Source organism: Pseudophryne corroboree, chromosome 2, assembly GCF_028390025.1.
Source record: "Pseudophryne corroboree isolate aPseCor3 chromosome 2, aPseCor3.hap2, whole genome shotgun sequence".
In the NCBI taxonomy this organism is placed as follows: domain Eukaryota; kingdom Metazoa; phylum Chordata; class Amphibia; order Anura; family Myobatrachidae; genus Pseudophryne; species Pseudophryne corroboree.
The window spans coordinates 627,814,459-627,958,637 of record NC_086445.1 but is presented as its reverse complement, the minus strand read 5'-3'; positions in this window follow the sequence as shown (position 1 = coordinate 627,958,637).

Here is a 144,179-nt window from a genome sequence, read left to right as displayed (position 1 = left end):
GAAAAAAAGAGGCGCAATGAGGTAGCTGACTGTGTGAGTAAGATTAGCGACCCTAGTGGCCGACACAAACACCGGGCCCATTTAGGAGTGGCACTGCAGTGTCACGCAGGATGTCCCTTCCAAAAAACCCTCCCCAATCAGCACATGATGCAAAGAAAAAGAAAAGAAAAAAGAGGTTGACAATGCTAAATTCCTTTGTCGTATAATCAACCCTTATGAAGCTAAGAACACTGTACGCTGCTTACTTAAGAAATACCGTAATGATACGCTATTTGCGTAACGATCGCTCAGCCGTAGGCGAGACGCTCAAGCGTCACGTTCGCTCACGGCCCAGTGATCACAAGACACGTTATTGGTTATGTCTAGGGGAAAGATTCGCTGTAACGTAGCATACGCTAGAGACCACGAGGAGGTCACCAGCGGTGCAGACGCTCACAACACTATACCTTGATATTAAACCTTATACCAATGAAACACACAGAATACCTTAATGTGAGTACAGGGTGTAAATGCAACCTTGTGTAACCTGACTATCTACAAAGCTGTTTGAGCGTCACCGACGCTCAAATGAACACTTATCACTATAGGAAATACACAGATACTGGTTTAGGTTTCCAAGGCCTATTAACTGTATTATGTCTAATATACTTGTAAAAGAGTAACACAGTACAAATGATACACTACAATATAACAAAGACTTCCTAACCAAACACCTAACTAAGGGATAAACTACAATGCTATCCTGGTCTAACACAATACAATACAATAATACTACGAAGTATTTAAGAGAAAAAGAGGAGAGGAGAGATAGAGAGAGAAAGAGAGATATTGGCTCACAGAAAGACAATGATTACGGAGAGAACTTACGCACAAAGGGTATGATCGCCAGCGCCTCGATATCCAGCTCCCGATTATCAGCAGATAACCGTTGATGAGAGAGTGAGAGCTGGATGTGGTCGGTCTGCCTATTTATGCCCCACACACAATGCAATCTCCTAGTCCCTACAATCCTACAGTTTATTGGACACAGGAATTCGGCCCTGTACTGTAACCAAAGGTCATAGGTTGATTCATACAGGTGGGCTGTGCTGATTTCCAACAGCTCAGGTGGGTGGGGAACTGGGTTTCCCGCCGCATACCTGAGTATGTGCAAATCATAGAAATGGACATAAACTTCTTATGTCCATAACTATTCGCACGAGCGATTAATACGCTCCAAACCAACACCGGAATATTGCTAATTAAATACTCTTCCGATGGGTATCAAACACTGCTGTATGACTCCTGTTAGACCCTTCGTGCAATACAAAGAGGGATTCCTCCGCTCAGGGACATTCTATCTAAACCAAACTTACAGAAACTATTGAGGGGAACATGATCTATAAACTACATTAATTGTGAACTTTTGTAACGAATGAGTCGCACGCTACGATCACATAAACTCTACCGTAAATGCGCATACTGCGCGTGCGAGTGCACGCTATTGCGGGTATGCGCTTCCACGGGAGAGCGTACGCATGCGCAGCACGGACCAGTGTGCGGTGCAAATATGGCAACGTGCATTGAGACATTTTTCTGACTTTGACAGTCCACCCTTTGGCAGTCAATAATAACTGCCACAAAACATTTAAGGAGAAAAATGTAAGTCAGGGGTTAATTGATTTCCATGGTTGGGTAGGGGAGGAGAGAGGAGAAGGTGTGAAGAGGGTATGACCTAGTGAGAAAGCAGGAGCATGTGTGTATGAGTCCATGTTTGGAGGGTCATGTATCATCGTGCCGTACGTGTGGTAGATCAAGCTTCGAGGTATTGCGAAGTATACATTTGAATTCCTTCTTATCCTGTGGTACAGGTCTGTGGATGGGCTGTCAAACTTTACCGAGCTCATTTCGGCTGTAGTTGTAACAAAATGGGGATGCACATTTTAGTTGATGATACATGAATTGGGGGGGGGGGGTATGTGGTTGCTGCTATCTGTGCCTGTATTCCCTATCGACTATGTGTGTTATTGCCTGAGGGTTGCAGAGATGAAGATAAAGAACACTTACGAAAAATGCAATGATATTCTATGTCAGGGTAATGTACGTTCGTCGATTGAGGTCTTGATTGGTGTCGGTTGATTGGAGTCTTCTTCTTTGTGCTTTTGCTCATAAATCGTGAGTAAAGCATACAACGTCCATGGATTTACAAAAAAAATGTTGGGCTAGCGTGGTTTTAAAGTTCCTAGGGAAACTGGGGTACCCATGGCATTGTCCATCAAAATCTTGTTTATCAGGTCGCCTGCTCTTCTTCTTTCCATCTTTCCGTTGTCGGCCCCTTGGCTCATCAAATCCTTCGTCTACGTGGGTCTTTGTACCTCGGAGGAAAACATAGAAATGGGTGAAAGGCGGACCGTATACTCATTACATCATTACGTCATGGTTTCTAGCATTGGGTCATAAATCAAATCCAGGTTAATTACAGTTTCCTCACTCCTCAAGCTCATCACTTTTGTACTTTGTTTGCACCTCATCAAAGCCTGCCCGCATCTAAATATCAATCCAATAGATATAACAACACCTAAGATACACAGGAGAAACTTTCCAACATCCATTATGACTCCTTGAGCCCAGTCTCCTAAACCGGAGAACCAATTTCGCGGGTTCAACCATGACACCCAACCAGTCAGCTCATTACCTACAGCAGCAAGGGTGAGATTGTGTTTTCGACGAAATTCCCACTTTAATTGCAGAATATCGTCCATCTTTTGGTCTATGACCTCTACCGGATCCTCGGTGCTATTTGTGATATACGTGCAACACTTTATGCCGTACTGTGTTGCCAATGTAACACAATATCCGCCTGTTACTGCTGTAAGATAATTAAGAACCATCCTATGCTGAACTAGTTCTGTTTTATAAGCTTGAAGTTCTCTTCCAGTGTATCTAAACGTGTCATCATACATTTCAGTGATATTATCTAACAAATTGGCGAGTGCGGAAATGTATCTATAATTCATCACACCTCGAGCGGTGCGAGTGAAATCTAACGCTACCAGAACCTGAATCCCGGTGGATTCATGGATAAGATCAGAGGCCGGATGCTCTAACCTTTCTGACAGTTGTCTTTTAACAAGGTGCTCGTAGTGAGTGTGAGTATAAGGAGTTTGGGCACCACGGTGTATGTCCTTCATTTTGTCATGTGTAACAGTCATTACTTCAGGCAATACTTTTCCAATATAACACAATCCTTCAGAGTTTGGGGCAAGCCACTTGTACGCCTTTCTCCCGCATATGAAATATGCATCATCGGGGAGAACATAAGGGACGGAGAAGGACATGACCATGTTACAAACCTTCCAGGTGAAATCTCCTGACCCTAATTCTTCCATCTGTCTAATGCACGTATCAGTTTGTACGATATGTGCACAGTATCCTGGTGATACCTCTCCAACTTTAGTAATCCTATTTCCTAAGGTATATCGATACCGGAATGATTTTCCTCTACTGGCTATGTGGCGTACGAGCTCTGTATCTGTAGGCATTCTATCTGCTCTGTGTGAAAAGGTCATGGTTTGGTTGCTCCATGACACTTCCCAATTTCCCGGTTTTCTAGGATTGGAGATGTTAAAACATAAGAGGGACCTATCCACATGGTATTGGTGGAGCTTCAAACTAGGAGGGCTGGAGATGTTAAACCTCCGGTCCACCGGTCTCCCACCACTTAGCTCAAGTACCTCCCCTAACGTTAAAGGAAATGGTACTAGCCCTGATTTACTGTGACCCTGAGGTACTTGAGAGCATACCCAACAATCTGTTTGGTTTAACACGTTACCCACTAGAGAGTGATAGTCACTCAATGGATGCCGGTCCATATGGATATTAAAACTGGATTGGCATTACTTTGTTACAGAGCCTACAGATACAACTTTCTTTTTTGAACTAACATTCCTTCACAGTTGTTTACAAATAACATGGTTGTTAGATCGTGCCCGGTACTCGCCTTTGCTTGGTGATTGGGTTGCTATTGGAAATTTACACCTCCGTCTCAGTCATCAGGACCTTTCTGGATCCTTTCTCGACCTCACTGGTACTCTCACCGAAACAGACTGCTCTGGTCAACATCATGGTCAACAGGAAAATCCATATCACAGTCTCTTGGGGCAAGTCCATCTTACAGGAGGAGAAAAGAAGAAATTTGTAAAGGGGGTATAAGAAAATCAGTTTGAGGGGGAGAGAACTCGTTACGATAATAAGTTCTCTCGTTTTGTTGTTCTTCTTGTTCTGCTGTCCTCTCAAAAGGTGCTGTCTCTCAGTCTTCCAAACGAACATTCTGGTGATGCAATATTCCTTCCTAACCGGCGATCTTTCTGTAAGGAGAAAAAAAAAAAATCTGGCATTACCATTGGTCCAACTGAGGGGTGACATACCATCTTTAAACCATGGAAACATGAGTGAGAAGAGAGAGAAAATAAAAAAAAAAACAAAAGAGATAGAGAACAATTCATGTGTATATATACATTACATAACTCGACAATAACCACCAATGAGAAAAGAGAAACAAAACATTTTTAAACATTGTCAACATTAAGAAAACATTGTTAGCATTAGAAAAACATTGTCAGACTTATTAGGCTGTCGTATCTACGTGTCTACTGGTCTCCTTGAGCAGTCCCTCCCCACCAGCACTTGCATTATTCCACTGTCTGTATCTGGCCAGAATACATAGTGGCGGATAGGTCATGCTGGGGTTTGGTAGACTTCTGCAAGGACCAGGCGAATATGCAATGTTTGAATTCTTACCAATAATCATCAGAGATGGGGATAGAGAGTGAGAAAAGGGAAAAACATTTTTCACAAATACATTTACAACGTTTAACCTGGTCATTCCCGTGTCTTCAGTGAATGACCTCCCACTTCATTAACCGTTACCTCAGGCTTGCCTCCATTCCTAACAATCACCTTTCCTGCCTATGTGATTCTTGATTATAATTTGGTGTGTCATATTCATGCTCATTTTCATGTCTAGGGGGTCTAACTTTATGTGGGTTATTACAGTTACTGGCATAATGCCCTTCTCTTCTACAATGATAACAAACCCTGGGCTTCCTCCAAGTGTCAGTGAAATGGGGTCTTGGCTGATTTGATGCCTCCTCAAACGCTCGGATGCTCATCATCATTAATCGTTTCCCCTGTGCTTCCCTGGTTCCTTGGTTTTTATGATTATGGTGTTGTCTTTCTCGTGATCTACAATCTCTTGCAATGTGTCCCTTTCTATGACAATGGTAACAGACTACCATATCTGGATTTCTCGCAGGGGTGTGGGGCTTTTGTTGGGGTGGTCTTGTGGTTTGGGCCTGTATTTTTGCTGCCATTAACTTATCTCTTTGTGACCCTCTGTATCTGGTGATATTCTGATCCTGATTGATGACGGCCTCTCTTAGTGCAGTCACCGAGATATCTCTCCAGTTTGGGTTGGTGGTCTGTACCCTTGTTTTTAATTCATCTTTTAAACCATTCATTAATACCTTAACCGCTATTCTTCTATGTTGTGCATTTGTCTTGATGTCCGTGATCCCAGTGTTTCCAGCCATTATTTGCAGTGCTCGATTGAAATAATTAGAAACATTTTCCCTTTCGTTTTGTCTTATGGAGAAAATTTCATTCCACTTGACAGCAGCTGGGAAATATATTCCTAACTGTCGGTTAATCTGCCTAATACATTCCTGATTGTGTTCCTCCGTACTAGGTACCTCTGTGTTTAATTTACAATCAGCAATGAACTTTTCAGGGTCAACCCTGGAGGGCAAACATGCCCTCAGCACTGTCCGCCACTCTTTGTTGGTGGGTTCTGTGGCGTTTCCTAGTTCTTTTATAAACCTTTGACATTTGGCTAGATTTTTCCTAGGATCAGGAAATTCAGACACAATTGATCTCAATTCGGTCCGGGACAAGAGACAGCGCATTGCACTGTCCTTGACGGGAATGGTTCCCTGATCATCAGTCTTCCCATTGGGGACTGTGATCACCCTGACAGGACTAAACTCAATTACATCACCTTGTTTTGGTCTTACAATATGGGGTACATTTGTTTGTGCGTGATATAAAACATTGTACGTACCTGTGGACACGACCTCACCTGACCCTCCGTTAGGGGGTTTGATTATTGCCTTTACCAATTTGGTCGTGTCCACCTGGATGTCTTGTAGGATGGCTTCTGGAAGAGGTGCCGACATCGTTCTGGGCTCACTTTCTTGTTGGTAATCCTGAGGGAAGTTTAACATGGGGTGCGACTTGCACAGGTTAACATTTGTAATTTTTACACTTTCATTTTCATAAACATTATTACATTTAACACTTTCATTCTTAATACAGTTACTAAGTGCATTTTTATTGTTCCACCCTTGTGCTTTTCTCTCCGCAATCAACTCCTCTCCCGATGCCATGTCTCTCCTCTCAAGATAAGAGTCAGAAAAGTCAATAGACTCTCTTTGTAATTCACTTTCCTGTTGCCATAACTGTAAATATTCATAATGTTTATTTTGTCTCTTCGTTAGTTCAACGAGACTTATCCTCCTCCTTAAATTTTGTAACACCTCTGGACTGAAGCTACCTATTCTTGGGAACTTGTCCCTGTCTTGTACAGTCATTCTCTCCCATTCATCACAAAAAACTTCTGTGTGACTACCGTATTTTTCACACATAATGTATCTTGCCGACCCAACTGGTCGGTCCTCCGAATCAACCTGAACCTGGGTTGATCGCCCCCTACCGGAACAAATGGCCCCCATAATCTGTAGGCGTTGCTTATTCCTCCTTGGATCTTTTATCTCAAGGTTTTCAGCGAACCCTTACAAACAAACCAAGATGTCCTTGGGCAGGCCGGCGGTGGTGGTTTATCAAGTACCCCACTTACTTCTCGCCCACGTTGGCCTGTGCCGCAATCACTGTAAACCAGAGCTGTGGTACCCAACCCAGGGCCCCTGTGAACCTTTAGTTTACTGGAACATATGAGGGTTACCCGCAGGACACTTACTCTTTCCAGTAAAGTTGGGGTTGTTAGATAGTTCCTGAGTGACCAGCGAACTTCCCTTCCAAAAATAAAAAATTACACAAATCACGTCAGAATGTACAGATAGCGTTTGTGACCACTTTACTCTAATGGTATTAGGTCAGATTACTAACTACTGCACACAATAACGTGCGGTCCAATCGTTCAGTATACGAGCACTACTTGTCATGTACTGAAAGATCAATGGAATCGATGTTTTCGGCTGCGATTCCTTCAACCAGAGCTTATATGGCCTATATGGGTTCTGCACCAACACCCCAGGCGTTGTGCCACTGGACTTTTATAGCGGACCTTTTTGTCTATTTACCTGTTACCTTACGACCTCCTGGTCTGTTTACCTTATGACCTCCTGGTCTTGTTACCTTATGACCTCCTGGTCTTGATACCTTATGGTCCGCTATACTCTAATGCTCAAATATTATTTTAACCAGGGATGCCTCCCTGGCCACCGTATATGTCACTTACACGTATGTTCCTTAACGAGTACCCGACTTTCCTTTTGGTTCCACCTTAAAGTTATATAAACTTTTGTATACAAAACACACTCACTCAACACATGTACACTTTTGTTTCTATATCTATTTCTGCGCAGAAATTGTCTTCAGGCCAAGAGTGTTACCAATTAGGAGCAGGATCTGTTAAACTAAATTTCAGATTTTCTAAAAACAGATTTGCGTTATTTACCGCTTCGCGTTACTTATCGCTTTTGCGCTAATTATCGCTTTGCGCTAATTATCGCTTTTCGTGACTTGGGCTACGTGGGCGTAACCAGACGCTACGTTGCGTAATGAACGCTGCGTGCGTCTGCCTTTTGGATTGCGTACGCTAGTCTTTGTTAGCGACACGTGTACGCAATGCAAAGGATCCACCGTAACACAATATATATACTTTTATCAATGTAAATGATCCCTGATCATCTACCGCAATCCACACTGACTGCCTTGTATCTCAGACAAACCGTGTGTTTGTTCTATACTCTAACTATTACCTCTACTATTAAATAACAGCAAATCTCCTTTTAGCCCTTTCTATCAACTATAAAAATTTGGCAAACAGGGATAGTGATATACGAAAAATGAAACAGAAATGCAGATATATATGCGTGCGTGTATACGCAAGACAGAAGAGAAATAAAACAGTTTTAAAAAGACACAAGCGTTTTGTTCTTACTTCCGGTTACCGGATTCCTTCAGCACTCTTTACCCAAGCGAAGCAGACGCTTATCCCGTCAGCACTGTGAGACAACCTCCCACCCTTTGCTGGAGGGATAATGTCTGCTGATCTACCTAGTGCAGATATGAGAAGTATAGGACGAGCCCGCAATTGACAATGCTAAATTCCTTTGTCGTATAATCAACCCTTATGAAGCTAAGAACACTGTACGCTGCTTACTTAAGAAATACCGTAATGATACGCTATTTGCGTAACGATCGCTCAGCCGTAGGCGAGACGCTCAAGCGTCACGTTCGCTCACGGCCCAGTGATCACAAGACACGTTATTGGTTATGTCTAGGGGAAAGATTCGCTGTAACGTAGCATACGCTAGAGACCACGAGGAGGTCACCAGCGGTGCAGACGCTCACAACACTATACCTTGATATTAAACCTTATACCAATGAAACACACAGAATACCTTAATGTGAGTACAGGGTGTAAATGCAACCTTGTGTAACCTGACTATCTACAAAGCTGTTTGAGCGTCACCGACGCTCAAATGAACACTTATCACTATAGGAAATACACAGATACTGGTTTAGGTTTCCAAGGCCTATTAACTGTATTATGTCTAATATACTTGTAAAAGAGTAACACAGTACAAATGATACACTACAATATAACAAAGACTTCCTAACCAAACACCTAACTAAGGGATAAACTACAATGCTATCCTGGTCTAACACAATACAATACAATAATACTACGAAGTATTTAAGAGAAAAAGAGGAGAGGAGAGATAGAGAGAGAAAGAGAGATATTGGCTCACAGAAAGACAATGATTACGGAGAGAACTTACGCACAAAGGGTATGATCGCCAGCGCCTCGATATCCAGCTCCCGATTATCAGCAGATAACCGTTGATGAGAGAGTGAGAGCTGGATGTGGTCGGTCTGCCTATTTATGCCCCACACACAATGCAATCTCCTAGTCCCTACAATCCTACAGTTTATTGGACACAGGAATTCGGCCCTGTACTGTAACCAAAGGTCATAGGTTGATTCATACAGGTGGGCTGTGCTGATTTCCAACAGCTCAGGTGGGTGGGGAACTGGGTTTCCCGCCGCATACCTGAGTATGTGCAAATCATAGAAATGGACATAAACTTCTTATGTCCATAACTATTCGCACGAGCGATTAATACGCTCCAAACCAACACCGGAATATTGCTAATTAAATACTCTTCCGATGGGTATCAAACACTGCTGTATGACTCCTGTTAGACCCTTCGTGCAATACAAAGAGGGATTCCTCCGCTCAGGGACATTCTATCTAAACCAAACTTACAGAAACTATTGAGGGGAACATGATCTATAAACTACATTAATTGTGAACTTTTGTAACGAATGAGTCGCACGCTACGATCACATAAACTCTACCGTAAATGCGCATACTGCGCGTGCGAGTGCACGCTATTGCGGGTATGCGCTTCCACGGGAGAGCGTACGCATGCGCAGCACGGACCAGTGTGCGGTGCAAATATGGCAACGTGCATTGAGACATTTTTCTGACTTTGACAAGGTGCAAGATGGAATTGTCCTTGGGCCCTCCCACCCAGGCCCTCCCACCCACCCTTATGTTGTATAAACAGGACATGCACACTTTAACCAACCCATCATTTCAGTGACAGGGTCTGCCACACGACTGTGACTGATATGACGGGTTGGTTTGGACCCCCCCCAAAAAAGAAGCAATTAATCTCTCCTTGCACAAACTGGCTCTACAGAGGCAAGATGTCCACCTCATCTTCACCCTCCGATATATCACCGTGTACATCCCCCTCCTCACAGATTATCAATTCGTCCCCACTGGAATCCACCATCTCAGCTCCCTGTGTACTTTGTGGAGGCAATTGCTGCTGGTCAATGTCTCCGCGGAGGAATTGATTATAATTCATTTTAATGAACATCATCTTCTCCACATTTTCTGGATGTAACCTCGTACGCCGATTGCTGACAAGGTGAGCGGCGGCACTAAACACTCTTTCGGAGTACACACTTGTGGGAGGGCAACTTAGGTAGAATAAAGCCAGTTTGTGCAAGGGCCTCCAAATTGACTCTTTTTCCTGCCAGTATAAGTACGGACTGTGTGACGTGCCTACTTGGATGCGGTCACTCATATAATCCTCCACCATTCTATCAATGTTGAGAGAATCATATGCAGTGACAGTAGACGACATGTCCGTAATCGTTGTCAGGTCCTTCAGTCCGGACCAGATGTCAGCATCAGCAGTCGCTCCAGACTGCCCTGCATCACCGCCAGCGGGTGGGCTCGGAATTCTAAGCCTTTTCCTCGCACCCCCAGTTGCGGGAGAATGTGAAGGAGGAGATGTTGACAGGTCGCGTTCCGCTTGACTTGACAATTTTGTCACCAGCAGGTCTTTCAACCCCAGCAGACTTGTGTCTGCCGGAAAGAGAGATCCAAGGTAGGCTTTAAATCTAGGATCGAGCACGGTGGCCAAAATGTAGTGCTCTGATTTCAACAGATTGACCACCCGTGAATCCTTGTTAAGCGAATTAAGGGCTCCATCCACAAGTCCCACATGCCTAGCGGAATCGCTCCGTGTTAGCTCCTCCTTCAATGTCTCCAGCTTCTTCTGCAAAAGCCTGATGAGGGGAATGACCTGACTCAGGCTGGCAGTGTCTGAACTGACTTCACGTGTGGCAAGTTCAAAGGGCATCAGAACCTTGCACAACGTTGAAATCATTCTCCACTGCGCTTGAGACAGGTGCATTCCACCTACTATATCGTGCTCAATTGTATAGGCTTGAATGGCCTTTTGCTGCTCCTCCAACCTCTGAAGCATATAGAGGGTTGAATTCCACCTCGTTACCACTTCTTGCTTCAGATGATGGCAGGGCAGGTTCAGTAGTTTTTGGTGGTGCTCCAGTCTTCTGTACGTGGTGCCTGTACGCCGAAAGTGTCCCGCAATTCTTCTGGCCACCGACAGCATCTCTTGCACGCCCCTGTCGTTTTTTAAAAAATTCTGCACCACCAAATTCAAGGTATGTGCAAAACATGGGACGTGCTGGAATTTGCCCATATTTAATGCACACACAATATTGCTGGCGTTGTCCGATGCCACAAATCCACAGGAGAGTCCAATTGGGGTAAGCCATTCCGCGATGATCTTCCTCAGTTGCCGTAAGAGGTTTTCAGCTGTGTGCGTATTCTGGAAACCGGTGATACAAAGCGTAGCCTGCCTAGGAAAGAGTTGGCGTTTGCGAGATGCTGCTACTGGTGCCGCCGCTGCTGTTCTTGCGGCGGGAGTCCATACATCTACCCAGTGGGCTGTCACAGTCATATAGTCCTGACCCTGCCCTGCTCCACTTGTCCACATGTCCGTGGTTAAGTGGACATTGGGTACAGCTGCATTTTTTAGGACACTGGTGACTCTTTTTCTGAGGTCTGTGTACATTTTCGGTATCGCCTGCCTAGAGAAATGGAACCTAGATGGTATTTGGTACCGGGGACACAGTACCTCCAACAAGTCTCTAGTTGGCTCTGCAGTAATGATGGATACCGGAACCACGTTTCTCACCACCCAGGATGCCAAGGCCTCAGTTATCCGCTTTGCAGTAGGATGACTGCTGTGATATTTCATCTTCCTCGCAAAGGACTGTTGAACAGTCAATTGCTTACTGGAAGTAGTACAAGTGGGCTTACGACTTCCCCTCTGGGATGACCATCGACTCCCAGCGGCAACAACAGCAGCGCCAGCAGCAGTAGGCGTTACACGCAAGGATGCATCGGAGGAATCCCAGGCAGGAGAGGACTCGTCAGAATTGCCAGTGACATGGCCTGCAGGACTATTGGCATTCCTGGGGAAGGAGGAAATTGACACTGAGGGAGTTGGTGGGGTGGTTTGCGTGAGCTTGGTTACAAGAGGAAGGGATTTACTGGTCAGTGGACTGCTTCCGCTGTCACCCAAAGTTTTTGAACTTGTCACTGACTTATTATGAATGCGCTGCAGGTGACGTATAAGGGAGGATGTTCCGAGGTGGTTAACGTCCTTACCCCTACTTATTACAGCTTGACAAAGGGAACACACGGCTTGACACCTGTTGTCCGCATTTCTGGTGAAATACCTCCACACCGAAGAGCTGATTTTTTTGGTATTTTCACCTGGCATGTCAATGGCCATATTCCTCCCACGGACAACAGGTGTCTCCCCGGGTGCCTGACTTAAACAAACCACCTCACCATCAGAATCCTCCTGGTCAATTTCCTCCCCAGCGCCAGCAACACCCATATCCTCCTCATCCTGGTGTACTTCAACACTGACATCTTCAATCTGACTATCAGGAACTGGACTGCGGGTGCTCCTTCCAGCACTTGCAGGGGGCGTGCAAATGGTGGAAGGCGCATGCTCTTCACGTCCAGTGTTGGGAAGGTCAGGCATCGCAACCGACACAATTGGACTCTCCTTGTGGATTTGGGATTTCGAAGAATGCACAGTTCTTTGCTGTGCTGCTTTTGCCAGCTTGAGTCTTTTCATTTTTCTAGCGAGAGGCTGAGTGCTTCCATCCTCATGTGAAGCTGAACCACTAGCCATGAACATAGGCCAGGGCCTCAGCCGTTCCTTGCCACTCCGTGTCGTAAATGGCATATTGGCAAGTTTACGCTTCTCCTCCGACAATTTTATTTTAGGTTTTGGAGTCCTTTTTTTTCTGATATTTGGTGTTTTGGATTTGACATGTTCTGTACTATGACATTGGGCATCGGCCTTGGCAGACGACGTTGCTGGCATTTCATCGTCTCGGCCATGACTAGTGGCAGCAGCTTCAGCACGAGGTGGAAGTGGATCTTGATCTTTCCCTAATTTTGGAACCTCAACATTTTTGTTCTCCATATTTTAATAGGCACAACTAAAAGGCACCTCAGGTAAACAATGGAGATGGATACTAGTATACAATTATGGACTGCCTGCCGAGTGCAGACACAGAGGTAGCCACAGCCGTGAACTACTGTACTGTACTGTGTCTGCTGCTAATATAGACTGGTTGATAAAGAGATGTCTATGTAACTATGTATGTATAAAGAAGAAAGAAAAAAAAACCACGGTTAGGTGGTATACAATTATGGACGGACTGCCTGCCGAGTGCAGACACAGAGGTAGCCACAGCCGTGAACTACCGTACTGTACTGTGTCTGCTGCTAATATAGACTGGTTGATAAAGAGATGTCTATGTAACTATGTATGTATAAAGAAGAAAGAAAAAAAAACCACGGTTAGGTGGTATACAATTATGGACGGACTGCCTGCCGAGTGCAGACACAGAGGTAGCCACAGCCGTGAACTACCGTACTGTACTGTGTCTGCTGCTAATATAGACTGGTTGATAAAGAGATGTCTATGTAACTATGTATGTATAAAGAAGAAAGAAAAAAAAACCACGGTTAGGTGGTATACAATTATGGACGGACTGCCTGCCGAGTGCAGACACAGAGGTAGCCACAGCCGTGAACTACCGTACTGTACTGTGTCTGCTGCTAATATAGACTGGTTGATAAAGAGATGTCGTAGTAGTATGTATGTATAAAGAAGAAAAAAAAACCACGGTTAGGTGGTATATACAATTATGGACGGGCTGCCGAGTGCCGACACAGAGGTAGCCACAGCCGTGAACTACCGCACTGTACTGTGTCTGCTGCTAATATATAGACTGGTTGATAAAGAGATAGTATACTCGTAACTAGTATGTATGTATAAAGAAAGAAAAAAAAACCACGGTTAGGTGGTATATACAATTATGGACGGGCTGCCGAGTGCCGACACAGAGGTAGCCACAGCCGTGAACTACCGCACTGTACTGTGTCTGCTGCTAATATAGACTGGTTGATAAAGAGATTGTATACTCGTAACTAGTATGTATGTATAAAGAAAGAAAAAAAAACCACGGTTAGGTGGTATATACTATTATGGACGGGCTGCCGAGTGCCGACACAGAGGTAGCCACAGCCGTGAACTACCGCACTGTACTGTGTCTGCTGCTAATATAGACTGGTTGATAAAGAGATAGTATACTCGTAACTAGTATGACTATAAAGAAAGAAAAAAAAACCACGGTTAGGTGGTATATACAATTATGGACGGGCTGCCGAGTGCCGACACAGAGGTAGCCACAGCCGTGAACTACCGCACTGTACTGTGTCTGCTGCTAATATATAGACTGGTTGATAAAGAGATAGTATACTCGTAACTAGTATGTATGTATAAAGAAAGAAAAAAAAACCACGGTTAGGTGGTATATACAATTATGGACGGGCTGCCGAGTGCCGACACAGAGGTAGCCACAGCCGTGAACTACCGCACTGTACTGTGTCTGCTGCTAATATAGACTGGTTGATAAAGAGATAGTATACTCGTAACTAGTATGTATGTATAAAGAAAGAAAAAAAAACCACGGTTAGGTGGTATATACAATTATGGACGGGCTGCCGAGTGCCGACACAGAGGTAGCCACAGCCGTGAACTACCGCACTGTACTGTGTCTGCTGCTAATATATAGACTGGTTGATAAAGAGATAGTATACTCGTAACTAGTATGTATGTATAAAGAAAAAAAAAAAACACGGTTAGGTGGTATATACAATTATGGACGGGCTGCCGAGTGCCGACACAGAGGTAGCCACAGCCGTGAACTACCGCACTGTACTGTGTCTGCTGCTAATATATAGACTGGTTGATAAAGAGATAGTATACTCGTAACTAGTATGTATGTATAAAGAAAGAAAAAAAAACCACGGTTAGGTGGTATATACAATTATGGACGGGCTGCCGAGTGCCGACACAGAGGTAGCCACAGCCGTGAACTACCGCACTGTACTGTGTCTGCTGCTAATATAGACTGGTTGATAAAGAGATAGTATACTCGTAACTAGTATGTATGTATAAAGAAAGAAAAAAAAACCACGGTTAGGTGGTATATACAATTATGGACGGGCTGCCGAGTGCCGACACAGAGGTAGCCACAGCCGTGAACTACCGCACTGTACTGTGTCTGCTGCTAATATAGACTGGTTGATAAAGAAATAGTATACTCGTAACTAGTATGACTATAAAGAAAGAAAAAAAAACCACGGTTAGGTGGTATATACAATTATGGACGGGCTGCCGAGTGCCGACACAGAGGTAGCCACAGCCGTGAACTACCGCACTGTACTGTGTCTGCTGCTAATATAGACTGGTTGATAAAGAGATAGTATACTACTAATATTATATATACTGGTGGTCAGGTCACTGGTCACTAGTCACACTGGCAGTGGCACTCCTGCAGCAAAAGTGTGCACTGTTTAATTTTAATATAATATTATGTACTCCTGGCTCCTGCTATAACCTATAACTGGCACTGCAGTGCTCCCCAGTCTCCCCCACAATTATAAGCTGTGTGAGCTGAGCACAGTCAGATATATATATACATTGATGCAGCACACTGGGCTGAGCAGTGCACACAGATATGGTATGTGACTGAGTCACTGTGTGTATCGTTTTTTTCAGGCAGAGAACGGATATATTAAATAAAACAAACAACTGCACTGTCTGGTGGTCACTGTGGTCGTCAGTCACTAAACTCTGCACTCTCTTCTACAGTATCACAGCCTCAGGTCAATCTCTCTCTCTCTCTCTCAACCCTAATCTAAATGGAGAGGACGCCAGCCACGTCCTCTCCCTATCAATCTCAATGCACGTGTGAAAATGGCGGCGACGCGCGGCTCCTTATATAGAATCCGAGTCTCGCGAGAATCCGACAGCGTCATGATGACGTTCGGGCGCGCTCGGGTTAACCGAGCAAGGCGGGAAGATCCGAGTCTGCTCGGACCCGTGAAAAAAACATGAAGTTCGTGCGGGTTCGGATTCAGAGAAACCGAACCCGCTCATCTCTAATTAATATTGAGTAAATGTACACCTCTGAATCAGGAAGAGTGAATGCTGAATCAGCTTTTATATGGAAGTATTCTGGGCTGTGCTGGTGAATGAAAAAATAAGAAGGAAATATGTATTACATTTAAAAGCTGCATTGTGAAGTCATATGTGAAAAAGATTTGAATACTTTACATAATAACATTACAGCACCTTATTTAATCTCCACAAGTTGGAAGGTGTTTTTAACATTTCGGTTTATTTCATTTTCATTTCAGCCTGTGTATTATTTCATAAAAATATGAAGGAATGTAATTATACACATGGAATAATGGATACAAACCTGCATTTGGTACATGTAGAGGGAAAGTAACCTAATATCAGGAAGAAGGGTCAGAACAGCTGACATACTATAAATATGGTATACATTAATAGAAACAAACCCAATTTTGCAACCAGTCAAATTAAAATCTCACAAGCATTAGCACTCTGCCACTTTAAGGAACGTTGTGACAAAGAATCAAAAAGATCAGATCCATAATTAGGTTCTATTGAAGATCAACAATTGCAGGATTTGTGAAAGCTTGATAAATCTAGGGCAGCATGAACCCACCTCTATATGAGTGCGCATACAGCTAGATAAAAATAGGTTCACAAATATGCACAGTAATGAAGCCTGAGCACACAGATCTCACTGAATTGATTAGTAGTTTTTTTTTACTCTAACACTATTTAAATCAGAACATCTGTGTTCTATAAATTACAAAATGAGATTATCAATTAGAAAATAGTAACAGCAGGGATCCCAAACAGGCCAGAAAGTCATGATCTTCATTCAGGCATCTCGCCTCTGCCATTTGGCTCCCAAAATGCACCACATCCAAGGCCTGATTATGAGGTGGGAGTAAAGCAAAAATAAAGCAAGTAACTATCAACCTTAGCAAAACCATGTTGCATTGCAGGTGGGGCAGATTTAAAATGTGAAAAAGGCTTTTGATAGTGAGAAGGGCCAAATGCAAATCTAAACTGCAATGTACTTGTACAATAATGCTGTCCAGCATTTTTAGGCTACAAGCAAAAGCAGACAGTATTTACCTAGCATGCACAATAAATGAATGTATTTCATACTTGCCTATGTTATATTTCTCTTCTGTTGGAGAAGCCCGGAGTAGAGACGTAGCTGACCAATTTGGTAGTGGGGTCTGGCTATTACAGCATTAGGCCCTGCCTCTGGCTCAGCAAAATGCCACAAATCATGGGTCCACGGGGAAGGAGTGGAGCTAAATTTCAAGATTCACGTCATTGTAGCCCAACCCATCCATACACAACAAAGATTGGCAGTTTTATCTCCCTACCTTGCGGATGTGGGAGATACATCCACTCTTCCTGGGGTCTGGGAGACTACCTGAAAAATTGTTTGTAAATTTAAAATAATATACCTTATCTACAGTACATAGCAGTGAGTGGGGGGTGCGGACTGGGGCCCCTCCAACAAGAACAAGCCTGGATAATTAGTGCCTGCGCTCCCCCCTACCCTCTTGGTGGCCCTGCATATGGTGCCATGACTAAATAAGGGTCATGAGAGTTTGATAACAATATGAACAGTTATATATGTAATATGAAAATAAGAAGGGCAAATAAAAAAAAATGGGGGTAAGGGGATGATCTTGGGGCATGTGTGTAGATTGAAGCGCGATGTAATGAACATGTGGGGAGGTCTGGAGGATATACAAGGGGCAAGTTGGTTGGTTGAAGACATTTCAGTGTGGATAATGTATTGATGTATTAATAACTGTGCCAGATACATGCAGAGGCGTCACCGGGTGTGGTGATACCCAATGCGCACCTTTAATATCCCAGCGCGCCGGGAAAGGGGGTAGGGGGGTGCATGCAGCAAAAATGGGGCATGGTCACAAATAGAGGGGGCATAGCCTCGCGGGATCATCACTCCGTGGGCGTGCTCAGCATCTTCAGAGATACTGGGCTGTACTGGGCTGCCCCCAGAGTCTGTCTCCCAGCGCTGTCGGCTACTCTCCTCAGGAGCCGGTGCTGTAGCAGACTTTCACACTGCAGCACCTGTCACTGCGGAGGAGCCCACAGTTTGGTGTCACCCCTTCCAGGCATCACACCCGCACCTGCCTTGTGACGCCACTGGATACACCTACATGTTTGATACATGCATTTGGACTTTATGATTTATTTGAAGCTAAAGTATACTGTATAAATGTTGAAAACTTTTGATCATCCTATGCAACCAGTCTTTATCTAAGTAAAATTGGCTACATTATTCAGCAATAGCTTGAGGAGGTAGAAAATGAAAGGTGGGTACTGGGAAGACAAAGAAAGGGGGGTTGGACTGCCGGTTTCATTTACGCTGGGTCCCACAATTTTTGATGGCTGCACTGCTCACTAGATACATTTACAGTTAGCTTAGGGCCAGCTTTTGTTGCCCTTGCCTGTTTGTGAATTAACATGCAGCCATACCTTGTATTGTTTCAAGACCTGTTATTAACTGTGTCCTCAGTGTGAATAATCTGCTTTTGGATAAACCCGGAATTTATGTAGATTATTCTGTTGGGACTATATCTAATTTCCTGCTATTTGAACCTTCACAGTCTGAATGCAGAAACATAAGGCCAGAGGTGGTCACCCTGAAGTCATTTGAACAGGTTAGATGCATTTGTAAAATGGTTGCTTTCTGCCTGTTACCATATTATTGTGACATTCAGCCACTGGGATTCAATTCAAGTAGAGAATTCAAGACTTATTTACTCAAGCATTACATTAGTTTCCATTTATTTTCTAAAACAATACACCCCAAACGCTTAGCACTATTTTCTATTAAGTTTATTTTGTATCTTGTGTTTTTTTAAATGCAAATAAAAAGCACTTTGAGTCCAACTGGGAGAAAATGCTATATAAATAATATTATGCCAATCTCAACTAACCCAGTGAACATACTGTGCACTGAACTATTATTTCTCATGTGACTCTGAAAAGCATTCCAAACCAAAGACCTTTATCTGAGAATAGTGACTATCGTTTTTTTTTCATAATGTTTGTTTTATCATTTCTTAAGTTGGGAGCATTCTTGTTTATAAGGGTGTAGGTGACGGATAACAAACAACCTTGATGCCGTCTGATGTGTTGTCAGTTACACATTAGCAATGATAGATTACACTTTCATTCACAGAATAATGTTTTTCATTGGTGATATGACAGGGTAAATTGTTTTTCTCAGATTCTGTTGGCAAAGCAGGCAATATTTGTGTACATCTATCAAACAGCTGCCTCCAGTTGCGTGACATTTTCCTCTTCATCATCACCTTTGATACAACTGTACAAGCAGTGTCTGAAAGTAGGATAATGTAATTTCATAATGTAAGACCATGTTACCAGAATCTGCAAACAGACTTATTTAATTGTGCAGAACTACTGTAGCAAATGTTTACTATGCACTAAACTTTTTATATTCCAATAAATTGGTAGGGTCAAAGGATGGATCAGTACTACTTACCTTGGCTTTATTACCTCTGGTAATACCATTGCTTCTTTACTTTTTACTGTCATTTCGGGTTTGTTGCATATCCACACTGTTTGCATGTGACCTGGAGGTACATTTTCTGCCCCAACTGATGACCTTTGAGTATTTAATGAGAGCAAGGGGTTTATTTACAAAGCGTTGGGCTGTAAAACCCGGCACTTCTGTTCTGATCATGTTCATCTTAAAACTGCTCTGAATAGTTACTGACACTAAGGGGAGATGTATGAAGCAGTGAAAGGTTTGGAGATGTGAGCCAGTGGAGACGTTGCCCATGGCAACCAAGCACGTAATCCATATAATTTATTAGAATACACTTGATAAATGTTGCCTAAAATTACCTGGGCCCAGGTCTGATGGAGGGGCCCAGTGAGGGCCCAGGTCCCCCCCTCTCCCCCTCCTTACCTAGAAGCAGCAGCTGCAGCTTTTCTTCTCAGCAAAGCACACGCTTCTGTGTGCTGGGCTGCAGTGTGGCCAGGGAAGTGCTTAAAATACAATCTCTTCTGTAATTTATTTTTTTAAAGGTGCATGGCTACGCCTCCTGTGATTAGGTCTCGTCCCCTAAAAAGTACCTGCTCCCAAACAGGCTCTCTACTGCCCTGGCTGGGATGCATGCCATGCTCTTGTGAGTGGGTGCTTCTCGTGTGCTAGACATGCTCCCAAAGAGGTGTGGCCATGCCCCCAGCATGCTGTGGTCACACACCCTCCAGGAAGTGCCCAGGAAGTTGTTGTAGCAGGGCCCAGGAGATAAGACAGTCCAAGATTTCATTGGTTTGATGCATAACTAGAAAACTACTGCTTTGAGTTAAGGAAAGTGTGTCACCCTTACTCTCTGCAAAGTAACTCACAGATGATAGAATGGTTGTGATATTGGGGATTCTCAATACAATAGCGGCTTTTACTAGAATGGATTGAATAACTAGTGATAGTGACCAGCCCCAGCATGCGAGAGAAAGGATTGCAAATTCTGCTTTTTTAGCAGAATCTGCAATCCATACTGAATAACCCCCTAATACAAAAAATATTCAGATATTGCAAGGATAAGAGGAAGAGCAAATCTTGGGGCTAATTCAGATCTGATCGCAGCAGCAAATTTGTTAGCTAATGGGCAAAACCATGTGCACTGAGTATAACCGTATAGCATGTGCAGAGAGAGTTAGATTTGGGAGGGGTGTGTTCAAACTGATATCTAAATTGCAGTGTAAAAATAAAGCAGCCAGTATTTACCCTGCACAGTAACAATATAACCCACCCAAATCTAACTCTCTCTGCACATGTTATATCGGACCTCCCCCCCCCCCGCCCCCCTGCAGTGCACATGGTTTTGCCCATTAGCTAACAAATTTGCTGCTGCGATCAGATCTGAATTAGGCCCCTTACCTTTAGCTATAAGGTTTAATGTCCCTCCGGTCCATGGCACTGAGGGTGAAAGCCCAAAGGTCCTTAGAAAGAGAAAAAAAGGAGGAAAAAATACCTCAAAATACAGAAGACAGTAGTAGGGCACTGACTTAAAACATACAAATACTCATCAAACATTATAAATATATGACAGTACAAACAATGGGAAAAGGACAATTACAAAGTAAGACATCACCTAGAAATCAACACATTCCACATGGCAACAAACCCAAATCAGTCCAGAGCTGCAACTACATAAGCTCCAACCAGGAGACAGCTTCCGTAAGGGAATTGAAGAATTAAGACCAACTATCCACTGCAACCCGCAGTCAGACAGGAAACAGCATGGCGTAAGTGCAAGTACACATAGTCGCCTTTCAATTTGGACAAACTGGAACCTGAACTTCTGAACAACCGTAAAGAAATCTGGATATATGGCGTCCTTATGCTTATTGTATTCTGGAGAGCTGATCAGATGAGCCAAATGGAGGGCAGTATTTGTGTTGGTGATAAGGTGCCCCCTCCGCTGCAAATTTGACACAGAAGTCATCATAGTCAAAAGGAGTTGATCAGCAACATTTCCAGAGGCATCTCCAGATGGGAACCGTCTGATTTCTCAGTGAGACCATCAAAACAAACATGAAGTCTTCCCCCAATGTCAGGGATTTTGGAGCAACAAGCCTTCATTTTGTATTTTAAAGCAGAGAACCCTCCAGTAACAGGAGCAGTAGCACCCTCCACTGAAGCAACACGAGGGCTGGCCCCCACCACATGCCGCCCCACCCCCTGTGTGTTCTTTCGGAGCAGAGAAATCTTGCTCATCATAGATTTCTCAGAGGAAGTAATGACCTGCAGGAGATGTTGCACACTGATTACAGGCTCTAGAGCAGGAGTCACAGGAGCAGACAGAGAGGTAGGTTGAGATGATTGAGGCAAAGAAGTGAAAGAGCTTGAACCTGCAGCACTAGCAGTCCCCAAGTGGTAGAATCCCTCCAGCCATGTTGCGGCGGATGACTGGGAATTCTGCCTCAGACTGCAGAGACCCTCAGTAAATCCTCAAACTTTAAGAGAGTCAACCCCCAGAATAGAGCAATTGGTAAGTAGCAGCAAGTCACAGGAGAGACAGGGAGGTCGCTGCACCCACTATCACCTCTTACAATGCAGACAGTGTAAGGACTAGGCATGATGATTCAGAATCTGCCTGATTGAAATAACAGACTATTTTCTGGAGCAGGTCCTCTCACTGCTACCCACAGAGAGGCAGAAGATGTGTATAACAGGAGCCAGAACTGGAAGATTAGTATTGTCGGAAAGGATAACCATGAGTCCGGCTCCCATCACAATTACAAGTACCAGCATTCACATCTATTTTACCCTAGAACAATACAGAAAATACATTACAGTGCTAAATTGGCTGTACTCCTTCTATAATACTATAGGCATGTTACATTTGTCCAGCGTTGCTGGTTGGCTTCTATACATTCAATACACTATGACTAAGCAGATTCCACAGAGAGCACAATTTACATATGCTATGAAATTTAGGGCTGACCTGGATCGATTTCTGAATTAATTTGTGAATCCTGAATCGCCAAAATTCAGCTATCGGTTTGATTTGATACAATTGACATATCCATGTCTATTTATTCAAGACATTCCAGTGGAGATTTAAAACTGACTTATTAGGTGGTTCAGTATTTCTTAAAAGCTGTTTTATAGGGACAGATTTACACACACAAACTTACAGGACAGGAAAACTCTGAGCTAAATTAGAAGGTAGAGAAGCTCAAGCTACTATACTTAATAACCAGTGTCTTAGAAAATCTGTAATGAAAGAAATGAATTAATTACCTGGTTCTCTAATATATGTATAACAGTGTAAATTACTTGAAATCAAGAACATTACTGTCTACTGGGAAGCTACGCTGCTAACATAGGGGGTAATTCAGATATGGGGCAGGATGTAATGAACTGGCCGCCGAACTCTGCAGTTTTTTTTTAAAGGGGCAATCATTTACATGGTATGGTTTGCCTTGTAATTGATTGCCCCTTTAAAAACTTCTGAGTTCAGCAGCATCCCGTACAACCACCGAACTCATTTCATCTTGTCCGTGGTTGGAGTTGCTTTACACACCTGCATTTTTGTGGCCACAGCCGTAACCTCCCACAAGCAGTTACTGTCACTCACTTTTAAAATTAATCCTCACTGCATTCACTGTCTTTAACAAATCACTGTGCATGTGCAGTGTAACTCTGACGCATGTACCATACAAAAATGCTCAACTGCTCAAACATCGGTACTGCACCCACCTCTGAATCAGGCCCATAGTAAGTATTAGCAACTATTATATGTCTACCTGTTTCCAAGGACCATCGATCTGTTACAAAACTAATAGTATACAGTAAGTTGCTGACGTTATAGCTCTCAACATTTCACTCTGGTTATCCCTATTTCTTTCTACCCAAGTGAAATGTTGGAAATGATGGATGTCACTCTACGTAAATCTAGGATGCACCACTAATAGACCAGTATTTAACCTCAATGCGGATCTGAAGATTAATGAAAAAATACTGACCAAATAGGTTGATGCAATAATGTATTGTAAAAGGTGGGACGAATCACTGTCACCATTTATTTTTGCCTACAGTATATCACAGATAATTTGGAACTAATTGGAGATCCAAAGACTTCTGATAAGCCAGAACCAATGAAGATTGGCCTCATCAGAGAGATTGTAATTATTAAAATACCTAACCTTAAATCTCCCCAGAGAATAATTCTGAAGAAGATTCAGCATTTTGGAATACTAAGTTAATTAACATATTACAAAATAACAAAACTCAGGCCATGGCGGCTGAAATATAGCTCAATAAGGGAAATTTACCTTGTCTGGCTCAACAACACCATCTCATAATGAAGTAGAGCTCCGATACCCTCACATTATTCTTTTAAAAAGAACTACAGATAAAGATATTCTAAAAAACAAATTTGAAGGTTTTATAGAATAAAATTATTAATTATTCCATATTAATTACCGTATATACTTTATTTAGATACTTATCTTGAGTGGTTAAGACATCTTCCACAATTTTTTCACCTGGTCGATTACTGTTCTGGAGATTAATCACTACTATGCTAAGCGGACCTTCATACTCACTGATCCATCTGTCCCTGATTAACCTCTGGAGGTCTTTCACATCAATATATTGTTTCCACCTGTATTACATTCCATCGCAGCTTCAAGTGCTGGATGGAGTATTGATACATACAGAACTGTGTTCATTCTTCCATTAACTATTTCCAAGTGACTTAGGGGGTCATTCCGAGTTGTTCGCTCATTGCCGATTTTCGCAACGGAGCAATTAAGGCAAAAATGCGCATGCGCATGGTACGCAGTGCGCATGCGCTAAGTATTTTAGCACAAAACTTAGTAGATTTACTCACGTCCGAACAAAGAATTTTCATCGTTGAAGTGATCGGAGTGTGATTGACAGGAAGTGGGTGTTTCTGGGCGGAAACTGACCGTTTTCTGGGAGTGTGCGGAAAAACGCAGGCGTGCCAGGATAAAACGCGGGAGTGTCTGGAGAAACGGGGGAGTGGCTGGCCGAACGCAGGGCGTGTTTGTGACGTCAAACCAGGAACGAAACGGGCTGAGCTGATCGCAGTGTAGGAGTAAGTCTCGAGCTACTCAGAAACTGCTAAGAATTTTCTTTTCACAATTCTGCTAATCTTTCGTTCGCAATTCTGCTAAGCTAAGATACACTCCCAGAGGGCGTGTGCAATGCTGCTAAAATCTGCTAGCGAGCGAACAACTCGGAATGAGGCCTTAATTTGGAAATGTAAAATATAGAGCAGTATTTTGTGTATAATATTGTCATTCAGTGTACTTAATTGTATATATCATGTTTGCTTTAAGGCTATAAATCTAGAAACATTTTTTGATGCTATTATATTATGTGTTATAGTATTATTATTACAGAATTATGTTTAAGATTTGCTCACCTCATTTTCCCATTCTTTTTTGTTATTACACATTTCTGTAGGTGCGGCAATTCCTCAAATTGTATCCTCACCTATTGGTAACTGGCGTCTACATTACTTTGGATTTTTGTAGCCCAAAAGAATTTATAACGGTGAATATTGAAAGTACGGTTATGAAAATTACTATGACATGTTTCAGAAGCACCAGTGAGTTAATACTGTTCATCAAGTTCCGATAATTGCTGCTGGGATTATTTTGTTGTACATTTTAGGGGTCTTTGTACTAAGCCTTGGAGAAAGTTCAAGTGGACAGAGATAAAGTACCAGCCAATCAGCTCCTAACTGCCATGTTACAGGCTGTGTTTGAAAAATAAGAGGAGCTGATTGGCTGGTACTTTATCACCGTCCACTTTATCTCTCTCCAAGGCTTAGTACATAGACCCCAAAGTGTGACTATATTTCTTGGATATAACTGTAGTAAGGTTATCTCTTCATTAAGCGTGCCCTACATGCCCCAGTCCGACACTGAGTCTACAGTATAGTAGAGATGTGCGGCTGACACTTTTCAGGTTTGTGTTTTGGTATTGGATCTGGATTGGTTTTACCAAAACCACCCTTTAGGGTTTTGGTTTTGGATCTGGATGATTTTTGAAAAAAACATAAAAACAGCTAAAATCACAGAATTTGGCGGTAATTTTTATCCTACGGTATTATTGACCTCAATAACATTCATTTCCACTCATTTCCAGACTATTCTGAACACCTCACACCTCACAATATTGTTTTTAGGCCAAAAGGTTGCACCGAGGTAGCTGGATGACAAAAGTGGGCGGCACAAACTCCTGGCCCATCTAGGAGTGGCACTGCAGTGTCAGACAGGATTGCACTTTTAAAAACTAGGCCTCAAAGAGTACATAATGCAAAGGAAAAAAAAAGGTGCAAGATGGAATTGTCCTTGGGCCCTTCCACCCACCCTTATGTTGTATAAACAGGACATGCACACTTTAACAAACCAACCACGACTGTGGCTGAAATCATTGGTTTGTTTGGGCACCCACAAAAAAGAAGCAATTAATCCACCCACTAAAATAGAAGCAATTAATCTCTCCTTACACAAACTGACTCTACAGAGGCAGGATGCCGTCCTCATCCTCCGATCCCTCACCCCTTTCAGTGTGTACATCCTCCTCCTCGTAGAGTATTAATTTGTCCTCACTGGAGTCCACCATCACAGGTCCCTGTGTACTTTCTGGAGGCAATTGCTGGTAAAAGTCTTCCTGGAGGAATTTATAATTCATTTTGATGAACATCATCTTCTCCACATTTTGTGGAAGTAACCTCCTACACTGATCACTGATAAGGTTACCTGCTGCACTAAACACTCTTTCGGAGTACACACTGGAGAGGGGGCAACTTAAACTTAAAGCCAGTTTGGGCAAGGGCCTCCAAATTGCTGCTTTTTTTCTGCCAGTATACATACAGACTGTCTGACATGCCTACTTGGATGCTGTCACCCATATAATCCTCCACCATTATTTCAATGGTGACAGCATCTTTTGCACTGACAGTAGACATGTCAGTAATTGTTGGCAGCTCCTTCAGTCCACACCAGATGTCAGCACTTGCTCCTGACTGCCCTGCATCACTGCCAGTGAGTGGGCTCGGAAATTTTTTCCTTTTCCTAGCAGCCCCAGTTGCAGTAGAAAATGAAGGAGGAGCTGTTGACGGGTCACGTTCCGCTTGAGTTGACAATTTTCTCACCAGCAGGTCTTTGAACCTCTGCAGACTTGTGTCTGCCGGAAAGAGAGATACAACGTAGGCTTTAAACATAGGGTCGAGCACGGTGGCCAAAATGCAGTGCTCTGATTTCAACAGATTGACCACCCTTGAATGCTGACAAAGTGAATGAAGGGCTCCATCCACAAGTCCCACATACTTAGTGGAATCGCTCCGTCTTAGCTCCTCCTTCAATTTCTCCAGCTGCTTCTGCAAAAGCCTGATGAGGGGAATGACCTGACTCGAGCTGGCAGTGTCTGAACTGACTTCACGTGTGGCAAGTTCGAAGTTTTGGAGAACCTTGCACAAAACAGAAATCATCTTCACTGCGCTTGAGTCAGGTGCATTACCCCTCCTTTGCTTATGTCATAGGTGGATGTGTAGGCTTGAATGACCTTTTGCTGCTCCTCCATCATCTGAAGCATATAGAGTGTTGAATTCCACCTCGTTACCACCTCTTGCTTCAGGTGATGGCAGGTCAGGTTCCAGAGTGTTTGCTGGTGCTCCAGTCTTTGGCACGCAGTCGCTGAATGTCAAAAGTGGCCCGCATTTTTTCGGGCCACCGACAGTATCTCCTGCATACCCCTGTCATTTTTCAAAGAAGTCTGCACCACCTAATTGTATGTGCAAAACATGGGACGTGCTGGAATTTTCCCAGGTGTAATGCACGCACAATATTGGTGGCATTGTCAGATATCACAAATCCCCAGGAGAGTCTAAGTGGGGTAAGCCATTGTGCGATGATGTTCCTCAGTTTCCGTAAGAGGTTGTCAGCGGTGTGCCTCTTACGGAAACCGGTGATACACAGCGTAGCCTGCCTAGGAACGAATTGGAGTTTATGAGATGCTGCTGCTGGTGCCGCTGCTGTTGTTGCTGCGGACGCAATACAGCTACCCATTGGGCTGTCACAGTCATGCAGTCCTTAGTTTGCCCTGCTCCACTTGTCCACTTGTCCACATGTCCGTGGTTAAGTGGACACTGGGTACAACCGCATTTTTCAGGACACTGAGGACACTTTTAATTATGTCCCTGTACAGTACGGGAATCGCTTACCTAGTGAAGTGGTATCTAGACGAGATTTGGTACCGGGGACACAGTATGCCCATCAACAGTCTAAAATCCCACTGCACTAATGGCGGATACAGAACGCACGTCTAAAACCAGCATAGTTGTTATGGCCTCAGTAATCCGCTTTGCAACAGGGTAACTGCTGTCATATTTCATCTTCCTCGCAAAGGACTGTTGGACAGTCATTTGATTAGTTGAAGTAGTACAAATGGTCTTCCGACTTTCCCTCTGGGATGACATTTGACTCCCAGCAGCAGTAACAGCAGCGGCAGCTGCAGCAGTAGGCATACCACTCAAGGATCATCCGGAGGAATCCCGGTTAGGAGAGGACTGGTCAGTCTTGACAGTGACATGGCCTGCAGGACTACGTATGTTCCTGACTGAGGAGGAAATTGATGTTGGGGGTGTTGGTGGTGTGGTTTGCACTTTGCAGTAGCTTGGGTACAACAGGAAGAAGGGATTTAGGTGTCAGTGGACTGCTTACGTTCTTCTTACCCATAATTTCTGAACTTGACAATAAGTTCTGAAGAATGCGCTGCAGGTGAGACGTATAAGGGAGGATGCTCCTAGGTGGTTAACGTCCTTACCCCTACTTATTATGGATTGACAAAGGCAACACATGGCTTGACACATGTGTCCGGATTTGTGGAGAAATAATTCCAAATCGAAAAGGTGGCTTTTTTGTTATTTTGCCCAGGCATGACAATGGGCTTTCTCATCCCATGGACAACAACTGTCTCCCCCGGTGCCTTATTTAAACAAACCACATCACCATCAGAATCCTCATTGTCAACTTCCTCCTCAGCGCCAGCTACACTAATATCCTCCTCATCCTGGTGTACGTCTACAGTAACATCCTCAATCTCAATATCAGCAACTGGACTGGCGGTGCTCCTCCCAGCACTTGCAGGGGGCGTGCAAATGATGGTAGAAGCCTCCTCTTTCCATACAGTCTTGGGAATCTTAGGCCTAGACATCGCAACTGCGGACACACTTGCTAGGGTATTCAATTATCCGCAAATACGCGGCAATTTTTTCTCCCGAAAATTTTTTGCGGCAATCGGTCGAAAATTGCTGCGAAAACGCTCCGTTTTTCGACCTATTTAATTCCAAACGGGTTTCACGTGAAAATTCTTACAGTGAAAAGTGCAGGTGAAAATGGGGAAATCATCCTGTACCTCAAAAATGCTAAACTAACATAGGAAAACAGAAGAGAAGTGTATTAGAGATCACATTACAGAGTTTTTGGGCACTTAAATTGTGTGAAATGGCTGTTATATGCATTTTTAAAAAATGCAAAAAAATGATAGAAAGCAAGTTTTTTTGAGCAAAATAAATGCTCTCATTAAATTTGGGGTACATGAAAATGGGTATAAGTATATATTTGGGTCATTTTAGGGTACTTTAAAAAAAAGTGGAAAAAGACCGATTACTCCCATCTGCAAGCCTAAAAACATCTGTCCCACTCATAAAGCACCCCAATATACCTGTCCCATACCTTGAACCCCAATTTCCATCACTTTGAACTTTTTCACCCAAAAAATTACATGTCATTATTGGCCAATTAAAAATAATTAAAAACTTGAACGTGCCTAATTAGTCATTAAGGGGGGTGTCCCAGGAGTTCTGGACCATATCCAAACATTTTTACCTTAAAATAGTGACTTTTTCCAACTTTTCACCTGCTTCAGAGTAGGTGAAGTGAAATTAGTGAAAAAATGATCACCGATAAATTTTCACGGAAAATTGAATAGGCTGTAATTGCGTTTTGCGGGAAAAGTCTGTTTTTTCGCGCGAAAACCGGACTTTTCACGTGAAAAGTTCGTTATCGCTGCTAATTGAATATACCCCTTGGACTCTCCTTGGGGATTTGTGATATCTCTGAACGCACAGTTGTTTTTTCCTGTGCTTTAACAAGCTTAATTTTTTAAATTTTTTGAGAGGGAGGAGGGCTTCCATCCTCATGAGAAGCTGAACCACAGGTCATGAACATAGGCCAAAGCCTTAGCCTTTCCTTGCCACTTCGTGTCGTGAATGGCATATTGTCAATTTTACGTTTCTCACCAGATAATTTCATTTTTTGCTGATTATTAATTTTTGCTCCTTGGATTTTACATGCCCTCTATGACATTGGGCATCAGCCTTAGCAGGCAACGTTGATGGAATTGCATTGTCAATGTCATAACTGGTGGCTTCAGCACTAGTACTAGGAGCTGGAAGTGGTTCCTGATCTTCCACTAGTTTTTCCTCCAAATTGTTGTTCTCAATTTTACAGGACAGCACTCCTTTATTATTACAGCACACAGAACAGTGCCCCTTTATTTTCACAGCACCCCTGTATTCTTACAGTATACAGGACCAGTGTGCTTTTATTTTAACAACTGCACCCTTGAATTTTTACAGCACACAGGGCCAGTGTAATATCATGTTAACAACAGCACCCCTGTATTTTCACAGCATACAGGACCAGTGTGCTTTTATTTTAACAACTGCACCCCTGAATTTTTACAGCATAAAGGGCCAGTGTAATATTTTAACAACAGCACCCCTGTATTTTCACAGCATACAGGACCAGTGTGCTTTTAAACAGCACCCCTGAATTTTTACAGCATGCAAGACTGGGCCAGCACCCCTGTATTTTCACAGCATACAGGACCAGTGTGCTTTTACTTTAACAACTGCACCCCTGAATTTTTACAGCATACAGGACCAGTGTACTTTTATTTTAGCAACAGAAGCACCCCTGAATTTTTACAGCACACATGACTGGACCAGCACTCCTGTAATTTAACAGCATACAGGACCAGTGTGCTTTTATTTTAACTACTGCTCCCCTAAATTTTTATAGCATACAGGGCCAGTGTAATATTATTTTAACAGCAGCACCCCTGTATTTTTACAACATACAGGACCAGTGTGCTTTTATTTTAACAACAGCAGCACGCCTGAATTTTTATAGCATACAAGATTGGCCCAGCACCCCTGTATTTTCACAGCATACTGGACCAGTGGGCTTTTATTTTAACAACAGCACCCCTGAATTTTTACAGCATACATGAGGACAATGCCCCTGCCCCCCGTACAACACAGTGACAGCCAGGACAGCAACACCCATGTACAACTTCTGTACCCCTAACCGCACATGAAATACCAGTGACTGCCAAGACAGCCAGGGCAGCACCCCTAACAGCACAGGTACACTACAGTGACAGGAACAGCACCCCTACAGAGCACACACTGACCCCACCTGACACCACTACCCACAGAGAAACAAAGGTCTCTCTCCCTCAATCTCCAAGTCTGGAGTGAAAATGGCAGTGACGCGCGGCTGTTTTGGATTATATGGAATCCAAAACCCACGAGATTCCGACAGTGGGATGATGACATTTTGCCTCCGTCTTGTTTCCGAGTCTGGTGGGAAGTCCCGAGCCGGACTTGGATCCGGGCTTGGAGCGTGAAGTTTGGGGGGGTTCAGTTCTCTGGGAACTCAACACGCTCATCTCTACAGTATAGCAGTGACTATTTTTCTGATGATCCATTTCCAACGACTACCTGTTCTTATTTGCTGCTGACCCTGAAGTACCATGGGTGTTTTATGCAATAGAAGAAAATTAAATAAAAGAGGGGTTTCTCATAAATGTAATAAATAATGTAGATAAAATATAACATAATTATGTTCTATTAAAATTATTGAGCAGAAATAAAACAGAAAAACACCAAAACAAGTTATAGGGAGATAGAATAATAGACTCTTTCCTAAATATTAAGCTGTCTCAATTTAACACCATTGTTTACATTTAGAATATAAACAAAATAGGACATGGATTTGAAGTAACACAATAGCTTAATCACATAATGTATCATGCATGTCTTCTCAAATGGAGGCAAAAAAAATAATTACTCTAATATCCCCTCAGGGATCCTCGCAAGTTGCAGTAAATGTAAGAAATATAGAAGAAAGATCTTAGATGACAAGAATTACACAGACCATGATCTGTTTTCCAAAAAATGAAGTGAAACTGTTGGTAGTGGTATCCTACATTAAGGGCCGGATTCAATTACATGTGGAAATTTACTGTGCTGGAAAAAGGGTGTTAGCCTTGGGCACTATTTAATTAGTGTCCCTTTTGCTTGCGTGGTAAATTACCCGCTACTGTGCGTTAACACAAAGAATCTGGGAGAAGATCCCGGAGCTATTGGAACCCATGATCAGGACATTTAACATGAATTTCTGTTTGAGGCTCCTCAGGCTCCAAAATGAATCTGTGTTAACTGCAGCCTGCGAGCTGATTGTGGACAGCCACAAGCTATAACAGCATAGCCCCGGCAGATCATTTAGACCATGTTAATTAACCGCAGCTACTTGAATCCTTCCCTATAATGATACAAACAACAGTCAATTATTCAGAAGCACAATCAGACAACATCTTAATACATGTAATCAGGGTAATATTATATATTTACACACACATATATATATATATATATATATATATATATATATCATAGTATTAATTTACACATTTACTAAGCAATTCTATGTAGCAATAATGTATAGCCAAATAAAAATAGTAATAATAATAATAATAATAATAGTAACAAATAGGACTCATATTGATAGTATCAGTGTCCTAAGAATTGCTACATATGTACATACAGTATACTTACTATACAAGAGAACCAGTTCTTTTTATTCTCTAAAATGTGTGAATGTGTTGTGTGGAATACTGAAAATAAAGGAAAAGCAGAACCTATAATCTGTTGTGTGCCTTAGGAGGCCTACATATCGGAAAGATGTGTGGCTGGCTGATTTGGCGGGCACGGGACCCTGCGTCGGCAATGCATACACACAGGGGTGTTTCTAGAGAGGAGGAGGTCCATGTGCAGGCTCCATCTGGGCCCACTCCTCTAGCTGGCAGCGCTGTATTTCTGTGAACTATGGTACCAGAGTCTACAGGGCATGCGCAGATTGCCAGAAAAAATGGCACTGTCGCCATTTTCCCAGTGATTTTCCTACTGTGTATGCGTGAAACACAGGGAAAATGGCTCCACACCATTTTACCAGGGATTTCTGCAGTGCAGGTGCTGCGCCGTGGGACTCCGGGGGGTAAGTATTAAAAATAATAGGTGTAATCCTACTACCCACTGCAGCAGTAATATGACAGGCCTACAGTAGGTGTCTGCACTTTTAGATTATAGCTGTTATCTATCATTATCTTTTATATATTCTGTCATTTGTCCCAAATTTAAGATAAACAAGGCCATGTCCAGCTCTTCACAATAATTAGCAGGGATGCAGTAAAGCTGTTCAGATAAAGCGATCCTGGCAGCAGAATAACACATCTATCTTCTTGTAAGTATGATTACTTAAGCCCAGTACCCACGGGCCGATATAGGAGAGATGTGTGCTGAGCGAAGCGCTCAGCACACATCTCTCCTGCCGCTCAGCACAGCGCGATCTGTGCTGAGCGTGCGGGGGGAGACGGGGGGGCCGCTCACTTCACCCAGCGGGTGAAGTGAGCGACCCGCTAGATTGGCCTGCATGCAGGCCAATCTAGCAGCGGCGATAGCGATGTGCGGGGCCGCGCATCGCTATCGCCGAGGGGGCTACACACGGAGCGATCATCCCGATATTCTAAGCAATCTAGTCAGATTGCTTAGAATATCGCGCCGTGAGTACCCCCCTTTAGACCTGTCTAGATGCACATTACTATCCTCACTGTTATTGGAAAATCTGTTGTCAAGTCTTAAAGCAATCATGTCTGGAGTAGCCATTCCTTAACCACCCTTATAGCCTCACTATGTTTGTCAAGTTGACACATTAGTTGGGCAGCTTAGATCCAATGTGTTTTCTTTTTATATCTCTTTTCACTTTCTATATGTGCAGTTACCCCCCCCCCCCTTCCCCCCTCCTACCCAGGACCATCTTAACCATCTGCCCAGTGCCACACAATTTTAGGGGCCTTTGAGCAGGGGCGGACTGGTGCCACACAGGCAGGCAGGTAGAGAATGCTGTCCAGAGGATCTGTTTTTGAATTACACACAATCAGAGCGACCAGGCAGCATTCTCTACTTGCCTCCCAGCCTGCAGCCAGACAGTGAACGGCTGTCAGAATACTGATTGGTAAATGGCTGGAGCTATCACAGTGCTAACAGCCATTTACTGTATGGAACAGAGGCAGATTTAGACCTCATAGGGCCCTAAGCCTGACACCGATTTGGGGCCCCCCTTCCTCAAGAAATCCTCAGTCTGCCCCCCACCTCACCAATTGTAGCAGACAGGTCTTCTGTCCTCCAGTTAGTGTATGCTCGCCAGTCTGCCAATAGCCGATTATAGCAGGCGGATGGTTGTTGTACTAGTGTATTGATTATATTTTTTTTATTCAATCTGTTTTTATTGAAGAAATAATGAAGTACATTCCAAAGCAGGAACATAGAAACAAACATCTTAACAATAAAAAAGAGGTAACAGTATGCTACATTGCGAGTAGCCAAGAAAAAATAAAAAGGATAAACCTGTACATACCATGAAGTATGACACAATAAAGATACAAACTCAACATAAGATTAGCAGAGCCAAAGGCATATTGTCATGTGAAATCAAAGTACTTCAATTAGGAAGATAAGGGTGAGATAGAGAAAGGTCGGGGTAAAGGGTGTGAAAGGAAAAGAAAAGAAGAAAGAGATAAGAAGAAAGAAAGTTGTGACCTAGACCAGGAAAGTCTCGATATGAGAAGCCATCATAAATATCTTAGGGTATAGTCGCCGAACCCATATCTTTCGTCGAGGAAATATAATTTTTATAAATTGACGAAGATTTGTAGTCCAGCCAGGGACGCCATATGGCAATAAAGTCAGACAGCTTATTTCTTGAGGCCAGGAGGATATCATCCATATTCATATAGAAATCAATTCTAGTGAACCATATTTTCTGAGTAGGAGGGGTAGCAGTTCTCCAAAGGGTGGGTATAACCGCATGGGCGGCATTACTCAGGTGGCGAAGCAAGGACAGTTTATAACTTGACAATGACAGTGATGAGTGGGTCAACAGCCAAATAGCCGGCGTAGTAGGAACAGGGGCTTTAATTATATCTGGGAAAGTAATGATAACAGAGTCTCAGAAGGGTTGGAGCAAGGGGCAGTCCAACCAAATATGCAACAGAGTACCAATATCCTTTTGACATCTCCAAAATGTATCTGACACATTGAGGTACATAGCATGTAAAAGAGAGGGATGTCTATACCATTGCATTAATATTTTGTATTGAGTTTCCCTCACCTGTATACAAATAGCGCTTCTATGAGGTTTAAGGAATACTGCTTCCCAGTCTTTGTCCGAGAGGGAGATACCCAAATCTTTTTCCCAAGCTGAGGCAAATAGGGGAGGTGTCCGTGAGGTGGAAAACTGTAATAGCTTATACATGGTGGAAATCATGTGGGTTCGGCTGTTTGGGGTGTATTGATTATTATTTATCATCAATCATTTATATAGCGCACACATATTCTGCAGCGTTTTACAGAGAACATTTTGCAATTCACATCAGTCCCTTCCTCAGTGGTGCTTACAATCTATACTCCCTACCACATGTACAAATTCATGCAAAGTTTAATTTTGTTGGAAGCCAATTCACCTATCAGTATATTTTTGGATTGTGGGAGGAAAAACAGAGTACCTGGAGGAAACCCACACAAGCATGGGCAGTGGATGAGTGCCAGTTGGCTGCGACTGAATCCGGATAAAACAGAGGTCCTTATGATAGGACCACAACATCAAAGGACAAGACTGCAGCATAGCCAACCAACTTACACTTGGGGACTCAGAATTACAAATCACTGATCACGTGCAGAAACTTGGCATTGTCCTGAATGGTGGCTTGACACTTAAACATCAAACATCAGCCACAATCAAATCCTCATTCTTTCATCTGAGGAACACAGCCAGAATCAAGCACTTAATTCCCTCAGAAGATCTGCCAAAAATCATACATGCATTTGTATCATCTCCATTAGACTACTGCAATGCCCTCTACCTTGGTCTCCCAGCAAAAGAATTGCACCGCTTATAGCTGGTGCAAAACACAGCTGCCAGGCTGTTAACCAACCAGCCCTGTTCTAGCCACATAACACCTATTATCTACTCCCTTCACTGGTTGCCTGTAAGATGGCAAATCATCTTCAAGATTGGCTTACTGAGTATCAAAGCACTACATGACCAGGGCCCAAGGTACCTGAAGCAGCTTCTGATTCCATACTGCCCCACTCGATTACTGCGATCTGTAGATGAAGGACTTTTATCAGTATCTAGAATCTCCCATAATTCATCTGGGGGTCAAGCTTTAAATCATACGGCTCCGACTCTATGGAACTCACTTCCCCGCACAGTTTGAGAGGCCCCCACTCTAGAATCCTTCAAAAATAGAATCAAGACTTTCCTGTTTACTCAAGCATTTCCATAATGTCCCTTTAGTATCTCCATGTTATCTGTATTTTATGAAAAGCTTTTCTGTACGTTATTGTCTCTGTTCTATATTATGTTCATTCTATCTTGAGTCCTTGTGTGCCTTGAGTCCTTTTGTAGAAAGAGCGCTATATAAATAAAATGATTATTATTATTATACAAACGCCACACAGTTAGGGCCATGGTGGGAATTGAACCCATGACCTAAGTGCTGTAAGGCTAACCATTACACCGACCTTGCAAAGCTTCAAATGGGCATTGAAAAGCCACTAAATTCATCAAAGCGTATCCTTCCAGTGCATAACCTTGTCCTGGGGCTGCCCCTCCAACCCCCTGCCTCATGCCTTGACTATCTCTGCCTTGCTTACATACTCCCATCAGGCTACCCCCTGCTTGCTTGCACCTCATGTCATCTGTCTGTCACCCCTTCCCACTAGATTGTTAGCTCCTCAGCCACACCTGGCAGCTATCTAGTTACTGACAGCTTGCCGGGAGTATTCAGCCAGCATAGCACTCAGACATTTTCGGCGGCAATCAAAAATGCCCTCCCGACACCATAATCTATCGGTGAGCCCCCTGGGACCCACCGGGCCCTTGTGGCTGCTTTGGATGCCTACTGGTAAATCTGCTACTGCACGGTAGTCAGTTCGCTATCTTAATTGTCAGACCTTCTATAATGGAGGCACACTAAAGTCACTGATACATAGTCAATACAATCACAGTCACTGAGGGGTGCAATAATGGATGTTATAAGGGATTGGAGACCTGCTAATTAAGGATGGGTGATGTTCTACAATCAGTATGTGTGTGTTTGGGGGGAGGCACTGATATATAATTCAGGCACCCGTACCTTATAATACTTTTATTATTATTATTACACCCAATTGCATTAGTGGTGACTGCATTATAGGGAGTATTCAGCCAGCTCAGCTCTCTGACAATTTTGGTGAAGCTTGTGGTCCACCAGAAATGCCCTTTATACAGCCTTGTAGGCAGGCCCCCTGAGACCAACAGGGCCCTAAGCAGCCGATTTGGTTGCCTTGTGGTATATCCTACTCTAGTATAGAAGCATGTGGAGAGAAGGCGTGGGACCGCAAGAGTGGTAAGTTATGATGACTATTTTTTAAAATGTATTCCCATGAATGGGTAGGGGCCCCAGTGCATTGCATTGCCCAGAGACTTTAGTAATGTTAAGACAGTTCTGTCCCTGCCTGTTCATCCTCTGACTTGGTCCAATACAGTATACCAGTCTAAAAAATCACTGGTAAGGTTATTTATATCATTGTATTTTGTAGAGATGAGCGGGTTCGGTTTGCAGAGAACTGAACCCCCCGAACTCCATGTGTCAAACACGGTTCCGAGCCCGGCTCGGTTATTCCCACCTGAATCGGAAAACCCGAACAAGGCAAAACGTCATCATCCCGCTGTCGGATTCTCGCGAGATTCAGATTCCATATAAAGAGCCGCGCGTCGCCGCCATTTTCACTCAGGCATTGTAGAGAGTACAGAGAGGACGTGGCTACGTTCTCTCAGTGTCAGTTCTCAGTATCAGTGCTCAGTATCAGTGCTTATTGTCTTGTGCTGCATCGTGCTGCTCAGTAATACTAGTACAGTGTCTCTCTTGTGCTGCATCTTGCTGCTGTAGGGTGCTCTGGTAGTAGTGTCCTGTGACTGTGCATCGGTCATCATCATTCCAGTCACAGTGGTATCTGGGGGGGTGACAATTCCAGAGTGCTTTTGTGCTGCTCACTAATACTAGTACAGTGTCTTGTGCTGCATCATGCTGCTCAGTGTCAGTTCTCAGTAATATCATCAGTGCTCAGTATCACTGCTCATTGTCTTGTGCTGCATTGTGCTGCTCAGTAATACTACATTACTAATACTAGTACAGTGTCTTGTGCTGCATTGTGCTGCTCAGTGTCAATTCTCAGTAGTATCATCAGTGCTCAGTATCAATGCTCATTGTCTTGTGCTGCTCAGTAATACTACATTACTAATACTAGTACAGTGTCTTGTGCTGCATCGTGCTGCTCAGTGTCAGTTCTCAGTAGTATCATCAGTGCTCAGTATCACTGCTCATTGTCTTGTGCTGCTCAGTAATACTACATTACTAATACTAGTACAGTGTCTTGTGCTGCATCATGCTGCTCAGTGTCAGTTCTCAGTAGTATCATCAGTGCTCAATTTCACTGCTCATTGTCTTGTGCTGCTCAGTAGTATCATCAGTGCTCAGTATCAGTGCTCAGTAGTATCATCAGTGCTCAGTATCACTGGTCAGTGTTCAGTGTCTTGTGCTGCATCTTGCTGCTGTAGGGTGCTGTGGTAGTGTCCTGTCACTGTGCATAGGTCATCATCATTCCAGTCACAGTGGTATCTGGTATCTATCTAGTGGTATCTAATTCCAGACATTACTGCCGTCTAATTCCAGATATATTACTGGCATATAATTCCACACATTAAAAAAATGGAGAACAAAAATTTGGAGGGTAAAATAGGGAAAGATCAAGATCCACTTCCACCTAGTGCTGAAGCTGCTGCCACTAGTCACGGCAGAGACAATGAAATGCCATCAATGTCGTCTGCCAAGGCTGATGCCCAATGTCATAGTAGAGAGCATGTAAAATCCAAAAAGCAAAAGTTCAGTAAAATGACCCAAAAATCTAAATTAAAATCGTCTGAGGAGAAGCGTAAACTTGCCAATATGCCATTTACAACACGGAGTGGCAAGGAGCGGCTAAGGCCCTCTCCTATGTTCCTTATGACTAGTGGTTCAGCTTCACATGACGATGGAAGCACTCATCCTTCCGCTAGAAAAATGAAAAGAGTTAAGGTGGCAAAAGCACAGCAAAGAATTGTGCGTTCTAAATCACAAATCCCCAAGGAGAGTCCAAATGTGTCGGCGGGTGCGATGCCTGACCTTCCCAACACTGGACGGGAAGAGGTGGCTCCTTCCACCATTTGCACGCCCCCTGCAAGTGCTGGAAGGAGCACCCACAGTCCAGTTCCTGATATTCAAATTGAAGATGTCACTGTTCAAGTACACCAGGATGAGGATATGGGTGTTGCTGGCGCTGAGGAGGAAGTTGACGATGAGGATTCTGATGGTGATGTGGTTTGTTTAAATCAGGCACCCGGGGAGACGGTTGTTGTCTGTGGGATGAATAAGGTCATTGACATGCCTGGTCAAAATACTAAAAAAATCACCTCTTCGGTGTGGAATTATTTAAAAAGAAACGCGGACAACAGGTGTCAAGCCGTGTGTTGCCTTTGTCAAGCCATAATAAGTAGGGGTAAGGACATTAACCACCTAGGTACATCCTCCCTTATACATCACTTGGAGCGCATTCATCAGAAGTCATTGATAAGTTCAAAAACTTTGGGTGACAGCGGAAGCAGTCCACTGACAACTAAATACCTTCTTCCTCTTGTACCCAAGCTCCTGCAAACCACACCACCAACTCCCTCAATGTCAGTTTCCTCCTTAGACAGGAACGCCAATAGTCCTGCAGGCCATGTCACTTGCAAGACTGACGAGTCCTCTCCTAACTGGGATTCCTGCGATGGATCCTTGAGTGTAATGCCTACTGCTGCTGTTGCTGCTGGCGCTGCTGTTGTTGCTGCTGGGAGTCGATCGTCATCCCAGAAAGGAAGTCGGAAGACCACTTGTACTACTTCTATTAAGCAATTGACTGTCCAACAGTCCTTTGCGAGGAAGATGAAATATCACGGCAGTCATCCTGCTGCAAAGCGGATAACTCAGGCCTTGACAACTATGTTGGTGTTAGACGTGCGTCCGGTATCCACCGTTAGTTCACAGGGACTTAGAGAATTGCTTGAGGTAGTGTGTCCCCGGTACCAAATCCCATCTAGGTCCCACTTCTCTAGGCAGGCGATACCGAGAATGTACACAGACGTCAGAAAAAGTGTCCTCAGTGTCCTAAAAAATGCAGTTGTACCCTCTGTCCACTTAACCACAGACATGTGGGACAAGTGGAGCAGGGCAGACTAAGGACTATATGACTGTGACAGCCCACTGGGTAGATGTATTGCCTCCCGCAGCAACAACAGCGGCGGCACCAGTAGCAGCATCTCGCAAACGCCAACTCGTTCCTAGGCAGGCTACGCTTTGTATCACCGCTTTCCATAAGAGGCACACAGCTGACAACCTCTTACGGAAACTGAGGAACATCATCGCAGAATGGCTTACCCCAATTGGACTCTCCTGGGGATTTCTGATATCGGACAACGCCACCAATATTGTGCGTGCATTACTTGTGGGCAAATTCCAGCACGTCCCTTATTTTGCACATATAATTAATTTGGTGGTGCAGAATTTTTTTTTAAATGACACGGGCGTGCAGGAGATGCTGTCGGTGGCCCGAAAAATTGCGGGCCACTTTCGGCATTCAGACACCGTGTGCCGAAGACTGGAGCGCCAGCAAACATTCCTGAACCTGCCCTGCCATCAGCTGAAGAAAGAGGTGGTAACGAGGTGAAATTTATCCCTCTATATGCTTCAGAGGACGGAGGAGAAGCAAAAGGCCATTCAAGTCTATACATCTGCCTACGATATAGGCAAAGGAAGGGGAATGCACCTGACTCAAGCGCAGTGGAGAATGATTTCCATGTTGTGCAAGGTTCTACAACCCTTTGAACTTGCCACAAGTGAAGTCAGTTCAGACACTGCCAGCTTGAGTCAGGTCATTCCCCTCATCAGGCTTTTGCAGAAGCAGCTGGAGAGATTGAAGGAGGAGCTAAAATGGAGCGATTAGACTAGGCATGTGGGACTTGTGGATGGAGCCCTTCATTCGCTTAACCAGGATTCACGGGTGGTCAATCTGTTGAAATCAGAGTACTACATTTTGGCCACCGTGCCTGATCCTAGGTTTAAAGCCTACGTTGGATCTCTCTTTCTGGCAGACACAAGTCGGCAGATGTTCAACGTGACCTGCCAACAGCTCCTCCTTCATTTTCTACCGCCACTGGAGCTGCCAGGAAAAGGATAACATTTCCAAACTCACCTGCTGGCGGTGATGCAGGGCAGTCAGGAGCAAGTGCTGACATCTGGTCTGGACTGAAGGGCCTGCCAACAATTACTGACATGTCTACTGTCACTGCATATGATCCTGTCACCATTGAAAGAATGGTGATGGATTATATGAGTGACAGCATCCAAGTAGGCAAGTCAGACAGTCCGTACATATACTGGCAGGAAAAGGAGGCAATTTGGAGGCCCTTGCACAAACTGGCTTTATTTTACCTAAGTTGCCCCCCCTCCAGTGTGTACTCCGAAAGAGTGTTTAGTTCAGCCGGTCACCTTGTCAGCGATCGGCGTAAGAGGTTACTTCCAGAAATTGTGGAGAAGATGATGTTCATCAAAATGAATTATAAATTCCTCTGTGGAGACATTTACCAGCAATTGCCTCCAGAAAGTACACAGGGACCTGTGATGGTGGATTCCAGTGGGGACGAATTAATACTCTTTGAGGGGGAGGATGTACACAGTGAAAGGGGTGAGGAATCGGAGGATGAGGATGAGGTGGACATCTTGCCTCTGTAGAGCCAGTTTGTACAAGGAGAGATTGATTGCTTCTTTTTTGGTGGGGGCCCAAACCAACAAGTCATTTCAGCCACAGCCGTGTGGCAGACCCTGTCGCTGAAATGATTGGTTTGTTAAAGTGTGCATGTCCTGTTTATACAACATAAGGTGGGTCGGAGGGCCCAAGGACAATTCCGTCTTGCACCTCTTTTTTTTATTTATATTTGCATCATGTGCTGTTTGGGGACTATTTTTTTTAAGTGCCATCCTGTCTGAAACTGCAGTGCCACTCCTAGATGGGCCAGGTGTTTGTGCAGCCCACTTGGGTCGCTTAGCTTAGTCATCCAGTGACCTCTGTGCAAATTTTAGGACTATAAATAACATTGTAAGGTGTGAGGTGTTCAGAATAGACTCGAAATTAGTGGAAATTATGGTTATTGAGCTTAATAATACTATAGGATCAAAATTACCCCCAAATTCTATGATTTTAGCTGTTTTTGAGTTTTTTTTAAAAATTACCCGAATCCAAAACCCGAAAGGGTGGTTTTGCCAAAAGGCTTCCGAATCCAAAACACGACCACGGACCTGAATCCAAAACCAAAACACGAAAAATGCCCACTGCATATCTCTAGAATTTTTTTAGGGTTCTGCACATTTTCACATTTATCCAGGAGCAGAAGTCAGCTTGCACCTCCATAGGCTGCAGTTGGAAATCCGCTTCTGTGAGATAAAGGCAAAGATGCCACAACCCATGCTGGCAGCTCCTGTGCTTAATTGAATGTGCCCCTAAGAGTGGTACCATAAATAATATGTATATTTGTTTACAATGTTGTGGTAAATTAATCACAGACCCTGGTGTTTCCTTCCTTTGGTACCTCTGGCATTATTGGATCTTCTCCTAATTCTTTTGTTCAGCAGCGTTCTTGTAACTTCCCCATTTCACATTACTGCAGAAAGGCAAGGATATCATCCCCAGAATCAGATCATAAGTTGTTCCAAAATAAAGTAGTATTTATTACTAAGAACTCCGCTAGAAAGCTAAGGCAGGACATATGACTTGCGAAGTTCATTTGGGCAAGGTAAAGTGGGTTGGCAAAAAATACACAGAATTGTCTTTTTTCCAATAATAGCACTAGGCATATCACAACTCATTGATTCTACACAATACTACTAATTGGTTGTGACGCTATACTATTAACTCAATCATTTATTGGGTCCTATAATAAAAAATACTATACAGTAAATACTATCAGACTAAACTAAAAAGATTATGTAACACAAATGTTACAAATAGGGTTAAATTGATCCCTGTGACTATACTGCATGAGTCGCTTATGTGCATTAAAACCAGTAGCGGATCTTGCCACGAGCAAGCAGGACTTTTGCCCGGGGCGCCGCCTTCCAGAGGGCGCCGGCGCCATCTGGAGGGCGCCGCACCATGGCAAGATCTGCCACTGTGCCCCCCCCCGCTGTAAAGGGAACCATACGCTACGCGTCTAGTTTCCCTTCATGGAGAGGACCTTTGCTGTGCGGTGCGCGATGACGTCATCGAGCACCGCACAGCATTGTGGCACAGAGGCTAGGGGTCATAATTGACCTGTAGTGTCTATGCATCCGAGGAGAGGAGCGGCACCGGCGGAGGTCTGCAGCGGTCTGGAATCAGGAGCGGTGATGTAAGAATACTTTTTTTTTCTTTTCTTTCAGCGGCGCTACAAATGGGGGCGTAACTGACTACGCCCCATATTAAGCCACGCCCCTAACATTGGTTTTTTTATTTTTATTTTGCCCGGGGTGCCACAAGGGCAAGAACCGGCCCTGATTAAAACCATAGTTAAGTTGTTTATTAGCATAAAGGCCCTCAATCAGATCTCATCAGATCTGCTTCATGATGCGTAAAGTACTGAAAACAGAGGCGTGTCACCACCATTTAGGAGAAGGGAAACGGCGGAGATATTCTGGCTCCTGCGATGGGTGATTTGTGTCACCCCATGCGTGTCGCAAGCCACCGCAGAGGATGAGTCAGTAATCCAATGCCTGCATCCTAGGACGCAGGTCAGATTACTGCTGCATAGGAGGCGTCTACGTGTAATAGACATCTCCTGCTGCATTCAAGCAGGAATGCATTCTAAGGATGCAGCAGCGCTCGCCACTCCATCCACATCTGAATTAGCCCCATGGTGAAGTATGTATGTAAAGGGGGGTACTCACGGAGCGATCGCTGCTTAAAATCTAAGCAATCTGACTAGATTGCTTAGATTTTAAGCATGATTGTTCTGTGTGTACCCCACACAGCGATAGCTATGTGCAGCCCCGTGCATCGCTATTGCTGGTGCTAGAGTGGCCTGCATGCAGGCCAATCTAGCAGGTCGCTCATTTCACCCGCTGGGTGAAATGAGCACCCCCCATCTCCCCCCCGCACGCTCAGCACATATCGCGCTGTGCTGAGCGGTGGGAGAGATCTGTGCTGAGCGGTTCGCTCAGCACACATCTCTCCCACATCGGCCCGTGAATGCGGGCCTTTAGACAAAGATGCATCTCGGGAGTGACTACACCCTAGTCACTCCCAAGAATCCATAGATGTCATATGACTTGCTTTATCTAGGGACTGATATATGGAGAGAATGCAGTGCCCAGGACTAACATGAAAAATTTAGTCAGGACCTGATGGTAATAAAGCTCCCTGACATAAAACTGGAATCTCGCTATGGATTTCCATGCAAGAAAAGCCAGTTAATTGACCATCAACTTTTCAGTATCTGGATTTGCTGGAGAATTTGGTGAATTTTGACATGTTCTAATTAACCAAGCTGAGAATTAAAACTGCTATGATCTATTTTGATCAGAGTTTCATTAATACACTGGTATACCTGACCCATTAATTGACACATTAGTTGTGTATCTAATTTCACACAAACTAATACTATAACTTGTTTATCAATTGCCGTCCTAATATCACTTCACAAGTACTTTGGCAGTTTGCTTTACTTTATCGCTCTATTTAGTCAGTACCTCACTTAACTGATATAATTATTCCAATCTAATTATTTAGAATACACGGTTAACAAGATGGTTGTATCTTGAGGGCTTGAAACTTGGAATACCTCTGTGGCATTTGGGTCTATGGTCCATAATATCTTACTCTGTGTGTGTTGCAGTGATGTTAGATACAAACTTTAAACTACATTTTTGCTTCTCAAAAGGTCAGCTGACAAATGTACAAAGAGCAATGGTCTTATGTCACGCAGAGTGGAGCTATTGTAAGCAAAAGTCAGAGGGATGTACCCATCACCTTTTGCAATCATTTGATCATGGAGTATACTGTATACCCAACAAAATAAAAGAGCACCAATATACTGCATTAGCAAGCAAGGCAAAGAGCAAGAACTCTAACATACCAGGGTTATTCTTAAATCCCCGAATCAAACAGCCACCTACACCACTGTAGTAATACTTATTTTAAAGATCTCAAATTTGTCTAGACAACAAAATAAATTACTTTGCAATTGTTGTGTAACATGCAATAGAAATGATGTTCCTTAAAATCTGATGTGAAGTAATCTGGCAATTAAGTTTTGTCTTCAGTAAAAAACGTGCAGCTGTTGCTCATGATGAATTGGTGGGTTTTTTAAAACCTGCCAACTCTGCACGGATCACTCATATGAATTTAATTTGCGACTCGCATACCCTTTCTGTACTGCCAGCAAGTTTCAGAGTGTATTTAGTTACTTTATGATTATTAAATTATATTTGGCAACATTCTGGTGTAACTTGGATAAGCTCAGATGTTTACTTAATTCCAGATTAATTCAGTTGATACAGTTCAGACTGTTTTAAAAAATTGGCACGTTATAACGAGTTCTTAGATTGTAATTTATTTTTAAAATATTTACGTTTGGAAGTATTCAACGTGTTAAACGGAATATAATCTGATATTAGGTTTATAGTTTTTAATTATGTAATATTTTGTTTTTATAATATTTTAAAAATAAAAAGTAAATAAAGTTTATTTTAATTCAGTTTATTGCGCACAATGCTAATAAAAGAAAGTATTATTAATGAAACCTATTAATTATGAGCTAAAAAAGAGTAGCTACACATGGTAAACCCTCCCACTCTGCTGTGCTCCTGAGATTCTCATTGCATTCACTATTGGAGGTACTTGTATTGAATTACTGTAATTGATGTTTTTTTTTATTATAAAAAAGCCTTGTTATCAAATAATTGAACATAGATAACTGAAATAGGTTGGAAGTTTGGAAGCAAAATTATGTACCAGGGGAAAGAGGTCATATTGGAGTATCTCTCACTGTTACATACTATGGCCCAGATTTATGAAGCTGAGTGGCTGGTACTTTATCACCATGTAATTTATCACTCTCCAAGCAGTGGCATATTTATAATGGGTGCAGTGTGCGCTTAAACTGCTCAAATCAAACTAGTAACATTCCTCAAGTGCTGCAGTAGGGGGTTGTTCTAGACAAGAAAAAAGAAAGATTTGAGCAGTTTGTATTAGGGACCTCCAGTAATAGAGACGCCTTGAAGTGGCCTGGAGGCTTATCATATTTTTTGCAAAATATATGTAACCAAGGGACAGATGTATTAAGCCTTGAGAAGTGATAAAGCAGTGATAAGTGGAAGGTGATAATGCACCAGCCAATCATTACGGGTTTGAAAAATGACAGGAGCTGATTGGCCGGTGCATTATCACCTTCCACTTATTACTGCTTTTTCACTTCACAGGCTTAATACATCTGCCCTCAAGATCTCAAAATTTTCTATTACCATATAGTGTACAGGTCTTGTTACTAATAGCCCTTGGAGTGCATGGAAAACAACAACCCCCTCCCTCAGCACCTGAGGAATGTTACCAGTTTGATTTGAGCAGTTTTCCATTATATATTAATATACAGTAATAATTATAATAATAATAATAATTTTATTTATATAGCGCTCTTTCTCCAATAGGACCCAAGGCGCTTAACAGATACATAGCATAATATAGTACAGAAAATTATGAAGTACATTTTCATAAAATACAGAAGCATGAAGATACTAAAAGGGACATTATGGAAATGCTTGAGTAAACAGAAAAGTCTTGAGTCTACTTTTGAAGGATTCTATAGTTGGGGCCTCTCGCACTGTGCGGGGAAGTGAGTTCCATAGAGTCGGAGCCGCATGACTAAAAGCTCGACCCCCAGATGAAATACGGTAGATTCTAGGTACTGCTAAAAGTCCTTCATCTACAGATCGCAGTAATCGAGTGGGGCAGTATGGGGTCAGAAGCTGTTTCAGGTACCTTGGGCCTTGGTCATGTAATGCTTTGAAACTCAGTAAGCCAATCTTGAAGATGATTCGCCATCGTACAGGCAGCCAGTGAAGGGAGTAGAGGATGGGTGTTATGTGGCTAGAACGGGGTTGGTTGGTTAATAGCCTGGCAGCTGTGTTTTGCACCAGCTGTAAGCGCTGCAATTCTTTTGCTGGTAGACCAAGGTAGAGGGCATTACAGTAGTCTAAACGAGATGATACAAATGCATGTATGACTTTTGGCATATCATCTGAGGGAATTAATTGCTTGATTCTGGCTATGTTCCTCAGGTGAAAGAATGAGGATTTGATTGTGGCTGATATCTGATGTTTAAGTGTCAAGCCACCATCCAGGACAACGCCAAGATTCCGTACACGATCACTGGTCTGTAATTCTGAATCCCCGAGTGTAAGTCCAGTTGGTTGGCTATGCTGCAGTCTTGTCCTTTGATGTTGCGGTCGTATCATAAGGACCTCTGTTTTATCCGGGTTCAGTCGCAGCCAACTGGCGCTCATCCACTCCAGTAGTTCAGCTAGACAGCCATTTAGGGTTGCTATTGGGTTATCAGTGCCCGGAGCAAAGGACAAGTACAGTTGTGTATCATCTGCATAGCAGTGGTAGACCAGGCCATGGCGCCTGATTATTTCGCCCAATGGGAGCATGTATACTGCAAAAAGCATGGGGGATAGTATAGAACCTTGTGGGACACCACATGGCAATGGCACTGGTGGTGATGAGTATAATCCAGATGATACTCTCTGTGACCTGCCTGTGAGAAATGATTTGAACCAGCTTAGAACTGTGCCATCCAGACCACAGAAATGTATCAGTCGTTCAATCAGAAGCCCATGGTCCACGGTATCAAATGCTGCCGAGAGATCCAGAAGGATTAATATTGAACAGTCACCTCTGTCTTTTGCCATCAGAAGATCATTTAACACACACACCTGGGCTGTTTCAGTGCTATGTCTTCTCCTGAATCCTGATTGAAATGGATCATAAATATCATGGGTTGTCAGGCGGGTTTCCAGTTGATTTGCAACGACTTTCTCAATAACCTTTCCTAGGAAAGGAAGGTTTGATACCGGTCTGTAGTTGGTCATGCAGTCGGGATCTAAATTAGTTTTTTTTAAGAAGCGGTCTAACAATTGCTTCCTTTAGGGGTCCAGGAAAAATGCCTGTCTGCAAAGAGCATTGAACAATTTTTGTAAAGACATGACCAATTATATCCATACAACCTATTAGAAGCTTGGTTGAGGCTGGATCCAGATCACAGGTGGTGGGACGCAAAATCCGAGCAATTTCAGCAGTGTCCTTTACATCCACTGGGTCAAAGCTGGTCCATGAAGGCAGGTAGCTTATATTGGCAGGCTTTGTAGTTTGGCACTCCTTTGATGGCACTGTGGAGATTCCAGCCCGGATGGTGGATATTTTATCTGCAAAGAAGTTGCATCTTCCCTGGGAGAGGGTTTCATCAGTCTGCAGGCATGCTGGCTTGCAAAGCATCTCCACTGTGTGGAAAAGTTGAGCTGGCCTATTGTTTGCTGCTGTGATCTCATTTGACAGGAACTGTGCTTTCTTTTGAGTGATTGTCGATTGATATTCTACGTTATGCTTTATTAGTTTTATTTTGTCATCCACTAGGTTAGTCTTCCTCCATCGTCTTTCCAGTCTACGCCCCCTTTTCTTGAGCTCACTAACACTGTTGTCGAACCATGGAGCTTGACGTTGTGGTTTGCGAGGTCTTATACGCACAGGGGCGATAATATCAATTGCAGCCATAACATCCCTATTATAATAACGGACTAGGGAACAGGGATCTTCACAGGCACCCAGTATAGCAGAGAGATCCAGATTTGCTGCAGTACAACTGTAATTCCCACCTGCAAGCCTAAAAAAACACCTACCTGCCCCATATCAATTAACCCATCATTCTGCACTTTGCAAAATATCACCCTCAAAATGACATGTCATTATTAGCCAATATAAGCTAATTAAAAACTTCTAAGTGATTAATTAGTCATTAGGATGGGGTGCCCATTGACTTCTGATCCAAGTCCGAACATTTTTACCTTAAAATAGGGATTTTCCCAAACTTTTCACCTGCCTGAAAAAAGTGTTAAAACCTAAGGAGAGTTAAAGCGGGTAAATTTGTGCGGCTTATTAAATAGAGAAAAACTTGCAGCCAGACGCAATACATTGCATTTAGCCATGTTAACCCCTGTAAATGGGTTAACACAGCTAATTAAATACTGTATGCCCCTAAGTCTGCTGTGTGTGTAACTGGGTGCTCAATCAGTTCTGTCTCCTAATGGTTAAAGTATACTGAAGTATGCATTACCAAAGTGATAGTGAATCAGAAAACAGTGCACTTATGTATACTCTGCAGCTGGACTAAATATAACATGTCACATTAAGTATTAATTTGATTCAACATCAATCCGCAGAGCAGGGCAGTTGCATTGTGGAATGGTGCACACATCCGTAAAAAAAAAAAAAATTCAGCTTAGACCAATGACCCTAATGCCACATCAATCAGATTACTATGATTGCTGATCCTGTATACCTCTGCATATTAAACTGCACTCTGTATGAGGCAGACAGTAGCTACCTATGTGCTGCTAATTATGCCCTCTTCAACGGTTAGCTACACTCACTCTAATATTAGACATTTGGAGACCACCGTCTAGCAATTCTGCATTTGCCCTAGTGCAGATAAATATACCTTTTAAAAACAGTGCCATGTATTTTAGTCTTGTAGTTATACGCCTACTCAATGCAAGAGACCAGATTATATAATCTAATCACAATATTAGATGACAAACATTAAAATATTTATGAACAGTGATTAACTATATGGGGCTGATTCAATAAGGGGTGATGCTGGCTATGTGACATTCCGGAACAACACATCATGTCTGAAATGCCTCTTTTTCCTTGCACCCCATAGAAGTGCTGAGCAAAATCAGCTTTGTAGACAGTATGGGCAAATATGTGCACAGCCACACATCAAGGCACATCACTCCTAACTGAACTGCCCCCTAAGTTTTACAATAATATGATATGATTCATGCAAAAAAACATTATATTATTGTCGTATAAAAAAAACCCACAATTATATTATTGCTATATTTTATTTATCAACTTCTTACGCAGAGCTTTACAGGGAAACACTCACGAGTGTTAATTCCCCATAACACAAGCACATATGCCCATATGTAAATTCATTTTGATCCAATTTACCTACCAGCATGTTCTTGGACTGGGAAGATAACCAGAACAACTGGATAAAACCCATGCAAACATGGGAATAGTATTCATACTATATACAGATAGTGCTTTGGTCATAATTGAACCCATGAACCCAATGCTGTAAGGCAAGTGTATTAACTACAATGTCTCAGCGCCACCCATATTTAGGTCACCGATTAATATAAACAATTTATCATAACAGATTAAGATTGTACAGTAGAAGTCAACAAAATACTTTCTTACGGTGCTAAAGGATAGAAATATGTCATAATATAACTTACTAGATCAGCATACATAAAGTGCAAACTACTATAATTAAATCTAATAGCACATTATAATATAAAAACTAATAGTTCAAAGAAATTCATATAAGTTATAATGGGTTACCCAAGGTTATTATCCCAAAGCATTACTTATTTCTTAGCAATTGATCTTTATGCCCATTCCTCTTAAATGGGGGTTACTGAATCAACTATTTGATACCATAATTGACTAATACCATGTCTCATTGCCAAAAATTCTTTGCCACAAGGAATCAATATATTCTTTAGTAAGATATTTTAAAGATTCTCTTCTACAATGCTAATGCTCAGATAATTGAGCCTTCACAAGAACAACCGGTTGCAAAAGCAAAACTTGTCACATTGACATCTCAACAAATACATAGCAAATGCTGAGCACAACGCAAGTGAAAAAGAAATGTAAAGCAAAATGCAACCCTGAAACAGGATGCATAAATAGTTCTATTTTTTATAAATACAAAAAAAAACCCATAAGGCTCATAAAAAAAGAGATTGAAAATAGAAATAACAGCCAAAAAAGATTTACAACCAACAGCAGGATAGCAAACCTCAAAAGCTAAGCAATAGGAGAAAAGAAAAGACTGTTCAATATGCACAAGTAGATGTTACACTCAATAACTGGTGAATGATATAACCCGTTATGGATAAAGCTTGCAATACTTTTTGGAAGACTGCTGTCAACATTGTGTGAGTGAGTGAGTCTCTCTTGATATCAGTATGAAAGATTTTTAATCCCAGTGTATTTATAGCTGTTACATTGTAGTCACTATTTTATCAGATTTTGCGGCAATCACTGACTGTGTTATCTGCTTCTGTAAGTGGAGAACGGATCACACACCGATTTTTCTCTGACGTCCTAGTGGATGCTGGGAACTCCGTAAGGACCATGGGGAATAGACGGGCTCCGCAGGAGACTGGGCACTCTTAAAGAAAGATTAGGTACTATCTGGTGTGCACTGGCTCCTCCCTCTATGCCCCTCCTCCAGACCTCAGTTAGATTTCTGTGCCCGGCCCAAGCTGGATGCACACTAGGGGCTCTCCTGAGCTCCTAGAAAGAAAGTCTATGTTAGGTTTTTTATTTTACAGTGAGACCTGCTGGCAACAGGCTCACTGCAACGAGGGACTAAGGAGAGAAGAAGCGAACCTACCTGCTTGCAGCTAGCTTGGGCTTCTTAGGCTACTGGACACCATTAGCTCCAGAGGGATCGACCGCAGGACCCGTCCTTGGTGTTCGTTCCCGGAGCCGCGCCGCCGTCCCCCTTACAGAGCCAGAAGCATGAAGATGGTCCGGAAAATCGGCGGCAGAAGACTTCAGTCTTCACCAAGGTAGCGCACAGCACTGCAGCTGTGCGCCATTGCTCCTCATACACACTTCACACTCCGGTCACTGAGGGTGCAGGGCGCTGGGGGGGGGGGGCGCCCTGAGCAGCAATAAAAACACCTTGGCTGGCAAAATAATCACAATATATAGCCCCAGAGGCTATATATGTGATAATTACCCCTGCCAGAATCCATAAAAAAGCGGGAGAAAAGTCCGCGAAAAAGGGGCGGAGCTATCTCCCTCGGCACACTGGCGCCATTTTCTCTTCACAGTGTAGCTGGAAGACAGCTCCCCAGGCTCTCCCCTGTAGTTTTCAGGCTCAAAGGGTTAAAAAGAGAGGGGGGGCACTAAATTTAGGCGCAATATTGTTTATACAAGCAGCTATTGGGGAAAATTCACTCAGTGATAGTGTTTATCCCTACATTATATAGCGCTCTGGTGTGTGCTGGCATACTCTCTCTCTGTCTCCCCAAAGGGCTGTGTGGGGTCCTGTCCTCAGTCAGAGCATTCCCTGTGTGTGTGCGGTGTGTCGGTACGGCTGTGTCGACATGTTTGATGAGGAGGCATATGTGGAGGTGGAGCAGATGCCGATAAATGGGATGTCGCCCCCTGTGGGCCGACACCAGAGTGGATGGATAGGTGGAAGGTATTAACCGACAGTGTCAACTCCTTACATAAAAGGCTGGATGACATAACAGCTATGGGACAGCCGGCTTCTCAGCCCGCGCCTGCCCAGGCGTCTCAAAGGCCATCAGGGGCTCAAAAACGCCCGCTCCCTCAGATGGCAGACACAGATGTCGACACGGAGTCTGACTCCAGTGTCGACGAGGTTTAGACATATACACAATCCACTAGGAACATCCGTTACATGATCCCGGCAATAAAAAATGTGTTACACATTTCTGACATTAACCCAAGTACCACTAAAAAAGGGTTTTATGTGTGGGGAGAAAAAGCAGGCAGTGTTTTGTTCCCCCATCAAATGAGTGAATGAAGTGTGAAAAAGCGTGGGTTCCCTCGATAAGAAACTGGTTATTTCTAAAAAGTTACGGATGGCGTACCCTTTCCCGCCAGAGGATAAGTTACGCTGGGAGATATCCCCTAGGGTGGATAAGGCGCTCACACGTTTGTCAAAAAAGGTGGCACTGCCGTCTTAGGATACGGCCACTTTGAAGGTACCTGCTGATAAATAGCAGGAGGCTATCCTGAAGTCTGTATTTACACACTCAGGTACTAGACTGAGACCTGCAGATAGTGCTGCTGCAGCGTGGTCTGTAACCCTGTCAAACAGGGATACTATTTTGCGAACATAAGACGTCGTCTTATATATGAGGGATGCACAGAGGGATATTTTGCCGGCTGGCATCCAGAATTAATGCAATGTCCATTCTGTCAGGAGGGTATGAGAGACCCGACACTGGACAGGTGATGCTGACTTTAAAAGGCACATAGAGCCTTATAAGGGTGAGGAATTGTTTGGGGATGGTCTCTGGGACCGCGTATCCACAGCAACAGCTGGGAAGAAAAATTTTTACCTCAGGTTTCCTCACAGCTTAAGAAAAAGCACTGTATTATCAGGTACAGTCCTTTCGGCTTCAGAAAAGCAAGCGGGTCAAAGGCGCTTCCTTTCTACACAGAGACGAGGGAAGAGGGAAAAAGCTGCACCAGTCAGCCAGTTCCCAGAATCAAAATTATTCCCCCGCTTCCTCTGAGTCCACCGCATGGCGCGGGGGCTCCACAGGCGTAGCCAGGTACGGTGGGGGGCCGCCTCAAAAATTTCAGCGATCAGTGGGCTCGCTCACAGGTGGATCCCTGGATCCTTCAAGTAGTATCTCAGGGGTACAATCTGGAATTCGAGGCGTCTCCCCCCCGCCGTTTCCTCAAATCTGCCTTGCCGACAACTCCCTCAGGCAGGGAGGCTGTGATAGAGGCAATTCACAAGCTGTATTCCCAGCAGGTGATAGTCAAGGTGCCCCTACTTCAACAAGGACGGGGTTACTATTCCACACTGTTTGTGGTACCGAAACCGGACGGTTCGGTGAGACCCATTTTAAATTTGAAATCCTTGAACACATACATAAAAAAATTCAAGTTCAAGATGGAATCGCTCAGGGCGGTTATTGCAAGCCTGGAGGAGGGGGATTACATGGTATCCCTGGACATCAAGGATGCTTACCTACATGTCCCCATTTACCATCCTCACCAGGATTACCTCAGATTTGTGGTACAGGATTGCCATTACCAGTTCCAAACACTGCCGTTTGGACTGTCCACGGCACCGAGGGTCTTTACCAAGGTAATGGCAGAAATGATGATACTCCTTCGAAAAAAGGGAGTTTTAATTATCCCGTACTTGGACGATCTCCTTATAAAGGCGAGGTCCAAGGAGCAGTTGTTGGTCGGAGTAGCACTATCTCGGGAAGTGCTACAACAGCACGGATGGATTCTATACATTCCAAAGTCACAGCTGGTTCCTACCACACGCCTACTGTTCCTGGGGATGGTTCTGGACACAGAACAGAAAAAAGTGTTTCTCCTGCAGGAGAAAGCCAAGGAGCTGTCATCTCTAGTCAGAGACCTCCTGAAAACAAAAACAGGTATCGGTGCATCACTGCACACGAGTCCTGGGAAAAATGGTAGCTTCTTACAAAGCAAAATTTCATTCGGCAGGTTCCATACAAGAACCTTTTAGTGGGACCTCTTGGACAAGTGGTCGGCATCGCATCTTCAGATGCATCGGCTGATAACCCTGTCTCCAAGGACCAGGGTATCTCTACTGTGGTGGCTGCAGAGTGCTCATCTTCAAGAGGGCTGCAGATTCGGCATACAGGACTGGGTCCTGGTAACCACGGATGCCAGCCTTCGAGGCTGAGGGGCAGTCACACAGGGAAGAAATTTCCATGGACTTTGGTCAAGTCAGGAGTCGTCCCAACACATAAATATTCTGGAACTGAGGGCCATTTACAATGCCCTAAGTCTGGCAAGGCCTCTGCTTCAAAACCAGCCGGTACTGATCCAATCAGACAACATCACAGCAGTCGCCCATGTAAACCGACAGGGCGGCACAAGAAGCAGGATGGCGATGGCAGAAGCCACAAGGATTCTCCGATGGGCGGAAAATCACGTCTTAGCACTGTCAGCAGTGTTCATTCCGGGAGTGGACAACTGGGAAGCAGACTTCCTCAGCAGACACGACCGACACCCGGGAGAGTGGGGACTTCATCCAGAAGTCTTCCAACTGTTGGTAAACCATTGGGAAAGGCCACAGGTGGACATGATGGCGTCCCGCCTAAACAAAAAACTAGATATTGCGCCAGGTCAAGGGACCCTCAGGCAATAGCTGTGGACGCTCTAGTGACACCGTGGGTGTACCAGTCGGTTTATGTATTCCCTCCTCTGCCTCTCATACCAAAGGTACTGAGAATAATAAGAAAACGAGGAGTAGGAACGATACTCGTGGTTCCGGATGGGCCAAGAAGAGCTTGGTACCCAGAACTTACAGAAATAATATCAGAGGACCCATGGCCTCTACCGCTCAGACAGGATCTGCTACAGCAGGGGCCCTGTCTGTTCCAAGATTTACCGTGGCTGCGTTGGACGGCATGGCGGTTGAATTCCGGATCCTAAAGCAAAAGGGCATTCCGGAGGAAGTCATTCCTACGCTGATAAAAGCCAGGAAAGAAGTAACCGCAAACCATTATTTGTATACAATGTGTAAAAATTACAACAATCTCCCGGGAGAATAAAATAATGGTGTAGATTTCGCAGCAATAACAATGTGCACTGTTTTATAACTTCATTATCAATTACTCAAAAAACCATTAGTAATAGGTGAACCTATTTGCACATGCTTATTTGGTAACTGCACCTGGGAGATTTTCAACCGTGTTGGGTTCACTTGGTACACACAAAATTTTGATGGAGAATGTATGTAACTAATAGATATTGTATCTATACAAGAGTCACTTACGGCTAGGTATGCCAGAAGAGATTGCGTGCATCACAGATCCATTGCAGTGAATTACTGGTTTAAAAGTAAATGAAAGAATTACCTCCGCTGGGCAGGAGCCTGTTCTATCCTTGCTCCCTGGTGTCGTCTCACCAACCCGTCAGAGACACACACCAGAGCCTCAGCGGGTATGACTGATGCTGCGCCGTGCAGGGAGCCCCAACGAGCCGTTCCAGATGGTCCGCGCCACCTCCGGTACCTCCGCACTTGCAGACGGGAGGCTGTTTAGCTGGTGATCCGGAGTTTACCGGTCTGCGCCGGGATGAGACGGAGCGGCACCCGATGTTTTCGCTTCCCCAGGTTAGGTAGTCGGCTGTGGCCACGGGGACTGGAGCTGCAGTGCAAGTGCTCCCGATGGCGGTAATGAATTACCGGGCTCCTATGCACGGATGAAAGGATCCAACGGCAGCTGATAACAGTGTGGATCCTTGCAGGGAGAAAGCCTGTATCCTTAACGTGTTTCAACGCCAGCAGGGCGTCTTTTTCGAAAGGCAGGTATACCTGGGAATAGGAGTGGTCTATTCTTATACCTGTTCCCCAGGTGCAGCTATTTTTCAGCAATTGGATTCAGCCGTCTCTTATGTCATTAATTAGTATATAGTATAGTGAACTCCTGACATTATGAGACAGACGAGTATATTTAAAAAGGACATCACCATAGTGGTATCATTTAAGTAACTTGATCTAATACATAGTATCACAGCATAAATCACATTTGGTACATAAAAAAATAATAATGATAATAAATCCAGATAGAGTATAATATATGAGACTGGGAATATTAATACTTATTTTAAAAAGTTGCTAGTGCAATCTACAGATATCATGCTAATTTCATGTTTTTCGGTGTATATATTAAGATGGATATGTTTTCTAAAATTGTCATGGTATTAGTTTACATGACTTTAATAGGAAAAATTGATTTTCTTTAGTATAGTCTTTACTTATATTTGTGCTTAAAATCTGTGCTAGCAATCGCACAGATGAAGATATTTTAAGCGTGGAAAAACACCCCAATGGCCTTACCAATTATATTGTATTGTATTGGGCCACAGAAAGCGAAGAGAGGGAAAGAGAGGAATATGGAAAGAGAAACAGTGGGACTGATTTGCAAGGTGCAAATTGAAAAACAAAAAAATTATTTATATAAAAAACGCAATGAGAAGTTTTTTAATAGATGATAGATAAATGAATACGTGTATATCCATGTGCATATGTGCACGCGCACACATAAACTGTGCACACCCACACACATCCACATGGACACAGGCACACATGTCATTCTTTTAAGAATGGTCCAGTGCCTACAGAATTATTCCGTGAGAACCAGATAGCTGAGTGCAATATGTACTGCATATTTTGCAGAGGGTATTTTTCATGGTGAAACTATGCAACCAGATCTGAATACTCCTATAAAGAGGTTTAAATTAAAAAATATGCATGTATCAGTATATACATATGTACCCGCATAAACATGCAGATACATATGTGCAGCCCAATACCAAAAAGCTAACATGGATTACAGATATTCAGCCATATTCTTCAAATGAACTCCAGATAGATTGTTTCATTCAAACCCTGAGGGTTTAGTGTCTGTAACTTTAGAATCCATGCTGCCTCCTGTCTACATAAGGTTCTAAAGCGATCACCACCTCTGCTGGTTGCTGGGATATGTTCCAGCCCAATCAGCAGAAGTCCTGTTGGATCGCCTCCATGAAGCTCAGAAAAATGCCGGGATACACTGTGGTTCATGATGTTATTGAGGATATTCCTTCTGTGTTCCATAAACCTGAGCTTCAGGGAACGTATCGTTCGACCCACATAGTATAATTGACAGGGACATATCAATAAATAAATAACATATTGGGTACTACAGTTGATAAATGTGTCAATTGTGTGCTCTTTTTTCGAGACACTTGATAACACACTTTTGGTTTTGTTCAGAGCAAACAAACACGTTGTACACCTCCTGTGATTGCAACGGAAAAAGCCTGTAACCTCTGGTCCAATGAGCGTTCTTTGTGCATTTTTCAAGGATCGATCTGACTGTCCCTTAAAAAAACTAGGAGCTAGAATATTACGCAGATTTTTAGCCTTCTTAAAGACAATCATAGGTGTTTCATCTAGATGTTCCTTAAGGACAGAATCGGTAAATAATAATCTATAATTTTTATTGATTATACCCTTGATCTTACTGGCTGCTATATTAAATTTTGACTTAAATACCAAACTGTATTTGTCTTTGTTCATCTTTATTGTTTCGTTTTTATTTATATTTTTATTATTTTTATTTTTATTTCTATTTATATTTTTATTTTTATTTTTATTTTTATTTGTAGCCTCCAGGCTTTCATCACTTTGGTGGCTGGATTCCTGTATATTAGTACAGTTCTCATTATGCATGGCGAGCGTATCTTTTCACTGTTTCTCTTTCCATATTCCTCTCTTTCCCTCTCTTCGCTTTCTGTGGCCCAATACAATACAATATAATTGGTAAGGCCATTGGGGTGTTTCCACGCTTAAAATATCTTCATCTGTGCGATTGCTAGCACAGATTTTAAGCACAAATATAAGTAAAGATTATACTAAAGAAAATCAATTTTTCCTATTAAAGTCATGTAAACTAATACCATGACAATTTTAGAAAACATATCCATCTTAATATATACACCGAAAAACATGAAATTAGCATGATATCTGTAGATTGCACTAGCAACTTTTTAAAATAAGTATTAATATTCCCAGTCTCATATATTATACTCTATCTGGATTTATTATCATTATTATTTTTTTATGTACCAAATGTGATTTATGCTGTGATACTATGTATTAGATCAAGTTACTTAAATGATACCACTATGGTGATGTCCTTTTTAAATATACTCGTCTGTCTCATAATGTCAGGAGTTCACTATACTATATACTAATTAATGACATAAGAGACGGCTGAATCCAATTGCTGAAAAATAGCTGCACCTGGGGAACAGGTATAAGAATAGACCACTCCTATTCCCAGGTATACCTGCCTTTCGAAAAAGACGCCCTGCTGGCGTTGAAACGCGTTAAGGATACAGGCTTTCTCCCTGCAAGGATCCACACTGTTATCAGCTGCCGTTGGATCCTTTCATCCGTGCATAGGAGCCCGGTAATTCATTACCGCCATCGGGAGCACTTGCACTGCAGCTCCAGTCCCCGTGGCCACAGCCGACTACCTAACCTGGGGAAGCGAAAACATCGGGTGCCGCTCCTTCTCATCCCGGCGCAGACCGGTAAACTCCGGATCACCAGCTAAACAGCCTCCCGTCTGCAAGTGCGGAGGTACCGGAGGTGGCGCGGACCATCTGGAACGGCTCGTTGGGGCTCCCTGCACGGCGCAGCATCAGTCATACCCGCTGAGGCTCTGGTGTGTGTCTCTGACGGGTTGGTGAGACGACACCAGGGAGCAAGGATAGAACAGGCTCCTGCCCAGCGGAGGTAATTCTTTCATTTACTTTTAAACCAGTAATTCACTGCAATGGATCTGTGATGCACGCAATCTCTTCTGGCATACCTAGCCGTAAGTGACTCTTGTATAGATACAATATCTATTAGTTACATACATTCTCCATCAAAATTTTGTGTGTACCAAGTGAACCCAACACGGTTGAAAATCTCCCAGGTGCAGTTACCAAATAAGCATGTGCAAATAGGTTCACCTATTACTAATGGTTTTTTGAGTAATTGATAATGAAGTTATAAAACAGTGCACATTGTTATTGCTGCGAAATCTACACCATTATTTTATTCTCCCGGGAGATTGTTGTAATTTTTACACATTGTATACAAATAAATGTTTTTTAATTTATCTGATTGTCAAGCGCCACTTGTTATTTGTTGGTTAGTGTTTGTTTCAAGGGACTGGCAATTCCCTTTATCAGGAGGCTGCTGACAATCAAAGTGCAGTGCTTCTCACCTAAGCGCTTAGTTTTTTCCTTTTTTGTATTAACCGCAAACCATTATCACCGTATTTGGCGAAAATATGTTGCGTGGTGTGAGGCCAGGAAGGCCCCAACAGAGGAATTTCAGCTGGGTCGTTTTCTGCACTTCCTACAGTCGGGAGTGACTATGGGCCTAAAATTGGGTTCCATTAAGGTCCAGATTTCGGCTCTGTCGATTTTCTTCCAGAAAGAACTGGCTTCACTGCCTGAAGTTCAGACTTTTGTAAAGGGAGTGCTACATATTCAGCCCCCCTTTTGTGCCTCCTGTGGCACCGTGGGATCTCAACGTGGTGTTGAGTTTCCTGAAATCACATTGGTTTGAGCCACTTAAAACTGTGGATCTGAAATATCTCACGTGGAAAGTGGTCATGTTATTGGCCTTGGCTTCGGCCAGGCGTATGTCAGAATTGGCGGCTTTGTCATGTAAAAGCCCTTATCTGATTTTCCATATGGATAGGGCAGAATTGAGGACTCGTCCCCAGTTTCTCCCTAAGGTGGTATCAGCTTTTCACTTGAACCAACCTATTGTAGTGCCTGCGGCTACTAGGGACTTGGAAGATTCCAAGTTACTGGACGTAGTCAGGGCCTTAAAAATTTATATTTCCAGGACGGCTGGAGTCAGGAAAACCGACTCGCTTTTTATCCTGTATGCACCCAACAAAATAGGTGCTCCTGCTTCTAAGCAGACTATTGCTCGCTGGATTTGTAGCACAATTCAGCTGGCGCATTCTGCGGCTGGATTGCCGCATCCTAAATCAGTAAAAGCCCATTCCACAAGGAAGGTGGGCTCATCTTGGGCGGCTGCCCGAGGGGTCTCGGCTTTACAACTTTGCCGAGCTGCAACTTGGTCAGGGGCAAACACGTTTGCAAAATTCTACAAATTTGATACCCTGGCTGAGGAGGACCTTGAGTTCTCTCATTCGGTGCTGCAGAGTCATCCGCACTCTCCCGCCCGTTTGGGAGCTTTGGTATAATCCCCATGGGCCTTACGGAGTTCCCAGCATCCACTAGGACGTCAGAGAAAATAAGATTTTACTCACCGGTAAATCTATTTCTCGTAGTCCGTAGTGGATGCTGGGTGCCCATACCAAGTGCGGATTGTCTGCAATACTTGTTTATAGTTATTGCCTAACTAAAGGGTTATTGTTGAGCCATCTGTTGAGAGGCTCAGTTATATTTCATACTGTTAACTGGATATAGTATCACGAGTTATCCGGTGTGATTGGTGTGGCTGGTATGAGTCTTACCCGGGATTCAAAATCCTTCCTTATTGTGTCAGCTCTTCCGGGCACAGTATCCTAACTGAGGTCTGGAGGAGGGGCATAGAGGGAGGAGCCAGTGCACACCAGATAGTACCTAATCTTTCTTTTAGAGTGCCCAGTCTCCTGCGGAGCCCGTCTATTCCCCATGGTCCTTACAGAGTTCCCAGCATCCACTACGGACTACGAGAAATAGATTTACCGGTGAGTAAAATCTTATTATTGGTTATATTGATACCTTGAATAAATAACTATAGTGGAAAATAAATTATGATTTTTTTAATGATCCAAAGTTATATTGATTTTACTAATTTAATATTAACTACTAGATGGCCACAAAGTTGTTTACACATCTGAACTTGTTAAAACAGAATTATCACCGTACGTGTGTCTGCGTTAATTGCTGGCAGAATTAATCATACAGTATAACAACTGGAGACAAGCTACGAGTCAAACTCCTAGATACACACATATTAGTATTAGGTATATTTTCAACTCTCACTTTGTAAATGAATTACAATTGTACACCTTAAATAGTTGGCTACAAACACCTTTGACTCATTACCAGCTGGTCAATCTGCCAATTAAAAACTTTGTTTTAAATAGTTTTACTCTTTGTGTAGAAGTACATATGTCATTTTCTATGTATTACTAGAAGATTAGAATTTCCAATTTTGTATAATACTACATTGGAAATTATTCAGTGCTGTTTAATACATTGAGATACACTGTAAATGGATCATTGCTGTTTTGTTTTTGTTTTTTTTTTGTTTTTTTATATAATAGTTTTTATTGAATTTTATGAATGACAATCATAACAAAAGAGCAGGAGAAAAAAAACATACATACATACATACACAGAAAAAGAAAAAAAAACAACAGTATAATAATTATACCATCTGCGGTGGGATCCATCAAATAAAACAAAACAAAAGGGATGGGGAGCCAAACATGTCAACATGTATATCATACATCATAGTCAGGTTCAACACAACGGCTTAAATGCGTAAAGTTAGGGAGTCCCTTAAAAGAGGCCAGGGTGAATAAGCTCCAATATAAGATAAAGCTAAAAGCATATCAAACCCTTTTCTTTACGTTTTACAAGTTCACGTTATGTGCGCAAAGGAGGCGAAACAAGATTATCAATAGTAGTACATTGAGTGCATGCCCATGGTGAATTGCTCCGTTTTACATACTCAGACCATTTCAGCCATTTATTTAAAGTAAGAGAGCTGGACGGGGAAAATAAGCTACCAGTCGATTCAAAGATATGATGTTTGTGGATTTTAATTTTAATGGTGACAATGTCTGGGATCTTCTCTGATTTCCAGAGTTGGGCTATGGAAGCTTTCGAGGCTATCAAAATATGTCCTAACAAATACTTGTCTGAGATAGCCACATGTAATCGGGAGTAATGAAATAAAGCTAAGAGGGGATCTAAGGGGACAACATATCCTAACACCTCAGAAATTAAAACAAAAACCTCTCTCCAAAGGGGTTGTAAGATCGGGCAGTACCAAAAAATATGCATAATGTCCCCTTTATGTCCACATCCTCTCCAACAGTAGGGAAAGATGTTTGGCCATATTTTATGAAGACGATCTGGGGTGAGATAAGCCCTATGGATCAATTTAAAAAACATTTCTGAATGACCGACACATCTTGAAATTTTAAAGCATGAGTGATAGATACTCGACCACATTTCCTCCGTAAAGACATTGGGCAAATCCCTCTCCCATTCACTCTGGGAAGCAAAAGTATGAGTCATCCTTCCTGAAATTAGATATCTATAAAATTTGGAGATGTTACCTCGACTATGCTTAGTGCGAATAAGGAGGGGGAGCATCTTGGGAAGGCAGGTATGTGCTGAGGGGTTGGGGCGGTGCTTAGAAAGCCAGTTCCTTATTTGGAGGTACTTAGAAAAGTCTTGTTTCAGAATGTGGAAGCGCGTTTGTAGATGTGTAAAAGAGGCTAATGTATCTCGTACATAGATATCTTGAAGGGTCTGTAGACCACAATCAGACCAAGAGAGTAAGGACATGTTGGGAATCAAAAGAGCTATCGCCCTCAGTGGAAGCTGCAGAAAGGGGTGTGATTGTTTAGCTTCAGGTGAGAGGAGATTATGCCAGACAGTCAATATAGAGGAAATTGCTTTACATTTATTAGTTGAAGCAGGGATAGCAGACATTGGGAGCCACAGCAGGTCAGACAGACGGTAAGGGGATATAGACGTCTGTTCTATAAGCACCCAAGGTTTCACTGTATCTAAGTCAGCCCAATCTCTGATGTATGAATGCACGCCATGTGGTATTTTTCTAAGTCTGGGTAAGCAACACCTCCCCTACCTTTCGAAGCTGAAAGGGTAGATCGAGCTATTTTTGGTTTCCTTCCTCCCCAGATATAGTTAGAAAGGATCTTATTGAAGTCATTGCAAGTTTTCTTTGGGAAGGGGCGAGGTATGGTTCTAAAGAGGAACATCAGTTTCGGTAAAAGCACCATTTTAGTTGCTGCTACACGCCCAATCCACGAAACATCCTGCAAAACATCCAGTCTTTGGCAAGTGTTCTGAACGCTGTGAGAAGTGGGCTAAAATTACAGGACAGGAGATCCGCCTCTCTAGAGAGGTGAGCGCCCAAGTATCGAAGGGACTGTGATTTCCAGGTATATTTATAAAGAATTTTCAAGGAATGGACCTCACTATTGTTGACGTTTAGTGGGAGAGCTTCGGTTTTAGTAGTGTTAAGTCTATAGTAAGATAATTTTGGTTAGTAGAAGACACAATAAAATATCGTCCGCGAATAGTCTTATTTTATGTTGTCTCCCACCTATGAGGGGGCCCACAATCAGAGTGTCTCCTCTAATACATTCCGCTAATGGCTCAATCGCAAGGGCGAATATCAACGGGGATAAGGGGCAACCCTGACGGGTCCCGTTGGTTACATCAAATCTTGCAGATTAGCACCCATTGGTGAACACTCTAGCCGACGGACAAGAAAATAAAGCTAAAATGGCGCTAAGAAAATTAACTTCAGTACCAAACCTTTGCAACGTATGCTGCATATATTTCCAATGAAACCTATTGAATGCTTTCTCAGCATCAAGTGATAGAAGCAACAAAGGTTGATCTGACTGTTGGCAGCGTTCAATGATATTAATCACTCTTCTAGGGTTATCAGAAGCCTGTCTTCCTACTACAAAGCCAACTTGATCCGGGTCAATTAAAGTGGGCAAAAGGGGAGCAAGTCTGTTTGCTATCAATTTCGCAAATAATTTGACATCAACGTTAAGTAAAGCGATGGGGCGATAGTTTTGGACAGAAGTAGGCGATTTACCGGGTTTCGGAATTGTTATAATTTGGGATTCCAGCATTTCTTTAGGGAAAGAAGAAGTATTAGAGGCTTCATGGAAGACATTTAGTAAAATAGGAGCCAGAACTTTATTAAATTGCTTTTAGAAGTTGGATGTTTAGCCGTCAGGGCCAGGGGCTTTATCTAGAGGAAGGGAACTAATGGCCTCCTCAACTTCCTCAAGAGTCCATGGGGAGTTAATAAGTTCGGCGTCTTGAGCCGATAGTGATTTCAGAGGAAGATTCTGAAGAAATTCAGAGATTTCTAGAGGATTAGGTTGGGGGGTATTAGGGTCGTCTTTTAAATTATACAGTTGAGAATAGTAGTCCGCAAACGCGTTGGCTATATTGGAAGGGTCCATAACCTTGGCACCTTTGGAATTGTATACTGCCTGTATTCTTTCTCGAGCTCTACGGCCACGAAGTTTGCGGGCCAAAAGTCAACCTGCCCTATTGCCTAGAGAGTAATATTTTTGATTAAGCCGGTGAACTTCAGCAAGCGCAAAAGAGTTAACTTTGTCTCGGGCTGCTAAAAGTCTAGTAAAAATAGTTCTATTTAAGGGGTCTACTTTATGGGCCATCTCCAAAGAGGCCACGTCCTGCTCAGCAGAGGCAAGTTGCTGACGCGATTCACGTTTCAATTTGGCCGCAATTTGTATCGCTGAGCCTCGGATGACGGCCTTCAGCGCACACCAATGGGTGAAAGTAGAGGTATCTAATGGCTGATTAGTATTTAAGTACAGCTCCAAGGATTTCTGTATCGCCTGGAGGCCTTCCGGTCTTTTCAAAAGGTGAGAGCCCAGTCTCCAGGGGCCCGGGGGGGCATTATAGGAAAAAATATCCCAGCACAAAAATAGGGGGGCATGATTGGACCAAATCATTGGCAAGATATCGATATTGCGTAACGAAGCCAAAGTCGGTCTATCTACAATGGCCAGATCAATTCGGGAATATGATCTGTGTACATGGGAGTAAAAGGTATAGTCTCGCATCGATGGGTGTTTGACCCGCCAAGCATCATACCAGCCGTATTCAAATATGTAAAGGGACATCACAAAGAGTTATCAGAGGAATTATTTATTAAAAGAACACAGTTTAGGACACGTGGGCACTCGCTGCGACTGGAGGAGAGAAAGTTCCGAACGCAACGGAGGAAAGGGTTCTTCACTGTTAGGGCAATCAGAATGTGGAATTCCCTGCCAGGGAAGGTGGTAATGGCGGACTCTGTAATTGGATTTAAAGAAGGAATGGATAAATTTCTGAATGAAAAAGCTATCCAAGGTTATAATACTTAAAATATCAACGTGGTTAATCCGGGGTTAACATGAGTTATAGTAGCTAACTAGTCATAAAACATTTTTTAGCAAGTATGTAGACTCATCACAACTTAAAACAGGTTGATCACGATGGGCAATTTGCCTCTATTCAACCTCAAATACTATGTTACTATGTTACTATGACTGCTATTTTAAAAAATAGAATCACATAACAAAAAATTTAAAAAATGTCCTTACCCTTCTAAAATAAGTAAACAGCACAAATTATATAGGTTGGGGTCAACAACCATGGACAGCACAGAGAACCGAAGTTTGGGGTTACCCTGTCACAATGTGAAGTAAGTCCCAGCCTGATTATGCCACAGGCAAAAATCCATAAGGGAAACAGGCCCACAAAAACAGTCAACTCTACCTACACAAGTGTTTTGTCTAAACTGCAACCCCTTGATTTTAGCTTTCACTTTGTACAAGTAGATGATTGTCCCTTGTTTTTGGTGGTCAGCAAAATTCTGCACTGTCCTCCTACTATATACTACGCACAACTACAATGCAGCACAGATATGGATAGTATACTTGACGACACAGAGGTAGAGCAATGGACTACTGTACCGTACTGCTATATATATACTGGTGGTCAGCAAAATTCTGCACTGTCCTCCTACTATATACTGCGCACAACTACAATGCAGCACATATATGGATAGTATACTTGACTACACAGACGTAGAGCAATGGACTACTGTACCATACTGCTATATATATACTGGTGGTCAGCAAAATTCTGCACTGTCCTCCTACTATATACTGCGCACAACTACAATGCAGCACAGATATGGAGCGTTTTCAGGCAGAGAACGTAGATATTTGCAGCACACTGAGCACATATATTTGCAGCACACTGAGCACAGATATTTGCAGCACACTGAGCACAGATATTTGCAGCACACTGAACACAGAAACAGAGAGAACGCAGCCACGTCCTCTCGCTATCATCTCCAATGCACGAGTGAAAATGGCGGCGACGCGCGGCTCTTTATATGCAATACGAATCTCATGAGAATACGACAGCGGGGTGATGACGTTCGGGCACACTCGTGTTAACCGAGCAAGGCGGGAAGATCCGAGGCTACCTCGGAACCGTGTAAAACAGGTGAAGTTTGGGGGGGTTCGGATCTCGAGGAACCGAACCCACTCATCTCTAGTTTTTGCCTGTCATACTTACAATATATTTACCTTTTCTACAAGGTTATTAATAGGAATCAGCATGGTTTTGTGAGGAACAGGTCATGTCAAACTAAGTTAATTAGCTTCTATGAGAAAGTGAGCAATCATATTGATCAGGGTAAAGCAGTGGATGTGGTCTATTTAGATTTTGCTAAAGCCTTTGACACAGTACCACACATGAGACTGATTTTCAAATCAAGAGAGCGGTTTAGGAAACGCCATCTGTACTTGGGTAAGTAATTGGCTGGATAACAGGAAACAGCGAGTGGTGGTTAATGGGGTGTTTTCTTACTAGGCCTGAGTGCTCAGTGGAATACCGCAGGGTTCAGTACTCGGGCCACTACTGTTTAACATATTCATTAATTTCCTTGGAGTGGGTCTGGAAAGCACAGTGTAAATTTTCGCAGATCATACTACACTGTGTAGTGTAATTAATTTAGAAAAGGATGTTAAGTCTCTACAGAACAACTTATTTAAACTGCAGGTTTGTGCAGACAAATGGAGAATGAGGTTCAATATAGAAAAATATAAAAAGTTATGCACCTTGGGACTAAGAACAATCGGGCAGCCTATAATTTAAATGGGGAAAGTGTAGGGGAAACGGTAATTGAAAAAGATTTGGCGGTGCTCATTGATAATAGACTTAAGGGTCTATTTACTAAGACTTGGACAGAGACAAAGTGGATGGAGATAAAGTACTAGCCAATCAGCTCCTGACATTTTTCAAACCCAAACTGCGACATGGCAGTTAGGAACCGACTGGCTGGGACTTTATCTCCGGTGACTTTCTCTCCATCCAAGGCTTAGTAAATAGAACCCATAGTAGCAGATCCCAATGTCAAAGTGCAGCAACAAAAGCAAATAAGGTGTTAGCAATTTAGAGATGAGCGCCTGAAATTTTTCGGGTTTTGTGTTTTGGTTTTGGGTTCGGTTCCGCGGCCGTGTTTTGGGTTCGACCGCGTTTTGGCAAAACCTCACCGAATTTTTTTTGTCGGATTCGGGTGTGTTTTGGATTCGGGTGGTTTTTTCAAAAAACCCTAAAAAACATCTTAAAACATTGAATTTGGGGGTCATTTTGATCCCATAGTATTATTAACCTCAATAACCATAATTAACACTCATTTTCAGTCTATTCTGAACACCTTACACCTCACAATATTATTTTTAGTCCTAAAATTTGCACCGAGGTCGCTGGATGACTAAGCTCAGCGACCCTAGTGGCCGACACAAACACCGGGCCCATCTAGGAGTGGCACTGCAGTGTCACGCAGGATGTCCCTTCCAAAAAACCCTCCCCAAACAGCACATGACGCAAAGAAAAAAAGAGGCGCAATGAGGTAGCTGTGTGAGTAAGATTAGCGACCCTAGTGGCCGACACAAACACCGGGCCCATCTAGGAGTGGCACTGCAGTGTCACGCAGGATGTCCCTTCCAAAAAACCCTCCCCAAACAGCACATGACGCAAAGAAAAAAAGAGGCGCAATGAGGTAGCTGACTGTGTGAGAAAGATAAGCGACCCTAGTGGCCGACACAAACACCGGGCCCATCTAGGAGTGGCACTGCAGTGTCACGCAGGATGTCCCTTCCAAAAAACCCTCCCCAAACAGCACATGACGCAAAGAAAAAAAGAGGCGCAATGAGGTAGCTGACTGTGTGAGAAAGATAAGCGACCCTAGTGGCCGACACAAACACCGGGCCCATCTAGGAGTGGCACTGCAGTGTCACGCAGGATGTCCCTTCCAAAAAACCCTCCCCAAACAGCACATGACGCAAAGAAAAAAAGAGGCGCAATGAGGTAGCTGTGTGAGTAAGATTAGCGACCCTAGTGGCCGACACAAACACCTGGCCCATCTAGGAGTGGCACTGCAGTGTCACGCAGGATGTCCCTTCCAAAAAACCCTCCCCAAACAGCACATGACGCAAAGAAAAAAAGAGGCGCAATGAGGTAGCTGACTGTGTGAGAAAGATAAGCGACCCTAGTGGCCGACACAAACACCGGGCCCATCTAGGAGTGGCACTGCAGTGTCACGCAGGATGTCCCTTCCAAAAAACCCTCCCCAAACAGCACATGACGCAAAGAAAAAAAGAGGCGCAATGAGGTAGCTGACTGTGTGAGAAAGATAAGCGACCCTAGTGGCCGACACAAACACCGGGCCCATCTAGGAGTGGCACTGCAGTGTCACGCAGGATGTCCCTTCCAAAAAACCCTCCCCAAACAGCACATGACGCAAAGAAAAATAAAAGAAAAAAGAGGTGCAAGATGGAATTGTCCTTGGGCCCTTCCCACCCACCCTTATGTTGTATAAACAAAACAGGACATGCACACTTTAACCAACCCATCATTTCAGTGACAGGGTCTGCCACACGACTGTGACTGAAATGACGGGTTGGTTTGGACCCCCACCAAAAAAGAAGCAATTAATCTCTCCTTGCACAAACTGGCTCTACAGAGGCAAGATGTCCACCTCATCATCATCCTCCGATATATCACCGTGTACATCCCCCTCCTCACAGATTATCAATTCGTCCCCACTGGAATCCACCATGTCAGCTCCCTGTGTACTTTGTGGAGGCAATTGCTGCTGGTCAATGTCTCCGCGGAGGAATTGATTATAATTCATTTTAATGAACATCATCTTCTCCACATTTTCTGGATGTAACCTCGTACGCCGATTGCTGACAAGGTGAGCGGCGGCACTAAACACTCTTTCGGAGTACACACTTGTGGGAGGGCAACTTAGGTAGAATAAAGCCAGTTTGTGCAAGGGCCTCCAAATTGCCTCTTTTTCCTGCCAGTATAAGTACGGACTGTGTGACGTGCCTACTTGGATGCGGTCACTCATATAATCCTCCACCATTCTATCAATGGTGAGAGAATCATATGCAGTGACAGTAGACGACATGTCCGTAATGGTTGTCAGGTCCTTCAGTCCGGACCAGATGTCAGCATCAGCAGTCGCTCCAGACTGCCCTGCATCACCGCCAGCGGGTGGGCTCGGAATTCGGATTTGGGATTTCGAAGAATGCACAGTTCTTTGCTGTGCTGCTTTTGCCAGCTTGAGTCTTTTCATTTTTCTAGCGAGAGGCTGAGTGCTTCCATCCTCATGTGAAGCTGAACCACTAGCCATGAACATAGGCCAGGGCCTCAGCCGTTCCTTGCCACTCCGTGTGGTAAATGGCATATTGGCAAGTTTACGCTTCTCCTCCGACAATTTTATTTTAGGTTTTGGAGTCCTTTTTTTTCTGATATTTGGTGTTTTGGATTTGACATGCTCTGTACTATGACATTGGGCATCGGCCTTGGCAGACGACGTTGCTGGCATTTCATCGTCTCGGCCATGACTAGTGGCAGCAGCTTCAGCACGAGGTGGAAGTGGATCTTGATCTTTCCCTAATTTTGGAACCTCAACTTTTTTGTTCTCCATATTTTATAGGCAGAACTAAAAGGCACCTCAGGTAAACAATGGAGATGGATGGATTGGATACTAGTATACAATTATGGACGGACTGCCACGGTTAGGTGGTATAAAAAAACCACGGTTAGGTGGTATATAATACAATTATGGATGGACGGACTGCCTGCCGAGTTCCGACACAGAGGTAGCCACAGCCGTGAACTACCGCACTGTACACTGGTTGATAAAGAGATAGTAGTATACTCGTAACAACTAGTATGACACTATGACGACGGTATAAAGAATGAAAAAAAAACCACGGTTAGGTGGTATATATTATAATAATAATACAATTATGGATGGACGGACTGCCTGCCGAGTTCCGACACAGAGGTAGCCACAGCCGTGAACTACCGCACTGTACACTGGTTGATAAAGAGATAGTAGTATACTCGTAACAACTAGTATGACACTATGACGACGGTATAAAGAATGAAAAAAAAACCACGGTTAGGTGGTATATATTATAATAATAATACAATTATGGATGGACGGACTGCCTGCCGACTGCCGACACAGAGGTAGCCACAGCCGTGAACTACCGCACTGTACACTGGTTGATAAAGAGATAGTAGTATACTCGTAACAACTAGTATGACACTATGACGACGGTATAAAGAATGAAAAAAAAACCACGGTTAGGTGGTATATATTATAATAATAATACAATTATGGATGGACGGACTGCCTGCCGACTGCCGACACAGAGGTAGCCACAGCCGTGAACTACCGCACTGTACACTGGTTGATAAAGAGATAGTAGTATACTCGTAACAACTAGTATGACACTATGACGACGGTATAAAGAATGAAAAAAAAACCACGGTTAGGTGGTATATATTATAATAATAATACAATTATGGATGGACGGACTGCCTGCCGACTGCCGACACAGAGGTAGCCACAGCCGTGAACTACCGCACTGTACACTGGTTGATAAAGAGATAGTAGTATACTCGTAACAACTAGTATGACACTATGACGACGGTATAAAGAAAGAAAAAAAAATACCACAGTTAGGTGGTATATATTATAATAATAATACAATTATGGATGGACGGACTGCCTGCCGACTGCCGACACAGAGGTAGCCACAGCCGTGAACTACCGCACTGTACACTGGTTGATAAAGAGATAGTAGTATACTCGTAACAACTAGTATGACACTATGACGACGGTATAAAGAAAGAAAAAAAAATACCACAGTTAGGTGGTATATATTATAATAATAATACAATTATGGATGGACGGACTGCCTGCCGACTGCCGACACAGAGGTAGCCACAGCCGTGAACTACCGCACTGTACACTGGTTGATAAAGAGATAGTAGTATACTCGTAACAACTAGTATGACACTATGACGGTATAAAGAATGAAAAAAAAAACACGGTTAGGTGGTATATATTATAATAATAATACAATTATGGATGGACGGACTGCCTGCCGACTGCCGACACAGAGGTAGCCACAGCCGTGAACTACCGCACTGTACACTGGTTGATAAAGAGATAGTAGTATACTCGTAACAAGTATGACACTATGACGACGGTATAAAGAAAGAAAAAAAAATACCACGGTTAGGTGGTATATATTGTAATACAATTATGGATGGACGGACTGCCTGCCGAGTTCCGACTGCCGACACAGAGGTAGCCACAGCCGTGAACTACCGCACTGTACTGTGTCTGCTGCTAATATAGACTGGTTGATAAAGAGATAGTATACAATACATACAACAATATACTACTATACTGGTGGTCAGGCACTGGTCACCACTAGTCACACTGGCAGTGGCACTCCTGCAGCAAAAGTGTGCACTGTTTAATTTTAAATTAATATAATATTATGTACTCCTGGGGGCTCCTGCTATAACAACCTGCAGTGCTCCCCAGTCTCCCCCACAATTATTATAAGCTTTGCCTTTTATACATTGATGTGCAGCACACTGGGCTGAGCTGAGTGCACACAGACTGAGTCACACTGTGTGACTGGCTGCTGCTGTGTATCGTTTTTTTTCAGGCAGAGAACGGATATAGCAGAGAACGGATATATTATATTAAAATAAATAAAAGTTAACTAACAACAACTGCACTGGTCACTGTGGTAAACTCTGTCTGACTCTGCACAATCTCTCTCTCTCTTCTAATCTAATTTCTAATGGAGAGGACGCCAGCCACGTCCTCTCCCTATCAATCTCAATGCACGTGTGAAAATGGCGGCGACGCGCGGCTCCTTATATAGAATCCGAGTCTCGCGAGAATCCGACAGCGTCATGATGACGTTCGGGCGCGCTCGGGTTAACCGAGCAAGGCGGGAGGATCCGAGTCTGCTCGGACCCGTGAAAAAAACATGAAGTTCGTGCGGGTTCGGTTTCAGAGAAACCGAACCCGCTCATCTCTAGTTAGCATGTATAAAATGGTGAACTGAGATAAGGGATGAGAGTGTAATCCTGCCACTGTATAAATCATTGGTACGGCCAAACCTTGAATATTGTGTACAGTTCTGGGCACAGCACTATAAAAAAAAAAGATATCTTGAAACTTAAAAGGGTTCAGAGGCGAGACACCAAACTGATCAAGGGGTTAGAGGCACTGGATTATGAGGAAAGGCTTACTAGGTTAGATATTTTTACACTCGAAAAGAGGTGGCTGAAAGGGGGCATTATTAAAATTTACAAATATATAAAGGGACAATGCAAAAAGAAGAAAAGGTTCTTCACAGTAAGGACAGAAAAAATGTGGAATTCTCTGCAAGAGAAGGTAAGTGGGCTCAGTCAGTATGTTTAAAAATGGATTAGATAAATTCTTAGCTGAAAGAAATATCCAAGGATATAGCATTTAAAGGAAGAGCATTTTAGAAAAAGCATGAATTATAGTTGTTATTCAGACTTAAAAAACATAACTTCATCTGGGTCATTATAGTTAAATTATAGTTACATACAAATTAGTGTAAGAATCATAATACAGGTTGAACTCAATGAACATTTTGTCTTCTTTCAACCTCAATAACTATGTTACTATCTCACCTACTCTCCCGGAAGTTGTGGGAGACTCACAATTTTTCCAGTAGTCTCCTGCACCCATGAAAGAGTGACCGGATCAAGAGACAAATTTAGACTTCATGGGGCCCTAAGCAGGACACCAATTTGCCCCCCCCCCCCCCTCCTTAACACCATCTCAACTTCTACTACCTGTCTCCCATTATCAGTCTCCCCCTACATTTGCCATTCCCAAAACACAGAAACCCCTTCAGCCACTGTTACTAATACTCCAAGCCACATGGACTCACTTTCCTCAATGCACAGCCCCTTGATCTTTGCTCTCTCTCCCACTATAAAGTCGTGTCCTCTTGCTCACTCTCTCCAATATACCCCCTTAAATCACTTTCTCCAATACTCAGCCACCTCTCTTCAGTCACTTTTGCCAAAACAGTCTCCCCTATTTGCTCACTCTCCCCAAAACATAGCCCCTCACTTTGCTATTTCTAAAACAGTATCCCTTTGACCCTCCCCAGTACACACAGCTTCCCACCATCACTCACTCTCCCCAGTACACTCCCTTCCATCACTAACTTTCCCCTGTACGTACCCCTGCTTGCATCACTCACCCTTTATGTACCAGGAGGGGGGGTACCTTCACCCCAGTACATATTCCGCCTCCCACTCATTCCCCCCAGCACATATTACCCCTCCCATCACTCACTGTCCCCAGTATGCACAGCACCCCATCACACTATCCCCAGTACAGACAGCCCCTTCCTCCTATCGCTCTCTCCCCAGTACACACAGTACCCCATCACACTCTCCCCAGTATACACAGACCCTTCATCCTATCACTCTCTCCCCAGTATACACAGCATCCCATCACTCTCTCCCCAGTGCACACAGCCCCTTCCTCCCATCCCTCTCCCCAGTACACAGGGCCCCTTCCTCCCATCACTCTCTCCCCAGTACACACAACACCTCATCACACTCTCCTCAGTACACACAGACCCTTCCTCCCCTCACTCTCTCCCCAGTACAAACAGCATCCCATCACTCTCTCCCCAGTACACACAGACCCTTCATCCCATCCCTCTCCCCAGTACACGCAACCCCTTCCTCCCATCACTCTCTACCCAGTAGACATAACACCACATCACACTCTCCCCAGTAAACACAGACCCTTCCTCCCATCACTCTCTCTCTCCAGTACAAACAGCATCCCATCACTCTCTCCCCAGTACTCACAGACCCTTCCTCCCATCACTCTCCCTAGTATACACAGCATCCCATCACTCTCTCCCCAGTACATACAGCCCCTTCCTCCCATCACTAAGGGGCTAATTTACTAAGCCTTGGATGGAGATAAAGTGCACGGAGATAAAGTAGCAGCCAACCAGCTCGTGTCATTTTTCAAATCCAGTCTCCAACATGGTAGTTAGGAGGTGATTGGCTGGTACTTTACTTATCTCCGTCCACTTTTTCGCCATTCAAGGCTTAGTAAATAGACCCCAAAATCTGTTAACACCTCATAGCCTCCCTCACATCTCCGATCACCCCCTATCTCACCCACTGCCCCCTCCCTCCTCCCGCTGATCGCTACTCTCTACTGTCCCCAGTGCCTCCTCCTTACCTCATTGGCCATGCCGCTGTTCCCGGCTCTCACCTCACACTGGAGCTGAGTGGGAGATTACAGGTGTAGAGGGGGTCGGTGGTTTGTTAAGTCTTCCTGCCAGTTTGCTCGCACTGACAGGAACCGATGGCACTTCCCATTTACTGGCAACGTTGTGCGCAGGTGCAGATAGGAGCCTGTCCACTTACACAGAACGCTCTGGTCGCATACTGGCTGGAACTCTGGCATCCCATCAGCTTCCTAGTGATGCGGGCAGGATGTGGGAGAAAACACTGGGAATCGCGGTTCTGTTTTGAGGGGGCATGGCTAGATTATGTGAATTCATGTAACTTAGCTCTACCCCTTCATAGCATTTTTGTCACTACCAATGTGGGGCCTAATGATGTGCCAGCCAGGCCCTGCCCACAAAATTGCTTGTAGAGTCTCCTCTCTGGCCTACTCCCAAAGAGTCCAAGAAATTAGGTAAATTTGACTTATAAATAGCTCTTATGAAGAGATCTGTGAATTATTGTAGCTGCCAGGGCCCCCGAGGGTAATAATAACTGACAAAAACAAAAAACCACAGAAGCACATTTTAAAATCCTTTTATTAAAATACTCTCCCAAAAATGTCTTTTCCTTAATGAATAGCACTGGCTGATTTATTACCATCCGCATCTGAGGACGTGGATATAAGGTGATAAAATCGCCCAAACTCGCAATGCGATTATTGATCACATTGTATTGATGTATCAATGATCGCATGCAGGGACAGAGCTTGTGAGTAAGCTCTGTCCCTGCAAAGCCTCTCGACAGCACTATCAGGGTATTTTTCATAAAAAATACCCCGATTATGTGCTGCGCATGCACCACCATCTGACTTCGCCAACGCTACCTCTGCTGTCGGCACCTCATCCCTGCTCCCTCTGGCTCCCTATTTTTGTGACCTCCAGGGCTGTAAAGTGAGCTGCCACTTTGCCGCATCACTTTACTGCACAGGAGGTCACAGGAGCAGCAGAGAGTCCTAATTACCGGCAGCCCGCACCGGAGCACCGATCACCGGACCCTGAGCAGGTATTATTATTATTTTTATCACACTACCAGCTTCCTGCACAGCTTTTACTGCCTTGGGGCAGAGAAGGCTGTGTGTCACAAGGTTTTATTACTTTTTTTTTTTTAAGTAAATTCGGTCAGATCGCATTTCCCATTATAAGTATGGGAAATGCGATCTGGGTTACTAAAATAAATTACAATTAAAGGGTTTGGAGCAGTTTTTCACAAAAACTGCTCCAAAAGCCCTTTAATACATTCAGGTGAAACTATAATAATGTGAAAAGGGTGTGAAAACACCCTTTTCCACATTATTTTAGTTAACATTGTTACTAAATAAGCCTCTAACTTTCTATAAAGATCTACATAATACGTGAGATATACATTATAAGTACATGCTAAATAACTTTTAATAAAAATGTATGGTATTTTTTCAGCAAAAGCCAGAAAGTATGTTCCCCAAGAGACAATGGTGGTCATTCCGAGTTGGTCGCTCGCTAGCAGTTTTTAGCAGCCGTACAATTGCTATGCCCCCTCCCACTGGGAGTGTATTTTAGCTTAGCAGAAGTGTGAACGAAAGGATCGCAGAGCGGCGGCAAACTTTTTTTGTGCAGTTTTAGAGTAGCTCAATACCTGCTCAGCGCTTGCGATCACTTCAGACTGTTCAGTTCCTGCTTTGACGTCACGAACACGCCCTGCATTCGCCCAGCCACGCCTGCGTTTTTCTTGGCACGCCTGCGTTTTTGCAAACCCTCCCTGAAAACGGTCAGTTGACACCCAGAAACGCCCTCTTCCTGTCAATCACTCTGCGGCCAGCAGTGCAACTGAAAAGCTTCGCTAGACCTTGTGTGAAACTACATCTTTCGTTGCAATTGTACGACGCGCGTGCGCAGTGCACCGCATACGCATGCGCAGAAGTGCCTTTTTTTGCCTCATCGCTGCACAGTGAATGAATGCAGCTAGCGATCAACTCGGAATGACCCCCAATAGCACTTAAGGTACCAAGGATAGCACTGCTTTTCCACAAGAACAGTTTAAAAACATGTACAGTATCTTCAATAATTGTAGACACAGAGTTTGTCCTGCCACCTGAAACTACCAGTTCCTAGGAATAATCTGGTACAGCTGGACTCTATAGCACTGCACAGCATTGCAGTCTCTCCTCAGAAAAAATTGGGAATGGCCTAATTTATATATTTATTATTTATTACCAGTTATTTATATAGCACATATATATTCCGCAGCGCTTTACAGAGAATATATGGCCATTTACATCTGTCCCTGCCCCAGTGGAGCTTACAATCTATACTCTCTAGCACATGTACAGATGGAGCCACACTCATTGAGTGTGGCTGCATCGCAGGTGGGGCGAGCAGCATGCCTAGGCGTACCTGTGCCTCGGCACGCTGCAGAATGCACAGAGACACTTCCATTTACTTTGAATGGGGTGCGTGCGCGTCTACGACCCAGGCACAGGCGCACCCAGGCACAGACACATTCTCGCTAGGGTTAATTTTGTTTGGAGCCAATTAACCTAACAGTATATTTTTGGATTGTGGGAGGAAACCGTAGTACCCGGAGGAAACCCACATAAGTACAGGGAGAATATACAAACTCCACACCTGCTGCAAATAATGTGGTCTGAGGCTTCTTACCACAATGTGACGTACTTTACAGTAAGTGAGGAGACAATTGGCAGTTTCCTGAACTTGTGTTTGGGAACCAGTTCTCTGATTTCCTGGTTCCTGACTGACTGGTGTTCAGATGATTGCCTTTGTAGGCATTGACACATGGCACGCGGAAGACTACCACTCTGGCTCCTCATCTTTGCCTCTCAGATGACAACTGCCTCTAGCTCTGGACCCATTGATATTCTCTGGACTTGCTATTACTTGAGTCCCCTGACGCAATCTCTGTATTTAACCCTTCACTGCTGATGCTGGTTCTGTGAGACCCAGTCATTCTGGTTGTTGTTCTATCTGGTTAAATTTTGGAGAAGGAGAAATAAACTTTTCAGTACCTTCGTATCGTGTGCTAGTCGCAATTGCTCCAATAGCCCTACCTTTGTCTGCCAGGTCTGAGAGACCTAGGGGTATATTTACTAATATTCGTGTTTTAGCAGTTTTTAAGGGTGTTTGAACTCGAATGGTATCGGGTGCATTTTACTGCAACTTTTTGAATCCTGATACGGTCATTTACTAAGCTGCCGAGTTTGCAACATTCGTCTTTTCCGATGTCGATGTGATTCGTAATGTCAGGCAGTGTTTTACGGGAGTGATGAATAAAACACTGCCTGACAAAACACAAGGAATCCCGGACGGATCTGTGAGATCCGTGCAGGGCTTCATTGTGCACCTTTAAAAAAAAAATTAAAGTGTTAAAAATCAAGAAAAAAATTGCATGGGGTCCACCCATCCTAAGCACAACCAGCCTCGGGCTCTTTGAGCCGGTCCTGGTTGCAAAAATATGGGGGAAAAATTGACAGGGGTTCCCCCATATTTTAACAACCAGCACCGGGCTCTGCGCCTGGTCCTGGTGCCAAAAATACGGGGGACAAAAAGCGTAGGGGTCCTCCGTATTTTTAAGACCAGCACCGGGCTCCACTAGTCAGAGAGATAATGCCACAGCCGGGGGACACTTTTATCTTGGTCCCTGCGGCCCTGGCATTAAATCACTAACTAGTCACCCCTGGCCGGGGTACCCTGGAGGAGTGGGGACCCCTAAAATCAAGGGGTGTCCCCCCTCCAGCCACCCAAGGGCCAGGGGTGAAGCCCGAGGCTGCCCCCCCCCATCCAAGGGCTGCGGATGGGGGGCTGATAGCCATGTGTAAAAATAAGAATACTATTTTTTGTAGCAGTACTACAAGTCCAAGCAAGCCTCCCCCTGCAAGCTGGTACTTGGAGAACCACAAGTACCAGCATGCGGGGGTGAAACGGGCCCGCTGGTACCTGTAGTACTACTACTAAAAAATACCCAAATAAAAACAGAACTCACACACCTTGAAAGTAAAACTTTATTACATACATGCACACCTACATTCACACATACTTACCTATGTTCACATGAGGGTCGGTCCACTTCTCCAAGTAGAATCCATTGGGTACCTGAAAATAAAATTATACTCCCAAAAATCCAGTGTAGATCGGTCCTCTTTTGAGCTTGTAATCCACGTACTTGGCAAAAAAACAAACCGAAAAACCCGAACCACGCACTGAAAGGGGTCCCATGTTTACACATGGGACCCCTTTCTCCGACTGCCGAGAGCCCCCGTGACTCCTGTTACAGAGGGTCCCTTCAGCCAATCAGGGAGCGCCACGTCGTGGCACTCTCCTGATTGCCTGTGCGCTCCTGAGCTGTCAGTCAGGCTGCGCACGGCAGAGATACAATGTAGCGCATAGGCGCTACATTGTATCCAATGGTGGGAACTTTGCGGTCAGCGGTGAGGTTACTCGCGGTCAACCGCTGACCGCAAAGTTCCCACCATTGGATACAATGGAGCGCCTATGCGCTACATTGTATCTTCAGTGCGCAGCCTCAATCACACTACAGGAGCGCACAGCCAATCAGGAGAGTGCCACGATGTAGTGCTCCCTGATTGGCTGAAGGGACCCTCTTTGACAGGAGTCAGGGGGGGTCCCAGCAGTCGGGGAAATGGGACCCCTTTCAGTGTGTGGTTCGGCTTTTTCGGTTTGTTTTTTTGCCAAGTACGTGGATTACAAAGAGGACAGAAGCTACCCTGGATTATGTGAGTAAATTTTTTTCTCAGGTACCCCGTGGAGTCTACTGTACATGGAGAAGTGGACCGAGCCTCGTGTGAACATAGGTAAGTATGTATGTATGTAGGTGTGCATGTATGTAATTAAGTTTTACTGTCACGGTATGTGTGTCCTGTTTTTTGTTGGGTATTTTTCTGTATTAGTACTACAGGTACCAGCGAACTCGTTTCCCCCCCCGCATGCTGGTACTTGTGGTTCTCCAAGTACCAGCTTGTGGGGGAGGCTTGCTGGGACTTGTAGTACTGCTACAAAAAACAATATTCTTATTTTTACACATGGCTATCAGCCTCCCATCCGCAGCCCTTGGATGGGGGGGACAGCCTCGGGCTTCACCCCTTGCCCTTGGGTGGCTGGAGGGGGGGACCCCTTGATTTAAGGGGTTCCCACTCCTCCAGGGTACCCCGGCCAGGGGTGACTAGTTAGTGATTTAATGCCAGGGCCGCAGGGACCAAAATAAAAGTGCCAGGTGCTGGTTCCAAAAATACGGGGGACCCCTATGCTTTTTGTCCCACGTATTTTTAGCACCAGGACCAGGCGCAGAGCCCGGTGCTGGTTGATCAAATATGGGGGAACCCCTGTCATTTTCCCCCCCATATTTTTTCAACCAGGACCAGCTCAAAGAGGCCGAGGCTGGTTATGTTTAGGAGGGGGGACCCCACGCAAAAAAATTTCCCAGTTTTTACAGTAAACAGACCCTTTCCCATAGATAACCATGCACAGATCTCACTGATCCGTGCATGGTTATCCAAACTCGACTGGAAAAAGCAGGTCAATTTTTTTGCTGCTTTTTTTAACGATTCGCAAAAAAATACACCCGTACTTGAGCACTCAGAGACTAACACCCAAATACGAATGAATAGTGAATACCCGTGTTGTATGAAATAACAGCCACGTTTGACCGATGGTCTATTCATTCGTATTTCTGAACTTTGCCAATCAAACCATTACGAATAGCCCAAACACTGCCGAGATTTGTGCTTAGTGAATTCCCGTGTTGGGACTTAGAAAAAAAAATACAAATCGGACAAACTCGGATTTTAAGTAAATATTGGCCCTAGCGTCAGTACTGAGGTAACTCAGTAGTCACTGCTGTTTGGAAAAATTGCCACCGCCAGGAAAACAAGGAAGATGCAGCAAATGTATCAACAAGGATAGAAAACCACAACATTACTGTGAAAAATGCAATAATTTTCATTGTATGGTGCATGCAAAATTTATGTGTGAGGAATGCTTAAAAAATGCTGGACAGGATATGTAATAAATAATAATAATAATAATAATAATAATAATATTTTCAGGGTGAATTAATTAAACAATTAATATTTGGAGATTAACAAGGCGTTTCTATTTCCATTCCTGATCTATATCCATAGGGATCCGAAAACTATGCAAAAAATTCAAATGGGTCTCACAGACCCAGCGTCAGCGTTCATGTCACAAAATTTGTCGTCACTACTGGACAACTTTTCACAATATTGTTTTTGACATTGGAACCCATACACAGACCATTATTGATGACAAACACACAACTAGCAACCTCTACTTCAACCAAATCTATCATTTATACCACCTCCGCCTCCACAAATAAAAAAAATAAAAAAAAAATACCACAAGGCCCTATTGAAAAAAATTAAAATAATCAGTCAATAAAAAAAAACCTCCAAACACAAGCAGCAGTAATATGGTAGCAAGATCACAAATCTGTGAATATGTAATATATATTTATTATCAATAAAAAAAAACACAAGTAGTGAAAAAGTAGAGATGAGCGCGTTCGGTTCTCGGAGAATGGAGAATCGAACCCACCCCCCCCCCCCCCTCGAATTTCATGTTCCGAGCTCGGCTCAGGACTTCCCACCAGGGTTTTTGATTCTATATAAACAGCCGTGTGTTGCCGCCATTTTCACTCTGGACTTGGAGAGTAAGGGAAACAGACCTGGTGGTGTCAGGTGGGGTCAGTGTGTGCTCTCTAGGGGTGCTGTTCCTGTCACTGTGGTGTCCCTGTGATGTTAGGGGTGCTGTCCTTGCTGTCACTGGTGTTTCATGTGCTGTTAGAGGTTCTGCAGCTGTACATGGGTGTTGTTGTACTGGCTGTCACTGTGTTGTACAGGGGCCAGGGGCACTGTCCTCCTGTATGCTGTGAAAACACAGGAATGCAGTGAAAATAAATGTACACTGGCCCTGTCTTGTATGCTGTAAAAATTCAGGGGTGCAGTGAAAATGAATGTACACTGGCCCTGTCTTGCGGTCTTGTATGCTGTAAAAATACAGGGGTGCAGTCAGGGCCGTTTCTAGACAATTTGGCTCCCAGTGCGAGATTTCAAAATGCGCCCCCCCCCCCCCCCCCCCCATTGCTCTAAAAAAAAAAGTGTGCCCCCCCCCATATAGCCATAAAAAGAAAAAGCATGGCGCGCGCGCTCCCGACAAGGGTGTGTGGCCTGATTAAAATGGGCGTGGTCTCATTAAAGTGGGCATGGCCTCATCTGATATCATCACACCCACCACAGTGGGGAAAAAATAAAAATAAAAAAGTCCCCTTTTTACACATTACAGCAGGCAAGTGTCCCCATATTACACAGCGCGGCAGGCAGGTGTCCCCATTTTACACAGCGCGGCAGGCAGGTGTCCCCATTTTACACAGCGCGGAAGGCTGGTATCCCCATTTTACACAGTATGCAGGCAGGTATCCCCATTTTACACAGTACGCAGGCAGGTGCCCCCATTTTACACAGTACGCAGGCAGGTGCCCCCATATTACACAGTACGCAGGCAGGTGCCCCCATATTACACAGTACGCAGGCAGGTGCCCCCATATTACACAGTACGCAGGCAGGTGCCCCCATATTACACAGTACGCAGGCAGGTGACCCCATATTACACAGTACGCAGGCAGGTGCCCCCATATTACACAGTACGCAGGCAGGTGCCCCCATATTACACAGTACGCAGGCAGGTGCCCCCATATTACACAGTGTGGCAGGCAGGTGTCCCCATAGGCAGGTGCCCCCATATTACACAGTGTGGCAGGCAGGTATCCCCATAGGCAGGTGCCCCCATATTACACAGTGTGGCAGGCAGGTATCCCCATAGGCAGGTGCCCCCATTTTACACAGTGCGGCAGCGGCAGGCAGGTTTCAAGCTGAGGAGAAGGAAGGGGGAGAGGGGGGGGGAGAGAGAGAGAATACTTACGTCTTCCCGCTCTTCGGTCCCGCCGCCTCACGTCCCTCGCGCCGGCCACCTCCTCCTTCTTGCTTCTCGTTCTCCTTCTCGCCTCTCCCGAGCGCTCCTGCTCGGGGGGCGGAGCTTTGCGGAATGACGCGTTTGCGTCGTGACGTCACGACGCAACGCGTCATTTCGCAAAACTCCGCCCCCCGAGCAGGAGCGCTCGGGAGAGGCGACAAGGATTAACAAAGTGCCGCGGCGGGCGCCCCGTGCGGTTGCACGGCTCGCCCGCCCCTAGAAACGGCACTGGGTGCAGTTGTTAAAATAAAAGTACATTGGCCCTGTCTTATATGCTGTACAATTACAGGGCTGCTGTGAAAATAAAATGGCACTGTTCTGTGTGCTGTAATAATAAAGAGGTGCAGTCCTTTGAAATGGAGAACATACATTTGGAGGAAAAAATAGTGGAAGATCAGGAACCACTTCCAGTTCTTAGTACTAGTGCTGAAGCTGCTGCTGCCACCATTCGACATTGATGATGCAATTCCGTCAACGTTCACTGCTAAGGTAGATGCCCAATGTCATAGAGGGCATGTCAAATCCAAGAAGCAAAAATTAATAACCAGAAAAAAAAAAATTATCTGATGAGAAATGTAAAAGTGACAATATGCCATTCATGACATGAAGTGGCAAGGAAAGGTGAAGGCCTTGGCCTATGTTTATGACTGGTGATTCAGCTTCTCAATAGGATGGAAGCCCTCCTTCCTCTCGAAAAATTAAAATAATTAAGCTTGTTAAAGCACAGTAAAGCACAGTAAAAAACAGCTTTGTGTTCAGAGATAACACAAATCCCCAAGGAGAGTCCAAGTGTGTCCGCGGTTGCGATGTCTAGGCCTGACCTTCCCAAGACTGTATGGAAAGAGGAGGCTCCTACCACAATTTACATGCCCCCTGCAAGTGCTGGTTGGAGCACTGCCAGTCCAGTTGCTGATTTTAAGATTGAGGATGTCACTGTAGAAGTACACCAGGATGAGGAGGATATTGGTGTAGCTGGCTCTGAGGAGGAAGTTGACAATGAGGATTCTGATGGTGATGTGGTTTGTTTGAATAAGGCACCAGTGGAGACAGTTGTTGTCCATGGGATGAAAAAGCCATTATCATGCCTGGGCAAAATACCAAAAAAAGCCACCTCTTCAGTGTGAAATTATTTCTTAAAAAATCCGGACAACAGGTGTGAAGCCGTGTGTTGCCTTTGTCAATCCATAATAAATAGGAGTAAGGATGTTAACCACCTAGGAACATTCTCCCTTGTACGTCACCTGCAGTGCATTCATCAGAAGTCATTGTCAAGTTCAGAAACTTTGAGGAACAGTCCACTGACACCTAAATCCCTTCTTCCTGTCGTACCAAAACTCCTGCAATCCACACCACCAACTCCTTCAACGTCAATTTCCTCCTCAGTCAGGAACGTAAGTAGTCCTGTAGGAAATGTCACTGGCATGACTGACAAGTTCTCTCCTAACCGGGATTTCTCCGGAGGATCCTTGAGTGGTACGCTTGCTTTTGCTGCCACTGCTGTTGTTGTTGCTGGGAGTCAATCATCATCCCAGAGGGAAAATCGGAAGACCTTTTGTACTACTTCCAGTAAGCAACTGACTGTCGAACAGTCCTTTGTGAGTAAGATGAAATATGACAGCAGTCATCCTGTTGCAAAGCAGATAACTGAGGGCCTGACACTTATGTTGGTGTTAGACGTGTGTCCGGTATCTGCCATTAGTGCAGTGGGATTTAGACAACTGATGGAGGTATTGTGTCCCCGGTACCAAATCCCATCTAGGTTCCACTTCACTAGGCAGGCGATACCGAGAATGTACAGAGACATCAGAAAAAGTGTCACCAGTGTCCTAAAAAATGCGGTTGTATCCAGTGTCCACTTAACCACAGACATGTGGACAAGCGGAACAGGGCAGACTATGGACTATATGACTGTGACTGCCCACTGGGTAGATGATTTGCCTCCTGCAGCAACAACAGCAGCAGCAACACCAGTAGCAGCATCTCATAAATCCAAACTCGTTTTTAGGCAGTCTAAGCTGTGTATCATCGCTTTCCATAAGAGGCACACCGACATTCTGCCACTACGTGCCGAAGACTGGAGCACCAGCAAACACTCCTGAACCTGCCCTGCCATCAACTGAAGCAAGAGGTGGTAACGAGGTGGAATTCAACACTCTATATGCTTCAGAGGATGGAGGAGCAGCAAAAGGCCATTAAAGCCTATACATCCACCTACGATATAGACAAAGGAGGGGGAATGCACCTGCATCAAGCGCAGTGGAGATGATTTCCGTATTGTGCAAGGTTCTCCAACCCTTTGAACTTGCCATACGTGAAGTCAGTTCAGACACTGCCAGCTTGAGTCAGGTCATTCCCCTCATCAGGCTTTTGCAGAAGCAGCTGGAGAAATTAAAGGAGGAGCTAAGACGGAGCGATTCCGCTAAGTATGTGGGACTTGTGGATGGAGCCCTTCATTCACTTTGCTAGGATTCAAGGGTAATCAATCTGTTGAAATCAGAGCACTACATTTTGGCCACAGTGCTCGATCCTAGGTTTAAAGCTTACGTTGTATCTCTCTTTCTGGCAGACACAAGTGTGCAGAGGTGCAAAGACCTGCTGGTGAGTAAATTGTCATATGAAGCGGAATGTGACCCGTCAACAGCTCCTCCTTCAATTTCTCCCACCACTGGGGCTGCAAGGAAAAGGATAAGATTTCCTAGCCCACCTGCTGGTGGTGATGCAGGGCAGTCAGGAGCGAAAGCTGACATCTGGTCCGGACTGAAGGAATACCAATGATTACTGACATGTCTACTGTCACTGAATATGATTCTGTCACCATTGAAAGAATGGTGGAGGATTATATGAGGGACAGCATCCAAGTAGGCATATCAGACAGTCTGTATGTATACTGGCAGGAAAAAGAGGCAATTTGGAGGCCCTTGCACAAACTGGCTTTTTTTTACCTAAGTTGCCCCCCCTCCAGTGTGTACTCTGAAAGAGTGTTTAGCGCAGCCGGTAACCTTGTCAGCGATCGGTGTAGGAGGTTACTTCCACAAAATGTGGAGAAGATGATGTTCATCAAAATGAATTATAAATTTCTCCAGGAAGACCTTGACCAGCAATTGTCTCCGGAAAGAACACAAGGACCTGTGATTGTGGATTCCAGTGGGGATGATTTAATACTCTGTGAGGAGGAGGATGCACACAGTGAAAGGGGTGAGGAATCGGAGGATGAGGATGAGGTCGACATCTTGCCTCTGTAGAGCCAGTTTGTGCAAGGAGAGATTGATTGCTTCTTTTTTGGTGGGGGCCCAAACAAACCAGTCATTTAAGCCACAGTCGTGTGGCAGACCCTGTCGCTGAAATGATTGGTTTGTTAAAGTGTGCATGTCCTGTTTATACAACATAAGGGTAGGTGGGAGGGCCCAAGGACATTTCCATTTTGCACCTCTTTTTTTTCTTTGCATAATGTGCTGTTTGTGGACTATTTTTTTAAAGTGCCATCCTGTCTGACACTTCCGTATATGTCCAGTGGTACTGCCATTTAATTCCAGTGATTTTGCTGTATAATTCCAGTGATTTGGACATATAATTCCTGTGATTCTGCCATTGCAAGTCGCCCAAGAAGAGGTGGAGGTATTGTTCAAAAGGGCCAAACCCAGGAAAGCTCTGGGTCCTGACGGAGTGTCACCATCTGCCCTAAGAGCATGAGCGGGTCAGCTTCCTTCCTGCCTCAAAAGGTCTACTATCGTCCCTGTCCCCAAGAAACCCTCTATCACGAACCTGAACGACTACAGGCCGATAGCACTGACGTCTGTGGTCATGAAAACGTTCGAGCGTCTGGCTTTGAATCACCTGAAAACTGTGACTGGCCCCCAACTGGACCCCCTGCAGTTCGCCTATCGATAAAATCGGTGTGTCGAGGATGCAGTCAACCTGGGCCTGCACTACATTCTACAGCACCTAGACATTCCCGGTACCTATGCGAGGGTCCTGTTTGTCGATTTCAGCTCAGCCTTCAATACAATCGTCCCCAGCATCCTCCACCCCAAATTACTTCGCCTAGGGGTCCCAGAAGCTACCTGTTCCTGGATAGTAGACTTCCTGACATATAGGACACAGGTGGTGAAAGCGGGGGAATTCACCTCTCAAGCGAGGTCCATTAGTACAGGGGCCCCTCAGGGCTGTGTCCTCTCACCCCTGCTCTTCTCCCTGTACACAAATGACTGTACCTCAGAGGCGCAATCAGTAAAGATTATCAAATTCGCCGATGACACCACCGTCATCGGCCTCATCAAGGACGAGGACGAATCGGCCTATAAACAGGAAGTAGACCAGTTAGGCCAGTGGTGCATCCACAACAACCTTGAGCTCAACCCCCTCAAAACAGTCGAGATGATAGTGGACTTCAGGAAAAAGTCTTCTAGTGCACCTCCGCTAATGATTGCTGACAGTGTGGTATCGTTAGTGGACTCCTTCAAGTTTCTAGGGACCACAATCTCCCGGGACCTTAAATGGGGGTCCAACGCTGACGCCACTGTTGGGAAAGCGCAGCAGAGGTTGTTCTTCCTCAGGCAACTAAGGAAGTTCAACATCCCACACAAAGCTTATGCTCCTCTTCTACTCCGCAATTGTGGAGTCGGTACTGTGCTCCTCGATACGTATGGTACAGCTCCGCCAGCGCGAGGAATAGATGCAGGCTCCAAAAGGTGGTCAGAACCGCAGAGAAGATCATCGGGGCCAACCTTCCCTCAGTCCAGGACCTGTACCTTTCCAGAGCTAAAAAGCGGGCAATGAAGATAGTAAAAGACCAGCATGTTTAACTTGCTTCCTTCAGGCAGGCGTTACAGGGCCGTCCCCGCCAGGTCCACCAGAAGCCTCAAAAGTTTCTGTCCCCAAGCGGTCCGCCTGCTGAACTCCTGAACATTGACTGACTAGACGTACATGTAACTAACTTGTGTCCCTACCGTATACCTATATGTGTGACTTTACTCCCCCCCCCTCCCCCACCTGTTTATCTGTTACCTACTTGGCTGTTGTATAGCAAACCGAAGACAAATTCCTAGTATACGCAAGTATACCTGGCCAATAAAGCCGATTCTGATTCTGATTCTGATTTAATTCCAGTGATATTGCCATTTAATTCCAGTGATTTGGATGTAGTATTCCAGTGATTTGGACGTAAAATTCCAGTGATTTGGACGTTTAATTCCAGTGATTTTGCAGTATAATTCCAGTGATTTTGCCCTTTAATACCAGTGATTTTGCCATATAATTCCAGTGATTTGGACGTATAATTCCAGTGATTTTGCCATTTAATGACAGTGATTTGGACGTATAATTCCAGTGATTTGGACGTATAATTCTAGTGATTTGTATGTATAATTCCAGTGATTTGGACGTATAATTTCAGTGATTTGGACATATAATTCCAGTGGGAAATGTTTGTTTCACTTGGCTTAGACATACAGCTACCTCATTGCACCTATTCTACATCTTTGCATGAGGTGCTGCTTGCGGCCTAGTTTTTGAAAAGTGCCATCCTGTCTGACACTGCAGTATGAGCCCAGGGGTACTGCTGTATCAGTCCTGGGGTACTGCCGTATAAGTTCACCAATTGCAGATTTAAAAAAAAAATGATGACAGAGGCGTGCAGGAGATGCTGTCAGTGGATAGAACAATTGCGGCCCACTTTTGACATTCAGCCACTGCATGACACTACTAGATGGGCCAGGTGGTTGTGTCGCTTAGCTTAGTCAAACAGCAACCTCAGTGCACCTCTTTTCTTCTTTGCATCATGTGCTGTTTGGGGCCCATTTTTTGGATATCTGCCCTCCTGTCTGCCACTGCAGTCCCACTCCTAGATGGGCCAATTGTTTGTGTTGCTTGGATTAGTCATACAGCAACCTCGGTGCATCTCTTATTCTTCTTTGCATCATGTGCTGTTTGGGGCCTTTTTTTTTATATCTGCCCTCCTGTCTGCCACTGCAATGCCACTCCTAGATGGACAAACACTGGAAAGGAAATGATTGTCTCTTTATTGGCGCACTTTTAGAAAGAAGGTAAGTATAATTAAAATGTAACTTTTAATATCATATGATTAAAAATGCCTATATGTGAAAAATTACAAGACAAAAATTGCAAACAATACACTGAATAAAAATGGATATCAAATTCACTTGTGTGTCTTTATTATATTTACATATTTTTATGTGTGTGCAAAAACTTCATGAAGCCAACCTCAAAATTGTTGACTACTTGAATTATATAAAGCAAAAAATACCAGTGCTATGAGTTGTTTTAACCAAAATACTGACAGAAAACAGTTGGATCAGTTAATCAGTATCTTTATTTTACTTACTAAATATAAGGAAATAGTATTTAAAACATTACTGAAAACCGTAATAGAGACTAAATAGCCAATACAGCATGTAAATAAAAAATGAATAAAACATTAATTGATCTTGTGTGGCTCAAAATATTAGGTTTTGCTGATAGGAACAGTACCATCAATTTAAAAGATCCCGGACTTAAATGGAAATCCGCTCCTCCTCAGATAGCAGTAAAAAGCACAGTCAGCTGGTAATACCCTAGATATACCTCATCCACAGTTCCACGAAAAAGATGACTCTCAATATTCGTCTGTGTAGGTGATTGAAGGGGTTTCCATAGATTGCTGGAGGTGCTCAACACAGGAGGTATCTGCGGTTTTTGTTGTATTCCAATGAGAAAGGAAAAGTCCTTATCCAGATCGATATTAGATGGTATAAAGTGCAAAAGTTCCTCAGCATAGGCCTTAAAGCGTTTCCCTGGACTAGGTCGTCCAGCTTCCTCAGAACTGTGGATGAGGTATATCTAGGGTATTACCAGCTGACTGTGCTTTTAACTGCTATCTGAGGAGGAGCGGATTTCCATTTAAGTCCGGGATCTTTTAAATTGATGGTACTGTTCCTATCAGCAAAACCTAATATTTTGAGCCACACAAGATCAATTAATGTTTTATTCATTTTTTATTTACATGCTGTATTGGCTATTTAGTCTCTATTACGGTTTTTAGTAATGTTTTAAATACTATTTCCTTATATTTAGTAAGTAAAATAAAGATACTGATTAACTGATCCAACTGTTTTCTGTCAGTATTTTGGTTAAAACAACTCATAGCGCTGGTATTTTTTGCTTTATTTATTTACCTCTGGAGGTCTGACAAACCCCTTCCAGCAGCTGTGACCTTTTAGCGGGTTTATATATATTTATTCTTTTCACTACTTGAATTATACCCTTATTCTCTAGGGTACCCTATATATTGCCTGATATTATATATTCAGGTTACAGGGGGGTATATAACAATGTCTAACAGTTGGTATGGGGGTAAATATTTAAACCCTTATTCTATACTCATAGCTATACATACATACATGGAACCAGTCGTGCCAATTCTATATATAGCGAATGTGCTGTTGTCTCTTCAATAATAATTGAGTCAGTAACATCCGACACCATTGGAGTATATTCCCGGGCATATGAGTAATCTAATTTGTATTTATGGGACAAGTATCTCAGTATTAAATCCCTATGGCAGGACAATTGCATCAATAATGTCTCGCTAATATTTGGACTGTCTCTAGAGATTGATTGGGGCACTCTCTACCATATTGTCTGCGATGTTAAGATTCCCAGACATATGTACCTTAATCTCGTACCTGAGTGTCAGATGAGCATATTGCTCTTGGTTGCCTGAAATAGAATGTAACACACCAGTTGTTATATTCTGGTTACTTTATTCCCAATTACTATATTGTTTAGTGTGGTTGGGAATCAAAAGCTGGGAGCTCCTAGATGGCCCGGGTGTTTGTGCCGCACACTTGTGTCGTTTAGCTTAGTCATACAGCCACCTTGGTGCAACCTTTTGGCCTAAAAACAATATTGTGAGGTGTGAGGTGTTCAGAATAGACTGGAAATGAGTGGAAATGAATGTTATTGAGGTTAATAATACCATAGGATCAAAATTACCCCCAAATTCTGTGATTTTAGCCCTTTTTATGTTTTTTTCAAAAATCATCTAGATCCAAAACCAAAACACGAAAGGGTGGTTTTGTTAAAACCAAGCTAAAACCAAAACACGAAAGTGGAATAAGAACCAAAGCCAAAACACAAAACACGAAAAGTGCCAGCCGCACATCTCTAGTTCTAAGTGTTGAAGCTAATAATGCACTGCTAAAATTTAGCATTATGTTCTGTAATAACTTAATGTGAAAGAATTGATGGGCCTATGCTAGTACAAGCCAACAAAAAAATGGAAAATTGTCATACAAACAACTATTGAGGCACCAAAACAATAAACCAAAATGAGAATAAAAACAACATTCAGTAATTAACCATTTATGATAATTAATTTTTTGAGGGCGAGGGAACAAAACACATTGGATTTTCTTGAATAGATAATAAGCTTACACTTACACGCAACTGGTCTCTCATTTCAGGGGATCCCATTCTTCAGCCAACTCCAGCAGCCCAAATGCAGGAAGCTGACAATGGAGATACATACACATTACACCTCACAGCAATACCACCACCTGGCCCAAGCCCAACACATTTGTATACTCCACCCAGGCAAATGACACCACATCCAGACATAAGCCCAATCACAACACAGCCACAGTTTCAGGAACAGGCTTTCTGGGACAACTGGACCACTCAGCAAAGCAATAATCTTGAGTGCTTGCGTCACCAAACACAATTGATTGCTAGTCTGGCCCATCACATACCAAGATTATGTCGAAGCAACAGTCAGCAAACCACTGAACTCACAAGAATGGCTAACACCATGGAATTATTAAGGACAGACAATAGTAGGATGCTAGACACCTATCAAAGAATAATGGATGAAAATCAAAGGCTTCACCAATCATTATACATGTTTGTGTCCAAATTAAGGACATGGTTTATTATTTGGTGACAAATAACTAAAAACAAGGCACAACACTAACTGGTGTCTGTCAATTATGTCAACAAGAAATATAGTACAGTTGTTTAAGTAGTTAATATGCATGGTAACATATCTTATACATGCAGCACTGGTTAAGTCTTAATATAGAGAAGAGTGTCCCATTTGACACAATTGACTTAGGGACATGTGAAAGCATGGCCAAACATACACCAAATAAGCACAAAACAACATACAATATATTGGTACTATAAGGGTTAAACCAAATGTGCCTACACATTTTAACATTATAAAGGTATACTGCACACCGGCAAAAGTGTTTTTTGGCTTAAACAAAAACACCAAAAAAAAACCCAACAAAAAGCATACAGGGATATTCTAAGTTCTAACACTTACCTTAGCAATTGGAGAAACACGCCAGCCAGAAGCAGTTCTATTTGAAATGTCCTCACTTATACGAATCAAGGCATTATGCGGCCGATTTTAGGGTATTTCCAACCGCATTCATAAATACGAATCCTTGCTAAATTACTGTGTTCTATTAAGAAACAGGTGCATTTGACCGATGGTGTACATTCGTATTTGTGTAGACAGCCGTGCAAAAAAATACGAATGGCCAAAACTCTGGCAAGTTTATTGTTTAGTAAATTACCAAGCTGCCACTTTGAAAAAAAAACACACAAATCGAATGAATTCGAATGAAATCGGGACCTTAGTAAATATACCCCCAGGCATGGTTCCCAAAGACTGGCGTATAGCGGAAGTTGTGCCGATATTTAAAAAAGGGAAGCATATCTGATCCGGGTAATCTTAGACCAGTAAGTCTAACATCTATAGTGGGAAAAGTACTGGAAGGTATTTTAAGGGATAGCATACAGAAGTTCCTTGAAGCCAATAAGGTAATTAATAGGAACCAACATGGACTTGCGAAGGATAGATCAAGTCAAACAAACTTATTAGGCTTTTATGAAACAGCGCAAACCTAGATCAGGGTAAGGAGGTGAATGTAATCTATTTATACTTTACTAAAGCTTTCAACATAGTACCGCACATGAGACTTATCTATAAGTTACAAGAACTGTGGCTAGGAAGCACAATATGCACTTGGGTTAGGAATTGGTTAGATAATAGGGAGCAGTGAGTTGTGGTAAATGGAACTTTATCAAAATGGACTGAAGTACTAAGTGGTGTGTCACAAGGGTCTGTACTTGGACCACTATTGTTCAACATTTTCATAAATGATCTAGCAGTAAGTCTAGAAAGCATGGTGTCAGCTTTTGCAGACGATAATGTAAGAGGGTGGCGGTGCGGTGTAGTACCTGCTGCCGTGCAGGTGTAGACTCACTACTCACCAGGCGCCGCACTCTCTCACCTTCAGGTTACGGAACCTTCAACGGACTTGGAAATCTTCAGTTGGACCCGGACACGGCGATCCCCTTTTCGGAGCCGAGGACGGACGAACTGGGGAGAAAGTAACAACTCTTCTTCCACCGGAAAAGAGGATACCCCAGGGGTGACGGCGACCTTCACCGGTTGGGTGTAAGGTCATCACAGGCACTTAGCCTCAGTATCACAGTACAAGGTTAAACGGTGCTATCCCTTTAAATTCCTACCTGCTCTCTGGGGAGTGGGCACCGTACAGCCCACCCACCTCCTGTACACTCACTTGAGCCTACTGCCCCCATACTGACTACAGGCCAGAGGCCTGAACTTTGCCCCCGGGTCTAGCGCCCGCCTTACTTCGGGCCCGTGGGGTGACCTGGGCCTAATGCCCAAGGTCACCTTATATCCCTAGTGGCCGCAAATGAACTAGGGCTTAATGCCCTCTAATGTAGCTCAGGCCTAATGCCTGCTATTACCCATGGGCCTACTGCCCGCCTGCATCGCCACAGGCCTGTGGCCTGACTGTGCCCACGGGCCTAATGCCCGATCCCTGGTGGTCTAGGGAGGAAGGGGTTAACCGGTGCCCTCACCAAGGGCCTACCTGTTACGGTGGGAGAGGAACCAGGGGGGAGCTTTGTTAGCTTTTCTGCATTCCTTCCCTGGTGGTCTCCCCGAGTCCTAAGCCGCACTCTTCTGCCACTGGCCCATCCTGGCCAGCAGCGCCGCTGCCTCTTCTCAGCGTCCAGCTGCCGCTGGACATCTTCTCTCAGGAGCCCGGTGTCTTCTGGCCTCTTCCGCGGCCACTGGAGCTCTTCCCGTAGCATCCCCTCCTCTTCAGCACCGCCCGGCTCTTCGCCGCTCTTCAGTGCGGCCTCCCGTCTTCTCCTGCTCCCGGCAGCGTCTGACGTCACATGCCGGGGGCGGGGCCTATAATGTAGCAAGCGCCGATTGGCTCGCAGCACCAATCAATGATTGGCCGGCACCCCGCGACCCGTGATTGGCTGCGGACGGCGCCGGATTTGAAATCCCGCCGCCGGTTCTTCAGATTGGCTGCCAAAACAGCGCCAAGGTTAAAGTGCTGCTGCTGCGACGCCGCCTGGCGCCACTTCAGGTCCGGTGCAGGGAACCAATTTGCGCTCCCTGCACCAGGCACCCGCCGCTGCTGCTCTGATGTGCCCTGCTATACACAGCACATCTCTACAATACCAAACTGTGAAAGGTTATTAATTCGGAGGGAGATGCTGAGTCTCATCAGAATTACTTTTTTAAACTGGAAGCATGGGCAGCAAAATGGAGAATGAGGTTCAATACAGACAAGTATAAGGAAATGCACTTTGATAGCGAGAACAAAAATGCCACCTACATACTAAATGGGGTAAAAATAGGTGATTCTGTACTGGAAACAGACTTAGGTGCTCTCATAGATAACAAACTTAGCAGTAGTACCCAAAGTAGGATTGCAGCAAAGAAGGCAAACAAGGTATTAGCATGCATAAAGCGGAGAATTGATGCAAAAGATGAGTGTGTTATACTCCATTTATATAAATCCCTAGTGAGGCCACATCTCGAATATTGTGCACAGTTTTGGGCACCATACTACAAAAAGGATATCCTGGAACTGGAAAAGGTTCAGAGGTTGGTGACCAAACTGATTAAGGGGATGGAAAAGCTAGAATACGAGGAAAGGCTTGCTAATGTAGGCATGTTTACACTGGAAAAGAGGAGATAAGAGGGGAGATGCTTAACATTTACAAGTATATAAGGGGACAATACACAGAGCTAGCAGGGGATCTGTTTTTGGTAAGATCAACACAGAGGACACATGGACATCCGCTTAGGTTGGAGGAGAGGAAATTTCATACACAGAGACGAAAAGGTTTCTTCACAGTAAGGACAATACGTGTTTGGAATTCCCTGCCTGAGAGAGTGGTATTGGCGGACCTGGTCATTACTTTTAAGTATGGACTACATAAATTCCTAATGGATAATGATATACAAGATTATGGTGGGTAGATCGCACACTATATTTAAAAAAATAAAATAATGGCTGTCATTCTCAACATATAAAATTAGTGCTAAAAATAATACAGTGTATGAGACCACAAATAGGTTGAACTCGATGAACAAACTGTCTTTTTTCAACCTCAGAAACTATGTTACTATGTTACAGAAAGGCGTTTGTTGCAATGTCATTTATTTTATTTTTAACAGGTGCGTTTGCAATGTTTTACACATAGTAACATACATGGTCGAGTCACATTATTATGACCACCATCTAATAGCCAGAGTAACTGTCATGTGCATCACGGACAGCAGCTGGACGGGCTGAACTGTCATGTTAGACACACTTCTGATAGCCCCCAGGTTCATTTCGACGGTGAGCTGCCCCACTGCAGTGTGTCAGTTGGCTCTCACGCACCTTCGTAACCAACGTTCACTTCTCACATCAATGGCACATGGTGCCCCTCAGTTTCCGCGTTGGTTATTCGCAATGGTGCCATTTGTCCAGTCACGATACACGATACACCTTCATAACAGCAGTATGTGAACCGTTCACACACTGCACTGTTTCAGAAATACTGCCGCCCTTGGCACGAAAGCCAATAATCATCCCTTTTTTCAAGCCAGCGCACGAGACATGACGTCAAATGTAGGAGATGGCCATAATGATGTGAATCGACTGTGTATATCTTACACATGTATACAGTGCTTGATTTAAATCTGGCAATTTACTCACTTGCAACTGGGATACATTTTGATATAAGTTAGAGCAGTGTGGCTAAGCAGATGATGGCTGTTTTTGTGGCTGTCACTGGGGACTGGTACACCAACTAATGCCTCCTGCAAGTGCTGGAAGCCATTTTCAAGTGCTGTCCAAGAACTCATGCTCGTGGTGCTCTTCTCCATCATGACAATGCACCTGCCCACAAGTTTAGATAAGTGGTGGATTTCAGGCCCATGAACGCATCCAGGAGTTTAATCAATCACTGTACAGTCAAGACCTGGTCCCCTGCAAATTCTTTGTGTTCCCATTAGAGATGAGCGGGTTCGGTTCCCTGAGAGCCGAACCCGCTTGAACTTGGGGATCCAAGCCCGGATCCGAGTCATGCTCGGTTTTTCACACCTAACTCGGATCCAAAAATGAGGCAAAATGTCATCATCCCGCTGTTAGATCTCTCAGGTTTTGGATTCTATATTTAGTACCGGTGATTGGCGCCATCATCACTCTGGACTTGAAAAGTGCATAGTAAGGACGTGCTATAATGGGATAGGCACGTTAGGGAAGGGGGGCAGGAGAGAGCAGAGGGGTTGCAGCAGGAGAGTAGAGTTAACCTGGGGTGCTGCTTGTGTAGGTGCGCTGTGACTGTCACTGTGTTAAGGCTCTGCATAGTAGACAGTGCACTGCATATAGCATACTGTCATTGTGGCTGTGTATAGGACCAGGTGTTGTTCTCTGTCTAAGGGGCTGTGTACTGCCATACACTACTGCTGTATATCTTCTGTATTTGATCCAAAGCAAAAAAAAATATTTTTATTGGTGCGTCACTCTGACTACTAGTACTGTGGCTGCTGTATACTACTGCTATATATCCTCTGTGTGTGATCCAGAGCAAAAAATATATTTCTATTGGCGCGTCACTCAGTGACAACTACCAGTACTGCCGTACACTACTGCTATATATCCTGTGTGTAATCCAGAGCAAAAAATATATTTCTATTGGTGCGTAACTCAGTGATGACTACCAGTACTGCTGTACACTACTGATATATATCCTCTGTGTGATCCAAAGCAAAAAATATGTTTCTATTGGTGCATCACTTAGTGATGACTAGTACTGCAACTGCCGTACACTACTGATATATATCTGTGTGTAATCCAAAGCCAAAAATATATTTCTATTATGCATTTGAAAGGGGTGCTCTATCTGCTGTATCTAAAAGGGGTGATCTGTTCGTCCATCCAGGGGCTCAAATGCAGTGTAAAATTAAAATAATAAAAGCTAAAAACAAAAAGCCTAAAATGTTAATTATAAAAAAGATATCTATTTTTTTGTTTGTGCTGTACCTCAGTGTACTATACAATTTTTATTTTCATAACACCTGTGACACTGCCGGCCAGACCGCAGTATATTATTTACTACTCATAAATGCTTTGTGCGACGCTGTTGGTGTAGTCAACCACAGTGTGTAATTATTATATATATTTCTGATTCATTTGTGCAACACTGTATCCGCCGGTGTGTGATATAAAAAATACTTCTACATATTTTTTACTCATTTGTGCGACACTGTAACCACAGTGTGTGATATAAAAAATAATATATATATTTTGATTTAAATTAATAATTTGTGCTGTGTCATCCCAGTATACATCCAGGGACTGCAGCTGCTCTGTCCATCTAGGGGTGTTCTGTCAGTCCACCCAAAATCAAAGACATCTTTTATTTTTATATTTTGTGCTGTATCCTCCCAGAATACATCCAGACGTGCTCTGTTTTCATAACTCTTCTTATCACCACATTGTAATTAATTCAAATTTATATTATTAATAATAATATTTATTATAAATTACATAAATTTAAATTAAATGAATGTAAATAAACTATCCACACTCATATAGTGAACTTTCTGCATATCAAAGATATCTTTGAGGAAATTAAGAATTTGATTATAAATAAATAAATAAAATAAATTGAAATTAAAATAAAATAAAATCTAAAATATTGTCTTTTTTTTAGTCTTTTTTGCCTTAGTCATCTTTTTGTGAACTGAAATCTTGAGCCTTGCCTAATGCATCTTTTTTAAAATACATTCTTTTTTTATATTTTGTCCTCCTAGTTTATACATCCAATGGCTGCTGCTGCTCCGTCCAACTACCTTGGTGCAACCTTTTAGCTGTTTTGATGATTCTTAAAAAAAAAAAATCCAGATCCAAAACCAAAACCCGCAAGGGTGGTTTTGGCAAAACCAATCCAGATCCAAAACACGAAGAAGATCCAGCTCCAAAACAAAAATACAAAACCCGAAAAATGGCCCGCCGCACACCCCTAGTTCCCATGAATCAAGAGCAAGATGTGTTGGAGTAGTTTTTAGTCACCCAAAGCTGTCGTGGAAACCTTCATCTAACATGTAAAAGACATACCTGCTTCGCACTGGTCCAGCTGCTTCACCAAGTGGTCTGAGCACATGCAACTGCATAGACTCCTCTGGCGAATACTTTGAAACAATGTAAAGTTAAATAGAATACTTTTTATGCATCCGGAAAGTTATTGCACACCTCTCATAATCAGTGACATGTAGTGAGGTAAGTGGCTGGGGAGGCATAGGCTAGTACCAGAGCCAGATTTACACAGTATATGAGCCCAGGGGTTCATGTGCTCATAATACAAAGGTGCAGATTTGTATAGAGATGTGCAGACAAGGTATGCAGGGGAGGCACTGCATCATATGTCACACACTTTTTAGTGACTTTTGAATATAAAAATGATTAGAATAATACAAAGAAGATATTTATAAAATCTCCTTTCTATTTTTCATATCATTTTTATAGCCAAAACTCTGGAGTACACTGGGGTGTATGACATTAGAGGCTCTGCCTCACCTTCCTCACCTCTCCGCAAGTCATATGCTATACACTGTAATTAAAACCAACGTCAGATTCAGGGACCATGGAATATTACAGGATAATTAAGGTACAACAAAAATTCAAGATCTCCCCCTGCGCACTCCCAATGCGGCCAAACACAAGATTCTATCCTGATGTGTCACCAAACACATAAAATTAATACATATAACACTTACTTTCAAACACTCTGGACAAAACCCATAAAGGTTTCTTTCATTCTTGTATATTCCCGACACCATAGGTACCACACATACACTTTAAACTTCCCTTATACTTTGTGCTCACTTTAGGGCTTACGTTCAAAGGATGCTGTTCTTTCACGTAAAGGTATCTTTCAATGGGACACTGTATGCTTTTCTCATTTATTCCTTAAATGCGCGTTTAGCTGATTACTGGTGACAATGTTCTGCAAGTCTCACATGCTCCACCAACGCGTTTCAACTTGTGATTAAGTCTTTGTCAAGGTGCCATTGAAAGATACCTTTATGGGTTTTGTCCAGAGTGTTTGAAAGTAAGCACGCATGTAAGCGACATTTTGTCATCCACGTAAAGGGTGAACCCATATGAATAGACCATCGCACATCTAATAGAAATTGGGTTAGGAGGATCCCAGGTGGAAGGTGTATAAATTGACACCCCAAGAAGGACTCTCCCTGAACATCTATATATTGTGTTTCTTTTTTTCCATATACCGACAATTGGATTGGATCAACATATGGACTCAGTATGAAAACATCCATGAACATTTGACCCTAACGGGTAATATTAGAAATACCTTGTTAATTTGCGCCGCTATAAGAATCTGTCCAATTTCTTGTTATAAGGATAATTAAGGTGCCTACTCCCTATGCATACAAGGCTTATCTATAATTTAACTGGATTTTGTTGGTTGTTAATAAATTTCCAAACAGTGCTGTAATCAAGCTGAATGATCTTATAAGAGTGTACCACTGTTTATCCTATATGATGATCATGTAGCAAGGAATATACAGTAATCCTTGGATAATGACTTTGCAAGGCGAACTCACACAATGTCCAGTATCAAAGCACAGTTCCTCACCATTCACAGTAGTACTATAACTCCCAACAGTGATACAGCTACAATTTGTAAAAAAAAAAAAAAAAAGTAACAAGTGCTAGAGAGCTGAATTGTACTTATGCCCAAATAATCCGATGGGTATTTCCAGTTATGGATGCACAGCCTACAGGAGTTTAATGCAGAATCCAACCACCCAGGAAAGAGAGACAACATGCAGCATTGCAATACCCACACTATCAAAATATGTAGCTACTAAAATAATCCTCTAAAACTCTAGCAGATTTCATCATTGAAAACAATTTGCTCCCTTGCCTTCTACCACCTTAATATCCTCCTCCTAGTCTCCCTATTTTCCACTTTATTCACCTCTCTCTGATCCACCATCTCCTGCCTCCCGCCTCCACCTTGACTGTTTTCTGATACCTCGTACACCTCAGTATCACTCAATGGAGTAGCCAGTGGAGCATATGCGTGCCAACAGCTGGCAAGGGCACAAAAATGGAAGGCTTTGGAATGAATCCATCTAGATTTTTTTTGTTTCGATAGCAGTCTATTACATCTGGGTGGAGGCGGCCTCAGCATACAAGTAGCAGACATCGGGTGGAAATCTACTGGTGCACATGCTGCACCTCCTGACTTTACCACTGCTCCTCCCTCTGATTCCTGCTCCTTTTTTCTTCCTTGGTAAACACAGAATCCATCACAGAACCCTGGAGACAATTCTGAGAGACAAGGAAGTGAAGAGAGCCTGTCTCAGACAGCTGCACAAAGCCTACCAAGGTGAGAGTATTGGTGTGGGTCCATAGAGTGGGTGCAGTGTGTGTGTGTATGTATGTGTGAGAGATGGCGTGTGCACCCTGAGGTCCTCCTCTTGGTTCTCAAGCAGCTCCCAGCCTCCCCCAGTATGTGTGACATGGTGTCTTATATGCATCTCTTTGAGCAGAGAGCCAAGAGGTGGGGCTACTTAGCCAGGCCTCCAAACTGCTCAGAATCTGACTGCCGACCTGGGGCAGATAAAGACTTTTAATAAAAAGAGGAGTGTTTTTAACAAGAAATATAGACCCCTGTCCTTTCTCTTCCTGACTCCTACTTCCTAGTCTATACTCTTATAAAACAAATACAGTTAAATTAAAAACAACATTCAAGTGTACATCATTACCAGTGTTAAAATAAATAAATCATCCTGCAGTGGTTTCAATCTCCAAATCTCATGCAGCATAGTCAGACATTTAACAGGAGAGCTATCTGTAATTATTGTGATGACAATGTAGCTAGCTCGGTAGAGGGGTGTATTGGTGCAGTGTCTGGGTGCTTAATCAGAATACAAACACAGCTTATCCAGGTAAACAAATGGAATGGTGATTTACTGGCAGCATAATAACTGGAGTAAAACAACAAACAGCCTAGCCCCTGTTCAGAGCACTATCTCAGCACTTGGCCCCTCTCTATATTGGCAGCTACAAATGTAGCCACGCTCATATATTCTGCAGCTATTCACACTCACAACTAGATTGCTGCAGCAAGTGTGCCCATCAACGGGCATATGGGTATATTGGCACCCACGGCCCATAGACAATACATCACTTAGTCACGGGTGCGAATAGTCACAGCCGGGAGCAGCTAATCATTGCCTTTGTTTCTTTTTAACAGAATAAAGATTTATTTATTTCTCTAACGTCCTAGAGGATGCTGGAGACTCCGTAAGGACCATGGGATAGACGGGCTCCGCAGGAGACATGGGCACTTTAAGAAAGACTTTGGATCTGGGTGTGCACTGGCTCCTCTCCCTATGCCCCTCCTCCAGACCTCAGTTTGATACTGTGCCCAGTGGAGACTGGGTGCTTTCAGGGAGCTCTCCTGAGTTTCCTGTCAGAAAGTATTTTAGTTAGGTTTTTTATTTTCAGGGAGCCTGCTGGCAACAGACTCCCTGCATCGAGGGACTGAGGAGAGAGAAACAGACCTACTTCTCTGAGTTTCAAGGCTCTGTTTCTTAGGCTACTGGACACCATTAGCTCCAGAGGGATTGGTACGCAGGTCTCACCCTCGCCGTCCGTCCCAGAGCCGCGCCGCCGTCCTCGCAGAGCCGGAAGATAGAAGCCGGGTGAGTATGAGAAGAAAAGAAGACTTCAGAGGCGGCAGAAGACATCTTGATCTTCATAGAGGTAACGCACAGCAGTGAAGCTGTGCGCCATTGCTCCCATTCACCTCACACACATCTGTCACTGTAAGGATGCAGGGCGCAGGGGGGGCGCCCTGGGCAGCAATATAAACCTCTCCTGTGGCAAAAGTACATATATACATGTACAGCTGGGCACTGTACATGTATATAAAGAGCCCCCGCCATGTTTTTAAGAATTTTGAGCGGGACAGAAGCCCGCCGCCAAGGGGGCGGGGCTTCTCCCTAAGCACTCACCAGTGCCATTTTCTTCACAGCACAGCGCTGAGAGGAAGCTCCCCGGACTCTCCCCTGCTTACTCACGGTGACAGAGGGTTTTTAATATAATTTAATAAATATAAAAGTATAATTGGCGCATATACATATATAAAGGCGCAACTGGGTAAACATTCTGTGTTTTTCCTGGGTCATATAACGCTGGGGTGTGTGCTGGCATACTCTCTCTCTGTCTCTCCAAAGGGCCTGGTGGGGAACCTGTCTTCAGAAAAGAGTTTCCCTGTGTGTGTGTGTGGTGTGTCGGTACGCGTGTGTCGACATGTCTGAGGTTGAAGGCTCACCTAAGGAGGAGGGGGAGTATATGAATGTAAGGTCTCCATCGGCAGCGCCGACACCTGACTGGTTGGATATGTGGAATGTCTTAAGTGCTTATGTAAATTTATTGCACAAAAGATTAGACAAAGCTGAGGCTAGGGAACAGTCAGGGAGTCAAACCATGTCTGTCCCAATGTCGCCGGGACCTTTGGGGTCTCAGAAGCGCACACTATCCCAAATAGTTGACACAGATACCGACACGGATTCAGACTCCAGTGTCGACTACGATGATGCAAAATTACAGCCAAAAGTGGCTAAATGTATTCGATATATGATTATTGCAATAAAAGATGTTTTGCATATCACAGAGGAACCCCCTGTCCCTGACACGAGGGTACACATGTATAAAGGAAAGAAGCCTGAGGTCACCTTTCCATCCTCACATGAGCTGAACGAATTATACGAAAAAGCTTGGGAAACTCCAGACAAAAAACTGCAGATTCCCAAAAGGATTCTTATGGCGTATCCTTTCCCGCCAAAGGACAGAATACGGTGGGAATCCTCCCCTAGGGTGGACAAAGCATTGACACGCTTATCAAAAATGATAGCGCTGCCATCCCAAGATACGGTAACCCTCAAGGATCCTGCTGACCGCAAGCAGGAGGTTACATTGAAGTCCATTTACACACATTCTGGTACGATACTCAGACCGGCAACTGCGTCGGCCTGGGTTTGTAGTGCTGTAGCAGCATGGACAGATTCCTTATCAGCGGAAATTGAGACCCTAGATAAGGATACCATTTTAAGGACCCTATGGCATATAAAAGATGCTGTCTTATATATGAGGGATGCTCAAAGAGACATTAGTTTACTGGGTTCCAGAATAAACGCTATGTCTATTTCTGCTAGGCGAGTCTTATGGACCCGACAGTGGACAGGTGATGCCGACTCAAAGAGGCATATGGAGTTTTTACCTTACAAGGGTGAGGAATTATTTGGAGAAGGCCTCTCGGACCTCGTCTCCACAGCTACGGCAGGTAAATCAAATTGTTTGCCTTATGTTCCCTCACATCATAAGAAAGCGCCTCATTATCAAATGCAGTCCTTTCGTTCAAATAAAAGCAAAAGAGTACGTGGATCGTCCTTTCTTGCCAGAGGTAAGGGCAGAGGAAAAAGGCTGCACAACACAGCTAGTTCCCAGGAACAGAAGTCCTCCCCGGCCTCTGCAAAATCCACCGCATGACACTGGGGCTCTCCTGAGGGAGTCCGCTCCAGTGGGGGCACGTCTTCGATTTTTCAGCCACATCTGGGTTCACTCACAGGTGGATCCCTGGGCAATTGTTTCTCAGAGATACAAGCTGGAATTCGAAGAGGTGCCCCCTCGCCGGTTTTTCAAATCGGCGCTACCGACTTCTCCCCTAGAAAGGGAGATAGTGTTACATGCGATTCACAAATTGTGTCTTCAACAAGTGGTGGTCGAGGTTCCCTGCTTCAAAGAGGGAAGGGATACTACTCAACTCTGTTTGTGGTCCCGAAACCGGACGGTTCGGTCAGACCCATTTTGAATTTAAAATCCCTGAACCTTTACTCAAAACGGTTCAAGTTCAAAATGGAATCGCTCAGAGCGGTCATCGCCAGCCTGGAAGGGGGAGATTTTATGGTATCTCTGGACATAAAGGATGCATACCTGCATGTTCCCATATATCCTCCTCATCAGGCGTACCTGAGATTTGCGGTACAGGATTGTCATTACCAGTTTCAGACGTTGCCGTTTGGGCTTTCCACGGCCCCGAGGATTTTCACCAAGGTGATGGCGGAAAGGATGGTGCTCCTGCGCAAGCAGGGTGTCACAATTATCCCATACTTGGACGATCTCCTCATAAAAGCGAGATCACGGGAGAAGTTGCTGAACAGCGTATCACTTTCACTGAAGGTGTTACAGCAACACGGCTGGATTCTCAATATTCCAAAGTCGCAGCTGAATCCTACATCTCGTTTGACCTTCTTGGGCATGATTCTGGACATAGACCAGAAAAGGGTTTTTCTTCCAACAGAAAAAGCTCAAGAACTCATGACTCTGGTCAGGAACTTACTGAAACCAAAACAGGTGTCAGTGCATCACTGCACTCGAGTCCTGGGACAGATGGTGGCATCATACGAAGCCATTCCCTTCGGTAGGTTCCATTCGAGGACTTTCCAATGGGACCTACTGGACAAGTGGTCCGGGTCACATCTACAAATTCATCAGCGGATCACCCTGTCCCCCAGAGCCAGGGTATCTCTCCTGTGGTGGCTGCAGAGTGCTCACCTCCTAGAGGGCCGCAGGTTCGGCATTCAGGACTGGATCCTGGTGACCACGGACGTGAGCCTCCGAGGTTGGGGAGCAGTCACACAGGGAAGAAATTTCCAAGGTCTTTGGTTGAGTCAAGAGACTTGTCTCCACATCAACATCCTGGAACTGAGGGCCATATACAACGCCCTACGTCAAGCGGAGGCATTACTTCGCAACCAACCAGTTCTGATCCAGTCAGACAACGTCACCGCAGTAGCTCATGTAAACCGCCAAGGTGGCACAAGGAGCAGAGTGGCGATGGCGGAAGCCACCAGAATTCTTCGCTGGGCGGAGAATCATGTAAGCGCACTGTCAGCAGTGTTCATTCCGGGAGTGGACAACCGGGAAGCAGACTTCCTCAGCAGACACGACCTACATCCGGGATAGTGGGGACTTGATCAGGAAGTCTTCGCACAGATTGCAAGTCAGTGGGGACTGCCCCAAATAGACATGATGGCTTCCCGTCTCAACAAAAAGCTACAAAGGTATTGCGCCAGGTCAAGAGACCCTCAGGCAGTAGCTGTGGATGCCCTAGTGACACCGTGGGTGTTCCGGTCGGTCTATGTATTTCCTCCTCTTCCCCTCATACCCAAGGTGTTGAGAATAATAAGAAAAAGAGGAGTGAGAACAATCCTCATTGTTACAGATTGGCTACGAAGGACCTGGTATCCGGATCTGCAGGAGATGCTCACAGAAGATCCGTGGCCTCTTCCTCTAAGACAGGACCTGTGGCAACAGGAGCCCTGTCTGTTCCAAGACTTACCGTGGCTGCGTTTGACAGCGTGGCGGTTGAACGCCGGATCCTAGCGGAAAAAGGTATTTCGGATGAGGTCATTCCTACACTAATAAAGGCTAGGAAGGACGTGACATCAAAACATTATCACCGAATATGGCGAAAATATGTTTCTTGGTGTGAGGCCAGGAATGCTCCTATGGAAGAATTCCATCTGGGCCGTTTTCTTCACTTCCTACAAACTGGAGTGAATTTAGGCCTAAAATTAGGCTCTATTAAGGTTCAGATTTCTGCCTTATCCATTTTCTTTCAAAAGGAATTGGCCTCTCTCCCAGAAGTACAGACGTTTGTGAAGGGAGTACTGCATATTCAGCCTCCTTTTGTACCTCCGGTGGCGCCTTGGGACCTTAACGTGGTGTTAAGTTTCCTTAAGTCACATTGGTTTGAACCACTTAAAACGGTGGAGTTGAAATATCTCACTTGGAAGGTGGTCATGTTGTTAGCCTTGGCTTCTGCTAGGCGAGTTTCGGAATTAGCGGCTTTATCACATAAAAGCCCCTATCTGGTTTTCCATATGGATAGGGCGGAATTGCGGACCCGTCCTCAATTCCTACCTAAAGTGGTCTCATCTTTTCATATGAACCAACCTATTGTCGTGCCTGTGGCTACGTGTGACTTGGAGGAATCCGAGTCCCTTGATGTGGTCAGGGCTTTGAAAATTTACGTGGCCAGAGCGGCTAGAGTCAGGAAGACAGAAGCACTGTTTGTCCTGTATGCAGCCAACAAGGTTGGCGCTCCCGCTTCAAAGCAGACTATTGCTCGCTGGATCTGTAACACGATTCAGCAGGCACATTCTACGGCAGGATTGCCGTTACCAAAATCAGTTAAGGCCCATTCCACTAGGAAGGTGGGCTCTTCTTGGGCGGCTGCCCGAGAGGTCTCGGCACTATGGCTGTGCCGAGCTGCTACTTGGTCGGGGTCAAACACCTTTGCAAAATTCTATAAGGTTGATACCCTGGCTGAGGAGGACCTCCTGTTTGCTCAATCAGTGCTGCAGAGTCATCCACACTCTCCCGCCCATTTGGGACCTTTGGTATAATCCCCACTGTCCTTACGGAGTCCCCAGCATCGTCTAGGACGTTAGATAAAATAAGATTTTAAACCTACCGGTAAATCTTTTTCTCGTAGTCCGTAGAGGATGCTGGGCGCCCGTCCCAAGTGCGGACTACTTCTGCAAGACTTGTATATAGTTATTGCTTACATAATGGTTATGTTACAGTTTCATCGGTTTTGGACCGATGCTATGTTGTTTTTTCATACTGTTAACTAGATAGTATATCACAAGTTATACTACGGTGTGATTGGTGTGGCTGGTATGAATCTTGCCCTTGGATTAACAAAAATCCTTTCCTCGTACTGTCCGTCTCCTCTGGGCACAGTTTCTCTAACTGAGGTCTGGAGGAGGGGCATAGAGGGAGGAGCCAGTGCACACCCAGATCCAAAGTCTTTCTTAAAGTGCCCATGGCTCCTGCGGAGCCCGTCTATCCCATGGTCCTTACGGAGTCCCCAGCATCCTCTACGGACTACGAGAAAAAGATTTACCGGTAGGTCTAAAATCTTATTTTTTTTGCTTAAACCTCTTACAGGCAAGCCATCCCCTGCTTAAAACATCTTTAAACTTCAGCCTTGAAACACTGTATTGGCAATTGTCATACTTCACTGGTAACATCTTCTTTCAAAGGTCCAGTATCATCCTGAGTGCCACCAGCATTAAAATCTTCAGACCTTGGTTTTATGTCAGTATGTACTGGAATTGGCACTCTCAGATCCTGGACTCTTGTCCACATAACATGCTTAGTTTAGCTGGTTTACTTGCTACAAGCTTTGTGGTGTGAGATAACTTCACTTCCTCACAGACAAATTCAGCTGCATTGCAGATTCCATCCTGGTTGCACAAATACACTGTTTCACATACAGGAGTCTTCACATGACTGTCAATATTAACTTTCTAAATGGTTCTGCTTTCCACTGTGTGACCTGTTTACTTTAACATCACTCTGATCACATGACAACAACAGAGTCTCATCCTGGGAAGCCATCAATCTCTCTGTAAACCTCTGTACATCCTGTGCCTTTGCCTCATATAGTGTTAGGCGCAGCGGTCCGTAGCCGGCCGCTGCACCTTCTCCCCTTTCTGCACGGCGCCTGGCAACGCTAGGGACGCCGTGCGCGCTGAGCTGCCGGGTCCCTAGCAACGCTAGGACGCCGTGCGCGCTGAGCTGCCGGGTCCCTAGCAACGCGAGGACGCGTGCGTGCCGAGCCGCCGGGTCCATAGCAACGGGGATGCCACAGGCGGACCGCGTTCCCCGTTGCTGGTGTTTAATTAGTATGTACTCACACATGTTCTCTGGTCGTGCAGCAAGGCAGCTGCACGACATTTTGGGTAATTAGGCTCTAGACTCTGATTGGAGGGTTCTCTGTTTTAAGCCTCCTCAGTGCCTCACACAGACGCCGGTGATAGCTTCCTGCATGCTGCTCATGTTTGGTGAACGTCTGTTCCTGGTCTGCTGTGCCCGGTCTTTCCAGTTCTCTGTGTTCCTGAGTCTTGGAGTAGCCGTCTTATCCTAAGGAGTTCTTCTGGTCCTCATTTACCTGTGGCAGTCAATAGAGGATCTTGCTTGGTTTCGTGAGTGGCGGCCCTGCCGCGAGTTGCGGCCTAAGCCGCTTTATATTGTTTTCTGGTATTGGAGCATTTGCAGAGGTATCCGCTTCCACAGTCCTCTCCGGTACTCGGCGGTGCCGTGTAGGAGAGTGGACAAGTGGAGTATTTTGTTGTTCTTTTCCCTGGCGGAAATCCGTGCATACTTTAGTTTCAGCTTTGTTAGTAGCCCCTGGCCTTGTTGTTCAGTTAGAGGGCCCCTTGTTATCACCCTGTCTCGGTTTACTCTTTGTCTCTCGTTAGACCTGAGGGGGCATCGGAGTTGGGCAGACGTAATCCGCCCTTCAAATGCGTCTGCCATGGGCCCAAGCAACCATAGTCTCGCAAGAGTGTACTGACAGCACGGGCGAGACAACGGAGATAGGGTGCCAGGGGCTATTCCCTTTCCATTCCCCTTTCCCAGCATTACGTTCTGGTATTCAGGTCCTACCGTATAAGATCACCCCTGACCTGACTATCAGAATCATAACATTATCACCGGCCCAAAACTTAAAAAAGAAAAAGGTTTTTTTTATTTTTTCCCATTCTGTTTTGGTGAAGAGTAAAATCCGGCTTCATGAATCCGGCAGGGTTAGGACCAAATCCCGGGTCAACTTTTGGTTAACCAAATTCAAGAACTAACTCAGATTGTTCAGGACCTTTCTCTTCGAGTGAGATCGCAGGAAGATCTTTTGCGAGCCTCCCCGAGTGTGGTCCCTGAACCAAAGATGCATTTACCCGACCGTTTTTCGGGTAACCGAAAAGATTTTTTTTATTTTAAGGAAGCTTGTAAGCTTTATTTTCGTTTAAGGCCTAAGTCCTCTTGTACTGAGTCTCAGCGGGTTGGGATTGTTATGTCATTGCTCCAGGGTGATCCACAGACCTGGGCGTTTGGGTTAAGAACGGAAGATCCTGCTTTGTTATCAGTAGACGCCTTTTTTAAATCGTTAGGCCTGTTGTATGATGACCCTGATAGAGAGGCGTCAGCTGAGAGTCACCTGCATGCTCTTAAACAAGGTAAAAATCCAGCAGAGGTGTATTGTACCGAATTCCGCCGTTGGTCGAACGACTGTGGCTGGAATGACCCGGCCCTGCGCAGTCAGTTTCGCCTTGGTTTGTCAGAACTTATTAAAGACAGTCTCCTTCAGTACCCCGCTCCTGAGACTCTCGACAAACTCATGGAGCTTGCAATTAAAATAGATCGTCGTCTCCGAGAGCGGAGGGCTGAAAGAGGAACAACTTTTAGGCCTAGTCCTAGTGTTTATACCTTTCCTGAGGACATCGAGGAGCCCATGCAGATGGGTCTTTCCCGGCTGTCCCCAGAGGAAAGAACCAGAAGATTAAGTTCTGGTCTCTGTTTGTACTGTGGTGGTAAGGGACATATTGCTCGCAACTGCCCGAACAAGTCGGGAAACGCTCTGACCAAGTGAATTGTGAGGGGGTTCATTTGGGTCTGCAGCTTATCTCCTCAAATGACTCTCTATTAGTTCCTGTTAAAATTTCCTTTGGCCGCCTCGGTTCATTGGTGTCGGCCTTCGTCGACAGTGAAGCTGCAGGAAATTTTATGGACTTAGCTTGGGTTTAGGCCTTAGGCATTCCACAGATTCCGTTGGATAGACGTATCACCATGCACGGGTTAGATGGGGGCCCGCTTTCCAATGGGATAATTACTCACCGCACACCTCCAGTATTACTTACAGTAGGGGCCTTACATTCAGAAGATATTGAATTCTACCTTACACATTGTCTGGCAGTCCCTGTAGTTTTGGGTCACCCTTGGCTTGCCTTTCATAATCCCACCATTGATTGGCGGTCTGGGGAGATTTCCCAATGGGGTCCTTTTTGTGTTAAGGAATGTATTTCTCATCCAGTCCGGGTTGCGGCAGTCGTCCCAGAACTTATTCCTGTGGAATATCAGGATTTTGCCGATGTGTTCTCCAAAGGCAATGCGGACATTCTGCCTCCCCATCGGTCCTATGACTGTGCAATCGAGTTAGTACCAGGTGCCACTTTGCCTAAGGGGAGATTATATGCCCTGTCCGGGCCAGAAACCACGGCCATGAATAATTACATTCAGGAAAGCCTTAGAAAGGCTTTATTAGGCCTTCAAAATCTCCGTTGAGTGCAGGGTTTTTCTTTGTTGAGAAAAAAGATGGGTCGCTTAGACCATGCATTGACTTTAGGGCTCTGAATAAAATCTCTGTGAAGAACACCTATCCGTTGCCATTGATTTCAGTGCTTTTTGATCAGTTACGCTCCGCCGTGATCTTTTCAAAAATCGATCTGAGGGGAGCTTACAATTTCATCCGAATAAAATCTGGGGATGAGTGGAAGACGGCTTTCAGCACTCAGTCGGGTCACTATGAATACCTGGTGATGCCATTTGGCCTGTCAAATGCTCCGGCGGTTTTTCAAGACCTCATCAACGATGTTCTCCGTGACTTCCTTGGGAAGTTCGTGGTCGTTTATTTAGACGACATTTTGATATACTCTGAGTCTATAGAACAACATGTTACCCAGGTGCGTCTGGTTCTTCAAAAACTACGAGAGAATCATTTATATGCTAAGCTTGAGAAGTGTGATTTTCACATCACAGAAGTGTCTTTCTTGGGGTACGTTATTTCTCCCCAGGGATTTTGCATGGAACCGAAAAAACTCCAGGCCATTCTTAATTGGGCGCAACCCACTAATTTAAAAGCAATTCAGCGCTTTTTAGGGTTTGCAAATTATTATAGGCGGTTCATTCATACTTTTTATGACCTGGTCGCTCCCATAGTAGCTTTGACTAAAAAAGGAGCGTATCCTTCCAATTGGTCGCCTGAAGCTGAGTCTGCCTTCCGGGCCTTGAAGCAGGCCTTTGTCTCGGCTCCTGTCCTCAGACATCCTAATCCGGAGCTTCCCTTTATTGTGGAGGTTGATGCCTCAGAGGTTGGAGTGGGGGCTATCCTTTCTCAGGAAGATCCGGAGTCTCAGGAACTACATCCTTGTGCCTTCATGTCCAGGAAATTCTCCTCTGCAGAATCCAACTATGCCGTTGGTAATCGGGAATTACTGGCAGTAAAATGGGCTTTCGAGGAGTGGAGGCATTGGCTGGAGGGAGCTAGGCATACTATTACTGTATTTGCTGACCATAAGAATCTGCAATATATTGAGTCAGCTAAACGGCTTAATGCTCGGCAGGCACGTTGGGCATTGTTCTTTACTCGTTTCAGGTTTATTATCACCTTCAGGCCTGGTTCCAAGAATACGAAAGCTGATGCCCTGTCACGTTGCTTTCTTCCGGTTCACAATAGCAATCCTGTTACTACCCCCATAATTCCATCTTCAGTCATCCGGGCAGGCCTCACAATGGATTTATTTACTCAGTTAAACCAGCTTCAACACCAAGCTCCTAGGCTTACTCCTGCTGGTCGTCTTTTTGTCCCTGAATTTTTGAGAGGCACTGTTTTAACTGAGTTTCATGACAACAAAGTCTCGGGGCATCCAGGTATCACTAAGACTTTGGAGTTAGTCTCTCGCTCAGTGTGGTGGCCTAGTCTTTCTAAAGACGTTAAGGAATTCGTCCATTCCTGTTAGGTTTGTGCGCAGCATAAGGTCCCTCGTTCGTTGCCTATCGGGCAACTCATGCCTTTAGCCGTTCCTCTCAGGCCATGGTCTCATATTTCCATGGATTTCGTGGTGGACCTTCCCCTTTCAGTCGGATTTCGAGTCATTTGGGTGGTGGTGGACCGTTTTAGTAAAATGGCTCATTTCATTGCTCTTCCCCGATTACCCTCTGCTCAAGGGTTGGCAGTTTTGTTCCTCCGCCATGTGTTCAGGCTCCATGGTTTGCCCACTGATATTGTCTCTGATCGGGGTCCGCAATTCATCGCACGATTCTAGAAACGTTTTTGTGCCTCATTGAAGATGAGACTGTCTTTAACATCTGGTTACCATCCACAGTCTAACGGGCAAAACGAACGAGTCAACCAGTCATTAAAACAATACTTACGCTTGTATTCGGCCAAACTCCAGAATGATTGGTCTGAGTTTCTTCCTTTGGCCGAATTTGCTTATAATAACTCTTGTCATTCCTCCACCAAGGAGTCCCCATTCTTTTCAGTCTTTGGTTTTCATCCTAGAGCCAACTCTTTTTTCCATCATTCTCCAGTTTCCTCGTTGACCTTAACCTCCCACCTCAGAGCAATTTGGAGAAAAGTGCACCTTGCCCTCGGAAAAGCTGCCTTCAGAGAAAATAAATTTTCTGATAGGCTCCGACGTCCTTGCACTTTTAAGGTGGGAGATAAGGTATGGTTGTCAACTCGCAACATCAAGCTCCGACAACCCTCGGCTAGACTGGGACCCAAATTTATTGGACCATTTCTTATCATTAAGAAGGTCAACCCAGTTGCTTTTCGGCTACGCTTGCCAAGATCTCTCAGAATTGGAAATACTTTCCACTGTTCCCTGTTGAAACAATATGTTTCTTCCAGGAGATTTCCTCGGAAGACCTCCCTGGGTAGATCTCCAGTGGATGTTCAGGGGCAACAGGAGTTCTTGGTTGAGAAGGTTTTAGATTCAAAAGTTTCCCGGGGCCGGCTTTATTTTTTGGTTCACTGGAAGGGCTATGGTCCGGAGGAAAGGTCTTGGGTCCTGGATGGGGATCTACATGCCCCTAGACTCAAGAGATTATTTTTTCAGGAATTTCCTCGGAAACCTTGCTTTAGGGTTTCTTTAACCCCTCCTTAAGGGGGGGTACTGTTAGGCGCAGCGGTCCGTAGCCGGCCGCTGCACCTTCTCCCCTTTCTGCACGGCGCCTGGCAACACTAGGGACGCCGTGCGCGCTGAGCCGCCGGGTCCCTAGCAACGCTAGGACACCGTGCGCGCTGAGCCGCCGGGTCCCTAGCAACGCCAGGACGCGTGCGCGCCGAGCCGCCGGGTCCATAGCAACGGGGACGCCACAGGCGGACCGCGTTCCCCGTTGCTGGTGTTTAATTAGCATGTACTCACACATGTTCTCTGGTCGTGCAGCAAGGCAGCTGCACGACATTTTGGGTAATTAGGCTCTAGATTCTGATTGGAGGGTTCTCTGTTTTAAGCCTCCTCAGTGCCTCACACAGACGCCGGTGATAGCTTCCTGCATGCTGCTCATGTTTGGTGAACGTCTGTTCCTGGTCTGCTGTGCCCGGTCTTTCCAGTTCTCTGTGTTCCTGAGTCTTGGAGTAGCCGTCTTATCCTAAGGAGTTCTTCTGGTCCTCATTTACCTGTGGCAGTCAATAGAGGATCTTGCTTGGTTTCGTGAGTGGTGGCCCTGCCGCGAGTTGCGGCCTAAGCCGCTTTATATTGTTTTCTGGTATTGGAGCATTTGCAGAGGTATCCGCTTCCACAGTCCTCTCCGGTACTCGGCGGTGCCGTGTAGGAGAGTGGACAAGTGGAGTATTTTGTTGTTCTTTTCCCTGGCGGAAATCCGAGCATACTTTAGTTTCAGCTTTGTTAGTAGCCCCTGGCCTTGTTGTTCAGTTAGAGGGCCCCTTGTTATCACCCTGTCTCGGTTCACTCTTTGTCTCTCGTTAAGACCTGAGGGGGCATCGGAGTTGGGCAGACGTAATCCGCCCTTCAAACGCGGCTGCCATGGGCCCAAGCAACCATAGTCTCGCAAGAGTGTACTGACAGCACGGGCGAGACAACGGAGATAGGGTGCCAGGGGCTATTCCCTTTCCATTCCCCTTTCCCAGCATTGCGTTCTGGTATTCAGGTCCTACCGTATAAGATCACCCCTGACCTGAGTATCAGAATCATAACATATAGTAGGTCATATGGTCACCATCTGTATTTGTCTGTTCTTTATCACTAACTTTAGACACAGCTTTATTATCTGGAACTGGAACTCTTTGGGAAGACTTCTCTCCTTCATACAAAACAGGCAGATGAATGTCACTGCAAGGTACTTCACTAATTTTTGCAAGTCTTCTAGGAAGTTGCCCAATTTTGATACTTCAGTCCATTCTTGCACGCTGTGACATTTAATGAGGACATCTTCATTGTTAAATTGCTGCTGACAGATATCATCCTTCTGGAACATCTTACTTTGTTCAAACAATTCACTGTTCATCTGTTAGTCATTATACAAGTCTATTTGCATCACTAGCTCTTCATACCAGCCTTTTAAGTAACAACCCTTAGTAACTGCTGCTTATGTTTTTGTATTTCTGTCACACTAGGCTCAGTGAAGACATCAGATGCCATTTTGGGTGCATAATCTAATTTCAGAGCATTAACCAATTTCTTGTCCTCCTCTGCGTTTCCCACTTCCAAGTGCCATTTTCCTTAGCTGCAGAGAGCCGCTCTTCCATCTGGGTAATTTTTCTCATAGTGCTTTCCAACAGTCTGTAGAAGATTGCTCTTCATAGCTTCAAATTCAACAAGTCTCAGCTTTTGTACAGCTATTTCAGACTCTGCTACATTTAATTTAGGCTGAATCTCTAGTTCTCTAGTATTCATTTCCAGATTTTGCTACTGTTTTTGAGTACTTAACAGACATTTCTCAAGGTCTCACTCTGTCCTTGCAATTATTTAGCATTACCATGAGCATGGTTAAGTTTTTTCTCCAAAAATAAATTTCTTTCAGTCAGACACTCTGAAACTGCTCTGGCTGCAGCCTAGTTGGATTGGAGTGCCTGTATTTGCTCCTTAAAACTTGCTTCAAGATGGACAACTTCCATGACTTTTTCCTCACAATATTTCTCCCACTGAGCTTGAGTCTGAAGCATATGGAGAAATTTCTCTTTTTTTCCGCAAAGTTTCTCAGCAAGATAATCTCTCTCTAATTCACAATCTTCAAATTTTGCTTGTGTGGATACAAATAAAGAGTCTTTTTCTTTTATTACCAAAGCTAAAGACACAGGGGGTCATTCCGAGTTGTTCGCTCACAAGCTGCTTTTAGCAGCTTTGCACACGCTAAGCCGCCGCCTACTGGGAGTGAATCTTAGCTTATCAAAATTGCGAACGAAAGATTCGCAATATTGCGAATAGACACTTCTTAGCAGTTTCTGAGTAGCTCCAGACTTACTCGGCATCTGCGATCAGTTCAGTGCTTGTCGTTCCTGGTTTGACGTCACAAACACACCCAGCGTTCGCCCAGACACTCCTCCATTTCTCCAGCCACTCCCGCGTTTTTCCCAGAAACGGTAGCGTTTTTTCACACACTCCCATAAAACGGCCTGTTTCCGCCCAGAAACTCCCACTTCCTGTCAATCACATTACGATCACCAGAACGAAGAAAAAACCTCGTAATGCCGTGAGTAAAATTCCTAACTGCATAGCAAATTTACTTGGTGCAGTCGCACTGCGGACATTGCGCATGCACATTAGCGACTAATCGCTCCGTTGCGACAAAAAAATAACGAGCGAACAACTCGGAATGACCCCCACAATTTTTACTTGAGTGTGCTCTGCATCCTTCTCATGTTCTTTACACATTCTCTTAATTCTTACATGTCCTGCTGCAGATTCAAACACCACTGGCGCAATTTAACAATGTCTTGCTCCAATACTTTATTCTTTGCAAGGAGCTCATCGTTTTCATGCTTTTTAACAGATGTGAATTCATCAGCATTCTCAAGGCATTCAGTCATAGCTGCCAATTTGAATTCTCTCTCTTTAAGAGCCTTCATTTCCAGTTCTCTTTTTCCTTACTTTTGTGTTGAGGACATTTTTAAAGAGAATAACTCACTGTGCAACTTTTCAACAACTTGCTTGTGTACAAATCTTTCTTCAGCTGACTTTTTCTTTAAGTCACATATTTGCTAATAATAAGGCAGTCTTCCATTCACATGGTCATAGGCTTCTCTGCTGACATAGCCTTCACCTGACAAACACAGCTCCTTACACTGACCACACTCACAGGCAGTTTTACTTTGCTTTGTGACTTAAAATGTCTCTTTCCCTGTAGAATCTCTTTCTAATACATCAAAGTTAAACCAAAAAAATAATGTAACATCATTTGCAGTCACACCTTCTGTATTTCCTTTTATGACTGTCCACTGCAGTCTGTAGCTTCAATCTATCCTGAGAGTGAATAAGGGTAGCAGGTCATCTGCTTTTCCTATTAGCATGTTTATTTTAATTTCCATAATTATCTGCACACAATAGACACAGCAACTGTTTTTGGTTTTCACTTGTACCACACTTTGTTTTCGAAAGCATACAGCAAAACAATTTTCTTCATGTGGAATTACCCTAGCCAACAAATAACAAAGCACTTTTTCTTTGACTGAATTTTGTAAAAGAAATGTCAACACAGCACTTTATTAGCCACACCTTGCACTAATGAGCCAGTCATAGGCTTGGGCATCAGCAAAAGAAACACTTTTTTTACCCTCCACTAACCCTTTCTCTGCTGTAACAAATTCACAAACACTTTTGCTTTTGCTAGCAGAAATTCTTCAACATTCGTTCACATATTTCTCTTCAAGGACACAGTGTATACCTCATAACTGGCTATTTCCATACATTTGCACTTTTCATCAAGTTTTTGCAGATATGCAGACAATTTGCAAATGTGCAGATAATACTTCAGCAGGCTTTTTGTTTTTTTCTTCACTCACCAGCTCCTTTGGATTCATAGTCAAGTCCAGTTTTGTTGTGTCCCATATGCTGTGCAGAAAGCATCCATATATTCCTTTCAGATGCTGTAATCCACTTTCTGCATAGATTTTTTTGTAAGCCAATTCTCCACCATATTGTGATGACACAGGGTAATTAGCTTAGGAGAGCGGTGTATTGGTGCAGTGTCTAGGTGCTTAATCAGAATCCAAACACAGTTTTTCCAGGCAAACAAAAGAAATAGTGATTTACTGGCAGCAAAATAACTGAAACAAAACCACAAACAGCCAAGCCCCTGTTTAGGCCACTATCTCAGTGCTTGGTCCCTCTCAATATTGCCAGCAACACAGAATATCTCACCCCTGCAACACAAAAACTCTCACAAAACTCTCAGTCCTGTCTCTCATGAGTTCCAGCCTGGCTTGCTGTCTACCACAGCTATAGACAGTGTCAGAGGCTTAGGGTTCAGACCTGCATCCAATAGGTCTGAATCCTGGCCACTTGGCCTGTTTCACTCTGACTGCAGCCCCACGTGAGCTCTGTTTCAACAACTAGTCAATCTTGACTGCAGCAATCTTCCAGACTGACTCATTCTCCAGCTGCAGCCCTGTATTTTCTTCCTGTGTTGGCAGATCCCTCCAACTCCACACTGAATGCATGTGTCAGTAGTGCAATTTACCTTCATAACGCCACACAATGTAGTATGTGCTTACACCATGGTCATGATAACCTTCACTTACTTAGTCCCACTTTATTAAAATACACAACACTCCAAGCAAGGGCTTTGAACGCCAAGCCTTCTGTAGCATATTCAGACATCTAACTTGTTAGTTATCAGTAATAGGGGGATATTTAATAGTTTGAAAAGTCAGTTGGGTGACTGTTTTTTCCTATCTAATAGACAGGGGAAAAAAGACATCCAACCGACTTTTCAAACATTTGAATTCCCCTCATAGTGTAACATACAGGTTATGGATTTGGAACAAATATAAATGTTTTTAAAATGTTACCAGAAAAAAAAGAGAATTTTCTTTCCAGAGTAAAACAATATCAAATGTACTTTGGTAAACATTTTGTATCCATGAAATGTACAACCACTAAACCTAATGTAACTTGAGTAAGATTTCAGGTTGTCCTCTGCTTCTGAAATAGTTACATTAATGTTGATATATATTTTTCCATTCATATACTGGTTTTAAGTTTTGAGGCTATTAAATACCTATAATTAGATTTATCTTTGCTATCCATAGGAAACTAAAATGTTGGTATTTACGAGTATTGTATGTTTAACTAATATGAAAAAATAACAGCCTGTTAATTGAGTCCTCGTACTTGCACAGAGGTCATGAGCTAATCTGGTAAACAAGGAGTTAACAATAACATACATTGCACAAGAGAACAAAAAGTGGAACTCAGCAGGGAGTTAACACTCTGCCATGGTGGAACCTGCATGAAACACTAGTGATTACATCACTGGCATTCATGCCTAACAATTAGAAATGACATAATTTGGGCAAATACTGGATTCCAACCTCTATATGAGCCAGTCTGTACACAGTTCACTGAGGTTCTTACATCCATTCAATGACTGCAGTTAGGAAGAGTAACCAGACATTGGCACCAAATGTAGGTTTAATGGCAATAGATGCCTGAGAACGGGCCTGTCATTGCCATTTAAAGCTATGGTGTTTGCAGTTAGAGAAAGTAATTTTCCTACACAAGAGCCTTAGGTAAAATGGCCTCTATACGTAATTGATTTACAGGGCCAGCACCTTTTCAAAATAACCTTTCAAAATATCTGTTCAGTTTAATAGGTAATTTAGTGCTAAATGACCTAGAAGCTTTTAGTTTAAAACTCTGATTACTGACAGCAGCAAGTTAACAAGGCAATGTGCACACATTAATAAAATGGAAGAAGTAGATTTATTCCGTGACAGTTGTGACAGTGAGTGAAATCCAGAGAGTATGAGAGAGATAGAGAAAAGACATGTGGCACTGACAAAGACAGAGACGGAAAATCAGTGACAGTGACAGAAAGAGGGGAAGCTCAGCAGACACTGACAGAGTGATTCTGAGAGAGCAGAGCATGACATTAAGTAGATAAAGACATTATGGTGTACTCAAGCACGGAACGGAACACTACAAATGTTTCGCTACTACTCAATATGTTTCCCTGGGCCAAGAAGTCCTCATTACTTTTTCATTAACAAGCTTTTTACAAAAATAGCAACTAATCAAAGTATTGATCCACGTTTTGTAGCTGACCTACATCTATGTAGCGGTGCAACAGCTAAGAGGGATCTTTCAGATGCTGAAATTAAAGCTTAGCAGATAAAGGATAAATATATAGAAATCTTATTTTCATAAATTTGATTTGTTGTAAATTTGAATGAAGCCAAACTACTAGATGTCCCTTTAATAGGAGAAGTAGTATATCTGGTACTGATGCAGAGTTGAATGCAAGTCAGTTTCGCAGATGGATCCTATGTGTTTATGGTCTCTGCATGGTCAGGAGCCAAGCACGTGCAACTATAGTGATACAGAGTCAACTCAACTGTATCTCCTCTTTTGGCTGAAGTGGTGTAACTGGATGGTATTGGACGATCATATCTAGCCAAAGTTTAGCAATGGCCAAATTAACAATGTCGCGGGTGGAGCTGTAGACCAATCATCATGGCAGCATCACTACCAGCCATCAGAGCAGTGGTGGAACTAGCAAGCGGTGGGCCCAGGTGCAACAAAATGCTTTGCCCCCCCAACTCTCTCATCCCATACAAGTCCGCCCCCTCACCCCAACTACAAATTAGGGATTCTTTGCATGCTCCCGTATAATATATATATATATATATATATATATATATACTAGCTGGAGTACCCATCGATGCCCGGGATTTTAAAAATGTCTGTTTACAAAAAGAAATTTAAATATTAAACGCACAGTATAAATAACATTGTAGATAGCTGAATACCCGTGCTTCACTACGGGATGAGGATGGTAAATTAGAATGATAGCTGTTCGTTAATTTACGTTGGTTGGAGATCTAGTATATAGGCATATCTTGCTTCTCTGACGCACTTTGTGTAGTGGCCAGACCCCTTTTTGGTCCCCCAAGGGACCCTGCTCTTCCCACTATACAACTCTCAGTCTGTGGCTTCCTGCTGCCTCTATTCCCCTCCTCACATCATGTCAGTGCCCCTGTGAAAGTATCAATTATTTTACAGTTTCTTATATAGCGCAGCACATTATGTATCTCCTGATATACTCTGTGCTGCTGGGGGACCATGCTACTTCCACTATATAACTCTCAGTGTGTGGGTTTGTGCTACCTGCATTCTCCTCACATCATGTCACTGACCCTGTCACATGCTGCTCTGTCATCACTGATATATCATGCATGATATAGTCTGTGCTGCTGGCCCACCCTAGGGGTGCTAGTGGTGTGTTACCCCCACAGTGTTTGTTCCCAGAGTGTAAGTCATATGTGAAGCAAGTTTGGTGTTAATTGCTCCAGGCATTAAAGAGTTATGCTGTCTGCTGAAAAACTCTGTGCTGCTGACTCACCGCTAGGGGTGTCTAACCCCTGCAGAGTTTGTTTCCAGATTGTAAGTCAGATGTGTACCAAGTTTGGTGTAAATTGTTCCAGGCCTTCCATAGTTATTCTGTCTGCTGAAATACTCAGTGCTGCTGCGTCACCCCTAGGGGTGCTAGGGGTGTCTAACCGCCATAGAGTTTGTACCCATATTGTAAGTCAGATGTGTACCAAGTTTGGTGTAAATTGCTCCAGCCCTTCCACAGTTATTCTGTCTGCTGACATACTCTGTGCTGCTGTACCACCTCTAGGGGTGCTAGGGGTGTCTTCCCCCCCCCACACATTGTTTGTTCCCAGAGTGTGGGTCTTATGTGTACCAAGTTTGTTGTAAATTGGTCCAGGCATTCCAGAGTTATGCTGTCTGCTGAAATACTCAGTGCTGCTGTCATTACGGCAGACAGTTCCCCTTTTTACACATTACGGCAGACAGCGTCCCCTTTTTACACATCACTGCAGACAGTGTCCCCTTTTTACACATTACGGCAGACAGCGTCCCCTTTTGACACATTACGGCAGACAGCGTCCCCTTTTTTACACATTATGGCAGACAGCATCCCCTTTTTACACATACGGTAGACTGAGTCCCCTTTTTACACATAACGGCAGACTGTGACCCCTTTTTACACATAACAGCAGACGGCGACCCCTTTTTACACATTACGGCAGACAGCGTCCCCTTTTTACACATTACGGCAGACAGTTCCCCTTTTTACACATTACGGCAGACAGAGTCCACCTTTTACACATTACTGCAGAGTCCCTTTTTTTACACATTATGGCAGACAGCGTCCACTTTTTACACATTACGGCAGACAGCATCCCCTTTTTACACATTACGGCAGACAGTGTCTCCTTTTTACACATTACGGCAGACAGCGTCCCCTTTTGACACATTACGGCAGACAGCGTCCCCTTTTTTACACATTGTGGCAGACAGCGTCCCCTTTTTACACATACGGTAGACTGAGTCCCCTTTTTACACATAACGGCAGACTGTGACCCCTTTTTACACATAACGGCAGACGGCGACCCCTTTTTACACATTACGGCAGACAGCGTCCCCTTTTTACACATTACGGCAGACAGTTCCCCTTTTTACACATTACGGCAGACAGCGTTCCCTTTTTACACATTACTGCAGACAGCATCCTCTTTTTACACATTACGGCAGACAGAGTCCACCTTTTACACATTACTGCAGAGTCCCTTATTTTACACATTACGGCAGACAGCGTCCCCTTTTTACACATTACGGCAGACAGCATCCCCTTTTTACACATTACGGCAGACAATGTCTCCTTTTTACACATTATGGCAGACAGTGTCCCCTTTTTTACACATTATGGCAGACAGCATCCCCTTTTTACACATACGGTAGACTGAGTCCCCTTTTTACACATAACGGCAGACGGTGACCCCTTTTTACACATAACGGCAGACGGCGACCCCTTTTTACACATTACGGCAGACAGCGTCCCCTTTTTACACATTATGGCAGACAGAGTCCCCTTTTTACATATTACGGCAGACAGAATGGATAGATAGATATATAGATAGATAGATAGATAGATAGATAGATAGATAGATAGACAGACAGAAAGAACAGATGATACTTACTGTCTCCGCTGGCTCAGGCAGTCAGGCTCCTCGGTGCAGCTTCTGGCAGATCCCGGGCAGGGGAGAAGGAGGGGGAGGAGGGAGCCGCAGCAGCGCAATGTAATTGGTGGAGGCGCCACTGCAGCTGTCCATCTCCTTCCACATAGGCTGGCCGCCGCCGATGCTGTGATGAAGGAAGTGCATCCTAGGTGGCCAGCCTATGTGGAAGGAGAGGGACAGCTGCAGCGGCGCCTCTTCACCAATTACATTGCGCTGCTGTGGCTCCCGAGTCCCCCTCCCTCCTCCTCTGTCTCCCGTGACTGCGTCCATGTGCTCTCCTCCTCTTCTCTTCGGCAGCCTGCAGCACACAGAGGCAGGCGGCTTGTAATGAGTCAGTTTGACTCATTACATGCCGCTGTCTTTGGGCCCCTTCACAGCAGCGGGCCCCAGTGCAAGGCACCGCTTGCACCGTTGGTAGTTCCGCCACTGCATCAGAGGTTGATTAGGAGCCAGGCCACCCCTAGACAAGTTATTAACCGCACACCTCCAAAAAAATATATGTTACCTCCCTCCATTTATCCCCATAGCCTTCTCATTACCCCTTCCATAGCTCCCTCCAGTTCCCTCCATATCTCACTGCCCTCAACCCATACTCCACAGTTCACACTGCTCTCCTCACAACTCACTGCCCCCCAGAGCTCACATTTTCCCACTCACACCTTACAGGTCCCTCCCCCAGCTCACTACCATCACACCTCACTGCCCACATAACTGCTCCCACACCCTTCACTGCCGACCTACTGCTCACATCACAGCTCACTGCTCCAACACCCCTCCACCTGCTGCTTACACTGCACATACACACACACAAAATATACACACACAAATGCTGCGCGCGCGCGCACACACACACTGCACACATACATACACAATGCACATATACAAACACTGCACGCATACACAAACACACTGCAAATACACACACATTGCACACATACATAAATACATACATACATACATACACACACACTACACACACAAACACTGCACACATACACACGAGGGTGTAGCTACCATAGGTGCAGGGAGTGAGCCCAGAGCTGAGAAGGGCCCATCTTCCCTGTTAAAGACACATGTTATATAAATTTTTCCCCATTGGGTGGTGCATAGGGGCACTTACAAACTTTTGCCTTATACAATATATATAGTTATGCCCCTGGACCTGCTCATTGTAATGTGGTATAAAATAAACAGGAGGGCACTATACCAAATACATAATATGAATTGGGGGCACTATAATGTTGCATAATATGTACTGGGGCACTGTAATGTGGCATAATATGTACTGGGGCACTACTACGGGTCATCAACTTAACAAATACTGTGGAGAGGTGTCTTTGTAAAAGTATTGGGAGTCGGGACAGGGCCCCTCCAAAATGTTGCTATGGGGCCCGCTAGGTACTGGCTACGCCCCTGCATGCACACACATTGCACATACAGTCCTGTGCAAAAGTTTTAGGTAGGTGTGGAAAACAAGTAAGTGTTAATAGTTTATTTTTATCAATTCACAGAATGCAAAGTTAATGAAGAGAATAGAAAACTAAATCAAATCAATATTTTATGTGAACACCCTTTGGCTCCCATTTATCAAGCCATAGAGAATGATAAATAGTGATAAAGTACCAGCCAATCAGCTCCTAACGTCCATGTTAAACAGTTAGGAGTACCAACCAAACAGTTAGGAGGTGATTGGTGGGTACTTTATCACCATGCTATTTATCAGTCTCCAAGGCTTGATAAATCTGAGCCTTTGTCTTCAAAACAGGATCAATTCTTCTAGGTACACTTCCAAACAGTAAACTGGGTAAAACCAGGGGTGGGGAAGATGTAACGTGCAGATAAATTTAGATTTGGGTTGAATGACAGGGGTAATCTGCGCACTGCGGTAATAAATTGATGCTGTTTGGGATGTGCTGCTAGTTAAAGGGTGTCCTTACCCTCTTTTTAATAATCTAAACAAATGGCTGCTAAGCCTAACAGCGCTCAACCCCTACAGCAGTGTCTGCTTCGGAATATATTGTGCAAAATGACTGGTGACTGATTGAGTACACTGAGTTGTGATGAATAAAATAATGAATATTTATTAAATTAGAATAAACCTGGGAAGGTAATACTGCTACTGTGAGCAAAGGAAAAGAAAACTTGGGTAATACAAAAATAAAATGTATAATGTATAATAAACAAAAGAAAAGAAGGATAATGCAGGTATGATTGTGAGTCCCATATAATGCACGTGAGCACTTGTGAATGGATTCTTCACAGGTGCTCTATCAGTATACCACTGTGGCTTGTGATGAGTCCCTTGTGGTATTTTTTATGATTTGCATAATGAATGGAAAAAAGTCTGAACAATTGATGCTGACTCTTATTGTGAGGCATGAATTGATGGTTTAATTAAATTAAAATGTCCTAGTCCTAAACGGACTGTTATTTGTCCTTGTGAGTCTCTTCTTAAATAGAGGACGGCGTCCCGTACCTCTATCGTTAAAGGCAAGTGATGGTGCACTAACGTTGCGGCCGTGAGATAAGGGGCACAGGTGCGGAAGGGCTGCGGGATCTCCTGGCGGCTCCGGACTGACTTGTCCCTCTGCGTCCGTGCCTTCTCTCGGTTCGTCCTTTTTCGGATCTCCCCGTGAGTCAGCTCCGTGCACCGGGCCAGTCGCTGTCGGGGGAGAGGGTGCTCTGCTGCAGGGTCTGAACGGAACCTGTGGCAGGGGCACACCTCTCCACTACGGAGACTCACCTGCAGGATCCTCTAGCTGCCCGTCCGTCCGTGCGGCTTACCGGTGACGTGTCAGCGCCGTGGCTCTCGATCTCTCCTTGCACTTTCCCGCTGTCTGCTGGTGTGGATTAGGTGTCCTTATTATCCAACGCGTTTCAACCAAATTAGGTCTTCCTCTGGGAGTCTTTACAGTGGTCAGGCTGTGTCTGGAGTTAAATAGCAGAAGGGCGGGATTCACTGCTATTCTTCCTTTGTTCCAAGAGTTTAATTGGATTTTGGAATTGTCAATCTCAGTGTGCTTACTCCAGCCTGACCACTGCACATCATTATGACCCAGCTGTCCTACACTGCTGTATCTGAGAGCAGGCTGGAATCATGACAAATTGGTGGCAATCGGTGGGATGACAATTTTTGTCTTTATTATAAAAACTTAAATGAATTAGTGGTGTGATCCCGGACAGCTCAAGGTTTATATTTTAAAAGATATACTATTGCAAATAGTTTCTGTCCCCCCTCATGTTTTTCTTTCTATTTTAATTGGCAAAAGTGAGGGCCAATATAACCACTGGTTACAAGCATCTGAAGAAAGTTGAGCTTCATGACTTATTTGAGGACAGAAGGATTGTTAGCTCCAACAAGAGCAAGCACTCCTGGACATGGACTAGGGTCAGGATGCAGAAAGGGATCTGGCTGATCCAAACTCTGTTGAGGGGAGACCCTTTGGAATGGTACAGTACTACAAATACACAGTGGCGGTCGGATACCTCTAACAACTCCAGTGAGCTTTCTGACCTATGCAAGTATTAACATACTGCCCTCAAACATGTGAAGGATGCAGACACTGTATCAACCCTGAAGCTGCTAGAGAAGCTACAGAATGTGAAGCTGCCAGAGAGTCCGCAGAGAGACAAGCTGCCAAGGACCATCAGTACCAGTTGGGAAAAACCCCAGGCACAACCAATTCCCAGAGTTGGAGGATGTCAACCTGGATACCTTCCTTAAAGGGTTTGAAAAGACTTGCTGACAGTTTGCACTGGACCCCTGTCAGTAGGCAAGCTATTTAACACATGGGCTGAGAGGGAAAGCTTTGGAAGTGTTTGCAGACCTTCCTTAAGAACTGACCGGCGAATATAGCACAATTAAGAAAGTATTGTTACAGCATTTCAACATCACCCCTGAGGATTATCGACAGAAGTTCAGAGACTCAAAGTGCAGTACCTCTGATACCTATGCTGGGCTGTTAGCACAATTTTCAACCCTTTTGTATCAGTGGGTTGAAGGATTACAGGTGATGGACTATGATAAACTGGAGGATCTCATGCTCCAATAGTTCATTGCTATCTGCAGACAGGAATTTTTCTTGAAGGTATCAATTGTTAGACCTCTTCTTAAAAAAACTAATTTAGATCCCGACTGCATGACCAACTACAGACCAGTATCAAACCTTCCTTTTCTAGGAACTGGAAACCCGCCTGACAACCCATGGAATTTATGATCCTTTCCAATCAAGATTCAGGAGAAGTCACAGCACTGAAACAGCTCTGGTTTGTATGTTAAATGATCTTCTAATGGCAAGAGACAGAGGTGACAGTTCCATCTTAATCCTTCTGGATCTCTTGGCAGCATTTGATACCATGGACCATGGGATTCTGATTGAGTGCCTGAAAACTTTCTGTGGACTAGATGACACAGTCCTTAGCTGGATCAAATAATTTCTCACCAGCAGATAACAGAGAGTTTCATCTGGAGTACACTCATCATCACCGTTGCCACTGCCACGTGGTGCCCCACAAGGTTTTATACTGTCCCCCATACTATTTGCAGTATACATGCTACCACTGGGTGAAATTATCAGATGCCATGGCCCAGTCTACCACTGTTATGCAGATTATACACAACTGTTCCTGTCCTTTGCTCTGAGAACCCAATAACAACCTTAAATGGCTGTCTAGCTGAGCTCCAGGAGTGGATGAGTGCCAGTTGGCTGTGACTAAAGCTGGATAAAACAGAGGTCCTTATGATAGGATGCCAGCATCAAAGGGCAAGATTGCAGCATAGCTAACCAACTGGACTTACACTTGGGGATTCAGAATTAAAAACCACTGATCCTGTGCGGAATCTTGGCGTTGTCCTAGATGGTGGCATGACACTTAAACATCAGTTATCAGCCAGAATCAAATCCTCATTCTTTCATCTGAGGAACATAGCCAGAATCAAGCACTTAATTCCCTCTGAAGATCTGCCAAAAGTCATACACTCATTTGTATCATCTCGATTAGACTAATGCATTGCCCTCTATTTTGGTCTCCCAGAAAAAGAATTGCCCTGCTTATAGCTGGTACAAAACACAGCTACTAGGATGTCAACAAACCAGCCCGGTTCCAGCCACATAACACTCATTCTCTACACCATTCACTGGCTGCCGGTAAAATGGTGAATCGTCTTCAAGATTGGCTTGCTTACTTTCAAAACACTACATGACCAGGGCACAAGGTACCTGAAGGAGCTTCTGATCCCATACTGTCCACTCAATTACTGTGATCTGTAGATGAAGGACTTTTAGCTGCACCTAGAATCTCCCGAAATTCATCTGGGGGTCAAGCTTTTAGTCATGTCACTCCAACTCTATGGAACTTGCTTCCCCGCACAGTTCGAGAGGTCCCCACTCTAGAATCCTTCAAAAATTAACTCAAGACTTTGTTGTTTACTCAAGCATTTCCATAACTGTTCCTTTAATATCTCCATGCTATCTGTATATTATGAAAAGCTTTTCTGTTCTTCATTGTTTCTGTACTGTATTATGTTAAATATGTTAAGTGCCTTGAATCCTATTGGAGAAAGAGCGCTATATAAAAAAGAATCATTATTATTATTGCACTCTGACCAGCTTATGTCAAAGGACCCTATTCTATATCAGTTGCAGAATCTGCTACTGATTAAATCGCATGCTGGGTTCAGCCCAGCACAGGGTAAGGCCACCCAGCATGCTAATCGGTGGCCAGCGATGTGATCGATGTGATGCGAGCGATTTGCTGAGTCCGGGAATTAGGTTGACCCCTTGCATATGCTAGGCTGCACATGCAGGCAATATGCTAATTTGCTAATTCGCTAATTTGTTGTCGGGTTGCAGCGGCCACCCCGAAAACGGTCCAGATACGCCTCCATTGTCTGGACAACACCCCTGTAATGCCACATTGACACCCCCGCTGTCAGTCGTAGTGGGATCGTATCCTTCCAGGATGCAATCATGATGTAAATGGTCACACGTGCACTGTGCAGCCGCAGCGCATACACAATACACCAAAAAATACCCGTTTGCCATTTTCAGAGTATTGTCTCCCTTACTGAATGAGGGCCAAAGAGCAGGTCCTGTATCTGAACCTCAAATCATGTAAGGAGGCTGTCAGCTTGGCAGACCAATACACCAGTACCAGGGCGTGTATGATGAAAAAGAGTTGGGGGACAGCAGAGCAGACAGCATGAAGAGAGAGATGAACCCAGAGGATCACCCCTGTGTTCCCCTTCATCTAACCCAGCAGTTGCTGCACCGTTTGGGGGGTGGGGGAAAAACCTGTTTTGGCAACTAGCTGCAGGTGTGTTAATTGTGGTGAAGTGGGGCATATCAGCATCCATTGCTCAAAGAAGAAAAAAAATCAGCAGCCTCTCCTGTTGTGGGGGGGGGGGGGAGGCAACAGGGAAACCTGTGCAAGCCATCTTGTGTGTGTAAGGACCCGAATAACCCTGTTATTTCCCAGGTTTCACCTGCCAACCAGCACAACATGGGTGCAAATGTATGTGATGGTAATAATGATGTTAAAGTTCCGTCATAGAAAACAACCCTTTGCAGTTCCACAGGGCAGAGTCTGGTCAGACAGAAATGTGTAAAAATGCATATCATAATGAGAAACTGTGTGATGTCCAGTTACAAAATGATATTATAAATGTACTATTATTAGGGATACAACAAGATGTCCAATACAACCCCTCTTTTAACAGAAATGACACTGAGAGCAGCAGCACAGAGGAACTATACGTTAACCACTGCAGTCATGGAGGGTGGCTCACTAAAACTAATCCCCCTCAACACACCTCCCGGGTGTGGTTCGTTTTATCGACAGTATCTAGGTCGACAATGTTTAGGTCGACCACTATAGGTCGACAGTCACTAGGTCGACATGGATGGAAGGTCGACAGGGTTTCTAGGTCGACATGTGCTAGGTCGACAGGTCTAAAGGTCGACATGAGGATTTTTTTTTTTTTGTGTCGTTTTCTTCGTAAAGTGACCGGGATCCCAAATTAGTGTACCGCGTCCCCTCGCATGGCTCGCTTCGCTCGCCATGCTTCGTGCATGGTGCCTTCGCTCCGCTACCGCTTCGCTCGGCACACTTTACCGTTCCAATAGTAGTCCACGTGGATCGTTAAGTATGAAAAAATCCCCCCCCCCAAAAAAATGTGAAAAACTCATGTCGACCTAGCACATGTCGACCTAGAAACCCTGTCGACCTTCCATCCATGTCGACCTAGTGACTGTCGACCTATAGTGGTCGACCTAAACATTGTCGACCTAGACACTGTCGATCTTCAGACCGGATCCCACACCTCCCTCACTTCAGAAACGGTTCAGACACTGTCTTAGGGAAGGGCGAGCCATCTGGTGCTTTGTTTCCCGACACTGATCAGCTGATCACGGGTATTGCATTCAAAGCAGAACAACAAACAACCCTAATGTAGAATTCAGGAGGGGCAGGGGCAGCCAGGTAGACAGAATATATTTTTGGGAAAATTGACTTTTACATTGGGCAAAATGTACTTGATGTGAGGGTCCTGCCAGGCAGCTGGATGCACCACAAACCTATAGGGAAGAGTGTCTCAAACCCATGAAATTCCATTAGCAGGACATCTTGGTATCTAAAGAACCATAGCTCATTTGGCACACAATTGTTGCTGGCCCGGCATGCGGACTGATGTAACCGAGTACTATTGCTCGTATCATATGTGCTAGTTGGTTGAGAAGTCTAGTGATGTGAGGTGGGTCCCTCTCATCCTCTTACCAATCATATCAGAATCCTTAATAAAAAACTAGGAAATTAATTGCGCTTGATGTATTGATAGTAATGCTAATTATTACTTTATGTATAAAATTATATATAAATTATGTTTGGATTCATTAAATAAACGAGAAACTTGCTTTGAATAAAAAGGTTTTTTACTGTATTCTCTTAAATGCACTTTGTAATAACAATTGTAACAACAATTATAATGACATAAAATCACACATAAAATATGTTGTAAAATCTGAAAAAAGCTGGATAATAGTTATCAGATCTGGACTCAAAGCCAACAATTTAATAAGCTCTGCACGTTGGTTGCTGATTAGTAACAATGTGTTTCCTTTCAAAAGAGACAGTTACGTATTAGTAAATAGAAATGATTTCAAATTGTATGCATACACAGTGAGAAACTGGAATCCTGCGATCTATTTAGTAAATAGCAGTAACAGTTCTCCTATCACCGGCGTCCCGGTGTAGGGGATAATTCTGTTTGATGTTTACCCGATCCAGCGGGATTATAAGTAATATCAGAAATTATGACACAATTGTCCAGTATATGGTCACCCTGTGTGTGTACTCCACAGAATCCTTTCAATGTTTTTTGTAGGCATTGTGGTGTCTGGTATGGTCAGTTCTGTGTTAGAATCTACCCCTGATTGTGTGGAGACTGCTGGTCTAAATTAGAGATGAGCGGGTTCGGTTTCTTTGAATCCGAACCCGCACGAACTTCACTTTTTTTTCCACGGGTCCGAGCGACTCGGATCTTCCCGCCTTGCTCGGTTAACCCGAGCGCGCCCGAACGTCATCATGACGCTGTCGGATTCTCGCGAGGCTCGGATTCTATCGCGAGACTCGGATTCTATATAAGGAGCCGCGCGTCGCCGCCATTTTCACTCGTGCATTGAGATTGATAGGGAGAGGACGTGTCTGGCGTCCTCTCCATTAGAATAGAGATAGATAGATTAGATAGAGAGAGATTGTGCAGAGTCGCAGACAGAGTTAGTTTACCACAGTCAGTGACCAGTGCAGTTGCTAGTTAACTTTTATTTAATATAATATATCCGTTCACTTCTCTCTGCTATATCCGTTCTCTGCCTGAAAAAAAAAACGATACACAGCACAGTCAGTCACACAGTGTGACTCAGTCTGTGTGCACTCAGCTCAGCCCAGTGTGCTGCACAGTCATCAATGTATAAATTAAAAGCTTATAATTAATTGTGGGGGAGACTGGGGAGCACTGCAGGTTGTTAGCAGGAGCCAGGAGTACAATTATATTAATTAACAGTGCACACTTTTGCTGCAGGAGTGGTGACCAGTGCCTGACCACCAGTATAGTATTGTTGTATACTACTAATATCTCTTTAAATATCAACCAGTCTATATTAGCAGCAGACACAGTACAGTGCGGTAGTTCACGGCTGTGGCTACCTCTGTGTCGGCACACGGCAGGCAGTCCGTCCGACCAGAATTGTATTATTTATTATTATATACCTACCACCTAACCGTGGTTTTTTTTTCATTCTTTATACCGTCATAGTGTCATCCTAATTGTTACGAGTATACTACTATCTCTTTATCAACCAGTGTACAGTGCGGTAGTTCACGGCTGTGGCTACCTCTGTGTCGGCACACGGCAGGCAGTCCGTCCGACCAGAATTGTATTATTTATTATTATATACCTACCACCTAACCGTGGTTTTTTTTTCATTCTTTATACCGTCATAGTGTCATCCTAATTGTTACGAGTATACTACTATCTCTTTATCAACCAGTGTACAGTGCGGTAGTTCACGGCTGTGGCTACCTCTGTGTCGGCACACGGCAGGCAGTCCGTCCGACCAGAATTGTATTATTTATTATTATATACCTACCACCTAACCGTGGTTTTTTTTTCATTCTTTATACCGTCATAGTGTCATCCTAATTGTTACGAGTATACTACTATCTCTTTATCAACCAGTGTACAGTGCGGTAGTTCACGGCTGTGGCTACCTCTGTGTCGGCACACGGCAGGCAGTCCGTCCGACCAGAATTGTATTATTTATTATTATATACCTACCACCTAACCGTGGTTTTTTTTTCATTCTTTATACCGTCATAGTGTCATCCTAATTGTTACGAGTATACTACTATCTCTTTATCAACCAGTGTACAGTGCGGTAGTTCACGGCTGTGGCTACCTCTGTGTCGGCACACGGCAGGCAGTCCGTCCGACCAGAATTGTATTATTTATTATTATATACCTACCACCTAACCGTGGTTTTTTTTTCATTCTTTATACCGTCATAGTGTCATCCTAATTGTTACGAGTATACTACTATCTCTTTATCAACCAGTGTACAGTGCGGTAGTTCACGGCTGTGGCTACCTCTGTGTCGGCAGTCGGCAGGCAGTCCGTCCATCCATAATTGTATTATTATTATAATATATACCACCTAACCGTGGTTTTTTTTTCATTCTTTATACCGTCATAGTGTCATACTAGTTGTTACGAGTATACTACTATCTCTTTATCAACCAGTGTACAGTGCGGTAGTTCACGGCTGTGGCTACCTCTGTGTCGGCAGTCGGCAGGCAGTCCGTCCATCCATAATTGTATTATTATTATAATATATACCACCTAACCGTGGTTTTTTTTTCATTCTTTATACCGTCATAGTGTCATACTAGTTGTTACGAGTATACTACTATCTCTTTATCAACCAGTGTACAGTGCGGTAGTTCACGGCTGTGGCTACCTCTGTGTCGGCAGTCGGCAGGCAGTCCGTCCATCCATAATTGTATTATTATTATAATATATACCACCTAACTGTGGTTTTTTTTGCATTCTTTATACCGTCGTCATAGTGTCATACTAGTTGTTACGAGTATACTACTATCTCTTTATCAACCAGTGTACAGTGCGGTAGTTCACGGCTGTGGCTACCTCTGTGTCGGCAGTCGGCAGGCAGTCCGTCCATCCATAATTGTATTATTATTATAATATATACCACCTAACCGTGGTTTTTTTTTCATTCTTTATACCGTCGTCATAGTGTCATACTAGTTGTTACGAGTATACTACTATCTCTTTATCAACCAGTGTACAGTGCGGTAGTTCACGGCTGTGGCTACCTCTGTGTCGGCAGTCGGCAGGCAGTCCGTCCATCCATAATTGTATTATTATTATAATATATACCACCTAACCGTGGTTTTTTTTTCATTCTTTATACCGTCATAGTGTCATACTAGTTGTTACGAGTATACTACTATCTCTTTATCAACCAGTGTACAGTGCGGTAGTTCACGGCTGTGGCTACCTCTGTGTCGGCAGTCGGCAGGCAGTCCGTCCATCCATAATTGTATTATTATTATAATATATACCACCTAACCGTGGTTTTTTTTTCATTCTTTATACCGTCGTCATAGTGTCATACTAGTTGTTACGAGTATACTACTATCTCTTTATCAACCAGTGTACAGTGCGGTAGTTCACGGCTGTGGCTACCTCTGTGTCGGCAGTCGGCAGGCAGTCCGTCCATCCATAATTTTATTATTATTATAATATATACCACCTAACCGTGGTTTTTTTATACCACCTAACCGTGGCAGTCCGTCCATAATTGTATACTAGTATCCAATCCATCCATCTCCATTGTTTACCTGAGGTGCCTTTTAGTTCTGCCTATAAAATATGGAGAACAAAAAAGTTGAGGTTCCAAAATTAGGGAAAGATCAAGATCCACTTCCACCTCGTGCTGAAGCTGCTGCCACTAGTCATGGCCGAGACGATGAAATGCCAGCAACGTCGTCTGCCAAGGCCGATGCCCAATGTCATAGTACAGAGCATGTCAAATCCAAAACACCAAATATCAGAAAAAAAAGGACTCCAAAACCTAAAATAAAATTGTCGGAGGAGAAGCGTAAACTTGCCAATATGCCATTTACCACACGGAGTGGCAAGGAACGGCTGAGGCCCTGGCCTATGTTCATGGCTAGTGGTTCAGCTTCACATGAGGATGGAAGCACTCAGCCTCTCGCTAGAAAACTGAAAAGACTCAAGCTGGCAAAAGCACCGCAAAGAACTGTGCGTTCTTTGAAATCCCAAATCCACAAGGAGAGTCCAATTGTGTCGTTTGCGATGCCTGACCTTCCCAACACTGGACGTGAAGAGCATGCGCCTTCCACTATTTGCATGCCCCCTGCAAGTGCTGGAAGGAGCACCCGCAGTCCAGTTCCTGATAGTCAGATTGAAGATGTCAGTGTTGAAGTACACCAGGATGAGGAGGATATGGGTGTTGCTGGCGCTGGGGAGGAAATTGACCAGGAGGATTCTGATGGTGAGGTGGTTTGTTTAAGTCAGGCACCCGGGGAGACACCTGTTGTCCGTGGGAGGAATATGGCCGTTGACATGCCAGGTGAAAATACCAAAAAAATCAGCTCTTCGGTGTGGAGGTATTTCACCAGAAATGCGGACAACAGGTGTCAAGCCGTGTGTTCCCTTTGTCAAGCTGTAATAAGTAGGGGTAAGGACGTTAACCACCTCGGAACATCCTCCCTTATACGTCACCTGCAGCGCATTCATAATAAGTCAGTGACAAGTTCAAAAACTTTGGGTGACAGCGGAAGCAGTCCACTGACCAGTAAATCCCTTCCTCTTGTAACCAAGCTCACGCAAACCACCCCACCAACTCCCTCAGTGTCAATTTCCTCCTTCCCCAGGAATGCCAATAGTCCTGCAGGCCATGTCACTGGCAAGTCTGACGAGTCCTCTCCTGCCTGGGATTCCTCCGATGCATCCTTGCGTGTAACGCCTACTGCTGCTGGCGCTGCTGTTGTTGCCGCTGGGAGTCGATGGTCATCCCAGAGGGGAAGTCGTAAGCCCACTTGTACTACTTCCAGTAAGCAATTGACTGTTCAACAGTCCTTTGCGAGGAAGATGAAATATCACAGCAGTCATCCTACTGCAAAGCGGATAACTGAGTCCTTGACAACTATGTTGGTGTTAGACGTGCGTCCGGTATCCGCCGTTAGTTCACAGGGAACTAGACAATTTATTGAGGCAGTGTGCCCCCGTTACCAAATACCATCTAGGTTCCACTTCTCTAGGCAGGCGATACCGAGAATGTACACGGACGTCAGAAAAAGACTCACCAGTCTCCTAAAAAATACAGTTGTACCCAATGTCCACTTAACCACGGACATGTGGACAAGTGGAGCAGGGCAGGGTCAGGACTATATGACTGTGACAGCCCACTGGGTAGATGTATGGACTCCCGCCGCAAGAACAGCAGCGGCGGCACCAGTAGCAGCATCTCGCAAACGCCAACTCTTTCCTAGGCAGGCTACGCTTTGTATCACCGCTTTCCAGAATACGCACACAGCTGAAAACCTCTTACGGCAACTGAGGAAGATCATCGCGGAATGGCTTACCCCAATTGGACTCTCCTGTGGATTTGTGGCATCGGACAACGCCAGCAATATTGTGTGTGCATTAAATATGGGCAAATTCCAGCACGTCCCATGTTTTGCACATACCTTGAATTTGGTGGTGCAGAATTTTTTAAAAAACGACAGGGGCGTGCAAGAGATGCTGTCGGTGGCCAGAAAAATTGCGGGACACTTTCGGCGTACAGGCACCACGTACAGAAGACTGGAGCACCACCAAAAACTACTGAACCTGCCCTGCCATCATCTGAAGCAAGAAGTGGTAACGAGGTGGAATTCAACCCTCTATATGCTTCAGAGGTTGGAGGAGCAGCAAAAGGCCATTCAAGCCTATACAATTGAGCACGATATAGGAGATGGAATGCACCTGTCTCAAGTGCAGTGGAGAATGATTTCAACGTTGTGCAAGGTTCTGATGCCCTTTGAACTTGCCACACGTGAAGTCAGTTCAGACACTGCCAGCCTGAGTCAGGTCATTCCCCTCATCAGGCTTTTGCAGAAGAAGCTGGAGGCATTGAAGAAGGAGCTAACACGGAGCGATTCCGCTAGGCATGTGGGACTTGTGGATGCAGCCCTTAATTCGCTTAACAAGGATTCACGGGTGGTCAATCTGTTGAAATCAGAGCACTACATTTTGGCCACCGTGCTCGATCCTAGATTTAAAGCCTACCTTGGATCTCTCTTTCCGGCAGACACAGGTCTGCTGGGGTTGAAAGACCTGCTGGTGACAAAATTGTCAAGTCAAGCGGAACGCGACCTGTCAACATCTCCTCCTTCACATTCTCCCGCAACTGGGGGTGCGAGGAAAAGGCTCAGAATTCCGAGCCCACCCGCTGGCGGTGATGCAGGGCAGTCTGGAGCGACTGCTGATGCTGACATCTGGTCCGGACTGAAGGACCTGACAACGATTACGGACATGTCGTCTACTGTCACTGCATATGATTCTCTCAACATTGATAGAATGGTGGAGGATTATATGAGTGACCGCATCCAAGTAGGCACGTCACACAGTCCGTACTTATACTGGCAGGAAAAAGAGGCAATTTGGAGGCCCTTGCACAAACTGGCTTTATTCTACCTAAGTTGCCCTCCCACAAGTGTGTACTCCGAAAGAGTGTTTAGTGCCGCCGCTCACCTTGTCAGCAATCGGCGTACGAGGTTACATCCAGAAAATGTGGAGAAGATGATGTTCATTAAAATGAATTATAATCAATTCCTCCGCGGAGACATTGACCAGCAGCAATTGCCTCCACAAAGTACACAGGGAGCTGAGATGGTGGATTCCAGTGGGGACGAATTGATAATCTGTGAGGAGGGGGATGTACACGGTGATATATCGGAGGGTGAAGATGAGGTGGACATCTTGCCTCTGTAGAGCCAGTTTGTGCAAGGAGAGATTAATTGCTTCTTTTTTGGGGGGGGTCCAAACCAACCCGTCATATCAGTCACAGTCGTGTGGCAGACCCTGTCACTGAAATGATGGGTTGGTTAAAGTGTGCATGTCCTGTTTTGTTTATACAACATAAGGGTGGGTGGGAGGGCCCAAGGATAATTCCATCTTGCACCTCTTTTTTCTTTTCTTTTTCTTTGCATCATGTGCTGATTGGGGAGGGTTTTTTGGAAGGGACATCCTGCGTGACACTGCAGTGCCACTCCTAGATGGGCCCGGTGTTTGTGTCGGCCACTAGGGTCGCTAATCTTACTCACACAGCTACCTCATTGCGCCTCTTTTTTTCTTTGCGTCATGTGCTGTTTGGGGAGGGTTTTTTGGAAGGGACATCCTGCGTGACACTGCAGTGCCACTCCTAGATGTGCCCGGTGTTTGTGTCGGCCACTAGGGTCGCTAATCTTACTCACACAGTCAGCTACCTCATTGCGCCTCTTTTTTTCTTTGCGTCATGTGCTGTTTGGGGAGGGTTTTTTGGAAGGGCCATCCTGCGTGACACTGCAGTGCCACTCCTAGATGGGCCCGGTGTTTGTGTCGGCCACTAGGGTCGCTTATCTTACTCACACAGCGACCTCGGTGCAAATTTTAGGACTAAAAATAATATTGTGAGGTGTGATGTGTTCAGAATAGGCTGAAAATGAGTGTAAATTATGTTTTTTGAGGTTAATAATACTTTGGGATCAAAATTACCCCCAAATTCTATGATTTAAGCTGTTTTTTAGGGTTTTTTTAAAAAAACACCCGAATCCAAAACACACCCGAATCCGACAAAAAAAATTCGGTGAGGTTTTGCCAAAACGCGGTCGAACCCAAAACACGGCCGCGGAACCGAACCCAAAACCAAAACACAAAACCCGAAAAATTTCCGGCGCTCATCTCTAGTCTAAATATGGGGACACAAGAGTCTGGTTCCAAAGATGTAATGTCAGAAACAGCAGGTTGTCAACTCTCCCCTTGTACTGACACTGTATGGTTCAAAAGGGGTAGGGAAAAACTCCAGCTACCTCTGACAGACTTCTGTCACACCACCTTGGACCGCAGGGAGGGGACTCTCCAAGCCTCCTGGAGCTGCTGGATAAGGGCCTGAATGCTAGATGACAATGTCTTAGGTGCTACTGTGAAGAGTGTGTGTCAGAGTGCAACCTGTACTCTGACACACACTCTCTTCACTGGTCAAACCCCTATCCCCTGAGCTAGAAACCAAGAAGAATGATGACCACATTTTTAAAAATATGGTGTCTGATTGTACTCTCTCTCCGGATGTAGATTCCAGGTAACTAGAGACGTACAATGTTTACTTTTAGGTTGGAAACCCCAGTCGTGTCGAGAATAGACAGTGGTCCTAGCAGTGTCTCAGCTGTAACACAAACAATATCACCTGAGGTAAAGACCCTGTTGTCCTAGATTGCGGTGTCTAAGAGCAGGCTGGATTTGTGACATCACCCTTATCCCTTACACTCTCCCTAGTACCTAACCCTAACCCCCCCTCCACCATAACCCTAACCTTCCCCCCGCAGCCTGACCCTCCTATCGGCAACCAACCGTACTATCAAAATCTATAAAATGATGACATTCCACATGGTGACATTTCAGGTGTCAACATTGTGGACCTGCTGACAGTTTAAAGATGTCAACTTGATACCTGTCGACAGTTTGAACCATGTCGATTTTCTGATATTGACATTGTGTTGATATTATGAACGTTGACATAAGTATTGTCGACCAAGCAACGAGATACCTAAAAAAATGTTAGAGTCTTTTAGAATTTGCTGAATGTACAAACTAAGAAAAAAGCAGGGCATCTAGGGTGTCCAGTGGCGCATGCAGGGGGGGTTTCTGAGCACCCAGAAACGCCCCTCCACCTGATAGACCACATGTATTTTTCAGAGGCGGAGACAGCCTTGTCTGCCACGATCAGAAGGTAAGCTGCTACCTGAGCATACTGAGATCTCTAAATGGCAGAGCTCTCTGCTGCACTGACTGGATATAGATGGCTGAGGGAGCTGCTCCTACACATGCCAAGCAGCAGCAGCTCCGCTAGCAATCCATCTGTTATTGAACTCCGGCGGTCTGCCTCCTCCTCTCCTGTAGGAACACAGAGAAAGTGAATGCCTTTGTGTAAGTTCAGTATGATGATTCCTTTGTGTATGTGTTTGTAAATATGCTGTGTGTGCGTCTGCTGTGTGTGTGTGTATTCATGCTATGTGTGTGTTTGTGTATATACTGTATGCTAGTGAGAATGTATGCACTTTTGAATACTCTGCAGGTGCTGACACATAAAACTTTTTAGTTAATTTGTTTCTTTTTGCTGTATGTGTATGCTATATGTATGACTATATTTGTGTGTGTGTGCATGAATACTATGTGTGGGTGTTGTATGTATACTGTGTATGCTACTGTGTGCGTGTGTGTGTGTGTGTGTGTGTGTGTGTGTGTGTGTACAGATGTGTGTCTATGTATGTGTGTGTGTGTATGTATGTATATATATATATATATATATAGACTGGAAGGTATAGGCGGCACTCAAAGTCTTGCACACTCAATTAAAGTTAAAAAGCCATGTGCATTTATTTAAAATAAATAAATGCACATGGCTTTTTCACTTTAATTGAGTGTGCAAGACTTTGACTGCTGCCTATACCTTCCAGTCTATATTGGGGTCACTTCACCCCCAGGAAGGCACCGGAGCATTTACTCCCTCCAGGGGACAGCGGAGTGCCAGGCTACTTGTATGGATTATATATATATATATATATATATATATATAAACCCCCTCTGGAAAATCCAGCGTTTGCCCCTGGTGTCATCGCTAATTTGTCTTTGGACGTTATTACCTGCATACCCAGCTGCAGAGAAAGCATGTTCAAGCTGTACACTAGCTGCATTAAGCCTGTGTCCATGGCCCTCATTCCGAGTTGTTTGCTCGTTGCCGAGTTTCGCTATATTGCGATTAGTCGCTTACTGCGCATGCGCAAGGTTCACAGAGCACATGCGCTTAGTTATTTTACACAAAAGTTAGGTATTTTACTCACGGCATAACGAGGATTTTTCGTCGTTCTGGTGATCGGAGTGTGATTGACAGGAAGTGGGTGTTTCTGGGCGGAAACTGGCCGTTTTATGGGTGTGTGCGGAAAAACGCTGCAGTTTCTGGGAAAAACGCGGGAGTGGCTGGAGAAACGGGGGAGTGTCTGGGCGAACGCTGGGTGTGTTTGTGACATCAAACCAGGAACGAAACTGACTGAACTGATCGCAGTGGCAGAGTAAGTCCCGAGCTACTCAGAAGGGTGGTGCTGACCGACAGTCACATGACCTCCTCCACCATCCCGCCGGCTCAGTATCCCGATGGTCGGCATGCCGACCAACAGGGACTATTTCCACTCGTGGGTGTCCACGACACCCATAGAGTGGGAATAGAACCCGTGGCAACCGCAGGTCGCCACCGAGCCCGCAGCGTGGCGAGCGCAACGAGCCCGCAAGGGGCTTGCTGCACTCGCCCCTCCCCGCCGGGATCCCGGCGTCGGTATGCTGCCGGGATCCCGGCGTCAGTAAGCTGACCGGCGGTCAGGAGACCGCCGGTCAGCCATACTACACCCACTCAGAAACTGTAAAGAAATTTCTATTCGCAATTATGCGAATCTTTCGTTCGCAATTCTGCAAAGCTAAGATTCACTCCCAGTAGGCGGCGGCTTAGCTTGTGCAATGCTGCTAAAAGCAGCTAGCGAGTGAACAACTCGGAATGAGGGCCCATATATCTTCACCTGCACTTTCACATGCTGATTCAGCTGTGCCTGTGTCAGATTAATCACCATCATCTATATTAGGCAGAGTTACATGATCACCATCATCTTTGATGTTCTCTATTATTATTATTATTACACTTTATTTATAAGGCACCACAAGTAGTCCACAGCACCGTACATTCAGCAACAGTAGAAAAGTACAGGGTAAACAGAACATTACATTACAGCACCAAAAACATAAACAGAGCACAAATAACAGAATAGAGATGTGCAGCGGGCATTTTTCGGGTTTTGTGTTTTGGTTTTGGATTCGGTTCCGCGGTCGTGTTTTGGATTCGGACACGGTTTGGCAAAAGCCTCCCTTAAGAATTTTTGTCGGATTCGGGTGCGTTTTGGAATCGGTTGTTTTTTTCAAAAAACCCTCAAAAACAGCTTAAATCATAGAATTTGGGGGTAATTTTGATCCTATAGTTGTTAGGCGTGGCGGTGCTCGCCCGCACTCTGACAGAGCAGCGATAGCCGCCGGCTCCCTGGCAACGCTAGGACGCCGTGCGTTCAGGGCCACCGGGTCCATAGCAACGTGGACGCCACAGGCGGACCGCGTTCCCCGTTGCATTAAGGAAGTATTCACACCTGTTTTCCCCTGCTCGTGCAGCAAGGCAGCTGCACGACATTTATTAATTAGGCTCTGTACTCCCATTGGAGGGTTCCCTGTTATATGCCTCCTCAGTGCCTCACACAAACGCCGGTGATAGCTTCCTGTATGCTGTTTCTGTCTGGTGAACGTCTGTTCCTGGTCTGCTGTATCCGGTCCGTCCTGCTCCCTGTGTCCTTGTATCCAGGAGTTCTCAAGCCGGTCCCGGGAATCCTTCTAGTCCTTGTGAACCTGTAACTGTCGTTTGGGGTTCTCGCCCGGTTTCGTGAGTAGCGGCTTTGCCGCGTGTTGCGGCCTAGCCCGCTTTAGATTTGCGTTATTTTGTATTGGTGCATTTGCGGAGGTTTCCGCTTCCACTGTCCTCCCCGGAACTCGGCGGTGCCGTGTTGGGGAGTGGACAGTGGTATCTTTTTGGTTGTTCTTTTCCTTTGGCGGCAAGCCGCGCATACATTAAGTTTTAGGCTAGTCAGTAGCCCCTGGCTTTGGTTGTTTCAGTTAGAGGTCCCCTTGTTATTACCCTGTCTCAGTTCACGCTTTGTCTCTCTTTAAGACCTGAGGGGGCATCGGAGTTTGGCAAACCTAATCCGCCCTTCAAACGCGGCTGCCATGGGCCCAAGAAACCATAGTCATGCAGGCGTGAATTGAAACACGGGTAAAACAACGGAGGTAGGGTGCCAGGGGCTATTCCCATTCAATTTCACCAAATCCAGCATTACGTCCTGGTGCTCTGGACTCACTTCATAACATCTTCCGTGTTCTGAGCGCCAGGGATCGTAACATTATCACGGCCCCCCCAAAAAAAGGGTATAATTGTTTCCTTTGTATTGGTGGGCCTAGAAATTCGCCCTCATGAATCCGGCAGGTTTAGGTCCAAATCCCAGTCAGCTTTTGGCCAACCAGATTCAGGAATTAACTCAGATGGTTCAGGACCTTACTCTTCGGGTGAGATCGCAGGAAGATCTTTTGCGAGCCTCCCCGAGTATGGTTCCTGAACCAAAGATGCATTTACCTGACCGTTTTTCGGGTAACCGAAAGGATTTTTTTAATTTTAAGGAAGCTTGTAAGCTTTATTTTCGTTTAAAGCCCCGTTCTTCAAGTACGGAGTCTCAACGGGTCGGGATTGTGATATCCTTACTCCAAGGTGATCCACAGACCTGGGCTTTTGGGCTAAGATCAGATGATGCTGCCTTGCTATCAGTAGACGCCTTTTTTTAAGTCCTTAGGCCTATTGTATGATGACCCTGATAGAGAAGCATCAGCTGAGAGTCACCTGCGTGCACTAAAGCAAGGGAAAGATCCAGCAGAAGCATATTGTACCGAGTTTCGCCGTTGGTCAAACGACTGTGGCTGGAATGACCCGGCCCTGCGCAGTCAGTTTCGCCTCGGTTTGTCTGAAGTTATTAATGACAGTCTCCTTCAGTACCCCGCTCCTGAGACTCTAGACAAACTCATGGAGCTCGCTATTAAAATTGATCGTCGTCTCCGAGAGCGGAGGGCTGAAAGAGGAACAACTTTTAGGCCTATTCCATGTGTATATGCTTTTCCTGAGGACGTCGAGGAGCCCATGCAGATGGGTTTCTCCCGGCTGTCCCCAGAGGAAAGAACCAGAAGGTTAAAATCTGGTCTTTGTTTGTATTGTGGTGGCAAGGGACATATCGCACGTAATTGCCCGAATAAGTCGGAAAACGCTCTGACCAAGTGAATTGTGAGGGGGTTCACTTGGGTCTGCAGTTAATCTCCTCTAATGATTCTTTATTAGTTCCTGTAAAGATTTCCTTTGGTAGCCTCAGTTCGTCGGTGTCGGCCTTCGTCGACAGTGGAGCTGCAGGAAATTTCATGGATTTAGGTTGGGCTAAGACTTTAGGCGTTCCACAGGTACCTTTGGATAAACGTATCACCATGCACGGCTTGGATGGTGGTCCGCTTTCCAATGGGGTTATTACTCACCGCACACCTCCAGTACTACTGACAGTGGGGGCCCTACATTCAGAAAAAATAGAATTTTACCTTACTCGTTGTCCGTCAGTTCCAGTAGTTTTGGGTCACCCCTGGCTTGCCCTTCATAATCCCACCATAGATTGGCGGTCTGGGAAGATTTCCCAATGGGGTCCTTTTTGTGTTAAGGAGTGTATTTCCCATCCAGTCCGGGTTGTGGCTGTTACCCCAGAATTTATTCCTTTGGAATATCAGGATTTTGCCGATGTTTTCTCCAAGTGTAACGCGGACGTTCTGCCTCCCCATCGGTCCTATGATTGTGCTATTGATTTAATTCCAGGTGCCACTTTACCTAAGGGGAGATTATATGCCCTGTCTGGGCCGGAAACCACGGCTATGGATAATTACATTCAGGAGAGCCTGAAAAAAGGCTTCATTAGGCCCTCGAAATCTCCATTGAGTGCGGGGTTCTTTTTTGTTGAGAAAAAAGATGGGTCGCTCAGACCATGTATTGACTTTCGGGCTCTGAATAAAATTTCTGTTAAAAACACCTACCCCTTGCCATTGATTTCAGTACTCTTTGATCAGTTACGCTCTGCCGTTATCTTCTCTAAGATCGATCTTAGAGGAGCTTACAATCTCATCCGAATAAGATCTG